We start from the raw sequence: 144,179 nt of genomic DNA on the forward strand, positions 1-144,179 counted from the left end.
CGTCGCAAGACATCCTGTGCAAGTTCGGTGGTTGATCCTTCCACTCAGTTTTTTTATTACAGAGGCCAACCGGCTCTCTGGCCGAACACGCTGAGCTACCGTGCCGGCACCATCTGAGCTACCGAAGCACGACTCACGCCCGGTCCTCACAGCTTTACTTCTGCCAGTATCTCGCCTCCTACCTTCCAAACTTTACAGAAGCTCTCCTGCGAACCTCGCAGAACTAGCACTCCTGAAAGAAAGGATGCTGCGGAGACATGGCTTAGCCACATCCTGGGGGATGTTTCCAGAATGAGATTTTCACACTGCAGCGGAGTGTGCGCTGATATGAAGCTTCCTGGCAGATTAAAACTGTGTGCCCGACCAAGACTCGAACTCGGGAACTTTGCCTTATGTATTGAAAATGGATGCTGCTTTCAACTTTTTCTTCAAAATTTTATGAAGTTTCTGTCTGGGAGATATGTTGGTCACAGTTGTATATATAGTATTATTAATTTTACAGAAATTAACTTGTGATCAGAGTTGGGGCGAGATTACAGTTCATCATTTTTGCTGTTACTGTATCATACTAATTTAAAGGAATAGAGAACTATTTACTTTCTTCCATAAGTCATCCTGAAATTTCTTGGTAGAATCTCTTTGTAATTGTGGTGTCACCGCCAGACACCACACTTGCTAGGTGGTAGCCTTTAAATCGGCCGCGGTCCGTTAGTATACGTCGGACCTGCGTGTCGCCACTATCAGTGATTGCAGACCGAGCGCCGCCACACGGCAGGTCTAGAGAGTCTTCCTAGCACTCGCCCCTGTTGTACAACCGACTTTGCTAGCGATGGTTCACTGACAAATTACGCTCTCATTTGCCGAGACGATAGTTAGCATAGCCTTCAGCTACGTCATTTGTACGACCTAGCAAGGCGCCATTACCAGTTACTATTGATGCTATAAAACATGTACCGTCAAGAGCGATGTTCACCAATTATGGATTAAAGTTAAGTATTCCAGAAGCTACGTACCTTTCTTGCTAGTATAATTACTTTACCTGTTCCAGACCTCACGCCAGCCTGCGTGAGCTTAAACGCGTGCCTTTCGGCTTCCTCCTAGTGGATTGGCTGTCTTGCCAGTCCACAACAGTAATAGTCTTATATCCTTCTCGTGAAATAATTCTGCTATTTTCCTAACCTAATCTACGTTATATTTGACTACAGTTGTGTTACCTTACTGGTCTTCTTTATTAGTTTACCCTTTTCTAAAACTTCTTATTCAGATTATTTCGCTTTATTTTAGATTATTTTGCTTTATTAATTTTAACCACAGCCTCTGGAGTTTAATATTTTTAGCCAATTCACAGGCAGCGTTAGACTCTATGAGTACTGAAGTAAAATTTTTGGTTCTAAAATTTAGAATAATGTTATACTGCAGACCTTTCTGTAACAAAGTGGTTTCCTCTCATGAAATGCAGTATCTTTCAGATTGATCAGCCTACCATAGAATGTGTGCTGTTTTGCATTTTGTGTAACACTGGTTGAAATCCCATCATAATGAGAAGTATTGCTGATTTATGGTGACATAATAGCGATTACAATCTCTTTTATAGCTGACTTGATAAAACTAATCACTGGTGGCAAAGTTTGCACTAAAGTTAAGATTATAAAGCATCTTTTCAACAATAATTTCAGCATCTATATGTAGTGTGAGAGCAGTTAATATACAATATTTAATCCTGATAATGTATTTTTGCAGGACTGTCTTGTGAGCAAACTTCCTATCCATCTATCTGATTTGCTCTGTAGATTCATAAATCCATGTATATGCATATCTACCACATATGCAACGTGACAGGTGTGAGTAGAGTAAGCTCCGCTATGTTATCTGCAGTCTCTGCAGTTACTTTTTTTTACATTTACCCCATTAGAAATTACACTAATTTTTACACGGATATATGTTTATGGTCTTCACATATGGCATGAATATGAACAACAAAGTCCTTGATCTCAAAGCAGACCTTAAGTAACTTATTTGTTTTGTTTTCATTGAATTGCTAAGATGTTATTCCATAGAATTTATAAACAAATTTTTTCAACACAAGTATATGTTCGAAAGACTTCTGTTTCAAGAAATTCTCTCTTTCAATTCCTTCCTTGTATTACATAAATTACATTGTAAGTACCTGTTGCAGTAATACCATTTACAAGCAGTATGAATAGGACTAATCCCTATCGTAAACCATGGCTCACTAGATTAAAAACAAAGTACACATCTGCTTTGGCACTGTTAATATTATAATTTATTTACAACAATATTCTCTGTACTGCAGTAATGTTTTATAACATAAGAAACCTTATCTCTGCATGCCATAATAACTCATCTTTTGTACTGAGTTGCTGTGGTTTACACAATCAGAAGTCTTAGAAAGGTCAAAGAACAGCCATACAAGCTTCTTGTGGTTCCACATTTTGCAGCAAGTATGTATAAATTCCAATAGTTTCCTAGAAAAAATCTTTGTGCATGTTGAAATGAATGTTTTTGGTTTTATCTATTCACACAGCTGTGTTGCATCTCTTTAATAAGGCTTCTTCAGTGAAAACATCTTTGTGCATGCTGAAATGAATGTTTTTAATTTTATCTATTCACACAGCTGTGTTGCACCTCTTTAATAAGGCTTCTTCAGTCAATGTTAGTAAACTATATAATTCATTATATAAAAATCATACAGTTTTTCCCAATGTGGTTAACTGGTTGAAAGTCTGTAGTTCCTTGTGTATTCACTGTAATTTTGTAACATAGCTAGACAATAAGACATTGATGCATAGTGTGGGCAAAAAGGTGTTTTCTTGGAAACTAATGCAATAAGCCATATATTTTCTATTGTCCATACAAGAATGCTACACAAGCTACAAAATTTTATTTTTATCATCCTCCCATCTTAAGTGACTCTTAGCAACTGAATTCCTAATCTTAAAGATTTCATTAAAATTAACTGTTTCTTTTGCATCGAAATGAAAATAGGTTTTTCCATGGCATTTATAAATAAGTAGACCCTTGCTTCCTAAGTCCACACTGGTGTTCATTTAATGAGCAGTTTCTTTTATGAAAATTACTATCCTCTTTCTTATTTCAGTTTCTGCTTTTTAAAGATGCTACACATAATGCTGTGGAGTGATAGTCCTCGAGATTTTTCATACCTCGACATTTATGTACAAGTTCCATCCTACTTTTCTTTAGGACTTTGATTGTTCTTTAATATATGGTTTAATTTTTAAGAAAAGTCCCATCAACCTATGATAATAAGTTTCATTATTGTAGCAGATATACCATGCAATTCCTCAGTTTTTTCGTTTTTAAGAACTTGTAATATTGTTGTTTACAGAGGTGAAAATACATCCGCCTGCCTGGGTGGCCGAGCGGTTCTAGGCGCTACAGTCTGGAACCGCACGACCGCTACAGTCGCAGGTTCGATTCCTGCTTCGGGCATGGATGTGTGTGATGTCCTTAGGTTAGTTAGGTTTAAGTAGTTCTAAGTTCTAGGGGACTGATGACCTTAGAAGTTAAGTCCCATAGTGCTCAGAACTATCAGAATCATTAGAGCCATTGAAAATACATCCTGTCATACAGGAAATATTTTTTAAGCTTTTCACTGTAACTTCTAGGAATTATCAGTTTGTCTACTGGCTCTACGTGAAGCATTTTGAAATGATATGGATTCCAGCTGGATCTCAATGTCACTTTCTCACTGTATGAAATAGTATGGCATTTCACAACCTGCTGTACTAAAAACTTTCCATTTTTATTTATATGAGGCAACATAGCCTTATAGATATTATTCAAAGTAGCTAGTTTGCTTAGGAAAACACAGATATAAACCTTAAACTGATAATCGTAAGCATGTACTGAGGTGCCAAAGTCATGGAATACCTCTTAATATCGAGTTGAACCTCTTTTGCCTAGTATAGTGCAGCAACTCAACATAGAATGGACTCAACAACTTCTCGGAAGTTCCCTGCAGAAATATTCAACCGTGATACTGCTGTAACTATCCATAACTGCGAAAGTGTTGCCGGTGCAGGATTTTGTGCACGAACCGACCTCTGGATTATGGGATTAAATGATTGATGGGATTCTTGTCAGATGATCTGGGTGGACAAATCTTTCATTCGAACTGTCCAGAATGTTCTTCAAATCAGTTGCAAACAATTGTGCCCCAATGACATGACACATTTTCAACGATAAAAATTGCATCGTTGGTTGGAAAAATGAAGTCCATGAATGGCTGCAAACAGTCTCCAAGCATCCGAACATAACCATTCCACGTAAACACAGCCCACACCATGATAGATCCACCACTAGCTTGCATAGTACCTTGTTGACAACATGGGTCCATGCTTCATGGGGTCTGCACCATACTCGAACATTTCCATCAGCTCTTACCAACTGAAATCGGGGCTCATCTGACGAGGTCACAGTTTTCCAGTCGTCCAGGGATCAACAGATTCAATAAAACTGTCATGCTGTTAACAGAGGTACACAAAAGAAATCTGGTGCCACAGCCCATTAACGCCAGATTTCGCCACAATGTCCTAACGGATTCGTTTGCTGTACATTTCACATTGATTTCTGTAGTTATTTCATGCAGAGTTGATTGTCTCTTAACGCTGACAACTCGACCCAAACGCTGCTGCTCTCCCCTGTTAAGTGAAGGCCGTCAGCCATTATATTGTCTGTGGTGAGAGGTAATGCCTGAAATTTAATATTCTTGGTATACTCTTGACACTGTGCAGCTCAGAGTATTGAAATCCCTAACGAGTTGCGAAATGGAGTGTCCCATGAATCTATTTTCGACTACCATTCCGAGCTCAAGGTCTGTTAATTCCTTTTGTGCTGCCATAATAACGTCAGAAACCTTTTTACATGAATAACCTGAATACAAATGACAGCTCCTCCAATGTACTAACCTTTTGTACCTTGCGTTCACGACGCTACTGCTATCTGTATACGTGCATATCACTGCTCCATGACTTTTGTCATCTCAGTGTATACACCAAAGGTAGACAACTGGAATTACCATGTACAATAGTTTTTCTCCTGATTCATTGGTATGAATATTTAGCTACCCCACACCTCATTGTGCACATATGAATACAATATAAAATGAGCAAGTTTATTCATTGATACTCTCAGGGTATACCCACTGGCATGTACTTCACTGATATTCTGGAAAAAACTTTTTGCCATATAAGAATTTATCTACCCTTATCAATCTAGGACATGGCTTCTTCCTGTCTAACACATGATTTATTTGTTTGGCAATTTCCATATGACAATTTAAGTTCTTCTCTTGCCTTGATAACATCTTTTGTAACGAATTTCTTACTACAAGACACAGTTTTCAGTAGCCAGCAATTTTGAAAACAACTAGAAATGTTCGGCTTTCTCCACTGTTGTTCCAGTCTTGAGGACCTTGTATATTTTACACTCTGCTTAAATGTATTGCTTTTGTTTCCCTACAAATACTCCTTTTATGACACTGTTTTTTCCAGCTGTTTCAACCTTTTGACCACAGTGGTATGCTATAGAGAGAGTATTCATTACATGTTCCATTAAGGTATTTGATGATTTACTAGCCCTTATTGAGCTTACTGCAGCAAGAAGTTAATAGCTTGTGGCGACTTAAATGTAGATTTTCTAAAGAATTCTGATAGGAAAAATTACCTGGAGACCTTATTTGGATCCTACAATTTGACCTCAATAGTTAAATTTCCAACATGAGTGGATAAAGACAGTAGGACTCTAACTAATAGGGTTTTCTTTGGTGAAGCTCAAAGCAAGAAAATAGCTTTTTACCCATGAACAAACGCTCTCTCTGACCATGATGCACAGTTAGTTAGGACAAATAAGGTAGTACTTTACAATATTGATACTCCTCAGTGGAAATAAATTTGAACAATTTTGAAGCCAGGAAAAAATGTTTTTAGGAATTATTCTGACAGAATGTAACTTTGCAGCGTTACTTGAAAATGGGCATAAGTCCGAAATTGCAACAGTAACAATAAATATTTTATACTGTCAATGGCGACTATGATGTCTTTTAAGAAATTTTTAAGAATACTTTACAGTAGATGGCATAGGATGGCTTTTATAATGAACCAAATGCTAACATGAAATTTAATCTATTTCATGATAAATTCATATTGTTGTTTGAAAATAGCTTTCCACATAAGCTAATCAGAAAGGACACTAAAAAAAACTGTTGGTCACTAGAGGGATTACAATATCTCGTAAAAGGAAAAGAGGAATGTATTTGTTGACAAGATATCCTTCAATAGTTACACACTATGAAGCTGCTAACAACTACTGAGAAAAGTTATTAAAAATCAAAGAACATGAAAAAAGATATCCTTCAATAGTCACACACTATGAAGCTGCTAACAACTACTGATAAACGTTTTTAAAAATCAAGGGACATGAAAATAATGCCAGAAATCAGCAATTCTGAAAATAGAATTAAGGTTATATAGAATGTAATGAAATGAGAGACAGGACAATCAACCACTGAACAGGATAACATCATTTTTGAAGAGCTATAAATGATGAGTCACAAGTAGAAAATGTGTTTAATAATCATTTATTAAATAGTAGAAAGTATAGGGACAAGCAGTTTAAGAGCAATTCGCAGCATTATGTCGGAAAAGAAATTCTAATAAAATTCAGTCAAACGAATTTTTTGCCAAGTTCACCTTCTGAAATTAACAAAAATTATGTATTTACTCAAAAATAAAAGACCATCTGGATTTGATGGTGTCTCCAGTGGCACACTAAAGCCTTCTTCCCATATAATATATTCCCACATGTGAAATGTATAATGTATCATTAAATCAAGGCATTTTTCTGGAGAGACTGAAATATTCTGTTGTTAAACACCTCTTTAAGGAAGTTGATAAGAGAGGTGTCAACAACTACTAACCTGTTTCACTATTTCATCATACCCCAAAATTTTTGGAAAGGTGTTGTATTCTAGAACCGTATCTCACCTGAGCAACAACAATATCCTAAGTGCATCACAGTTTGGATTTCAAAAGAGTTACTCTACTGAGAATGCAATATACATATTCACTCACCGAATTGTACAAGTACTGTTAATAAAATAGCGCTGGTTGGTATTTTCTATGACTAATCTAAAGTATTTGACTGAGTCACAATATTCTTCTAGATAAACTGAAGTTTTATGGAAATGATGGTGAAGCCAAGCAATAGGTGTCATAACTAACCAAAAAATGCAGAAAGTTGTACTAGTAATTTAACCAATATAGTCCATGGACATGATTCTTTCTGGTGAGGAATCACATTTGGGGTTTCCCAAGGCTCAGTTATAGGTCTCTTTTTGTTCATCACATTTGTAAACGATCTTCCCTCTAATATACAATAAGAAGAATAAATTGATTTTGCAGATAACACTAGTATTGTAACTAATCCAAGCATGTATACTGCAACAGCAAACATTTTAAACACGATTCTTAAATGTATGATTGACTGGTTTTCTGTGGATGGTCTCGCTCTCAAATTTAAAAAGACACAGCATATTCAGTTTTGCATGTCTAGGTGTACTACACCAATGATAAGAGCAACATATGGTGAGAAAATAATAAACAGGGTGGCAGCTTTAGAATTCAATTTAAACAGGAAAAGAGCACATTTTGGAAAGCCTAAACCAACCTAGTTCAACAACATTTGCACTTAGAATCACTGTAAATCATGGGGAGAGACAAATCAGGAAATTGAGATATTTTCATTCGATAATCTCATATGGAATATTATTCTGGATTAAGTAATGTATAAGAATTGCTGAGAAAAGTGTTGTAAGAATAATATATGGTAATCACCCACAATAATCTTGTAGACATCAGCTTCACAGTATACTTATTCCTTCATGTAATTTGTTGTAAGTAATCCACTGCAGTTCAGAAGGAACAATGATGAACAGAGTTACACAGTTATACTACAAAAGGAAAATGGCGTCGTTTCTCAACGTTAAGGCTGTCTTTACCACAAAATGGGACGTGCAATGCCACAGCTAAAAGTATTGATAACGTACCTGACAGACAGTACAATATAATTTAAAAACCAACTGAAAAAGTTTCTCCTTGAGCACTTCTTTTATTCCTAAGAAGAATCTCTCTTAGTATAAGGCATAACAGCTGCTTGTTAAAGTTATTAACTCACATCCATGTCTTTCATAGTAATAATAACATCAAAAATAAAAGGATCTAATAAATTTTCAGCATGTAGCCATATTTAGAAATTAATTTGCGATGTGACTATAAAATGATTGATTCCAGATCATTATGATTTATGATGTGAATGATCCACTGAATATGAAAGTAACTAACTAATTAACTAACTAACCAACTTTATTAACTTATTAATGTTAATTAACAGAACTTATAATTTATCTAGAAAATCCTGTTTATCAAAGAGCCAGGTGATTTGGTAAAGACTGGGTTTCCTTTTTATCACATATTTACAATAAAACTCCTCCTTCGATTTGAACTAATTCAGTCCATCTAGAAAAGTGACATTTATTGTCTTCTGAATTGTTAGGATATTTGTTCTCTACTAGGAAGCTCATTTGAGTCTTATGCTACTTTTGTATGTGACACAACTTGCGGAACACGAAAATCAAAGAACAGGAACAGTTTCTTGCCATCTTCTTTGCCACACACATTAAGGCCTGAATTGGTTTTGCTGGTCTGGTCAAACAATGAGTTTCTTGATCTTATTTTACGCGAAAGATCTCTGACAATCACCTGTAATGACTTCCAGCTTTGTCAGCTAAATGGTTACCTCTATTCTATTAAGTAAGCAGAGGATAACTTCTTGCTCAGTCTAATATTTCTTCTCCAATGCACAAAGAGTTACTCCATCCAGATTAGCTGGCATTTTGTAAAAAAGAGAAAATTATAACCTAAGAATATTTAATGTTTACATAAGAGCGAAGATCGATTGTAGGAATGGAAATCTAGCAACGAGAACCACATTTCAAAAATTGATATTTGAGTGTTTAGATAGAAAATATATGAACCAGTATTGGAAAATCGGTTTACAAAATGACTTTGGCAGCCTCATGTAATGTTGTAAGTATATATATCAGAAACTCACTTTGAAATGTGACACTAAGAGGAAGATGAAGAAAGTAGTTCAAATCAAATGATTCAAATGGCTCTGAGCACTATGGGACTTGACTTCTGAGGTCATCAGTCCCCTAGAACTTAGAACTACTTAAACCTAACTAACCTAAGGACATCACACACTTCCATGCCCGAGGCAGGATTCGAACCTGCGACCGTAGCGGTCGCGCAGTTCCAGACTGTAGTGCCTAGATCCACTCGGCCACTCTGGCCCGCGAAGAAAGTGGTTTGGCACTGATACACTTCTCTTTTAACTGAAATTGCGTACAGAAATGCTTTATTTTCGATCAGTAATTAAAGTCTCATTTCTACAGGCAATGAAAACTTGCAAGTTCACCTCCCCCCACCCACCATTGCGATTGCTATTGAACTGGTCTGTGGGTCCACTCTATGGGCTGTCCTGACAGTCAGTAAAGTTAAAAGCTCTTAATTTACTGGCCTCATGCACCTTCCCTAATCGCCATCCAAGATGTGGAGTTACTGTCACTAGATTGATCTGCCTTCGTTTATCTGAAGGCATAAGAGTTTAGTTGTATGTTTGTGTATGTGAATATCGCCATGGCAAAAAAATGAGTTTTGTCTCCAAATAAGTAAATAAGTACTTTCTAAAATGGCAAAATGTTCTGTAGCATTGTCATAGAACTCTCAGGCTATCCCTCAGCAATTCCTTGCAACCACTTATTTGTAATAAATTAATGCAGGATAATTTGAAGTAATGTAGGGTGTTGTGAAAGTATTGTAAATGAGAGTAAAGACTTGCCATGATTCATAATACTGCAGAACAGTCAATATTTTCAAGGCTATTTAATTTCAGTAAAGTAACAAAAAATTTTAGTTGAGTCATTGAGTATAAATATTACAATTAAGTGGAAACAGAAAATTTATTTGTGTCTTCAGAAACTTGCAGATACTCTTAGTCTAACTCTAATCCCTTGTAGATTCAATATGCTCATTATTGGTGCAACCAATGAATGATAACTTGTTTGCAGAGCAGTATTATGAAATTAACTAAAGCACATGCTACACTTACATCATATGTGACCTTGACTAAATCTAAAAATAAAAACAAAACAGGATTGAAAGCTTCACTTTCGCACTACTACTGCATCTCAAGGCTGCCATGGAATTGTGTCTGCGGATTAGCTAACGTCCCTGATGGCATATTGATAATATTTATGACATCAGTATGGTCTGGATTCATACTGGCAGATTGCAGTAAATGCTTTGTGTGTGATAAAGAGAAACTTTGTATGCACAAACAGGCCATCAGCTTTTCAAGAACTAATGCATCTTATGTAGGTTCTTGCATCGTATGAAATACAGTAATAAATTGTAAAGGAGAAGAATTTTAATGATTGTTTCAAAGGTCCTCTGTAAAGTTATCTTAAGATTTTGGTTAATTCTTCTATAGAACTTCTGGAAGTGCTGTGACTAAATTATTCTTAGTGTTTCAATGTCCTTTAAAAGAATATGGAAAAATTGTGCCTGGTTACTTACTGCACTAAAACACATTAATTGAATGAGTCGAAAATTTCGTAATTTATTTCAGATGTCTTGTTCCACATTAAACTGGACCTGATGTAACAGATAAATTGTGATAACCAAGTACTTGCATTTATATTAGTCTTACACTTTAGATTTGTGAGTGTTGTCTAAATCTGTTAATAATTCCTCACTCAGCTCTGTTTATCAGAATGCCACATGTAAATGACCTGGATTCTAAGAAATTATATACAGAAATATGAAACAGGCATGTGACATTGGCCTATTGCTGTTTGTTTACACAATTACAACGACCAAAATGTGAGAAAAACACATATTTAGGCTGGAGTGTACGACTGTAAACCCTCTGAAATCTTGGTTACGTTGACTGACTGATCTGTGGTGCAGCCTGAGGTCTAGGTTAGATTGAAATGTAAATGCCTAATAAAGATTGTGGTAATATTTACTGTAGTGGGCCAGAGTGAAGAGTCACGACTGTGCAGGGTTGGGTTGTGGTGGTCGGTTTTGGTGGGGGTGCAGGCCAGTGGCAGCTCATGAAAACAGAGTTAGAAAGTAAAACATTTTATTGAGATTCTTTACTACATTTCTGGTGCAGCGATATGGTGGCCACACACCTCTTTAGTGGTTGGCATAGATGACCCATAGAGCATTGCTGTGGCCAGCATTTCGCTGGGAGACCGACTGCAACTTCAGTACCCAGGAAGGCTGGTGCCCAGGAGCCAGCTCGACAGTATTTGCTCCTATCAGGCTCGCCAGGACTGTTTGTTGTAAGCGTCAGTGACACTGAAGTCTGCCAGAATTCTTGCAGGGGATGACAGGCTCTGGAGGTGAAACTAACTCCTGTGAGTGGAGGTGCATGGTTCCAGGATTCCTGCATATGCATAGGAGGGTGAGCTGCTGAATTGCTCTGGTCACAATCTGCTGCTCCTGAGGGCAGGAACCTGGATGCTGCAGAAATGAGCCTGCTGGCAGCTCACCAGGAGGAAGTTCAGGGAGAAGGACTTAGTGCCAGTAGATAGCCTATCAGTAGCGGAGGCCCAGACTCATGGTGACTGTGTGCTGATCTATATCGCTCTGGCACCTGGCATGGTTGACTGGCCGCTTATGACTTCTTCAGTTACTATGGCTAGCTGCTATTTTCCTCAGTAGTACTCAAAAAATAGTGACAGTACTCAATACTTCCCTCGTCCAGGAGACTTACCACGTTCCTATTCTCATCCTCTCAGATTAGTAATATTCCTTATGTTCTTATCTGTACGAATTTTTGTTGTTCCCCAGCTTAATGAATTGGGCTGAATGATGAAACACCTAAACTCCCTGTGACCATTAGCAATTGGGAACTGAACCAACACATATAGTCATGCTTGGTCTGTCTTAACTTCCACATTGCTATGTGATAGTATAGTGGTAAATTCTGATTGCTCAGTTCTGCAACAAGTTCCAATTCTGGTGGTAACTCCTTGTACATCTTTTGTAAACCTACTGGATACTGCTCCAGTGCCAACAGTGCTGAACTTAGCTCTCTGTGTACTGCATGGCGAATGGCCCCTTGTAGACTAGGTTTATCATTACTACTTGTGCTTGCCATATGATGTTGTCTAATGATTGTACCTTCCTCGAAATTATAACCTCCATGTCCAACGAATCCTTTTGGGCCTGTGTAATCCTTAGGTCTTGATTCATGGTATCAATACTCCATTACCTCTGCTTTCAATTTCCATAACAAGTATGTAATGTTTAATAGCCCTTGTTCCAAAACTGATAACTGCGTGGTATGGTCTTCTATAACTACTCTGTTACGTTTTGCTAGTTCCTTCGTTCTCTTTATGATACAATTTAGCTCCCAGTTAACACTGTCATTCACAGTTCTAAATACAGTTTTCGGTATCTTCCACCCGTCATCTAACAACCATCACTGTCACCATTTCAAGGTATATGGTACTGTACCTATTGCCTTCTGCATTTGCACCCTTAATTATTTATAAGACATACACTAACTACACTCCTGGATATGGAAAAAAGAACACATTGACACCGGTGTGTCAGACCCACCATACTTGCTCCGGACACTGCGAGAGGGCTGTACAAGCAATGATCACACGCACGGCACAGCGGACACACCAGGAACCGCGGTGTTGACCGTCGAATGGCGCTAGCTGCGCAGCATTTGTGCACCGCCGCCGTCAGTGTCAGCCAGTTTGCCGTGGCATACGGAGCTCCATCGCAGTCTTTAACACTGGTAGCATGCCGCGACAGCGTGGACGTGAACCGTATGTGCAGTTGACGGACTTTGAGCGAGGGCGTATAGTGGGCATGCGGGAGGCCGGGTGGACGTACCGCCGAATTGCTCAACACGTGGGGCGTGAGGTCTCCACAGTACATCGATGTTGTCGCCAGTGGTCGGAGTAAGGTGCTCGTGCCCGTCGACCTGGGACCGGACCGCAGCCTCGCACGGATGCACGCCAAGACCGTAGGATCCTACGCAGTGCCGTAGGGGACCGCACCGCCACTTCCCAGCAAATTAGGGACACTGTTGCTCCTGGGGTATCGGCGAGGACCATTCGCAACCGTCTCCATGAAGCTGGGCTACGGTCCCGCACATCGTTAGGCCGTCTTCCGCTCACGCCCCAACATCGTGCAGCCCGCCTCCAGTGGTGTCGCGACAGGCGTGAATGGAGGGACGAATGGAGACGTGTCGTCTTCAGCGATGAGAGTCGCTTCTGCCTTGGTGCCAATGATGGTTGTATGCGTGTTTGGCGCCATGCAGGTGAGCGCCACAATCAGGACTGCATACAACCAAGGCACACAGGGCCAACACCCGGCATCATGGTGTGGGGAGCGATCTCCTACACTGGCCTTACACCACTGGTGATCGTCGAGGGGACACTGAATAGTGCACGGTACATCCAAACCGTCATCGAACCCATCGTTCTACCATTCCTAGACCGGCAAGGGAACTTGCTGTTCCAACAGGACAATGCACGTCCGCATGTATCCCGTGCCACCCAACGTGCTCTAGAAGGTGTAAGTCAACTACCCTGGCCAGCAAGATCTCCGGATCTGTCCCCCATTGAGCATGTTTGGGACTGGATGAAGCGTCGTCTCACGCGGTCTGCACGTCCAGCACGAACGCTGGTCCAACTGAGGCGCCAGGTGGAAATGGCATGGCAAGCCGTTCCACAGGACTACATCCAGCATCTCTACGATCGTCTCCATGGGAGAACAGCAGCCTGCATTGCTGCGAAAGGTGGATATACACTGTACTAGTGCCGACATTGTGCATGCTCTGTTGCCTGTGTCTATGTGCCTGTGGTTCTGTCAGTGTGATCATGTGATGTATCTGACCCCAGGAATGTGTCAATAAAGTTTCCCCTTCCTGGGACAATGAATTCACGGTGTTCTTATTTCAATTTCCAGGAGTGTATTCTGCGCTTTTCCGATACACCTTTGCTCTTCACTTCTTGTTGTAACCCTGAAAATACGTTCTCCAATTTCCTCACCTCATTTTCCATCTACCACATGTCAGTTGTCCATCTGTCCGACTGTTAAAAGCCATTTTCTCACGCACGGGTAGAGGTATCAACTTGAAATTTATGTCACATACTGAGGTCCCTCAGTGGTGTAAGAAAAGGAAGTTTCTAAGCCAGTGTAGTCAAAAGATACAGCCGTTTATATCACTTTCTTGGTATTCGCAAACTGACTCATCAAAACCTATAGGATCCTTTGCATTGGCCTAGAAAACAAAATTTGGCAAGAAGCAAAGTTTCAAACTTAAAGTTTGAAACTTTGCTTCTTGGCAAATTTTGTTTTCTAGGCCAAGGCAAAGGATCCTATAGGGAAGGGAGTGAGACAGGGTTGTAGCCTATCCCCAATGTTGTTAAATCTGTATATTGAGAAAGCAGTAAAGGAAATAAAAGAAAAATTAGGAGTAGGAATTAAAATCCATGGAGAAGAAATAAAAATTTTGAGATTCGCCGATGAGATTGTAATTCAGTCAGAGACAGCAAAGGACCTGGAAGAGCAGTTGAACGGAATGGACAGTATCTTGAAAGGAGGATATAAGACGAACGTCAACAAAAGCCAGACAAAGATAATGGAATGTAATCGATTTAAATCAGCCGTTGCTGAGGAAATTAGATTAGGAAATGAGACACTTAAAGTGGTAGATGAGTTTTGCTATTTGCGGAGCGAAATAACTGATGATGGTCGAAGTAAGGAGGATATAAAATGTAGACTGGCTATGTCAAGGAAAGCGTTTCCGAAGAAGAGTATAGATTTAAGTATCAGGAAGTATTTTATGAAAGTATTTCTATGGAATGTAGCCTGTGTGGAAGTGAAACATGGACGTTAAATAGTTTAGACAAGAAGAGAATAGCAGCTTTAGAAATGTGGTGCTACAGAAGAATGCTGAAGGTTAGGTAGGGAGGTCATGAAAGTACTGAACAGAATTGGGGAGAAGAGGAATTTGTGGCACAACTTGACTTGAAGAAGGGATCAGTTGGTAGGGCATGTTCTGATGCATCAAGGGATCTCCAATTAAGTAGGAGGAGGAGATTAGTATTTAACGTTCTGTAGACAATGAGGTCGTTAGAGACAGAGCACAGGCTCAGAGTAGGGACGGATGGGGAAGGAAATCATCCGAGCCTAAAACTGAATACAGTATCGTAGTTTTAAAGTGGCCAATAGTCTGTTATTTCAAAATGGCCAATAGTCTGTTATTTGTGAATAACTTCAAGATAGTTTATATAATCCTAGTAGTAAATTGTTTCATCATCATGTTCAGCTTCATTATTATTATGTCATTGTTACTGTGACCTTGAAGAAGTCCTACACAATACATATTTGCTTTATCTGAAGAGTTTAATTAGTTTAGTTTCTTTGCACCTTCAGCTTCCTTAGCACTGGCTTTATTTTCTAATCTTATTAATGGAGTATTGTCCATCTGTCTGAAGTTCGTGACTTTCTTTTCAGCACTTCAATCAAGATTAGAATTCCATAATATGTCTTCTTTCTCTTTGCACACAACAAGATTTTTTTAAGCCATCTAGTATACGAGAATTGTTGTTCCATGTATTTTAAAATTTAACTATTTTTAATGACTTTGTTGCTCGTGGATTTCATATTGTGAACTTCCCACTCTTTCTCAGATATCAGATAAGTTCAATGTTGGTCCAACACATGATAATACTGAGAAGGTACTTTGGTGGACTCCAGTTCTCTCAGCTGTTTCTCAACTACATCGAACACCCTGTCAGTACACGTTGTAACGTCTCTTAGCAAAAGACATATTATGTAATAAAGAGAAAACATTGTGTGTCATGTTTTGTTCTTGTATAAAATTATGTACTGTTTTTTTTTTAATTTACTTTAGATAATATCTGTGTCGGCGAGTACTGAAACCGCCACAGACGATAAATATCAAACAAAGATGAGAATATGTGACTAGTATAAATAATACAGAACGACCATTAATTTCTCTGTCGTCTTCTTGGAGTTATTTGAGTAGGATAGCCTGTGACGTTATATTGTACGCTAGCGTAGCATTCTTTTGTCAAGTTTGTAAGAGGGACGCCATTAAGTAAAGTTTTGGAAAGGTGTGTAATTAATTGAATTGTTTAAATGTTTTGAATAGAGTTACTTAGTGAAACCTTGCATTATGATTTGTAATAAGCTTGCCTGGTATTTTATCCCATCCCTTTGAGACATTTTCAGTTATTTAAATATTATCCGTGGTGCAGAGCTGCGCTACGAACGAACGAGCCGTTGCCGCGGCGCATTCAAATTGCATTACATAAAATCTATCATACCGCAAGGAAGCGGGCAGGTAATAGCGAAGTAAAATTATTTCTTTCAGCTTCGGAATTGCAGAGCAGTGCAGCAGATTTTATGATGTGTTTTACAGGTTGATGCGGGCTGCTGATAATATATTACTAACAGTGCAAAAAGATAATTTACTTTCATAACATAAAAGAAATCTTGCTGTGCGTAGTTCTGGTCTGGCAACCTTATAGTAAAAACATCTTTTTTCTCCGATAATAGTCTCATGTTCTCGTGTTAGTCGTGGTACTTATTGTTGTTTTACTGTTAACAAAAATCCACTGCAAAATTATGATGCTGAACAATCATTGCGTACTGTAACATCAGTATTGAGAACGAAGTAATTTTCATTAACCTTTTCAATAACTATAAAGTAAGGAAGATATGTTGAACTTTATGGCGAGTTACAGTAACGAAAAAATGTTCCTTTAATAGAAAGCCAGATCCAGAACAATAAGAACATAATATATTTTGTTTTGTTGAAAATTAATGATCCAAAGAAGGGCATAGCACAGCATCACTAAAAGGTATTTCGGGTCTCTTTTCGTAGTAACATATTTTATCTCATACATTAGTTGTTACGCGAGTAATAGTAAAACGAAACAAATAGAAAAGAGACGACGCGAAACCGTCGCCCAAAAACGCGGGGCCCGAATTTACAGTGGCCACGAAAATAACTGTTTTATGTGTTTTCTTTCATTGTCTATTGTTATATACGTGTATGTATTTAGTGATTAATGTATGTATGTGTATCATGATTAATGCCATGTATTAATGAATGTACAAACATCCTTTCATGAAAAAACGCACCACTGCAAGCGAGTCAGAGGAAACGATCCTGATAGTACTGAGAAACTGTAACGACTACATAATCCGGGGGCAGCCGAACCCCGAAATCAGATAAACTAAAGTTAAGACTACAGTGTAGTTGTCCTGTTTGCAGAAGCTTAACTCCAGTGAAGTGATCTCATATCGCTAGTGGTGTGCGTAGTTTGACATTAGTGTTTATGACAGGCAAAGTTGAGTGTAGATAGTAATTTTTAGTGTGCAGTGTATTGTAGGTAAATTAACATATTTTGTGCGCAAGTGGCAAACCTGTCAGATCTTGTGTTCGAGTAGGTAATTTATGAATATGGTTAAATTGCGTAGTCAACGTCCGAGCAATATGGATACTGAGGAACAGCCATTAGTTAGTGCAGGAAATGTAGAAACAGGTGCATTAAGCAGTACAAGTACTCTCTTTGAGGATATACCATGCGAAAATGTGGGGGCAGGGGCACAGGAAGTGATGCCACCGCCCACCAGTGCTCAAGGAGATGTAGATAAAGAAATAGCACCACCCCCAGAAAAGCAGGAACCAGAGAATGGTAATCTACCTGGTGGGTATTCACTCAGGCGATATTAGAGCGCGTGCTGGATTACCAGTCAAAATTTGCGCAACAACAAGCTGAAAAGGACGAAAAAATTGTTTCTCGCACAGCAAGCTGAGCGGGATCGCCAGTTAGAGGAAAAGTTTCTTACCCAGCAGGCTGAGCGGGATCGCCAGCAAGCTGAGCGGGACCAGCAACTTGTGCAATCGTTAGAAATTATGAAAAAAGAGATTGCCTGTATGAAACAGAATTATGAGTCGATACCTAAGGCTGTGCAGGAGTTGACTGTACAGGTCAACAACCTGCAAGTAGCAAACACTAACATTGTAGACGAGATAGGTGTCTTGGCCAACCGATTAGAAAAGCTAGAAATAGATTCCACACATCTTGTAGAGCAGAAGTGGAACGAACAAGCGACTAAACTTGAAACCGAATTCAACTCTTGGCTAGAAGCAAAGGAGAGCGAGATCGACAAAAATATTAATTCTAAGGTACAAGCAGCCATGGCAGATAGAGATTCCGAATCGTTCAGTACCGCAGTAAATAGTCAAGTACAGAACGACGTGCAAACCATCAAACTCAGTGAGGATATTCCGCAGTGGCAAGTGAATATTAGCAAACGGATATCCGACTTGGAAAAGGGTTTAGCACAGAGCAGCAAACAACTTGAACATGAAACTATGTCGCCAACAGCCAATGTTTTTGGCAACGCACAAACTTATACGAGACGCAACAATGGTGAATCTTTAGGCGATAATGCGAAGACCTGTAGCTTCGGTTCGGAGCACACAGCCCATATCCCAGGAGCAAACCAGTATAGTCCAAAAATATTGGTTGAAGAAAGTTTGATCAAAAATAGGCAGTTCCAAACGTTTACTACTGAACGGAAGTCAGTACACCCAGTAGTATTCATAAAAAGCTTTAAAAATATCTTGCCTAGTGTGTGGAACGAAGCACAGAAAATTCAATACGTAATGTCATACATTCAGGGTGATGCAGCGTTGTGGGCTACGGAAGTAGCAGACAGCTGCACGACGTATGAACAGTTCGAAAGGGCGTTTTTGTCGAAGTACTGGTCGCCTTGTATACAAGAGCGGCTAAGAAAAGAAGTATACAATCCAGAACCGTACTCACCCCGTCTCGGGAATCTGAGACGGTATTTCGAGAAGTATATAAACAAGACGCGCTACTGGGGTGAGCCTATCTCACCAAGAGACATAATAAGACTCCTAAAATCACATTTACCCATTCATATGAAAGAGAAACTAATACACGTACCAGAGAACGACATGGAACATTTCCTGTCTGTTCTAGATTCAATAGACTTAATCCAGGAAGACGCAAAAGCAGCGTGTGATCACTCGCGGAATAATGGATCAGGGTGTAAACATGACAGAAATAATAATGCACAAAACCACAACCATGGAAATGGTGGGGGCGGTAACAAGCGGCAAGAGCACTCACAAAATGGTAATAATAGTAGAAGTCGGAACGGGTATGGGCAACCGTCCCATAATAAAAAGCGTCGATTTGACGACCGGTACGATTCCGGACTGCCAGGGACCAACTGCTGGAAAAATGAGCGAGGTCAGTGGCATAGCAAATACAGCGACAGAAATCGAAATTGGACTCAGAATCAGCGACCAAGCCCAGAACGGCAAGGTAATGACCGGTACGATAACAACAGACCACCACTGCAAAACGCGCCTATTGCGCAGTCGTGGCGGCCTACAAATCAAAACGTACACATAGTAGAGGTCGCGGACAATAGCCGTCCAAGTACCCCGCAAGCAGGCCATCCAACAAACTAGAATCGGCCACGATATGCTCTCCATCGCTGGCCGAGGGGTGGAGTGAGAGCAACACGAATGACAATAATATACCTGGAATACATATGCTGCAATACAACGACGGTATCAGTATGGATAAAGATCTACTGACCGAACCGCATGAATGTAAGAAAGATAGCAACGAAAATGTGCAAGCCATAATAGAAGCGAAAATCAATGATGTTGCCGTGAATATAATCATCGACACAGGTGCCTCAGTGAGTGTAATGAGTACAGAATTGTTTAAAGCGCTGGGGAAGGGACGTAGCATACCGAATTTCCCGGTTAATAATTGCAAAGTGTCTGGAGCTATAAGTGCACAGAGCCAATTAGTTAAGTACCAGGTGCAGGTGGAGATTTGTAAGGAGGGCGAAGCCATAGTGAGCTCGTTCCTCATTGTTAAAGGGTTAAAGGTGGCCTGCATTCTGGGAGTAGATTTTCTCCGTGAGAGGGATGCAGTGATCGACCTCTCCTCGGGAAAACTAACCATAGTTAATAAAGGTAGGAGGGTTGAGTTGTCTATGATGAAACCGAAGGAGGTACTTGTGCCATGTTGCAACCGAATAGATATCAAATGTAGGAACCCCTGGGTACTACACCTCGATGATTATTCAAATGTGGCAGATCTCTATTATCCTAGTATTGAAGATAGAAATTCTGAAACAAATGTTGATGCATTTCAAACCAAAGTACAGAAAGCTGAAAGTTTAAGCAACATACAAAAGCAACAGTTGACGCAGCTGCTATCTGAATATATCATGGTATTTACCGACCGACCAGGAATAATCAAGGGGTACCACTATCACATAGATGTCATGCCCCACAAAACATACTGTCGCGCATCTTACTCCATCCCTTGGTCGAGGAGGGAAGTAGTGGCTAAAGAGATTTGAAAGATGTTAGAGTGGGATAGTACAATTATTTATTCAGTGACCTATCAGATGTAAATAGTAGTAGTTATGAGAAGATTTCAGTTGTGTTTTAGAGTATAAATACGTTAGCTTTAAGAAAGAATTTGTGTGTATTTAAAATTTTGAGGCAGTAAAACATAAATAACTAAGCATAGCATGAAAGTAGAATCAGTAAACTGAGCAATAGCATGCAAATTGAAGACTTTGTTTACAGACAATTAGTGTCATTAAAATACTATATGCTCATCAAGCAATGAATAATCCTTTTGTTGATAAAATAATGACTAATTTCTTGAATCATTTTTCATTTGTAGTAAGTAAGTACAATTAATGATGAGATCTCATATAGTAATCTAACAGGTGTAATTGTGTTAGAATTATGGAACCCTGAGAGAGAGTCTCTACTGGACAAAAATTGACTTTGTAGTACGAAACAATTATGTGATGTAACGTTTACTGCCAATAGTGATCTGGTACACGAATCAAGTCAATCAATGTGGAAACTACACTGTAGTCCTGTAGGACAGATCAGTTAAAAAAATACTAATACTAAATGAAGTATTTATTGAGCAATATGCCCAAGTCCAGCTGTCATGCACATGGTAAAATCTGTTTGCTAGATGGGTGATAACCTGGCAAGCTACACCGAAAAAGGAAAAGAAAGCTATGTACCAAAAATCACACACCTGTAAATGGTTACAGAAAAGCCATATATGCCTAGTAATAGTACTAAAAGTGTGTAATGACATGGTAAACACAATGGACTCAATGTAGATGAGAGTGATTATGCTAAGAACAGTTGATATACATTAAAAATAAACTGTGTGCATAAACAATCCAGGAAAGGACGGAATATTGTGTGCAGCAGGGACAGAAAATGACTGTTGTATCTGCACCAATATATACGTCGGTATAAGTCAAGTGTTGAGTGACTACCTGTCATAGTGCAGTGCTCAACGAACAGTAAATTTACTGTGTGTAAAAACGGTAGTTAGTGATCCGTTCGGAGTCGATTCAAACAAACATCGCTCGACGGAAACATTTAGTGTGTATGAACCGAAACATTTTCACGTGTTGAGAGACGCTCTGGCAGCGTATCGACCGTGAGAACAAATGAAAGTGTGTGGTACAACGTGCATGTGACGAACCATGAATACCAGTGTCACAATGCGATTCACTTGTGAAGCCACAAGAAACCCGTTATCACGCCGAAACATCCTGTGCATACCAGCGAAACGACGGCTTACTGAACAATAAACGCTTTTAACCAAGTTGCATTTTCTTCCACAGCTAATAATCTGTATCCTTAAAGACAGTACACCGGTGTGAAATATTTGTTTCATGCGTTATGCCGGGGAGCCATGTGGAGAAGCAGAGACGAGTGCCGTGCCGACAGCCAGCCGGTCGCGGGAAACAACTGCAACACGTCGACATTGGTGAATGGTTCGGCGCAGTTCACGACTGCGCGGGCGCCACCCCAGCACGCCGTCGCTGTTACGGCGAGCAGGTCGTCGACCCCAGCGGTCGTTGGCACGCCGCGTTGCAGGCGACGCTACGCAACAATTGCTTCGCACCGCCCGCTCCGTACTACATTGTCGACATTCAACCGAAAATTACCAACTACGCTGTTAATGTACTAACATGAAAATGATTGATAGAACACGAAATTTCGTGAAAAACAGTTTTTCTTTAGTTTACTGTGTATAAACTCAAAACATTCACTTGTTCGATGATATATGTTATATGTTTTCGTCATATTAGTGAAGCAAACTGACACGAATGCCATACCATGGTAGGACATTGGTCGTGAGTAAGTGAAAAGACAATCCCTTACACTACTGTAAAACTATTTAATTATTGACTTTTAGTGTGACACAGAACACAAATATTACCACGAATGTGAAAGAGAGTAAAAGATACATTTTCAACAAGGGGACTAAAAGTTTAACATTTTATCATAAATAACCTTTGTTATCTGTGAACATTTGATAAATGCCAACCGTTTTTGATGAACAATCAGACTGCGTATTACGACAAACCAGGCGAGATGACCATGGCTCTGGCGCAGTTTTCCCAGGTTTTCTGACCGCACATAGCCCGAATGGGGGAGCCAGAAAACTGTAATGACCCTGGGACTAGGTTTACGGTCACCTCACAAAGTGTGAGAAAACCATAAAGAGTATGATTAAAACTATAGTCCAAAATAGCAAACAAGTGAATAGTGAATATTCCAAATAAGGTGACAAACAATGACAAAACGGACGTTAGTGGCAGCATATTGCCGAACATTCTTAACGTTAGTCAATTGCTGCCAGGGGGCATTGTAACGTCTCTTAGCAAAAGACATATTATGTAATAAAGAGAAAACATTGTGTGTCATGTTTTGTTCTTGTATAAAGTTATGTACTGTTTTTTTACTTACTTTAGATAATATCTGTGTCGGCGAGTACTGAAACCGCCACAGACTATATATATCAAACATAGATGAGAATATGTGACTAGTATAAATAATACAGAACGAACATTAATTTCTCTGTCGTCTTCTTGGAGTTACGTGAGTAGGATAGCCTGTGACGTTATATTGTACGCTAGCGTAGCATTCTTTTGTCAAGTTTGTAAGAGGGACGCCATTAAGTAAAGTCTTGGAAAAGTGTGTAGTTAATTGAATTGTTTAAATGTTTTGAATAGAGTTACTTAGTGAAACCTTGCATTATGATTTATAATAAGCTTGCCTGGTATTTTATCCCATCCCTTTGAGACATTTTTAGTTATTTAAATATTATCCGTGGTGCAGAGCTGCGCTACGAACGAACGAGCCGTTGCCGCGGCGCATTCAAATTGCATTACATAAAATCTATCATACCGCAAGGAAGCGGGCAGGTAATAGCGAAGTAAAATTATTTCTTTCAGCTTCGGAATTGCAGAGCAGTGCAGCAGGTTTTATGATGTGTTTTACAGGTTGATGCGGGCTGCTGATAATATATTACTAACAGTGCAAAAAGATAATTTACTTTCATAACATAAAAGAAATCTTGCTGTGTATAGTTCTGGTCTGGCAACCTTATAGTAAAAACATCTTTTTTCGCCGATTATAGTCTCATGTTCTCATGTTAGTCGAGGTACTTATTGTTGTTTTACTGTTAACAAAAATCCACTGCAAAATTATGATGTTGAACAATCATTGCGTACTGTAACATCAGTATTGAGAACGAAGTAATTTTCATTAACCTTTTCAATAACTATAAAGTAAGGAAGATATGTTGAACTTTATGGCGAGTTACAGTAACGAAAAAATGTTCCTTTAATAGAAAACCAGATCCAGAACAATAAGAACATAGTATATTTTGTTTTGTTGAAAATTAATGATCCAAAGAAGGCCATAGCACAGCATCACTAAAAGGTATTTCGGGTCTCTTTTCGTAGTAACATATTTTATCTCATACATTAGTTGTTATGCGAGTAATAGTAAAACAAAACAAATAGAAAAGAGACAAAGCGGAAACGTGTAACTGTGCCCCTTGAATGGAAATTAATGCAGGATTTTTTTGAAAACTTTTGATGATTCACAAAATCGAAAGAGCATAACTATCAACGCTGAATTTTTATTTCGTGAATTTCATGAGGCTAAGAAAATGTCAGCCTCTATTATTTGCTTCTTGATGTTTCTTCCCAAATTAAAAAAAAACTCTTACAGCAGAAGGAATGTGGTTGGCTACAAGTGCCATACCCACATGTAATTGATAGTGTTTTGTTTTTCTACATTTACTTCGATTACTATACAATTATGTAATGAGATCTGTCATGAGTAAAATATTTGCCAATAGACAGTTTTGAAAGGGCTGGTTCTGGTGGCAATGAAAACATACCCTGATGGTATCTGGTTCTTTTAGTTAAAGAATTTGATGGGACTTATTAGCCCTCAAGTTGCGAAGTATATGATTTCTTCTTATGCCATTTTTTTTGATGTAGGTCTTTGACACCTTTTCCAACAAGACATCTGCACAAATGGAGAACATGTCGGACCTACGGTTGCGAAAATGTATACTAAAACATTTGGAAAATATATCCTTGATTTAGAAAAGGGAAAACTTTAGGCGACCTGTCTTGACAGAGCCTTCACAGAAGCGATTCCACACTTGGTTTATACTTAATTCTGGACTCAAATAGGACTGTGAACATTTACTTGTTTAGTAATGACTCTCTCTGTAGTGGTATTTCAAAATATATATTGTAATAGGTTCTGTCGTCTCTCTCACCTTATAATAGCTCCCGTCATCTCTCTCACCTTCCCCCTGTTCTTTCAACATTTCACTAAGAATACGTTTATTAGCTGAATTTTTTATTCTGGCGCCAGGTAAGAACCTTTCTAAATGTGGCACCACAAAATTGAATCTCCTCTCCATCCCCCTTTGTTATGAAACAATTTAAAGTAATATATCTTTTGTTTTTCGTCATATCATAAGGAACAGTTCGTCTTTTAGGTTCAGTACCTTAATATAATTCAAAACAAATATATCTTAGTTTACTGTGTCATTAATGTAGATCCTGAGCTAAAATATTAACATGACATTTTGTGAAAATTTGTTGCTTCATAACAACTACATTTGGTGCTCGTTTGTATAGATTTGAGATCATGTGTACAGGATTAAAAAGGTTCACCTGCACATTGTTGAGTGTCATCATTCCTTCTTTTCTTACATCTGCGAGGTTATTCTGAAATTAGAGATGAATATCTCCTTTGCTAGCACGTTCTGAATTCATATAAAATTTAAACAAAATTCACATAAAATTCAGATAAAACATAAACAGATATAATGTATCAATCTATGGGTTTTAGGCTGTACTGAATGCACAGAGCCCAAGTAGCATAATTGCTGGCGTTTATAAACTTTTAACAGAGAAGTAACTTATCTTTGCATTATTAACATTTGAAGCTTATACTTATGTTTTGTGTTAAATCTTTGAAGAACAAACAATTCTGAACTTGCACCTTGGTTGCAAACGAAAGTCAGCCCATGCAAATGTTTTGCCTTTGTTCAGTGGTCACAAACCTTATTGCCAATAGAAATCTACAGGCACATCTGTTCGAAGAGCGGATTTTTTGATGTGTCATATAAGAGAGAAGAATGAAAAAAATTATTTACTTAAGAAATTACTTAATTATTGTAATATGTGTGTCTCACTATCTGGCATTTATCCATGCACAATACTGTTACAATTAATAATAAAAGAAAATTTAGAGAAGGAATCGAAGTTCATCATTATAAACATTGAAAAGGACGGTATATTTTACTTTGAAATGAATGCAAAACAAATTTTTTTTGTTTAAATGTTAAGTTTTGGAAAATTTCTTTTCCAACGGATGTTCAGCTTAGCAAAAAATTGCAACACTTCACATATTTTCAATGTAGTTTATATTAAGTTTTGTGAAAATTTAACTAGCACAGTTGATTCCTCTCACTTTAAAATTTATGAATTCATTGTTGTTGTTGTTGTGGTCTTCAGTCCTGAGACTGGTTTGATGCAGCTCTCCATGCTACTCTATTCTGTGCAAGCTTCTTCATCTCCCAGTACCTACTGCATCCTACATCCTTCTGAATCTGCTTAGTGTATTCATCTCTTGGTCTCCCTCTACGATTTTTACCCTCCACGCTGCCCTCCAATGCTAAATTTGTGATCCCTTGATGCCTCAGAACATGTCCTACCAACCGATCCCTTCTTCTAGTCAAGTTGTGCCACAAGCTCCTCTTCTCCCCAATTCTGTTCAATACCTCCTCATTAGTTATGTGATCTACCCATCTAATCTTCAGCATTCTTCTGTAGCACCACATTTCGAAAGCTTCTATTTTCTTCTTGTCTAAGCTATTTATCGTCCACGTTTCACTTCCATACATGGCTACACTCCATACAAATACTTTCAGAAACGACTTCCTGACATTTAAATCTGTACTCGATGTTAACAAAATTTTCTTCTTCAGAAACGCTTTCCTCGCCATTGCCAATCAACAGTTTATGTCCTCTCTACTTCTACCATCATCAGTTATTTTGCTCCCCAAATAGCAAAACTCCTTTACTATTTTAAGTGTATCATTTCCTAATATAATTCCCTCAGCATCACCCTACTTAATTCGACTACATTCCATTATCCTCGTTTTGCTTTTGTTGATGTTCATCTTATACCCTCCTTTCAACACACTGTCCATTACGTTCAACTGCTCTTCCAAGTCCTTTGCTGTCTCTGACAGAATTACGATTTCATCGGTGAACCTCAAAGTTTTTATTTCTTCTCCATGGATTTTAATACCTACTCTGAATTTTTCTTTTGTTTCCTTTACTGTTTGCTCAATATACAGATTGAATAACATCGGGGATAGGCTACAACCATGTCTCACTCCCTTCCCTACCACTGCTTCCCTTTCATACCCCTCGACTCATATGACTGCCATCTGCTTTCTGTACAAATTGTAAATAGCCTTTCGCTCCCTGTATTTTACCTCTGCCACCTTCAGAATTTGAAAGAGAGTATTCGAATCACATTGTAAAAGCTTTCTCTAAGTCTACAAATGCTAGAAACGTAGGTTTGCACTTCCTTAATCTTTCTACTAAGATAAGTCGTAGGGTCAGTATTGCCTCTCGTGTTCCAACATTTCTACAGAATCCAAACTAATCTTCCCCGAGGTCGGCTTCTACCAGTCTTTCCATTCGTCTGCAAAGAATTCGCGTTAGTACTTTGCAACTGTGACTTATTAAACTGATAGTTCGGTAATTTTCACATCTGTCAACACCTGCTTTCTTTGGGATTGGGATTATTATATTCTTCTTGCAGTGTGAGGGTATTTCGCCTGTCTCATACATCTTGCTCATCAGATGGTAGAGTTTTGTCAGGACTGATTCTCCCAAGGCTGTCAGTAGTTCTAATGGAATGTTGTCTACTCTGGGGGCCTTGTTTCGACTTAGGTCTTTCAGTGCTCTGTCAAACTCTTCACGCAAATCATATCTCCCATTTCATCTTCATCTACATCTTCTTCCATTTCCATATTATTGTCCTCAAATACATTACCCTTGTATAGACCCTCTATATACTCCTTCCACCTTTCCGTTTCTCCTTCTTTGCTTAGAACTGGGTTTCCGTCAAAGCTCTTGATATTCCTGCAAGTGGTTCTCCTTTCTCCAGAGGTCTCTTTAATTTTCCTGTAGGCAGTATCTATCTTACCCCTAGTGAGATATGTCTCTACATCCTTACATTTGTCCTCTAGCCATCCCTGCTTAGCCATTTTGCATTTCCTGTCGATATCATTTTGGAGACGTTTGTATTCCTTTTTGCCTGCTTCATTTACAGCATTTTTATATTTTCTCCTTTCATCAATCAAATTCAATATATCTTCTGTTACTCAATGGTTTCTACCAGCCCTCGTCTTTTTGCCTATTTGATCCTCTGCTGCCTTCACTATTTCATCCCTCAAAGCTACCCATTCTTCTTCTACTGTATTTCTTTCCCCCACTCCTGTCAATTGTTCCCTTATGCTCTCCCTGAAACTCTGTACAACCCCTGGTTCTTTCAGTTTATCCAGGTCCAATCTCCTTAATTTCCCACCTTTTTGCAGTTTCTTCAGTTTTAATCTACAGTTCATAACCAATAGATTGTGGCCAGAGTCCACATCTGCCCCTGGAAATGTCTTACAATTTAAAACCTGGTTCCTAATCTATCTGATACCTTTTAGTATCTCCAGGGTTCTTCCATGTATACAACCTTCTTTCATGATTCTTAAACCAAGTGTTAGCTATGATTAAGTTATGCTCTGGGCAAAATTCTACCAGGCGGCTTCCTCTTTCATTTCTTAGCCCCAATCCATATTCACCTACTATGTTTCCTTCTCTCCCTTTTCCTACTCTTGAATTCCAGTCACCCATGACTATTAAATTTTCATCTCCCTTCACTACCTGAATAATTTCTTTTATCTCATCATACATTTCATCAATTTCTTCTTCATCTGCAGAGCTAGTTGGCATATAAACTTGTACTACTGTAGTAGGCGTGGGCTTCGTGTCTGTCTTGGCCACTATAATGCGTTCACTATGCTGTTTGTAGTAGCTTACCTGCACTCCTATTTTTTTATTCATTATTAAAGCGACTCCAGCATTACCCCTATTTGAGTTTGTATTTATAACCCTGTATTCACCTGACCAAAAGTCTTGTTCCTCCTGCCACCGAACTTCACTAATTACCACTATATCTAACTTCAACCTATCCATTTCCCTTTTTAAATTTTCTAACCTACCTGCCCGATTAAGGGATCTGACATTCCACGCTCCGATCCGTAGAACGCCAGTTTTCTTTCTCCTGATAACAACGTCCTCTTGATTAGTCCCCATCCGGAGATCCGAATGGGTACTATTTTACCTCCAGAATATTTTACCCAAGAGGACGTCATCATCATTTAAACATACAGTAAAGCTGCATGCCCTCGGGAAAAATTACGGCATTAGTTTCCCCTTGCTTTCAGCCATTCACAGTACCAGAACAGCAAGGCCATTTTGGTTAGTGTTACAAGGCCAGATCAGTCAATCATCCAGACTGTTGCCCCTGCAACTACTGAAAAGGCTGCTGCCCCTCTTCAGGAACCACACGTTTGTCTGGCCTCTCAACAGATACCCCTCAGTTGTGGTTGCAGCTATGGTATGGCTATCTGTATCGTTGAGGCATGCAAGCCTCCCCACCAACGGCAAGGTCCGTGGTTCATGGGGGGGGGGGGGGTATGAATTCGTATATGACTCAAAACAAAATTTTTGTAGATGTACAGGTTTACGAAAATGGTCTTCAGACTTGTAAGTTCTCATATTAAAAAGAGCTGTTTTAACAAGTTTTGACACTTTGATCACCACCCCTCTCCTACCATGCAGACATTGTGTGATAGTGATAGTGTCAATCAACTACATCAGTCTATGAACCAGTTTTTCTCAAGTGAATGAAATGTAAAGTTGACTGCCATGTTGATATATTGTGTGTTACACCTCAGTAATTGGTTGAAGTATTTTTCTCATATTCCATGAGTGCCAAATATAGACGAAGTTAATGTACTCTCTACTTCTTTGATATATTTTCATTAATTTTGTGCCTGACACTGGATGTTAATTTTTTACTTTTGTGCTAGTCTTTAAATGTAAGAGACGTTTTTGTATCACTTCCTTGGTAATTGCTATATGAACACGTGTTCAAACTGACAATCAAGTTTTCTTATTGCTTGTATAATTTGATTTTGTGTAATGTGTTTTCGGTCGTTTTATTGGTTGAGTCTTTGCTTTGATATATGGGTATGTTCTTGCTGTCTTCTCTCTTTGAACACCTGCATGTAAAGACTTGTCTTTCCAAATGATTGGGATCAACTGAAATGCTCAGAACGTGATTTCTTTCATTTCAGTGGATAATTTTTATGAGAGTTTTATGTTATTGGCTTTACCATTTAGTTGTATTCTTACAGTTTTGTTTTGCCTGTATTAGGTATGTGTAGTGTAAGATTTTGTAACATGTGTAGTTGCTGTTGGAATGAGTCAAATAGACTTCTGTTTCTACATTGTATGGCTGTAACACCTGATATAATGAATGATACTTTCTTTACTCTTTACTTGCTTTACTCTTAGGAACTGTGAAATGTGCTTTTAAATTATGTATGTTCAGAATTACGTTTTTCCAACTGACAATTTGAGGCCAAGTAATTTTATTCATATGTTTTGAACCTGCAACTTCTTCATTAGTTTTGTTATTAAACCTTTGGGTTTTACAAGCATCCAAAATAAGCCCAAGTAGGACAATCAGTATCTTTTGTTGTGTATATGTTTTCAGATGATATGATTCATCTTGTAGATCAATTTATATGTGTTTATGAACAAATGGTAGTCACTTAGTTGATAACTCATCACAAAGGAAAGATGAAATTGTTGTTTTGGAATTAGAGTCCTCTCTATACATAATTATATCCAGTGGTGCAAGGATTAACAAATCTCTTTGATCAAAACAGTGATATCTGTGGCAATTTTTCTTCAGGTGTCAGAGTGATTAAAGAGTTCTATTATTTTCGTACCCACTTCATAATTTTATATTTCTCTGACTTACTACTGTTTTATTCATCTGTCAGGTAGATTTTTGCCTGTCACTTGCCAATGACTTGAGGAGTATTTCCTGCTGGAGATTTGAGTTTATTTTATTTTCAATTTTGTTGTTGGAAGCGATGAACAGCGTAATTTCTTTCCATATACCAAGTCCTACTGCAGTTATCTGTATGAGGCAGGAAGGTGATGACATAGCTTCAAGTTAAAGATAGTCCTTTCTGCCTATCTCTCGGAGTCATGGGATATTTTTTTTTATGTCTGCCTGACAGAAACTAGTCTCATTGGCAGAAGCAAGCTATCCTGCTGTTCTAAACTTGAATTTTTTGATAGATCCTGTAGAATCTCACGCAGAAGTTTCTACAACTTAATTATCAGTTATGGCAATTCTGCCTAAGTTTAGGAACCATTACTGAATGGAATAATTGTTTTTGTTTTCCTGATTATCTTAAATACATATGGTAGTTCATATAGTGTGTGGATGAATATCGACTATTGTTTCTTTCCAGAGATATTCACAGTACCTGTGACAGTTGTTTTTTCATGCTGGAACTTCTTAAATATATTGCTTTAGTACTGGTTTAAGGCTACTAAAGACCTCCAACTTCTTGAATCCAGTTATCTCTTTAAGAATAGTTACTACTCTTTATATTATGAATGAAAATTTCCATTGCTTCCACAGTTTCCATTCTTTTATGTACATCCATTTTGTGCAAAATTTCAAGATTGACTTCGCTTTTTATAGAGTGTTCTGTATCTAGAACTTCCTCGAATTTTTTTCTGTTCAGAAATAACCTAGAGTCAATGACCCTCACCCTTTTCCATCTTCTATAGTTGGCCTAGTGGCCGATGTTTTTTAACAGTCATTATGGACTTCATAAAGATCTCCTTCATAAAGATCTACACCTATACATAGAGTCCAAGGGATGTTTGTGAGTTTTAGTTTTATACATTTTTGAACTCTAGCAGCTAGCGAGTACACATGTTCTGATGAAATGTGGAGCTAGATGTTAAGTAGAGTTGAGATTTTATAAATGACACCTCATCAAACATGCTGGTGTCAGTACCATGAGGAGTAGGGACTGATACACATTACTTGTTACTGCTTTTCAATGTGAAATTTAATCATATTAACTGGAACTTAAACATCATGAAGCCAAGTTGTTGCATTGGTTTTGGACTAAGTCTCGAGGTTGTGCTATGAAATCATTGAATAATTTTTCACTAGTTCTCCACTGTGATCCTAATTTGCAACTAGAGGAGTGAGGGGTTATTAATTTTGTTTGTTCAAAAGTCAGTGCTGAGTGGACTTCATGATTTTTCTTACTGCGGTGTCAGATGCCACATGGTCATCAACTATTCAAGCTTTGAGTGTAAACTTCTTAGCACTAATAATCATCGTACCAAATGAATAATCTGTAGCTTCCTGGAACATATTGTATATATTCCTTCTCTCTGGAGTTCCTAAGCAAGGACATGTCCATAGGTCCATTATAAAGTAGATTGCTATCCCGAACATATAAAGAGACTGTCACACTGAATTACCATACCAAACCAACGAAATCCACCTCTTCTTTGTGTGTATGTAAGGGATTAAAGTAGTATAAAATTGGCTTTGTTTTTCACGTGTCCAGTCTGGCATAAAACTTTGTAATAAATAAGCAGATGTCTGAATGAAGGTTAATTGTCATTTAAGATATCTCCCTTAGATATTATTTCTATGATATCAGCAATCTGTCAAAGAAATTGCATACTGGATGTAAGTAAATAGCTTCATCACTGCATGGTCATGAAAGATCTTAGGGTATCCATGGCATTTATTTGTTTTTTTCCTCTTTTGTCAGATCAATTAGAAAGTGTAGGTCTCAGATGTTTTACCTTTAATGACTCAGGATCCAATACGACCATTGCACATTCAGTATACTATTTATCCGCCCAAGAGGCAAGACATCGCAAGGGAAACTTTGCCAAGCGTTCAAAGTTGAAATAGATTCCCCTCCCCTATTATTGGGACAACAATGCACATAATTGATCAATATAATATGGTATAATTAGGCTCATTTTATTATCAGTAGTAACTGAGTACAAAGTCAAGAAGCCCCCTTTCCACTAGTGAGTCTCCTTTGGCCTGCAGCTGGAAGTACAGAGCCGTACCATACGTCAAATTAAGATTCCCACCCCACTTTGAACCAAGTCAAAACTGAAGGCAATGCGTGTCGTTTTTTCGACCTCACGAGTTTTACGATGGCTGAGAAGGGATGTTAGTGTCAAACTATTAATCACAAATGCAGAGAGGAGTCCTAATAAAGATGAGAGCAAAGAAGACTAGATTTGTGGAAGAAAAAACATGTATTATTCACCTGGGCAACGCACTTGCTCACATTGCCATACATGTGAAGCAGCTTTTAGTGGACAAACGCATTCCTGTGATCCAAAATCATCCGCTTGTCTCAGTCATGTCGCTTCTATCCATTCCAAAAATGAATGTGCATTGATTGGAACATATCTTCAGCACGTGGAAAAGGTAAAAGAAGAATAAGATGAAGAAGAAGGAAAACACTTGTGTATTTGAAAAACATGACAACTGCTGACTATACCATTCTTTGAACAATAGAAGATAAGTATATAGCTGTCTATAGACAGGGGAGGAGAATCTTTTGAAACCAACAGAAGTTAATTATAACTTAGTGTGTAAGAAGCGCCATTTCTCACAACAGTCTCGGTATTTAATTGTCACACATCGAAAGCCCGACTTTTCGCAGTAGACAAATCAGCTTCGAATTAACGTATTGGAGGCTATCTGACGTTTGTTGACTTATGTCTCCACCCTCTCTGGCATGTTCACCTGTGAAAAATTAACACAAGTCACCATTTATAGTGAGATGTCTTGAACGACTGGAAGCCAAATGTCTTTTAGTCTGTTTCTGTCAAGAACCAGCTATAGTACTTGCAAATGCAGATACAACTAATGGCAGTTACACCTCTTGAGGTTTAGTACAGTAATAAATATGATATATCACAACTGAGGGCAGATGGTACAAGTGATACAAATGACATTTCACAAGAAATTGATCTAAATGCACATTTCGAAAACTAAAGTGTGGATCGCTTTTGAGAAAAAGAAGTACAAGCGATTTCCTGCATAGAGCCAAACTCTGTGATGATAAAGTTTAAGCTCTAAGATAATGCCTTTTCTGCATTTAGAAGACAATTGATGTAAGTGAAATGGCGGACAAAAGGAGAACTGCTGCTATTTTTAATGAAGGATTAGGTTTGTATGTTTTGAAAGTACATCAATAACCTGATGTGCTTGCTTCTTAGAGTAATTATTGTAATATTTAATGAATGTTTAAACATGCCATATTTTGAAATACCATTTGTACATCTTTACACTAAACCAGAATCTTGTTAGATTAGATCATAATGTCTTGAAGCTGGCCAACATATATGGAATGTGATAAAGATATTGGTCTCTCTGAAAAGACAAAGGAACACTTCAGACATGTATTTGTTCCTGAAGATGAGATGGAAGCAGTAAAGCAGATCTGCATAAAGTTTATCATAGTGGAAATGAAAACAGAAAACTTTCATTGACTTAAAGCCATAGGTGATTTAGCAGAGGATAAAGATGCTAAAGACACAGAAGGGAACAAAATACAGTGTGGGAATACCAGGTGGCTCTGAGTCTGCAAAGAAAAACCTCTAACAATGATTTCAAGTATTAACTGTACTGCGGTCTTGAGTTTATAGAAACATATTTTAGCAGGTTGAGTATTGCTTCCCTGACAATACCTCTTCTGCTGTCTTGCACCAGTAATAGTTTGAAATAAATTTTGTGAGATGGAGAATCTTCACCAGATGAAGACCTACATCCAATCACTTTATCACAGGTTCTATAACAATGTGTCACATTCCCAGAGAACAGTTACCATGGGTGTAAGAAGAGGGAGTGGACAAAAGAAAAGGACATGGTCAAAGATGGGAAGAAAGAAGACAGGAAAATGCACATCACAATGATACAGCATCATGAGTGTTGCCCCGGAAGGATGTTCTTTGAGGAATACCTCAGAAGGAAATGATTATGATTCTGTAGATACTGACTGTGAGGGGATTATAGAAAGTGACTATGAATAGTCATCTACTGAATGTCTCTGAACCACTGACATATATATTCATTTGCTGATAACCTATCGTTTTTCAGCTTTTCATATTAATTTCTGTTTAATTACTAACATATCACTGTTTTCTAATGAACATTTATTGTTCTGTGCATATCATGTGTATTGTATCAAATAACCTTCAAAATATAGCAAAGTAAATAAGAAGTTTTTGCACTTGCACCACTTTTACTCCAAAAAGTTTTAAAACACAAGGAATATAAGTATTTTTTAATATAGGCCTATTATAAATCTCTAACCATACCTTAACTATACAAAGGCTACATAACAACCAGGAAAATATGTGATGTTTGCAGCAGTGCATTCATCTGTGAAAGTTCACAATTTATATTAAGAGAGAGTGCTCAAGAGAAGACATTTCCAAATGTACTGCAGACGAATCAAAGACTCTGTTCTCAGGAACTTGTTCACACTGTATGTTATTAGTGAAAAATAACGTTGAAATTGTGCTGAGTTAACTATTGGGAGAATAAATCCCGCTTAGGGAGACTTTTTAAGCCATTTTACATTATTCGCTGGTTTAAACATAGCCCCATGCAAGATTTCGTTCCTTTTGATGGAGATACTAGACAGAAAATCAAAGTACAACATGTAACCGCTACTGTGCGCATGCATTTGCAGTGTCACTTGTGTTGATAACTGTACTGGTCATTGCCTGATGTTTGAGTTTTACCGTTGTGATCCAGTCAGCCTGAATACAGAACTACTGATTGCTTTCCTTTCAAGTTTGCAGTCAGAAAACAAATGACAAAAGAAAATTTTGTTTGTGTGACGTAATTAGACATTTAGTTTCCGGATTTTTTCCCTTTGGTTGTACTGTAAAACCTTCCTTTTTGCCAAATGTCATCATTGTAGATCAACTGGAAGTACGCTATAGGTTTTGGTGAGCGAGTTTGCGAGTATCAGAATATGTGACAGAAATTTCCATAACTTTTGATTGCATTGAATTAGAAGCTAATATTTATTATGCTGTCAGTCTACCATAGACTTCAGTACGTGACACACATTTCAACATGATGTGTGTACCCATTCCTGAGAAAAAGAGGTCTTAACAGATGGACAGACAGACAGACGTCTCATAATATATGAGAAAAAAAATTTTTTTGTCATGTGGTGTGGTTACAGATTTACAATCTTCACATTCTTTTCCTCTGGTTGTAGTTTGAAACTTTGCTTCTTGCCAAATTTTGCTTTCTAGGCCAATGCAAAGGATCCTATAGGTTTTGATGAGTCAGTTTGCGAATACCAAGAAAGTGACATAAACGGCTGTATCTTTTGACTACACTGGCTTAGAAGCTTCCTTTTCTTACACCACTTAGTGACATAAATTTCAAGTTGATACCTCTACCCGTGTGTGAGAAAATGGCTTTTAACAGTTGGACAGACAGACAGATGGACAACAGTATAATCTTATAAGATTTCCATTTTCACAGACTGACGCACAGAACCCTAGCAAAGAAAGGGTCAGCACATGTACGTAGCGATTCATTCACCTGCATAAGTTGGAGGATTAAGTCAAGGCGGGAGCTCTCAATAAAAAGAAGTTTCAGAAGTATTGTAGGTCAAGGAAAGAAAATTTTTTTGTGCCCTGTTTATTGATTCAAAGGTCAATTTTTCTCTATGTGTTAGGGGAAATTGTCCTGAAATGACATAGCCTGTGAAAATAACATACCTCGTATTTCTTGTTACTGCCACAAGAGGCAGCACTTTTAGGCACAAGATTACATTTTTCTTTTGGCGCCACTGTTACACCAGAAATTGTGAACCCACTAGAGTTGTCTGTGCAGTTAAGTCTCGCAGGTAAGTGTTTTGATTGCATAAAGAGGGGCATAAGTAGCTGTGCTGGGAATCAGTTTGTATAGTACAGAGGGGAAACCATTCTTCTGAGTTAATATTTTTTTGCGTCAGTAGATGCTTCCTACAACCATGTATGGTTATTTGATATTTTTTTATTTTACATGACTAGTTCCACAGGACCAAATTGAGGAGCAAATTTCCAAGGTCATGGAATGTGTCAGTACATGCAACTACAACATAAAAGTAATAATAGATAAAATGAAATGTTTATGAACCCAAAAAGCCATAATTAAAAAAAACACGGTGAATAATATAACACGAGAATCAGCTTAATTTTTCAAAGAACTGCTCAACAGAATAGAAGGAGTGACCCATGAGAAAACTGACCAGTTTCTATTTGATTTGTGAGCACATTGATTACTGCTAAGATTTTTGAATTCTTTTGGTAGTTTATTGAAAATGGATGCAGCAGTGTACTGCACACCTTACTGCACAAGAGTCAGGGAAGTGCAGACTGGATTTCTGATTGGTATTAACTGCGTGAAAACTACCAATTCTTTGGAATAAGCTGATGTTGTTAACAATGTCTGAATATGTAGACCAATGAACAAGGGATGACAAGAGGTTCACAAACTTACACCGCTTTTGCCCAAGCCACCCATTTCTGAGCCAAAAATATCCTTTGAGAATAGGTAGAGTTACCCCAAAATATAATACCATATGTCACAAGTGAATGGTTCAAATGGCTCTAAGGACTATGAGACTTAACATCTGGGGGTCATCAGTCCCCTAGACTTAGAACTAAGTATACCTAACTTAACCTAAGGACATCACACATATCCATGCCCGAGGCAGGATTTGAATCTTCGACCATAGCAGCAGCACAGTCCTGGACTGAAGTGCCTAGAGCCGCTTGGCCACAGTGGCATGCCACAAGTGAATGAAAATAAGAGAAGTAGACTACTTTTTGAGTCGAACTATCACTTACTTCAGATACTGTTCGAATAATAAAAATGGCAGCATTAAGCCTTTGAACAAGATCCAATATGTTGGCTTCCCATGACAGTTTACTATCTATCTGAACGCCTAAACCTTTTGAACTGTTCAGTTTCACCAATTATAGGCCCATTCTGTGAAATTAAAACGTCAGGTTTTGTTGAGTGTGTTAGAAACTGTAAAAACTGAGTCTTACTGTGATTTACCATTAGTTTATTTTCTACAAGCCATAAACTAAGATCATGCACTGCACTATTTGAAACCAAGCCAATGTTGCACACAACTCCCTTTACTACCAAGCTTATCAGCAAACAGAAATAATTTAGTGTTACACATAATACTAGAGAGCATATCATTTATGTAAATAAGGAACAGGAGTGGCTCCAACACTGATCCCTGGGACACCCCCTACTTGATCATACCCCACACAGACCCCCCATCATAGCCATTCTCAACACCATGGATAATGACCGTTTGCTGTCTGTTACTTGAGTAAGAGTTGAACCAATTGGGAGCTATTCCCCATATTCCATAATGGTGCAACTTATGGAGCAATATTTTGTGATCAAAACAATGAAACGCCACAGTTAAATTAAAAAAGACACCTAGCATTCGAAATATTTTGTTTAATCCATCCAGTACAACGCAGAGAAAAGAGAATATAGCATTTTCAGTTTTTAAATCACTGCTAAAATCGAATTGTACATTTGATAGCAAATTATGTGAAATAAAATGATCAATTATCCTTGCATATGCAGCCTTCTCAATAACTTTAGCTAAGATTGATGATGTAGAAATAGGTCTAAAATTGTCTACATTATCCGTTTCTGCTTTTTTATAAAGCAGCTTTACTACTGAGTACCTTAATCATTCAGGAAACTCACTATTCTTGAAGGAAAAATTACAAATATGGCTAAGGACAGTGCTAATACGTGCAGCACAGTACTTAAATAATCTGCTAGGTGCTCCATCATATCTATGAGAGTTCAAAGTCTTCAGTGATTTAATTATTGACTAAATCGCCTCCTTGTCAGTATCACAGAGGAGTATGTCAGACATTAGTCTCAGAAAGGTATTTTCCAAGAGAATTATACAATTCAGAAAGTGATTGTTAAATATTGTACATATGTCTGACTTCTAGGTAACAGAAGTATTTTTACTACGAACTTACTTTATATCGTTGACCTTGTGCTGCTGACCAGACACTTCCTTCACGACTGGCCTTATAGTTTTAATTTTATCCTATGAATTAGCTACTCTATTTGCGTACCATTTACTCTATGTCTTCCTAATAACATTTTTAAACACCTTACAATAATGTTTATAATGGGCTACTGTAGCTCGATTGTAACTTCTCCTAAAGTTTTGATACAATTCCCAATTTGTTATACATGATATCCTTATCCCACTAGTCAGCCGTCCAGGCTGCCTTTTACTTACTGCTAGTACCCTGTTTAGAATGTTCTAATAAAAAGCAACTTTCAAAGAACTGCATCAATAACTTCCACATCGTCTAAGTACTGCTTCCCGCCGAGGGTATCATTTATTGTGCCAAGTAGGTGGAAGTTGGAAGGGGTGCGAGATCCAGGCTGTATTGTGGATGAGGAACAACAGTCCAATGAAGTTTTATGAATTCCCTTCGAGTGTGCAGACTTGTGTGAGGCGTTGCGTTGTCATGGTTAAGGAGAAGTTGATTTACATTATTGTGTCAACAATCATGCTGAAGTTATTTCTTAAATTTCCTGAGGGTAGCATAATGCTCTTACGAAATGATTGTTGCACCATGAGGGAGGGTATGAAGCATAATAACCCCTTCAGAGTCCCAGAAAACTGTCGCCATGGCTTCACCAGGCTGAGGGTGCGGCTTGAAACTCTTTAGTCGGAGGAGAGGAGGTGTGAGGTGTGGCGCCACTCAATGGATTGCCGGTTCTTACTGATGAAACCAATGTTTCATCGCCTGTGTCGATGTTCGACAAAAATTGTCATTATCAGCTTCGTAGCGCGCGAGCTATTCCGCACAGGTGGTCCTTCGTTGCTCTTTATTGTCTTCAGTTAGGCGGAAAGGACTCCGGCAGCCACACACCTTTGAGTACCCCAAATGGCGGACGAGTGTGTCAGCACTACAACCAGAAACGTTAAATTCTGCAGTGAGGTGTTCGACTGTGATTCGTCGATCATCTCGAATAAGAGTGTCCGCACGTTCTAGCATTGCAGGAGTCACAGCTGCCGCACGCTGGAGATCGGACAGATTTGCAGGACCTTGTTGCGATGGAGACAGACGCCTCACCCAACGATTGACTGTGCCTTTGTTCACTGCCAGGTCTCTGTAGACATTCTGCAAACGCCTGTGAGTATCTGCAATGTACTGAAGTCAGAGTTGGGGGACTTAATGACAACAAAAGCAACTGTCAAAGAACATGAGAAATGTGTTAAGGAAAGCATTATATTTGTCATCTATATTGTTGGCACTATAGAGCTCCTGCCACTCTTGTTTCTTAACGAGGTTTAGAAAACTATTGTTGTTGGATTAGCTTTTCTACATAGTTTGTACTTATATATAACCTTTCTTTGAGTACAGAAACCTTTTAGTGTTAAAATTTGTGCACATTGTTCTGAAAGGCCATTCACCATTTCTAACAGAATGCCCATCTAGTAATGAAGAATGAATAAAAATATTGTCTATGGTTGTGCTACTGTTCCCCTGCACCTGGGTGGAAAAAAACACAGCTACAAAAGAGCATATGAGTTTAGATCTTCCAACATCCTTTTTCTTGCACAATCACATACAAAATAAGTACTGAAGTCACCACATGTAACTAACATTTGGTACTTCCTGTAAAGTGAACCAAGCTCCTTCACTAGCTTGAGAAGAAATGCTGTGAAGTGAGAGTTAGGTAACCCATAAATGACAACAATCAGAAGTTTAGTTTCACTAAATTCAACTGCCCCTGTACAACATTCAAATACCTGTTCAGTGCTGTGCCGTGATACGTCTATGGACTCAAATGGAATACTGTTTTTTACATACATGGCCACTCCCCCACTCCACAAAGAACTCCTTGAAAAAGAACCAGCTAATCTGTATGCTAGTACAGCATTCCTCCGAACTGTTAAATTATTTAAGTGGTGCTCTGATATATCAATAATGTCAGAGTCAACATCTATAAGCAGCTCACTAAGTTTATATCTAATACCTCCTATATTTTGATGAAATATGCTAATTCCTTCACTACCTGGATATCTGACCTCCTCTGAAGGCAATTCCTTTGTCACCTATAAGCTTTGGCAGTCTCCCCTTCCCATACCTATTGAAGTGCAGCCCATGCACTATTGATAGACTCAACTGGCACCAATGGAATGTGAGTCATGCGCTCCGCCATCAGCGTCTTTTCCAGCACTATGTTAACACTTCTAACAGCAGCATTAAGATGAGGCCGATGTTGACACTGAAACAGTTGCACGCAGTGCACATTAAGCCACCAGTTTGAGTAGCTATCTTTACCAGGTCACCATCTACATCATACTCCCTGTCAAGACTATTCCCAGTTGCACCCACAATCACTAACTGGCCCTCTTTCATACAATTCCTTCATAACTCCCCTATGTTAACAGTCACCTGAGCCAACCCTGCACGAGGCTTCACAATGCTGGTGACCTGGTACTCGCTCTCCAACAGTACCTGCAACTGCTGGCCCACACCTCTGACATGCGGATTACCGACCTGCAGAACCTTCTTCTTTCTATTAAAATTTGCATTTGGCGTAGTCTCCCTGTAGCTGAGGACTGCTGCATGTTCCCTATACCTACAGCTGCTAGAGACCCTCTCCACTACTCTGACAGTTGGTCAAATCTAAAGTTCAACTGTCTGAATATCTCCTCCTCCTAGCTGCCTTCTTACCAACTGTTAACTCCCATTCCCCAGCGGCCTTCACCCTCCTCAACCTATGTAGTTCCTCCTTTGCGTTTTCTAATTGCACCTAAAGGGCACAGATTTTACGCTCCTTTTCCTCTATCAACTTATTTCTGCTACAAATTCTGCATTTCCAGGAGAGGATCTCGCTAGAATGCCCACTGGCTCCCCTACTGCATTCCCCCCAATGAAAATACTTCGAACAAATCTCACACCGTAACCCACTGCTCAGGAACCTACGACAAATCCCAAACTTCTCACTCATGGTAAAATGTTAACAGTTACTGAAAAAACTAAACGTCTACGTTACTTAAATTCAATTACAACAGTAGAGCTATTTAAATAACTAACAATAGTGATCTCGAATTTCGCTCTCTACTAAGAAAGCAATTACTTTTATTAACACTTCTAAACCACAACTAATACCAATACCACAAAAACTTCACACAATTTCATACCTAAAACAAAAAATTCAAGTGACCACTGCAACACTCAACGAAATTAAACACAGTGAACGAAAGCTTTACCGAAATATTTCACTATAAATAATAAGAAACGTCAACAGAAAACTACCATACTAAATTTGATAAATGACTTCAACCACAAACAACTCTATAAAAACACAGTGGGTGAAAGTTTCCAAAAGTATATTAAACCATTATTTCACCTGAAATAGCTCGAGACACCGTTGAAAACTTCTAAATTGTAGGAACTTTAACTTAAAAACCGCTATTCAAACGTAAATCACTGTAATCACTGATCAAAAGCGACTTTATTTAAACCACAGAGCTGCCTGCGCTATCAATCCTTTTAATCATCTAAAGACGGGAGTAAGTTTCTGTGCCGGAAATCGGGTCATATTGTCTGGAGCGGAACCATTTGTCCAAATACAATGTATATGTGTTAATGCAAGACGATACTGGCAGACAACTTCAGCACTTTTTGACACCACGTCCCAAACGAAACAAGTTCTTTGTGATTATTCGCCGCGCGTAATGGCCGAGCGGTTAAGAGGCGCCATGTCACTGATTGCGCGACCCCTACGCCGGAGTTTAGAGCCCTCCCTCGGGCATGGGTGTGTGTGTGTTGTTCTTAGCATAAGTTAGTTGAAGTTAGTTTAATTCTTGTGTAAGTCTAGGGATCGATGAGCTCAGCAATTTGGTCCCTTAGAAATTCACACACATTTGAACATTTTGTGATTATTCAGAGGCCTCAGAAATTTACAACACCCACAGAAACAGTGACGATAGACATAAATTCAGACATTGAAACTTTATTATTAATCATCATCATCGTCACCAACATTATCATCGCCATCATCACACTCTACCTCTGAGTCTTCCTTGCAGTTTATCTGCCAGTGATTGAACCACAGTCGACCACCAGACACCGACCTGGAGCACCAAGGTTCTGATTTCGTGCTTTCTGTTCCTCCCCTGACTCTGTACGAATGGTGGTCGCCGCAACGGCGTCTGTGAACTTTTATTTGACCTTGGCGAATCGCAGCCAGCAGGAACTGCGCTCAACTTTTCATGAGGACGCTCCATTCTCAGAACATGTGCCGCCCCGAAACTGTAGCGGGGGAAAACAGAGCGTGAATTGCACGGACATGTGGTTTGACGTCATTTCTACTCCTATTGTCTGTTATACACGCATCAAAAAAGTTTTACATCACCCTGGATACCACAACTCCTGAAGATAGTCGTTGACTGTGGATATTGTATCACAGTCACAGCCCATTTGGCTGTTCAGAGATGTCACTAAACCCGCCCAACCATGCATGAGCAGCGCCTATTAGACTGAGGGGGTCCGACAGGCGATCGGTTCCAGTCATTCCACCAGGAAGGAGGTACAAGGCTCGTGTTGTCTGTAGTTCAACCATGCCTAGACGGTCAATACCGCGGTCTGATCGCGTCCGCATTGTTACTTTGTGTCAGGAAGGGCTCTCAACAAGGTAAGTGTCTAGGCGCCTCGGAATGAACCAAAGCGATGTTGTTCGGACACGGAGGAGATACAGAGAGACAGGAACTGTCGATGACATGCATCGGTCAGACTGCCCAAGGGCTACTACTGCAGTGGATGACCCCAAACTACGGATTATGGCTCGAATGAAACCTTACAGCAAGACCACCATGTTGAATAATGCTTTTTGTGCAGCCACAGGACGTCGTGTTACGACTCAAATTGTGCACAATAGGCTGCATGATGCGCAACTTCCCTCCCGACGTCCATCTTTTCAACCATGACACCATGCAGTGCGGTACAGATGGGCCCAACAACATGCCGAATGGACCGCTCACGATTGGCATCATGATCTCTTCACCGGTGAGTGTCGCATATGCCTTCAACCAGACAATCGTCGGAGATGTGTTTGGAGGCAACACGGTCAAAAATGGCTCTAAGCACTATGGGACTTAACATCTGAGGTCATCAGTCCCATAGACTTAGAACTACTTAAACCTAACTAACCTAAGGACATCACACACATTCATGCCCGAGGCAGGATGCGAACCTGTGACCGTAGCAGCAGCGCGGTTCCGGACTGAAGCGCTTAGAACCGCTCGGGAACAGCGACCGGCTGCAACCCGGTCAGGCTGAACACTTTAGACACACTGTCCAGCGAGTGCAGCAAGGTGGCGGTTCCCTGTTGTTTTGTGGTCGCATTATGTGGGGCCGACGTACGCCGCTGGTCGTCATGGAAGGCGCGTAACGACTGTACGAGACGTGAGTGCCATCCTCCGACAGACAGTACAACCATATCGGCAGCATATTGGAGAGGCATTCGTCTTCATAGACGACAATTCGCGCCCCCATCGTGCACGTCTTGTGAATGACTTCCTTCAGGATGACGACATCGCTCGACTAAAGTGGCCACCTGGTTCTCCAAACATGAACCCTATCGAACAGGCCTGGAATAGATTGAGAAGGGCTGTTTATGGAGGACGTGACCCACCAACGACTCTGAGGGATCTACTCCAAATCGCCGTTTAAGAGTGGGACAATCTGGACCAACAGTGCGTTGATGAACTTGTGGATAGTAGGCCAAGACGAATACAGGCATGCATCAATGCAAGAGGACGTGCTATTGGCTATTAGAGGTACCGGTGTGTACAGCAATCTGGACCACCACCTCTGAAGGTCTTTCTGTATGATGGTATAACATTCAGTGTGTGGTTTTCATGAGCAATAAAAAGGGCGGAAACGATGTTTATGTTGATCTCTATTCCAATTTTTTGTACTGGTTTCGGAATTATCGGAACCGAGGTGATGTAAGACTTTTTTTAATGTGTGTTAATTCGTCCGTACTTGTGCAGAACCAAGCCAGAAAAGAGGCAATTCGTCCTTCATATGCTTTGCTTTGACCAATTACGCAGAAAACCTTTTGATTCGGTTAACCAAGCCACTGCTACATGAACCGCTCACACTAATGCGAGCATGTGCTTCAGTCTTCCTGCCTTGTTTTCTACATCTACATCTATACTCTGCAAGACACCTTACGGCGTGTGGCGAAGGGTACTGCAGTTAGCATTATCATTTTCCTCCTTCGCTGTTCCATTCGGAAGTACTGAGTGGGAATTACAGCAGTTAGTAATCGTCCGTATGAGGTCAAATTGCTCTAATTTTTTCATCGTCTTCTGTTCGCGAGACGTATGTAGAAGGAATCGTTACCTGCCTCTTCCTGGGACTTAAGCCCTTGGGATTTCAACAGTAAACCTCTCGGTGATACATAACGTCTCTGTTGTACCGTCTGCAGTGGAGTTCTTTGAGCATCTCCATAACGTAAGTCCACTGGGAAACGTCCAATACTGACGAGGAAGAGTACAGTCATGGAAAAGTATTCATACTCTGTTGATCATGTAGAATATAACTTTATTTATTAGCACTGAAGATCACAACCAGAGATGTTATTTGGTAAACTAACTGTATGGGATTTCCTTCCTCATCTGTACATACACAATGAAGAGCCAAAGAAACTGGTAAGCCTGACTAATATCGTGTAGGGCCCCCGTGAGCACGCAGAAGTGTCGCAGCACAACGCGGCATGGATTCGACTAATGTCTGAAGTAGTGTTGGAGGGAACTGATACCATGAATCCTGCAGGGCTGTCCATAAATCCATAAGAGTACGAGGGGTGGAGATCTCTTCTGAACAGCACATTGCAAGGCATCCATGACATGCTCAATAATGCTCATGTCTGGAGAGTTTGATGGCCAGCTGAAGTGTTTAAACACAGAAAAGTGTTCCTAGAGCCACTCTGTAGCAATTCTGGACGTTTGGGGTGTCGTATTGTCCTGCTGGAATTGCCCAAGTCCGTCGGAATGGATAACGGACATGAATGGATGCAGGTGATCAGACATGATGCTTACGTACGTGTCACCTGTCAGAGTTGCATCTAGACGTATCTAGGGCCCGATACCACTCCATCTGCAGATGCCCCCCACTATTACATAACCTCCGCCAGATTGAACGGTCCCCTGCAGACATGCAGGGTCCATGGATTCATGAGGTTGTCTCCACAACCGTACATGCCCATCCACTCGATACAATTTGAAACGAGGCTTGTCTGACCAGGCAATATGTTTCCAGTCATTGACAGTCCAATGTCGGTGTTGACGGGCCCAGGCGAGGCTTAAAGCTTTGTGTCGTGCAATCATCAAGGGTACACGACTGGGAATTCGGCTCCGAAAGCGCATATCAGTGCTGTTTCGTTGAATGGCTCGCACGCTAACACTTGTTGATGTTCCAGAACTGAAATCTGCAGAAATTTTCGGAAGGGTTGCACTTTTGTCACGTTGAACAATTCTCTTCAGTCGTTCTTGGTCCCGTTCTTGCAGGATATTTTTGCGGCCGCAACTATGTTGGAGATTTGATGTTTTACCGGATTCCTGATATTCACGATACATTCTTGAAATCGTCGGACGGGAAAATCCCCACTTCATCGCTGCCTCGGAGATGCTGTGTCCCATCGCTCCGCGCCGACTATAACATCCCCTTCAAACTCACTTAAATCCTGGTAACCTGCCATTGTAGCAACGGTAACCGATATAACAACTGCGCCAGACTCTTGTCATATATAGGCGTTGCCAACCGCAGCGCCGTATGCTGCCAATTAACGTATTTCTGTATTCGAATAGGCATGCCTATAGCAGTTTCTTCGGCGCTTCAGTGCTCAAGGACTAACTAAATTATTCTTCTGCAAGAAGTAAACAACAATTTCGTTCCAGCAGTCTTCTTACAGCGGAGAAGAAGGTATACATATACTACTAGAAATGTAAACGTAGGTACGACTAACGAAGCGCTTGTAGCAAGGAACCGCCTTTAGTGGCACTTCGAGCTTGTTGGTTCGCATACGCCGTGAATGCCGCGCAACAGTAAAATGGGCCGCAAAGAGAAGGAAACAACTGTAGAGGAAAGGCAAATAATTATTTCCCAGTATGGAAAGGGAAGTTCATTTTCAGAAATAGCTGGTATTATTGGAGGAAGCTGACCAACGGTGCAATCCATAACATCGTTATTTAGAAAAAAGAAATACTCTCATTAATAGTGAAAGAAGAGGTCGACCACAAAAACTAACGCGAAGAGAACGAAATGTGTTAATAAGGTTGGTCAAAAAAAGTTCCTAAATTGACAGCTGCTGCATTGTCTGCCCAAGTTAATGACCGGTTCGGACAGAAAATCGCAACAAGGGCTGTTGTTAGCTATGTTTTAAGTAGTGCAGGTTACGGAGCTAGTGAACCAAGAAGAAAACCATACATCAGCAAGACGAACAAGAAACTGAGACTTGAATTCGCGCGAGAGCATATAAGCAAGAAAACAAGTTTCTGGGACAAGATACTGCTCACAGATGAAAGTAAATTTAAGATTTTTGTAAATGATGGCAGAATTTTGGTGTGGAGATGACCAAATACTGCCGGCCGGGGTGGCCGAGCGGTTCTAGGCTCTACAGCCTGGAACCTCCCGACCGCTGCAGTCGCAGGTTCGAATCCTGCCTCGGGCATGGATGTGTGTGATATCCTTAGGTTAGTTAGGTTTAAGTAGTTCTAAGTTCTAGGGGACTGATGACCTCAGAATTTAAGTCCCATAGTGCTCAGAGCCATTTGAACCATTTGACCAAATACTGAACTGGTTCGCAAATACATTCAACCCACAGTAAAGCAGGGTGGTGGAGAAATTATGGTATGAGGATGTATGGCTACATCTGGTGTTGAGAAACTTGTTTTCGTTAAAGGTAACATGGATGATACCAGCATTTAAATATCCTAAAGGAAAATCTGCAAAAAAGTATTGATAGCTGGAGCTTGGGCACGGATTACTACTTCCAACAAGACAATGAACCTAAGCATACAGCAGTAATTTTTCGTCTGTGGTTGTTGTACATACTCCCCATATTCTCCAGTTTCCAGCACAGAGCGCAGACTTTAATCCAATTGAAGATCTTTGGGTACGCTGGAAAGATTAGTCAGAAAACATGAAACATGAAGCAAGACTTCTCTGAAACAATGCTGGCAACAAGAATGTCATAATATTACCTCAGGGACCATCAAAAAACTGGTTTGTTCCATGCCAAAAAGGTTAATGGAAGTGATACATAGAAGAGCAACGCCTACAAAGTATTACCATTGTCATTACAGTTATGTACATTGTTTTTTGGCATGTGTGAATACTGTTTTCCCCCACTAAGCGAAGCCAGTTTGTATAGAACTGTTATTTACTTTTCACGGAAGGCTAAATTAGCTAATCCTTTTATATGTACAGATTAGGAAGGGAACGTCGTACTGTTATTTTACCAAATAACATCTCTGACTGTGATCTTTAATTCTAATAAATAAATTTATTTTACATGACCGGCAGTGTGTGAATACTATTTTCCATCACTGTATGTTTAAGAAATGATGTGTAAGATACTTCCCTCGTGGATGAATTACATTCTGTTAACGTTATTACAGTAATTCTCAGTATGGGATATGTTTTTCCTCCAGTTAGTTTTATGTTTTATTTTTATTACCTTCAGAGGTTAATCACAGAACCGATTCGTGAGGCTAACGTTATAGATCTGCTGATGACAAACAGGCACGAACTTTTCGACTCTGCATAGAAGATGGAATCAGCCATCATAAGGTCATTATAGCACCACTGAATACAGCTGTAAATAGGAATACAAAGAAAAGTAGGAAGCTCTTTCCGTTTAGCAAGAACGGCAAGGAATAGATTTTAGATTACCTGATAGGTCAACATGAAAATTTCATCTCCATGATTCACAATGTTGAGCATCAATGGACACAGTCCAAGAGCATTACACAATACCCTTTAGACAGGCACACTGATCAGCCAGAACGTTATGATCACTTATCTAATAGCCGGTATGGCCACATTTGGCACCGATAACAGTGGCGACGCGTCATGGCATGCAAGCAATGAGGCCTTGGTAGGTCGCTGGACGTAGTTGGCACGTCAGCTGCACACAAAAGTTACCTAATTCCTGTAAATTCTGGGTAGAGTCAATGAACTATGAGGCCACATTCAACCACACCTCAGATGTGTTCGTTAGGGTTGAGATCTGGCGAGCTGGGGGGGGGGGGGGGGGGCAACACATCGACTGGAACTCGCCATTGTGTTCCTCGAACCACTCGATCAAGCTCTTGTGACATGGCACATTATCTTGTTGAAACCTGCCACTACCATCAGGAAACATGAACGTCGTGAAGAGATTTACGAGGTCAGCAGTTACTGTGCTATATTCCTTGGCCGCCATGGTGCCTCGCACGAGCTCCAGTCGACCCATGGATGCTCACGTGAATGTTCCCCAGAGCATAATCGAGCCAGCTTGTCTCCGTCCCTCTGTACAGGAGTCATGGAGCTGTTCCCCTGGAAGACGATGGATTCATGCCCTCCCACAGGCATGATGAAGAACGTAACGGGATTCATCAGACGATTCATCGCTCTGCCACTGCACCAGTGTCCAGTGCCGATGATCAAGTGCCCATTTCAGTCGTAGTTGCCAGTGTCGTGGTGTTAACATTGGTACATGCATGGGTCGTCCGCTGCGGAGGCCCATCATTAAGAGTGTTCGGTGCACTGTGTGTTCAGACGCACTTGTACTCTGCCCAGCATTAAAGTCTGATGTTAGTTCCACCACAGATCGCCGCCTGTCCTGTTTTATCAGTCTCTCCAGCCTAGGACGTCCGACATCTGTAATGAGGGGTGTTTGCCCTACCCCATTACGTCTGGGTGTGGTTTCACCTTGGCTTCACCACATGTTGAAGAGTGTAACACTCCTCGAATACCCGAAAAGTCGTGCAGTTTCCGAAATGATCGTGCCGAGTCTCCGGGCGATCACAATCTGCCCTTGGTCAAACTCAGATAGATCGCACGCCTCAGATAGATCCACATTCTATACAAGGAGAACACGCTCACTGATACTAGATGCGCCGCATGTGTGTCTGGCTAGCAGTTATTCCACTGCAGGTGACGCTGCTATCAGCTGGACGGGTTTATGTCGGTAGTAGGTCGATGGCCGCAATGTTCTGGCTAATCAGCATAAGTGCCGAACCAAACTGTCAGGGGTAAAAGGGACCCACCGTATTTCAGTATCGTGTTAGAATGCTACTACGAAAGCAAAGCGAGTTTCACTGCAAATTTAAACGCAGCCGACACCTCACAGACAAATAAAAACCAAACAGAGCCAAAATTAGGGTTAGGATTGCAATACGAAAGCATTCAGCGAATTCGGAGGTAAATTTCTATTTACCGAGTTGACAGAAAATACCACGAAGTTTAGGTCTTACGTTAAATCAGTAAACGGATTGGATCCACCTGTCGAGACACGGAAACGGAGTTTGACACAGCAAAGGACGGAATATTAAACGTCTTTTTCCAAAACTATTTCACAGAAAAAGATAGCACTGTAGTTCCTTCAATAAATCGTCGGACGAATGACGAATGAGGAAACGACAGATATCGTAATAAGTGACCAAGAGGTGGAAAAGCAACTGAAATCGCTCAACAGAAGAAAGGCCACTGGACATGAGGGATGCCAGTTCTATTCTTCATAGAGTATACGAAAGAACTTGCTTCTCTTCTGGCGCAACATAGGCCTCTGGAGGGACGAAGAGTTTCAGACGATGGAAAAAAAAACGCTGGCTATTTCCGTTCTCAAAAAGGGTCGTCGAACAGACGCACAAAACTACAGGCCCATGCCTCTAATGCTGGTCTGTTATAAAATTCTGGAACATGTTTGATGCTCGCGTATTATGACATATCTGGAGAACGAAAATTTCCTCCGTAGGAAACAACTGCGTTCCGAATACAACGATGGCGTGAAACTCAGTTTTCTCCGTTCGTCCATGGGACCCAGAAAGCAGCAGATACAGGCTCCCAGGTAGATGTCGTGCCACTTGACTTCCGGAAAGCGTTCGACACTGTCCCACAGTGCCGCCTAATGAACAAAATACCAGCCTACAGAATGTCAGACCAACTTAATGTATGAGTGGATTGAAGACTTTCCAGCAAATAGAACATGTCATTCTGAACGGAGAGAAGTCTTCAGACGTAAGAGTAGCTTTGGGCGTGTCCCAAGGGAGTGTTACAGTCCATTACTTGTCACAATTTATTGGCTGTTTCAAAATTAATACCGGGGTTTTAAGGCTTTTTAGCATTTATTACATTAAACTTAGAGCTATAAACAATACATGTGATGAAAGAGCAACTCAAACAGTTTTGTTTGTATACCTGTGCGCATGTTTATGTGCTGTTTCCTGTATCTTCCGTTAGAAAGTGCTAATAGCAAAGGTGGCGACCAATGAACAGAAAGCCTTTCCTGTTTTACAATTTGCAAGAACTGAGTCTGTTGTTACACTGCAACGTTCGTTCTGTATTATGTTCCATCGTGATCGTCCAAGTTATAATAACATGTGAAGATGGTATCGTTAGTTTGAAGACACTGGCTTTCTTTGGAAAGGAAAGAGTACAGGACGACCAAGGATAACTGAAGAACATATTGAACGAGCGAGACAGCCCTTCACGCGCAGCCTGAAGCAGACAGTTCGGAAGGCTGATGGTGAATTAGCGGTTACAGTGAGGCCTGTGTGGAAACTTTTAAGGAGACACTTAAAACTACTTCCTCATTTTTTACAGTTGTTATAAACACTATGGTTTACGTGCCAACTTTGCAAACGAAATTTGGCTGCATGACGATGACGATTCTCTAGCTCACGGCGTCTTCAGTGATGAATCAACATTTCACTTAAATGGAAATGCGAACACACACATTGTGTGCATCTGTGGGAATGCATATCCCAACGGGGTGGTACAGTTGTGGCGAACCTCCCGTAGATTGAGTGTTTTTTGTGCCATACCCTAGCGGAAAGTTTATTGGCCTTTATTTTTCGGTGAAGCAACTGTAATTGGTGTTTCTTTTCTCGACACGCCAGGACTATGTCTCTTCCATCAGTTGAAGGAGCTAAACCGCAGAACTTTATTTCGTAGCAAGATGTGCAGTGCCTCACTAGCATAACTTATTACGCGATTGGTTAGCTGGTGATGTACCTAGAGTGACCGCAAAGGGCCAGATGACAGTTTGTTTCACATGGCCTGTACGTTCACTCGTCCTAACGCCAAGTGATTTTTATCTTTGGGGTTTCATTAAGGATCATGTGCATGTGCCTCCGCTAGCAGCTCATCCATTTAAGAAACTGGATTGAAGCACTTGTTGCAACAATTACTCCAGACACATTGATCAAGGTTTGGAAAGAACTCACCTATCATCTCGGTATGCACTGTGTGACGTATGGCGCTCACATTGAATACATGTAAGAAAACCGTTTCGAGCTGCTCTTTCATTTGATGTATTATTTATAACTGAAAGTTGAAGGTAATAAGTACTAAAAATCCTTAAAACCCCGATATTCATTTTGAAACACCCGCTATATGAATGGCCTACTAGACAACGGCCGGCCGCTGTGACTGAGCGGTTCTAGGCGCTTCACTCCGGAACGGCGCTGCTGCTACGGTCGAGGTTCGAATCCTGCCTGGGCGTGGATGTGTGTGATGTCCTTAGGTTAAGTTAGGTTTAAGAAGTTCGAAGTCTAGGGGACTGATGCCCTCAGATGTTAAGTCCCATAGAGGTTAGAGCCATTTTTTTGAACTAGATAACTCCCGAATTTCCAAGAGGCTTCTCGCGGATAGCGCTGTTGTACAGAGAGAAGCGGCTGCGATAGAAAATTGTAAAACTGCACTGAAATGCGGGAATAGCTTAGAGAGTCGCTGAGTGGTGCAAGGAGTGTCAACTGACCCTCAACATAAACAAATGTAATGTGTTGCGAATACGTAGACAGAAAGGCCCTGATTAAGTGATTACAGAACACCCGCTAGAAGCAGTTACTTCCACAAAATATCCAACGTACGGAGCGATCTGAAATGGAACGATCACATAAAATTAATCGCGAGGAAAACAGTTGCTAAACTGAGATCCATCGGAAAAATCGTCAGGAACTGTACTCCATCGACAAAGGAAGCGGCTAATAAAACACCCGTTCGACACATAACTGAATACTGCTCGTCAATCTGGAAATCGCCGGCCGGAGTGGCCGTGCGGTTCTAGGCGCTACAGTCTGGAGCCGAGTGACCGCTACGGTCGCAGGTTCGAATCTTGCCTCGGGAATGGATGTGTGTGATGTCCTTAGGTTAGTTAGGTTTAATTAGTTCTAAGTTCTAGGCGACTGATGACCTCAGAAGTTAAGTCGCATAGTGCTCAGAGCCATTTAGTCTGGGAATCGTACCAGAGAAGACTGGTCGTGGATATAGAGAAGATCCAAAGAAGAGAATGGAGTTTCTTTACAGGTCCATTTAGTAAGCGTGATATCGTCACGGAGATGCTCGGTCAACTCCAATGGCAGACGCCTCAAGAGAGGTGTTTAACATCAAGGTGTGGTCTACTGTTAAAAGTTCCGAGAGCGTAGGTATCTAGAAAAGTCAGCCAATATATTGATTCCTCTTATGCAAAGATTGCGAAAAGGCCACGAAGACAAAATGAGAGAGGTTCGAGCCCCTTCCCTCGAACCATTCGTGACTGTAACAGAAAAGGGGAAGAGACACCAAGTACACGAAGTACCCTACGCCACATACCATAAGGTACCTTGGAGAGAATGTGTTGATATGCATGTAGATGTCATTCCGCTTCAGATCGCTCCACCGACATTTAAAGAACGAATATTCGATCGTCTGTAGGTCTTCATAAATTTCGCTACAGTCTTCTGTATTGGATCACATTAGATGAACTTCTCGTTCCAATATATCCGTAGTGATTGGATCCTCCAGGGTGTAGAACATGTAAGAACAACAAGAATACGCAGTAAATGTTTACAGAGAAAAACACACATACCTACCACACGTCCCACGTGAAAGGATCTTTTCTATGGTCTTGCACACTCTGTAACTAGCCTAATAAGCTGTTAAGTGGTAGGACTGGACCAGACAACAAAGAACAGCATTTAAGGTTGACAACACCAATGTTATCTTATTCAATGGAACATTGAGACAAAAGAAGGATGGAAGTTACACGCTGGTACCGCCACTGAACGTCCACTGAGTTGCGACATATGGTTGGTTGTTTTGGGGAAGGAGACCAGACAGGTCTCATCGGATTAGGGAAGGACGGGGAAGGAAGTCGGACGTGCCCTTTGAGAGGAACAATCCCGGCATTTGCCTGGAGCGACGTAGGGAAATCACGCGTCCGGCCATCCTGATTTAGGTTTTCCGCGACATATGGTCTTTTCAGATGAATTGGCCGTTGGTGTGTACGGCGTGAAACGTCAGAAGGCAAAGTGGCAGTTTGTTTTTCCTCGGTACGATGGCAGCTACCAGCAGGACAATGCAACATGTCACACAGCTCGCACGTAGTTCGAAGAGCTCCAGGATGAGTTTACCGTCCACCTCTGGCCATCAAACTCCCAGGATTTAAACCCAATCTAGAACCTGTGGGACCATCTCGATTAGGCTGTACGCGCTGTGGACCTTCAACCGAGAAACCTAGCGCAGTTGGCCACTACAATAGAGTCGGCATGGCTCAACATCCCTGTCGGTACCTTCCAGAACACCATTGACTCTCTTCCTGCACGTCTTGCAGCAAAAGGCGGTTATTCAGGCATGTGACAGGTGAGCACGTTAATACGAAGCTAATTCGCATCATTGACTTAGCTGGTGGCGTATCTACCTGCCAATTAGTTGGCCCCTTATAGCTAAGAGTGGGTGAGAAAGACAACTAAGCACTTGCCCATCTAATAATATTGTCGAGTGACTCCTTAGGCAAATGAGCTAATAGGCCTACACGTTGTAGGAAGATATAGATAAAATGTTTTACATAAATAACTGTTCCTGCATTTTTTGAACGTCTATCCACGGGGCTACAAGAAGATGACACGACACAACATGATATTAATGCGCGTTGTGGCAGAAAAGACCAATGTTCTGTCACAGAATTCAGACATTTTGCAGTTCTTCAGCTTCCTGTTCGTAATCTTCCGATAGCAATCCCGTTTTTCCTTCTAGTGTTCACGAGATAAATGTCTCAGTTTCTTCTGAATCAGACACTATTGTCAACAACAAATGGGGATGGCGGACTTAAATTTTGAGATCATTGAGCTACTGGTTACACGAAGTTCAAGACTAGCACTGTAGATCGTTCTGACCGTCCTTTTCTGAGCTAAGAATAATCTTGCTAGATGCACAGAGTTTCCCCAGAATATGACTTCATACGCGACTACAGGGCAAAGAAAAGTAAACGTACCTTCGCGTCAGAGTCAATGAAGACCATTCTTGTGTTTACACTACAGGTTCTGAGATATTACTACACACATCAAAAAAAGTCTTGCATCACCTCGGTTCCGAGAGTTCCAGAATCTGTACCGAAGATTGGAATAGAGATCAACATAAACATCATTTCCGCCATTTTTTATTGCTCTTGAAAAAAACACATTGCATGTTGTTCCACTATACATCGAGACCTTCAGAGGTGGTGGTCCAGATTGCTGTTCACACCAGTACCTCTAATGCCCACTAGCACGTCCTCTTGCATTGACGCATGCCTGTTTTCGTCGTGGCACACTACCCACAAGTTCATCAAGGCACTGTTGATCCAGATTGCCCCACCCCTCAACGGCGATTCGGCGTAGATCCCTCACAGTCTTTGGTCGGTCACGTCGTCCATAAACAGGCCTTTTCAATATATCCCAGGCATGTTCGATAAGGTTCATGTCTGGAGTACATGCTGGCCACTCTAGTCGAGCGATGTCGCTATCCTGAAGGAAGTCATTCACAAGATATGCATGATGGGGGCGCGAATTGTCATCCATGAAGACGAATGCCTCGCCAATATGCTGCCAATATGATTACACTGTCGGTCGGAGGATGGCATTCACGTATCGGACAGCCGTTACGGAGCCTTTCATGACCACGTAATGCCACCCCAAAACAGCAGGGAACCTCAACCTTGCTGCACTCGCTGGACAGCGACGATTGTCTGGTTGAAGGCATATGCGACACTCATCGGTGAAGAGAACGTGATGCCAATCCTGAGCGGTACATTCGGCATGTTGTTGGGAACATCTGTACCGCGCTGCATGGTGTCGTGGTTGCAAAGATGTACCTCGCGATGGACATCAGAAGTGAAGTTGCGCATCATGCAGCCTCTTGTGCACAATTTGAGTCGTAACACGGCGCCCTGTGGCTGCACGAAAAGCGTTATTCAACATGGTGGTGTTGCTGTCAGGGTTCCTCATAGCCATAATCCGTAGGTAGCGGTCATCCACTGCAGTAGTAGGCCTTGGGCGGCCTTAGTGAGGTAAGTCATCGACAGTTTCTGTCTCTCTGTATCTCCTCCATGTCCGAATAATACCGCTTTGGTTCACTCCGAGATGCCTGGCCACTTCCCTTGTTGAGAGCCCTTCCTGGTAGAAAGGAGCAATGCAGACGCGATCGAATCGCGGTATTGACCGTCTAGGCGTGGTTGAACTACAGACAACACGAACCGTGTACCTCCTTACCGGTGGAATGACTGGGACTGTTTGGCTGTATGAGCCCCTCTTTCTAATAGGAGCTGCTCATGCATGGTTTTTTACATCTTTGGGCGGGTTTAGTGACATCTCTGAACAGTCAATGGGAATGTGTCTGTGATACAATATCCACAGTCAACGTCTATCTTCAGGAGATCTGGGAATCAGGGTGATGCAAAACCTTTTTTTTATGTGTGTATTTTTCTTTCTCATTATACTCTTGTACAACTGAACTGTAATTGTAACACTGCTCCGCAAAACATAAGGACGAGATAGATAAAGTAATATAACATATTACCAGCCCTGTGGAAATGAACGAAAGTGTGGGAGCATGTTTCCAGTAGTCTCCCAGTCGTGCATTGAAAACTGGACGTGACATAGCGCGAGGTCAGCGTGACTGCGGACTCCTCGTTGGTCTAGTCCCTACGTTCTTGGTACCAGCGCAAATGGTGCCGCCAATGTGCGGTTGTGAACGGAACACAACGTACTGATCATCGGGCAAAGAGACCACCCTCACGCAGCCGCCATGCCACTGCGAAGCGTGTGGTTGTATACCCTGCAGTCCTGTTAAATGTGGCTACAATTGCACCCACTGTCTGCAACAGTGAACTGAAATGACCGTCGATAAACAAACCCACAGCAACCGGAATACCAACATGCAAAACAAAAACGCTACGAAATGGTGTACCAACCTAACAGGTAACAGTCAATAAAATTCTTCTGGGATAGAGGCCGCACTGTCATCTATAAAATTCCGACGTTTCGGCGACTGTTGCAAGACGCCTTCCTCAGGGTTGAATGAGCACGTTTGGTTACTTATACAGGGTGTTACAAAAAGGTACGGCCAAACTTTCAGGAAACATTCCTCATACACAAATAAAGAAAAGATGTCATGTGGACATGTGTCCGGAAACGCTTAATTTCCATGTTAGAGCTCATTTTAGTTTCTTCCACCTACGCTCAATGGAGCACGTTATCATGATTTCATACGGCATACTCTACCTGTGCTGTTAGAAAATGTGCCTTTACAAGTAAGACACAACATGTGGTTCATGCACGATGGAGCTCCTGCACATTTCAGTCGAAGTGTTCGTACACTTCTCAACAACAGATTCGGTGACCGATGGATTGGTAGAGGCGGACCAATTCCATGGCCTCCACGCTCTCCTGACCTCAACCCTCTTGACTTTCATTTATGGGGGCATTTGAAAGCTCTTGTCTACGCAACACCGGTACCAAATGTATAGACTCTTCGTGCTCGTATTGTGGACGGCTGTGATACAATACGCCATTCTCCAGGGCTGCATCAGCGCATCAGGCATTCCATGCGACGGAGGGTGGATGCATGTATCCTCGCTAACGGAGGACATTTTGAAAATTTCCTGTAGCAAAGTGTTTGAAGTCACGCTGGTAAGTTCTGTTGCTGTGTGTTTTATACTATGGAGGAGTGCTGTCATTGGATGTGAGAGTGACGAGGGAGGGTATTAGGGGCTCATTTTATTGGTCTTTGCATTGCATGTTGTCATTGGCGGAAAAAGGCGTTTTCCATTGGAGTTTCCTTTACTGCTTGCCATTGGTGTAAATCGGCGAATAGGAGACTGAGCGGCGACTACAGCGTAGCGTTGTTTACTAACTGCCTAGTGTCGACTAGGCCGCGTCAGCGCTTAGTGTACCCTCCACCGGTGTGGCCTACCGCGGGCCTGTTGCTCTTAGAGAGCTGTCCTTCCGTAAAGCTGTCACTGCTGGCAGCCAAGACGCTGGAAGTCGTTACCCGTCTTCTCTATTCATATTGTCGGGTCGCTTGGCTATTTCTATAGCCTCTCTAATCTTCCTCCTCAAACTAAACGGCTGTTTCGACAGTACGTGGGCTTCTCGAATTTCGATCTTCATCCTGCACTGTCTCTGATGTTCTGCCGCCACTGATTTGTTGTATTGTTTGATGTGGATATATCTCTCGTGTTCAGTTAACCTTGCGCTTACTGGACGCCCAGTCTCACCTACATACACCAGTCCACATTCGCACCGATTTCTAAACTACGACGGCATGAAACTTGTCAATTGTATCTTTCGTCGAGCCCAGAATGTCTCTTATTTTTGTTTTTGCTACGAACAATCGGCTTAATACCTGCCCGACGGAGAATTTTGCCCAGACGCTCAGTAACCCCTCGTACATATGGTAGCACGACGGTGTTCTGTGCTTCGTTCTGCATTTCTACATCTACATCTTCATTTACACTCCGCAAGCCACCCAACGGTGTGTGGCGGAGGGCACTTTACTTGCCACTGTTGCCCTCCTCCTTCGGCGCCATGGTTCAGTGTATCATCCTCATGTCGTAGCCATTAGCTCCAAAAATGGACCTGAGGTTCTGTAGTTCAGCTTGAAGGTTGTGTTCATCGCTGATCCTGTAGGCTCTCTTAGTTGAAGCTTGCAGGGCCGAATTCTTTTGCGTAGGATGGTGGTAGGAGGATGCATGTCGGTACCTGTCCGCGTTGGTGGGCTTCCTGTAAACTCTGTGTCCAAAATTTCCCTCCGGCTTACGGTCAACTTCCACGTCGGGAAAAGGCAGTACCCCGTTCTTTTCTATCTCCATTGTAAAGTGAAATTTGCTGTGCTGCTGGTTGAGATGTTGGTGTAAGTTCTGAAGCTCTTCCTCTACGTGTGGCCAGATAACAAAGGTGTCATCAACATATCGGTGCCAGCATTCTGTGCTTAATGGTGCGGACTGGAGTGCTGTTTCTTCGAACGCTTGCATAAAGATGTCTGCTGTGGCAGGTGAAAGAGGGGAACCCCCCCGTCCGTCTGCTCATAAAAATCCCCTTTCCACTTGACTGTGACAACGGTAGCGGAATCCCACGTTTACACTAATAGGCAACGTTTACAAAGCTGCGTGTAAAGCATTAAAAAAGATGTTTCCAAGCAAGTATTCCGTCTACCCTAAGTCATAAGGATTTAAAATGGTCGACTTCACTGACTGTTATACCAGAATTACATAACGCATGCCATTAGGATGTCAAACTGTCAAAATATTACCATTGTATAAATTTAAAATGTTAGATAACTTTGTAATGCTCGCAGGGAGAACAATAAAAGTACACTACTGGCCATTAAAATTGCTACACCAAGAAGAAATGCAGATGATACACAGGTATTCATTGGACAAATATATTATACTAGAACTGACATGTGATTACACCTCTAGCCGTAATAACGGCCTTGATACGCTTGGGCATTGAGTCAAACAGAGCTTGGATGGCGTGTACAGGTACAGCTGCCCATTCAGCTTCAACACAATACCACAGTTCATCAAGAGTAGTGACTGGCATATTGTGACGAGCCAGTTGCTCGGCCACCATTGACCAGACGTTTTCAATTAGTGAGAGATCTGGAGAATGAGCTGCCCAGGGCAGCAGTCGAACATTTTCTGTATCCAGAAAGGCCCGTAGGGTTTCGCAGGGATCGAATGAAGGGTAGAGCCACGGGTCGTAACACATCTGAAATGCAATGTCCACTGTTCAAAGTGCCGTCAATGCGAACAAGAGGTGACCGAGACGTGTAACCAATGGCACCCCATACCATCACGCCGGGTGGTACGCCAGTATGGCGATGACGAATACACGCTTCCAATGTGCGTTCACTGCGGTGTCGCCAAACACGGATGCGACCATCATGACGCTGTAAACAGAACCTGGATTCATCCGAAAAAATGACGTTTTGCCATTCGAGCACCCAGGTTCGTCATTGAGTACACCATCGCAGGCGCTCCTGTCTGTGATGCAGCGTCAAGGGTAACAGCAGCCGTGGTCTCCGAGCTGATAGTCCATACGGCTGCAAACGTCGTCGAACTGTTCTTGCAGATTTTTGTTGTCTTGCAAATATCCCCATCTGTTGACTCAGGGATCGAGACGTGGCTGCACGCTCCATTACAGCCATGCGGATAAGATGCCATTCATCTCCACTGCTACTGATACGAGCGCGTTGGGATCCAGCACGGCGTTCCGTATTACCCTCCTGAACCCACCGATTCCATATTGTGCTAACAGTCATTGGGTCTCTAGCAACGCGAGCATCAATGTCGCGATACGATAAACCGCAATCGCAATAGGCTACAATCCGACCTTTATCAAAGTCGGAAACGTGATGGTACGCATTTCTTCTCCTTACACGAGGCATCACAACAACGTTTCACCAGGCAATGCCGGTCAACTGCTGTTTGTGTATGAGAAATCGGTTGGAAACTTTCCTCATGTCAACACGTTGTAGGTATCGCCACCGGCGCCAACCTTGTGTGAATGCTCTGAAAAGCTAATCATTTGCATATCACAGCATCTTCTTCCTGTCGGTTAAATTTCGCGTCTGTGGCACGTCATCTTCGTGGTGTAGCAATTTTAATGGCCAGTAGTGTAACTTAAAATTACGGTGCGGCTCCCTTTGCGACGTGGGCTCCTAAGCTGCGCGTAAATGCGGTCCTGGGTCCAGAGAATCTTGACGGCAACACGGTTTTCCGGAGCTACGCCTATTGCTGTTGCAGGTAGCTAGCGAGACGGCCGTGTTAGACGTGTAAGAGCGGGGTCGCGCAGTTACGTATGCCGGGAGCGGCGCGCCGCGGCCGGACTTTGGAGGCACGTGGGAGGCGCGTGGGCTGATGCGGGTGCGACACGTGCCGCCTGCCGGGGATCAGCCGCGGATGTGACCGGCAGTGCGATGCCGACCCTCCTCGCTCCGCCGCCCGCGCCTCTCCGCCGTGTGTTCGCCGCACGAGCGCGCCTTCCCTTACGCCGCCCCGGCCTTACGGTGTAAACATCTACAGAGGTGCTTTCAGCGAGATCCGCGACGCGTGGTCCGATACACAAGTGTGCAATCAGACGTGTAATGCGCCCACACCAATGCTATACACTTGAAATCTCTGTGAGACGTCGCTGGGGCACTACACAGGGGAAAATCAGGAACAGTACATTCTTCTTGTTACTTACCTGCCTGTTTGTATACGTACGAACGCTGCAAGGCACCGCACAGTGACTAGTGGAGTGTACACTGTGTACCTAGGAATATGAGTGTCGTAACTAGTTTAACCTTCTTGTTTTATGATATGGGTCAGTGCCATGCTGTGGCCGAAGTATTGCGAGGGTGATTCAAATCAAAACCTTGAAGCAGATATAATATTTTAATTGTAAAAATGAACAAAAAACTTGTTGTTGTTGTTGTGGTCTTCAGTCCTGAGACTGGTTTGATGCAGCTCTCCATGCTACTCTATCCTGTGCAAGCTGCTTCATCTCCCAGTACCTACTGCAACCTACATCCTTCTGAATCTGCTTAGTGTATTCATCTCTTGGTCACTCTCTACGATTTTTACCCTCCACGCTGCCCTCCAATACTAAATTGGTGATCCTTTGATGCCTCGGAACATGTCCTACCAAACGATCCCTTCTTCATGTCAAGTTGTGCCACAAACTCCTCTTCTCCCCAATCCTATTCAATACCTCCTCATTAGTTATGTGATCTACCCATCTAATCTTCAACATTCTTCTGCAGCACCACATTTCGAAAGCTTCTATTCTCTTCTTGTACAAACTATTTATTGTCCATGTTTCACTTCCATACATGGCTACACTCCATACAAATACTTTCAGAAACGACTTCCTGGCACTTAAATCTATATTCGATGTTAACAAATTTCTCTTCTTCAGAAACGCTTTCCTTGCCATTGCTAGTCTACATTTTATATCCTCTCTACTTCGACCATCATCAGTTATTTTGCTCCCGAAATAGCAAAGCTCATTTATTACTTTAAGTGTCTCATTTCCTAATCTAATTTCCTCAGCATCACCCGACTTAATTCGACTACATTCCATTATCCCCGTTTTGCTTTTGTTGATGTTTATCTTATATCCTCCTTTCAAGACACTATCCATTCCGTTCAACTGCTCTTCCATATCCTTTGCTGTCTCTGACAGAATTACAATGTCATCGGCGAACCTCAAAGTTTTTATTTCTTCTCCATGGATTTTAATACCTACTCGGAATTTTTCTTTTGTTTCCTTCACTGCTTGCTCAATATACAGATTGAATAACATCGGGGAGAGGCTACAACCCCGTCTCACTCCCTTCTCAACCACTGCTTCCCTTTCATGCCCCTCGACTCTTATAACTGTCATCTGGTTTCTGTACAAATTGTAAATAACCTTTCGGTCCCTGTATTTTAACCCTGCCACCTTCATAATTTGAAAGAGAGTATTCCAGTGAACATTGTCAAAAGCTTTCTCTAAGTCTACAAATGCTAGAAATGTAGTTTTGCCTTTCCTTAATCTAGCTTCTAAAATAAGTCGTAGGGTCAGTATTGCCTCACGTGTTCCGATATTTCTACGGAATCCAAACTGATCTTCCCCGAGGTCGGCTTCTACTAGTTTTTCCATTAGTCTGTAAAGAATTCGCGTTAGTATATTGCTGCCGTGACTTATTAAACTGATAGTTCGGTAATTTTTACATCTGTCAGCACCCGCTTTCTTTGGGATTGGAATTATTATATTCGTCTTGAAGTCTGAGGGTATTTCGCCTGTCTCATACATCTTGCTCACCAGATGGTAGAGTTTTGTCAGGACTGGCTCTCCCAATGCTGTCAGTAGCAAAAAACTTACATGTCACTTTTCTGTGTAGTCTCCCTGACGTTCAATGCACGTATTCCACCGCCCTGGAAGTTCAGAGATGATACGATGAAAGAATTCATTTTTTCGTGTGTATAGCCAGTCGTACACCATGGTTTTCAACTCTTCGTCACTTGTGAAATGCCTGTCTCCCACTTTTTCTTTGAGTGCACCAAGTGGATGAAAGTCACTAGGAGTGAGGTATGGTAGTAGGGAGGATGTACGAGACATTGAAATTTAATTTCTTCAATAATTCCAGCTCTCTTGCGGACTGTATGCAATCAGACATTTTCATGCTGTAGCGATGCTCCTAAAGTCAGAAGCCGTCATCGTTTACTCCTGATTGCATGGAGAAGTTGTTTTTCAGCATGACTGAATAAGAAGTGCTGGCTACCGTTACTCCTCTATCTCTGTAATGCTCCAAAACTGGCCCATTTGCATCCCAGAAGACAATGAACATTACTTTTCTAGCAGACGGTTGAGTGCGGAATATTTTTTGGTTTAGGTGCTGAGCTGTGGCGCCATTCCTTGCGTGACTCATTCGTTTCTGGTTGGTGATAGTGGACACAAGTCTCGCCGCCTGTAACGGTTTTTCCCAGAAATGCATCACCTTCGGTGACAGCAGTCAACTGACGTGGCACCGATTACAGACGCCTTGTTGAACTGCAATGCATTGTGAAGAATATTCTATACTGAACCAGTACTAATCTTCAAACTTGTCGCTGTTCGTTCATTGTTGCGCATCTGTTCTCCTTTACAGGCTTCTTCACTAACGCAATGTTCTCGTCCATTACTACGCAGTGAGCCTGCCTCGTCCTGGGGAATCCTCTACAGAAGTTGAGCCACTTTTAAACTTCCCACACCACTCATACACTTGCTGCAATGACAAACAGGAAACACCGTACTGCGCTGCCATTCTGCGATGAATTTAGATTGGTTTGACACCTTCACTACACAAAAAAAGCGCTGTAGATTGCCGCTCATTCGCGGTGCATGTTGACAGTGGGGCAGCCATCTTATTGTAGACACCGCTGTCTACTCCAGGGTTGTAGCATCGCTCTGCCACCTGTTGGCACTTTCTGAACCTCGAGGAACACTAATGCCACGTACCAAATCCATCGCACAGTTTTCGAAATTTTTTGAAACTTTTAAGGTTTTCATATAAATCACCCTCGTACGTACCTTTTAAATGGCAGGAAGCCTAGTCAGTGAGGTTAAAAAAGTGGACATAAGAAATCAAATTTATTAATGAAAAATATCAAAAAATTGTACTCTGCAAGAATAAAATTGAAATTGGCCAAGGTGCCTCAGCATGATAGCCAGATGTAGTTACGTAAGATTCCTGCAAGACAGATCAAAGTTTGTCTTTAAAGGTACTAAAAGGTATTTACAAATGAGTGGCAATTAATTCCAATTTTTTATCAACAAAGATTCAAAACCATCTCCTCAAGCACATAAATTACAAGCATTCATGAGTACTTATTCATGTGTTTCTATATTCATTCTGCTTTGATGTAGTCCTGGCGCCTAAAGCGCACTAAATATAAAAAAATAAATGTGATAACTTTAATGTAAATAAATAACAAGATGACACTAGTATTGTAATCAGTCCAGGCATACATACAGAAACAGAAGAAATGGTAAACAGTCTTCTTAAAAGTATCATTGACTTGCTTTCTGTGAAAGCTCTCCTCCTGAATTTTAAAACGGTGCAACATATTCAGTTCTGTACATCTAGGGGTACTACATCGATGATAAGTGTAACACGTGGTGAGGAAATGAGAGATAGGATGGAAACTGGAAACCTCTTTGGTGTCGATATTGATGAGAATTTAAACTGGAAGAAACACATTTTAGAACAAATAAATCAAATTATTTCAGCCACCTTTTGACTTAGCATCATTGCAAATATTGGGGAGAGGCGGATCAGTAACCTGACATATTTAGCATATTTTCATTCAATACTGTATATGGAATAATATTCTAAGGCAGCTTGTCTTTAGGAAAGGAAGTCTTCATTGCTCAAAAATTCAAATTCATGTCAGGATGACACAGAATTTTAGAATTTACAAAAGTGTTATTATTTCATCAAAATCTGACTGACATTTCTCTGTCTAGCACCAAATTCCATTTTTATTTAGTAAATTTAGTAGTGCTGGGCTATTGAGCAATTGATCAGGTACAAAGCTATGAAGCAAAATGAACAGAGACCAATAAAAGCTTTTAGCTTCTCGTTGTTTTAGGAGCTGGAAAATCCTTTTTTGGCCTGGTTTTACTAGCATTAGGTTTTATCCTGAAGGAGATACAATGTGTCCTAGAAATTTAACATCTTCCTGGACAAATTTCGATTTTTGTAGATTGATTGTCACTGCAGTCTGAGAAGATTTATGTTAATGTTCTATCAAGTAAATAAAGATGTTCCTCCAATGTAGCAGTAACAGTTAAGATATCATCTACAAACAGTGTCACTTTGTCTAGCAGGTTGGGTCCTAGAACTATCTACTGCAGCGAAGCTGAATTATCTTAATGACAGGAGCTGAGACGGAAATTGGCATAATCAATGATTGTTGGATTGTTGCTAACTGGGTGATGCATGGCTGTGAGGAGAAATATCAGTGTGTCGCTGTCAGTACTTGCTTCGCATTTCAATTATTCTTAAGAAAGTATTGGAGTTTATAATATAAAATTAGAACAAATGCTGGTTCTTTTAGTTTGCTTGTGATGTGGATTCAAGGTTGTAGCAATGGTGGCCGATTAATAGCATCATCACTCATCATATTACCAATGTCTAACTTAACTCGACGCTCACAGTCAAAATATGCATTTAAAAATCGAAGTTATGATAAGGAATAATGGCAATATTAACTAAAAACATTGTAACTTTAAGGAAATATTACTGACGTAAGTAATAAAGAAATAAATAAAAACGAGACGGCCCACACAGAAACTGTTTTTTAAGCAAAATAAGAACGAAAATTCCATCATAGAGTTTAAACAGTTTATAAACATTTATACCATTGTCTGAGAATCTGTCAGGCTGTTATGTTTTTTATATATTGCTCTGTTATACAGAGGCACCGAAATTACCGACTATTCGCTAAATGTGCCGATTTTAATAACGGCAGGAGGTTGCCATTCGTATTGGTGTGCTACCCCATAAACTTTGTCACTGACGCTGCAGATACCACGTCATGCGCCAGGAGTGCTGTTGTCGCGTCACATGATGAAGTGGGCCCTGAGGATAAGTTTGTGAACCAGGTCCACAGACCACCAATGTTTCCCCATAACTGCAGTATGTCAAAGTTACATTAAAAACATTTAATACATATCTATTTTCCAATGTCAATAATTCAGCATGCAGTTTCAAAAATTCCGATGAGTAACATGCATACAATTGTACTTGTACACTGTTGTTATATAATTTCGGACTGTGTGAAACTTTATATTTTCTATGTCATAACAGACAAGTCGAACTCGGTACAGCTGCTATGATTCCATCGCAAAATCTTTCATTACAAAATTAATTTATTTTATTTAACTAATTTTCTGTTGCTTCTAAATGTTTTGACAGCCTTTAAAAATTGATGGATACAGCTGCCTGTGTGGATAAATGCAGCAGTTGGAACCACAGTAAGTAAGCTTGCACCCTGTTTTGTTGACCAATGAGATGTTTCTCGGATACCTCCCACCTCGATGGCATCACAGGCTGCTGCTGCGGGCCCTGCGTTATCTCTGTTCCTCTCCCATCACAGCTGATCGTTATTTTCTGCTACAAATGGCAGCCATCAGCAATTGTTTTGAACTAATTTTGTTGAAAATTATTACACCTAATATCTGTTTCCTCAACCTCATCATACGTAGAATGAAAGTTTTAAATAACCCAGGGAAAACCTCTGGATAAGGTTCGATGAGATATCCCACAAAAAAACACAATATTCTCATACCAAGGAGTATGTACCCACTTTACTCAATGTGTGACCTATGCCCTTATAGCTTCTTTGATTCTAGTTAAATTGTCAGTTCGGATATTCATGTAGTATTTCAGTTAAGCATAGCCACAGTCCATTCACACGTTAGCTCCTTTTCTAACACTAGTGTTTATACCTGACTGTAATCGTTTCTTCACACTCTTTCCACTTATTCATCTTGCTGCAGTGTCCGTCAGCTGCAATGTAGATGCCATCTGCCATTGACATTTCCAAAATTTCTTTCCTTCTTCTTTTTTAGCACGCAATATCTTCCCCAGTAACCACTTCTGTCTTTGCTTTACTTTTCAGTTCACTTTTGTTGAATAATTCTACATATGCAATAACTCAGAGTAAAGTTCACAATCCTATATCAACATGATGCCATTACACAGTGCACGAAAGCACTCTTCTCCAGACTGCTGAATATTTCAAACTAACATCACTTTATGACCTATTTAAACTACTTTCTTTAGCACTCTTCTCCATAGGTCACAGTTCGAATATTACACGAAAATATTTTTAACAAAATACATAGCTGTCCACTGACTAGTGTATTGTCACCGTCATTCTCCTCATTTAATATCATAAATCACACTTTTACTCCTAGCTGGGTATAATAAGTACAAATTAATTCATAATAATTTCTTAAATTATACAAATTTTCATAACATGAATATTTTCACAAACAACAATTTTTATAACAAAATACATTCATAAAAATACAAGTATGTATGGACAAAAACAGCCCAATCAGTACAAAAAGAATTTGCATTCGAAACAAAGAACAGTTAGTAAATAAGAGAATAGTGTATAATCAGAAAAGATAATTACATGTAACAAAATTTCCATTTCAAAGAGACAGTCACAAGAGTTTAACATACTAAGTGTTACGTATAACAGCACATTATATGTGTGGCAAGAACATTGACAGTAATAAAATGCAGCAGAGTATCAAATCATTTTCATCCATTGACATCTGTGTGAAATAATCTACACTAGTGTTCAGTGTGCACATTGCTTTTACTTTACAGCGACCCTTGAGGGATATAATAAACTTCATTTAAAAGTAAGTAGGGTACAAAAAAGTATATTTCTCTGTACATGATGTTTCTGGCTCTATATAATATGAAACTACAATAATTGTAGGTTACTGCGTGTAGTGTAATTAAATTAATTCTCTCGCCTAAAATATTTGACTTAGCCACGTCAGACTTTTATTATGATTACTTACCTGTGTGCTGAATGCACATTTAAATTGAGAGCTTCATCGGCCATCAGCAAAGGAAGCGATGATTTATTCAATAACTTAAAGTGGTGCATTACTAGCCCAGCAGCTAGTTGGGAGAGCCGATTTGATCAGGCGTTCCCTTAGCCGTCCGCACCGCGGCTTTATATATAAGAACGCTGCGCGAGAGAAAAAGGCCTCAGTTCACTCCAGACGCTGATTAGCACACCATCTGTGCTGGGAGTCGCGTCGCGTCGGTATTATTGCTATAAACAGCCTCGGATGCCGTAATTAGTTACTCGGGATACACATAACCATGAAATCATTTTCGAGTGAAGTGTTAATCCTGGGATGACTTTAATGATCTATCTTCAGTTTGCGTATGTCGTATTTTCACGTGCCGCCGCGGGACAGACATTCTACCATTATTTAGCGTGGCGTTCGATGAGCATTATCATCAAATTATGGCGAGCATTCACTTAAACAGTTAATTTGAACAGTTATAGTTGCATCAGCGCATTAGACTCTGAACTGCTCTGGTAGTTGGATTGTGTGGATTCTTTTTGGTCTGTGACTTTCAGAATATAGTGAACATTTTTAGAGAATCGTTTTTGATTATGAATCCCAGACAATCTCCTACTTCCTCAGAGCTATAAGCTGTAGCTACAAGTGTATTTCTCAGATGAAGTGGGCACTAGGAATTCTAATTATAGGCTTCACGTTTTGCTAATCACTTTCTGGTTGCCAATATTGTAGTTAGAGAGCCAGTGTTGAGAACGGCAAAAGACAGCATAAATAATAGGAACATTTTATATAACCGCAAATTACTCCACCCGCCGCCCCACATATGGTTAATCGGCTGGAAAATGCATCTTTTCTACATTACATCTACATTTAAATAACAACATAAAGTCCACCAGCTGCCCCACAATTGGTGAATCGGCCGGGAAAAACAAAAACATTTAATAACAACAATTAATTCCACTAGCCGCCCCACAATTGGTGCATCGGCTGGGAAAGAAACTGAGTAAAAGTGAAAGTGATTTTTAAATATTCGGATTCGGGAGTGAAATGCGACACGCAACTGAGTAATGGAACAGTGATAGTGTTACGTGTGGATGTGGACGACGCAATTGGATTAACAACGCATCTGGATTGACGGAGCTGGCACTGAGTGTAGCGGCGCTGCCGGCATCGCGAGAAGCTAGTTTCGCATCACCGCAGTCGTCCGCCGGAGCCTGCAGTTGCGGGCCACACAAACACACAGCAGCCGTCGAAGTGCCGTCTGCAGTTCAACGCGCCGCGTCGCATCAGTAATCCTGGTACGCCGCGCCGGCAACGCCATACGTCGTGCAGAAGGACTAAGTTAAGTGAAAAAGCTGTTAACAATTTTACTAACCTGCACTAAAAGACTGTCGGAGATGGAACTGCCAGAAGAAACTGAGGTTAAACTTAAATCAGAACCTATGTCTGTTGAGGGAACTGTAAATCCAGACAACGGTTCAAGTGTAAATATGCATGAAAATAGTAATGTTAAAGTGAAATATGAAGTATTGTTTCCTGACAGTAGTGTGAGAAGGGGCAATGATTCAGTAATAGAGACCCCTGTAGTAAAGCAGAAAGCAGAAATTGTTAATTTATTGGATGATAGTTTATCTGATGAGTTAAAAACGAAATAGTCATCAGAGGTGGTAGAGTTTAAACAGGAGAAGTTAAATATGACTGATCGATCAGAAGTTTCATTTAGTTTTGATGATTCTGGTGTTGGAGCTAGTTTTTCGTCACCTGAGTGTGATAAAAAGCCAGCTAGTGAGCAACCCAAAGATACTGGGGCTATTGATTTAAATGTAATATTACAAGCAATAGCTGCCAGTAATGCAAAAATGTCAACCAGTAATGCTAAAATGACAGCTGAATTAAAGTCTGAAATAATTGAGGTCAAAAGCAGTAATGCCGAATTAAAGTATGAGATTGTGGCTAACCAAACTAATTTTAATAAAAGATTGGAGGAAATGGACAATACCTTCAAGGCTGGTTGCAATAAGTTGAAAGAGGATTTGGACAGTTTAAATTATAAAATTGATTACAACCACGAGGATATTAAGAAAAAGGTTGCTCAACAATTTTCTGAAATGTATAAAACAATAAAATCCGAAGTTGCTGAGGTTCGCAGAGACTTCCAAATGGAAGATGCGAAGTTGGAGCACAAGTTAACAGAAAAGATCGAGGCGGAATATGAACTGTGCTCTGATAGGTTTAAAGATGTTAATATAAAAGTAAACATATGTCAAGCAGAAGTAGATGCAATCAAAACTGATACTACTCATATTGTGCAAAGAGTAGATCATGTTGAAATGAGAGTAGAAAATATTAGTACTAACATTGCTAACATTGAGAGTAAAGTAGCTTCAGTAACTTTTGGTAATGTTAGTATGCAACAAGTTGTAGCTGCAAACGCCGCTTTTATCGGTTGTCGGCAGTTCTTGCGGTTCGATCCAGATAAAAATATCCACCCGCTAGATTTCTGGAACGACTTTGAAGATGTGATTCCACCAACTTGGTCTGAACGAGAGAAAATCTCATTTATTAGAAGCCATTTAGCAGGTGACGCCATGCGTTGGTCAGCTGATGTTATGTTGAAGTGTAAAACATTAGCGGAATTTAAAACAGCTTTCATTAATGAGTATTGGTCTAGAAATAAGCAAAATGAAGTGTTGAGAGAATTTTGGAGTGGAAAATGCTTCAATGTAGGCAAGGAATCTATTGAAGAGTTTGCCAGGTCATGGATCTCACGTTTGTCACATTTGGCCGAAAAGCTAAAACCTGAAATGATAATACTAGGTCTTGAAGCCAAACTGCCATGGTATTGGCAAACTAGAATTATATCTGCCCCTAGAGACAATCTGGATCGTTTCATTGAAGATTTGGAACGTGTAGAGCGTTTTGCTGCCGATGAGGAGCAAGCACATAATAACAGAAATGCTAATAACACTAGTAGTAATTTTAAGAACGAGCAGAATGGCAATGTAAACATCAGAACAGTAGGTGTTCGTCATCATAAGAGAGGTAGGAATTGGAGAAATAATTATCAGAACCAACAATGGCATCCAAATGATAGTAATTTTGTTCCGAACAAAATTAGGCAGGTAAACAACAATGCAGAAAGCAATGCTGTGCCAGTTAACTATAATAGAAATAAAGGAAACAGTAGTAGGCCGAGGCAGGAAAACTAGTTCCCGTCTATGAGGACACTGGCGCTCACCAGGCGGGTACTTTTCCTAAGCCAGTAGTTACAGTAATTGGTAAGACAGATCAGAATACTCAGACTGAACATGTGGATGAGGGGTCGGTAGCATCTAAGGATACAGTAGAAATATTAGATCACTCACAGTATTTGATAGATACCGTGTTAGAGACGCTTTCTAAGTGGGAAGAGAAAGAAAAGGCACAGCAGTGTAACGGTAGGGAAGAGCTACAAAATACTGAATTGTCAGGTGAAGAAGCAGAAGAAATTCATGCTTACATTTACGATGAGGATGATGTGCTCTTATCTAAAGTGCCTGTGCAGGATGTTGATACTGTACTAATAGATTTAGGACAGGAGGTAAGTGAGAATGTAGAGGATAGCCTGTTGGGGGTCGATGAACCCAGTAGCTGTGACCAGTTGTCACTTGAGAAGGAACCCGATGATAATAGTGAAAGTGGTTTAGCTGTAACTAGTGTTATGCCCGGTCTGGAGGCGCAGAATCGCTCAGACTACAGTAATTTGGGTCATGTTCAGCAAACTAAATGTAATGAAGTCGTGCTGTGTTTCGATTTGAAATTAATAGACCGACTGGAAAAGGCAGCTGAAAATGTAATTCAGGAAACCTACACACTTTGACCTAAATCTAATGAAGACAGATGTCGATCACTTTAGTTGGAGACAAATAAAAAAGGAACTATTGGATGAGTTTGAGGAAACACGTGTACAACCTAGAATAAGCCACCCTATAATAATAGTGAATATGTTGGGTATCAATGTACGTTGTCTCTTAGACAGTGGAAGTGAGGTGAGTGCGATATCTCAGTCCTTCTTTGATGCATTACCTGGTAAAGACAAGCTTACAGGAATGAGGGTATCAGGACTAAGAATAATTGGTGCTACTGGCAAGGTGTCAAAAACGGTAAAACAAGAAGCTTTGCTGCCCTTTAACTTTAATGGTAATTTAATTGATCATCCATGCTTAATTGTAAATAATCTCAGTATTGAGGTTTTAATTGGCATAGATTTCTTGTCAAGATGTCAGAGTGATGTTGACTTTGAAAAAAGCCAGTTAAAAATGGTCTTGCCGATAACTGGAGTAATTGCGGTACCTTTTATTGATAAACATGTAGTAACTAATGATGAAACTTTGAAGCTGCCTATACAAGTTCTGAAAAATAGGAGATATTGAGACTAAGGTGATAATCTTAGTAAATACCAAGGACTTTTCAGGATCATAGGAAAACCACGTGCTAATGCATATAGGCTAGAGTACCCTAAGAGTAAAAAGCTATTAGGTCTCAGGAACGTGATCGACCTAAAGAAGTTCATAGGTAGTGATTGAATTCTGTAGGGAGGAGATTGTTCTGTAATCTCTACACAGTGTGGCAGCTGTGCAGTCCCAGCTGTGTGAGATCTTCTTTCCTTTTCAGGTCTCACTCATTCTTCATCTTTCCTACCCACCAAAATTTCGGCTCTTACTCTCAAATACTAAAATCTTCCGGTATGACTATCAAGCCAGCATTAAACTAATGAATTCTATAGCGAGGAGGTTGTTCTGTAACCTCTACACAGTGTGGCAGCTGTGCAGTCCCAGCTGTGTGAGATCTTCCTTCCTTTTCAGGTCTCACTCATTCTTCATCTTTCCTATCCACCAAAGTTTCGACTCCTCCTTTGCAATACAAAAACTTTCCGTCATGGCTATCAAGCCATGAGTTCTGTAACCATTCTATCCACCGATTAGTGAAAAGAAATACCTAATGTGACAAGCCTAACAGTGATATAAACAATAGAGAAGTATGACGTAATTAAAATACAAATGTATTTGAGTAACAATTATGTATAGAACCCTGGTAATATTGTAAGTACAAAGTGTTGTTTTATTGGAAATGGTCCCACAATAATACTTTAAAAAGATATACAAATTCGTGTACAAGCAGGATCTGAAGTGGCAGTGAAACCTAGTGTATGCATTAGAACTAACTAATTAATAGTAAAAGAGATTGCTTAGTGTTATGAAAAATATGCAGATAAAGTTGTTAAAAATGAACTCACTTTGTGTAGCAAGGAATGGCAGTGTAATAGAATTGAACAGTGTTTGTGGTTGAGACGTGTAGTGTGTGACAGACACACCTACATGTATTGAGGTTATGAGTTGGAGGCGTGAATGCGACCATAGGTACCCTTATGTTAGATGAGACAGAGCAGCTCATGGTGTTCTATAGGTTTAAGGAATTTAGCATTACGCTCGTCCATAATTACTTGATGCACTTTAGTGGTAGGTCGAGAGAGACTACATGTGGTTTCAGCGTCCGATCGAGTGGAAATGGATTGCCACGTGAGCAAACTGATCAGCTGCAATACACTATAGATATGAAATAAAGGTGCTATCCTATGCTTTAAATGTTAATAGAGTGAGTTTTATATAAGTACATACACTAGCAACATAATTGAGTAACATAATGGCAGACGTGTAACATTATTTATAGCTCAGCATAAATACACTTCGATGAAGTAACTACATAATTGCAGATGTGGAACTGACACATCAGCAGAGGACCAATAAGTGGATTTAGTAGTCAACTAAACGTAGTGTGTTTTGAGCACTCAGAACTGTACTATTACCACAAGTTACTCACATGTACAAAGAAGCTGAGAAGACAACTACTAATCAAATATACTCATACTATCTCTAAGACTAAGGTAATCGAAAATGAGTCAGCTAAGTAAATAAAATTCAAATGTATCAAGAATGTACCGAGCATTGGTTCAGTGTTCCGGCCCAGAAATAATAAATTGAAATTAAGTAGGATTTATGATTGTTTGCCTTGAGCATAAATTTTCTCTAGTACATGACTAACGGCGTTTTGAGCCATTTGTTTACCGATTTTATGATAGTTAAGTAACCGCGAGAGTAAAATTGAAAAAGTTCTGTTAACTTTGTTCCAGTAACATATTGAAAAATAAAATGTATATATCCCCATTTCATTGTGACCCACCCTCAGATATTAAGTGAACAGAGTCTGAGGCACTCTTTTTGTTTATTCTACAGGACAAACCAGATAATGGCAGCCTGGTAGTTGCGTGAAAGCGTGGAGTGACTTGGACACAACTCACAGTGACCCCTCCCCTTTCCCCATGTAATTTAGAGTGAACGTGAAGGACGCACACCATAGCAACTTCCCCTCCTCTACCCTTGTGAATGGAAGTGTAGAACGCCAACCAAAGCAGCTACAACCACGTGTGTGAAAATGAAATTGTCATTATTTGTGAAATTTTCTTTCAGGTTTAGAAAAGACTGCTAAGATATAATTATCTGTTTATGTATCATGAATAACTGTGTTATTTTCTTTGAATTTGTGTATGTAAAAAGATATTTAGTGGATTTAAGATTTCCATAATTTTACATATTTTATGTATTTGTCGCCGCCCCACATATGGTTAATCGGCTGGGAAATGCATCTTTTCTACATTACAGTCTACATTTAAATAACAACATAAAGTCCACCAGCCGCCCCACAACCTGGAACTTGTTTGTCAAACCAACCAGGGAGGCCGGACTTTGCGTGTGACTCCCTGGTAAGTTTTTCGCAGACAAATTGCGCGAGAATCGGGAATCTCAAAAACGTCGGTGATGAGAATGCTACATCACCATCGATTGCAAAAAAAAAAAACAAAAAAAGAACGGTTCAAATGGCTCTGATCACTATAGGACTTAACTTCTGAGGTCATCAGTCCCCTAGAACTTAGAACTACTTAAACCTAACTAAACTAAGGACGTCACACACACCTATGCCCTAGGCAGGATTCGAACTTGCGACCGTAGCGGTCGCGCGGTTCCAGACTGTAGCGCCTAGAACCGCTCGTCCACTCAGGCCGGCCATCGATTGCACCCGTACCATATTTCTATAAACCAGGAATTGCATGGCGACGACTTTGAACGTCGTGTACGGTTCTGCCACTGGGCACAAGAGAAATTACGGGACGATGACAGATTTTTTGCACGCGTTCTATTTAGCGACGAAGCGTCATTCACCAACAGCGGTAACGTAAACCGTCATAATATCCACTATTGGGCAACGGAAAATCCACGATGGCTGCGACAAGTGGAACATCAGTGACCTTGGCGGGTTAATGTATGGTGTGGCATTATTGGAGGAAGGATAATTGGCCCCCTTTTATCGATGTCAATCTAAATGATGTAATGTATGCTGATTTCCTACGTAATGTTCTACCGATGTTACTACAAGTCGTTTCACTGCATGACAGAATGGCGATGTACTTCCAACATGATGGATGTCCGGCACATAGCTTGCGTGCGGTTGAAGCGGCATGAATAGCATAATTCATGACAGGTGGATTTGTCGTCGAAGCACCATACCATGCTCCTTAAGTTCACCGGATCTGACGTCCCCGGATTTCTTTCTGTGGGGAAAGTTGAAGGATATTTGCTACCGTGATCCACCGACAACGCCTGACAACATACGTCAGCGCATTGTCAATGCATGTGCGAACATTACAGAAGGCGAACTACTCGCTGTTGAGAGGAATGTCGTTAGGCATATTGCCAAACTCATTGAGGTTAACGGACATCATAATTAGCATTTATTTCATTAATGTGGTATTTACAGATAATCACGCTGTAACAGCATGCGTTCTCAGAAATGATAAGTTCAGAAAGATACTTGTATCACATTGAACAACCGAAATAAGGTGTTCAAACGTACCTACGTTCTGTATTTTAATTTAAAAAACCTACCTGTTACCAACTGTTCGTCTAAAATTGTGAGCCATATGTTTGTGACTGTTACAGCGTCATCTATCACAAAGTGAAAATAGTGGTCCAACTAAAACATTCACATTTCTATACGTACTACACGAATATGTAATAAAAAGGGGGGTTCCTATTTAAAAAAAACGCAGTTGATATTTGTTTGACGTATGGCAGCGCCATTTAGCGGGCCAACCATAGCGCCATCTGGTTTCACCCTTCAAGCTAGACAAGTTTCGTTCTTTAGAGTTTTTTCGTTTGACGCTTATTTCGTGAGGTATTTGGCCCGGTCACGATCAATGGACCACCCTGTATATACTATATGGAAGCAATAGACTGGGTAGTGGGATATTAACATAAAATTAAGAGTATTAGTATGGATTGCTCCATTGGAACTGTTACATAGTTTTCAATATGTCTTTGAAATTTTCGATAAAATTCCTATTTTTTAGATTAGTCTTTCCATTTAAAAAAATACTGGGCTTTTGCTGTAAATAATTTGTAGCCTTCCATATCTTCTAAAATATCGATGCAGCTGCCTTTGTCAGTTCTATAGAGTTTTAGATTGTCTTCCATACTTGAAACAAAATTATTCTCTTTCTTTAAGTATATTCGGAAACTGCTACTCGCCTACCACTGAAGAAATGTAGTTCTCGAATTACAAGAAATGACAAGAAGTAAGTGTATCAGGGAACCAACTGAGATGCAAGGACTCATTGTAAGCGTGATGAAGATGAAATGAATGTGTGTGGAATATATAGCGATGCAAATGGGTGGTTGATGAATGGTACAAAATGGTTAATTTATCTGAAGATCATACCACATGGAAATGCCTAATAGCTTCGTTTAACAGACAATGTATATCAGTTGGATGATGATGATAAAACAATGACGACACGGTTTTCTCATGCATTATCGTCTTCAGCTATGTTCACCTGAATGTCTTCTAATGTCATCTTCCTCCTTCCATTTGTCTTGCTATTTTTTTATTTCAGCCAAGTACTTCACCAACCGCCATTTTATTTCCTATGAGTCATAGTGATGTCTTTCTCTTCAGTTTTTTGAATGATCAAAGTGCCTTTTTCTTGTCTCTCCGCGCAAATCTCAACATACGCTTATCCATCGGCTAATTTTCTTCTTGAGTTTTCCCTGGGATGATATCATACGTCTGACTGACTTGTTGTCTATTAAAATTACTGTTTGTAAGGTGACTGCAAGAACATAAAATGCGAATTGTAGGCAGAAATATCAGATGTCACTTCGGATCTGAATTTCGAAGCGGGACTGTGGTTGGTTTCCTGCCCCCATTTTGTTGTCTCCTACTAACAGCCGCCGTTAAAGGCTTTGTCTTCGTGTAAATTTTCAATCCATAATCGTTATTAATCCCACAATATAGTGCTGTTTTCTTTTCATGGATAACTGTATGTGTTATCCCGTTTCATTGTAGGAATCTACTATCTTCTTTTCCTTTTGGTTGAAAAAAATTTCTTACATCAACACTGTATTGTCTGTTTTAATGAGTTCTGTTGGCTAAAGTTGCATTTTGTAGCTACTCAATTTGGCATTTAATTTTTGATATTCATTCTTAGTAACAGATGATGTGCGAGTTGGTGTCGTGCTTCATTCAGGTACGCGCCAATTGACAGTGAAGTGTATACTTGTTGTCTTGAGTGCTCCAAAAAATAACAACGAATGTTCTCACTAAGATCATGGTTGACTAATCTCCATTAGGCAGGCATCAGATAAGGAAGTTAAGGACGTTTATTAACGAGGCTCACTTACGTAGCGTGTTCATAAAACAGTGTTTGAGTATCGATTATCCTGTAGGTATTTTCCAACACTCTCTCTTTCTCTTTGTTTACATCATTAATAAACTAATCAGTCATAATGTAGCAAAGTAGATTACGCACTCTGTCCTTTACCTTCTGGAATTCTTCAGTTTTACTGCGAGCGGATCTCGTAACAGATCTTCGCCAGGATGGAAGTAAGGCAGGCGATGTATAGTGCAGTGCGTTCCCTTCTTATTTGTAGTAAAATTTTTGGCACTGCTCCAGTATACTTCGAAAACAAAAATGCGGAATTTATTGTATCCCTTAATGGCATGTACTACTGCACCTTCGTTGCTGCACTGGTACTACTTGGGGCATGTTATGGACTAGCTTGGCGAGTATCCAACTTGTACGGTATCATGGACTATCTGTTGTGGCACACCTTAAACTGCAATTTCCTTCTCTCAGAAGCTACATGCATTATATCATTGTTACGAAGCATTAGATTCAGTCAGAGACGCATTGATATCTGTTTCAGGGATATACTTTCAGTTGATGTATTTCTGTACAAAAGTATTGCCACGGAATATTCCAACATACGCACTCTCGTCAACCAGGCAATGTCTGTGGTAATTTGTTATTCGGTTTTATTGTATTTTCTATTTTCATCTCTAGCAGAAACCAAATTACACTCGTTTTTGATGGTTCCGATATATCTCTGCTATTTTCTAAGAAATACCGTCATACTGCAGTTTTTCACCTTAAATTTGATTCTACGCAGGCGATTTCGGCACCTGAACCAACATTTGCTGAACACTTTCGGTCTCCATTCTGAGGATAAGCTAGACCGCATGATATCAACCTCGCTGAAAACGAATTCGGAAAATTATATGTCATTATTATTTACTAGCCGTTCACTCGCTTCTGATTCTCGTCTTTTAGCACATGGGAAGCTACCAGAACCATCGAGGAAACGTAGCCTGAGATCCATTACACCAGTCTTTGACGAACACGGTTCTGTGTCTCGTTTACAGACAGCCCATTGCCTCCTTCGTCAGTTGGCTAGAACTGTCGGTGCAGCATACGGCGTGCAGAACTCTGCAGAAGTGACATGTTCTTTTGTAAATATTGTAACGAACGCATACATCATGCTGGCTCACTTACTTGAGATGGAAGAGCTCCAGTCGACCGGGCAGCTAGTGTTACACACCTTACCGTGGATCGTGATGGCAGCCTGGAGACTTGTCTGCATTGCTCACAGCAGCGACGCGGTCGTTCGAGAAGCTAACCATACTGAACAGCTGGTCAACAAGTTGCTCCTGCTGTCGCCTTTGGGAGTCTCCAGTCCTCGCTCCAGTCTACAGAGGTTCGTCGACCAGCTGGGCCACAGTGGACTCAGGTACAGCGCTGCAGGACTGTTCTCCATCGACAGGTCGCTACTGGCGAGTTGCGTGGCGGCCGTCACGACCTACCTCGTGATCCTCGTCCAGTTTGGTATGTCGAGTGGTGTGAATAAATAAGAGCAGGCTACTCGTTAACAGGGCAAGCATGCCCTTGAGCACAATCGGATATCTTTCCAAATACTAGTAGAAGTCCATTTCGATACCAGTCCCACAAGAACAGCGTAGAGCATGGTGCAGTAGGATATAAGATCCTTCCTGTACCATTGGTGTTTCACGAATTTAGATTACAAGCTTTTCACTCAGAAAACAAGGAATGTGTGCTATCGAAGTGTATATGGCATAAATTATTATTATGATCATTTTATATGCAATTATACAGTTTTATGTAGAGGCAAACATTATTGGTACTGTAGTGTAATCAGATAATGCACAAGTGATTTATATTTCAAATTAACCTCGCAACTTTGCATTTAATTTAATTGTTAATATTATGTAGATATGAATGGTATAAATAAAAGCCTATTGTTATCTTTGCTGGAAAGTACTAACCCGTTTGGGTTTGCTTATAAACGAAATTTTTGTTTTACTGCTAGTCACGATTTTCTAAAAAAAATATTCCTTGCACGAAGTGTTTCGAAAAATAATTCCCATTTTCAGGAGCATTTTTCGTGTATTATGGCATTTAGGTGAGATGTTTCCAATGTGTGATGTCTACGTTGTTCTACTTGCTTTACTGTAACGTATAAAAACGCGCAATTTTATAATTAATGATGACTCCTTATGTAACTTCCATGACAAATATGGAAAAAAGAACTTTCACTTACAATTTTCTTGTAGTGTACTTACACAGAAACTCACACATATTACTCACATACTGTAATTTGCGGTGTACTGTAGACTCTGTAAATGGCAAATGTGTAATAACAAAGAATCACAGAGGTATTTTACACATAATCAATACAGATGACACTACAGATAGCTCACAGAGTATGTATAATGTTATCTCATGCGAACTGCATTTCTCTTGTGTAATTTCAGTCATTATTTGCTTATGTATTGTTTATGAAGGTACTTACCTCTGTGTATCAAGACTTTACTTTCTTATTTAAGGATATCATCGAAGCATCTCAAGAAATCCACTGAGTCACTTTCCAGTTTTCAATCTAATATTTTATCTTCATATATATTTTTTTGACTACGATATATCTCCAGTTCATCCAAACTATCTACTATCTATTTTACGACCTTTTTTAGTTGGTGAAGTTCTTAGACATTTTGATCTATATTTTCTTATAAGTGTTCTGTATTTTGTTTTTCTCTGGCTGTTGCTGATGGTACGCGTCTGTTGTGTGTGTAGGGTCTAATGTGCTTGGTATATCTGGTGTGGAAATCTCGGGCCTGTTTGTTTCAGGCAGAACATTGAGCATTCTTGTCATTTTATTTAGTATATTACAGAATCCGAATATGGGTCATAATCACACTTTGTATTGTGCATTAGTTCCTATTGCAGTTTATTAGATGTAGAGAATCCAATTTTACATTGTTGTTTTTTGGAGAGATTTGCAGTCTTTTATAATATACTGTCAATGTATGGGATGGTCGATATACAATGGTTTTTATATTTTTCTCTGTAATGAGGTTTGTATCTGGGTTAGTCTTTACTTTGCCTAGAACTGTCGGCCATGGAAGCAGTGTAGTCATTTGCAAATCCAATGTTTCACTATATTTTTCCCTTGTTGCATGTTTTCTTCGTTAAAAGGTGTTTTTCTATATGTGCAGCATTGACCTATAAGCTGCTTGTTTATGAAGTCTTGACATGAAGCTGCAGGGATTGTGATGTATGTCTCTGTATCTTTCCTATAAATTTTGAATGTGCAGGTATTGTTGTGCCTTGTGATATTTAGGTGCAGGTAACTGATACTTGTCTCTTGTCTATATTGCACTATAAATGTTAATTTTCTGAGGTAGAATACTGATGCAGTTTAGAGTGTCCACTACGTCTTTATCATTCCCTTTTACTAACAGTAATGTGTCATCTACATATCTCCTATAAAATACTATTTTCTTTAGCAAAAGTCTTGGTTATAAAACAGTTTCTGATTTACATCTACCTCTACGTATATATTCCGCAAGACACCGTATGGTACATGGTGGAGAGCACCCTGTACACTACTAGTCATTTCTTTCTCTGTTCCACTCGCAAATAAAGCGAGGGAAAAACGATTGTCGGTATGTCTCCAGACCAGCCCTAATCTCTCTAATCTTATCTTCATGGTCCTCATATGAAATGTACGTTGGCGCCCGTAGAATCGCTCAACAGTCAGCCTCAAATGTCGGTTCCCTAAATTTTCTCAACAATGCTCCTGGTAAAGGACAATACCTTTCATCCGGTGATTCCCTGTTGAGTTCCCGAAGCGTCTCTGTGATACTTGCGTGTTTTTCGAACCTACTAGTAACAAATCTAACAGCCCATCTCTGAACTTGTCCGATGTCTTCCTTCAATTCGATTAGGTGCAGTTCTCAAACACTCGAACAGTAATCAACAATGGATCGCACCAGTGTCCTAAATACTGTCTCCTTCAGAGATGAACCATACTTTCCTAAAAGCTGACCATTCACCTTCACTGCTACAGTCCTTACATTCCATATCGCTTTGTAACATTATGCCTAGATATTTAATCAATGTGACTATGTGAAGCAGCACAGTACTCGAACACTACAGGCTAGTTTTTCCTACTATCTGTATCAACTTAGTTTTTTCTATATTTAGAGTTAGCTGCCATTCATCACATTAATCAGAAATTTTGTTTAAGTCATCTTGTAACCTCCTAGAGTCACTCAACGAGAACAGCTTCCCATACATCACAGCATCATCAGCAAACAGCCCCAGACTACTGCTTACCCCGTCTGCTAAATAATTTACGTATATAGAAAATAACAGTGGCCCTATCACACTTCCATAGGGCACCTTTGACTATATCCTTGTCTCTGAAAAGCACTCGCCACCGAGGGCAACATTTGGGTTCTGTTAAGAAGTCTTTGAGCCACTCACACATCAGGGAACCCATTCCCTATGCTTGGAGCTTCATTAACAGTAGGCAGTGAGGCACCGTGTCAAATGCTTTATGGAAATCTAGTAATATGGAATCCACCTGTTCCATATCATCAACGGTTCGCAGGATCTCATGTGAGAACAGGGTAAGCTGAATTTTGCACGATCAATGCCTTTTAAATCCATGCCGATTTGTGGACAGAAGCTTTTCCGCCTCAATGAGATTTATTATATTCGAACCGAGAATATGCTCAGCAATTCGACAGCAAAACCGATCTTAAAGGTATTGGTCTGTAATTTTGGAGGTCCATTCTTTTATGAGTCTTATATACAGGATTCACCTGCGGTTTTTTCCAGTTGCTTGGGACTGTGCATTGGGCGAAAGATTCGCGATAAATGTAAGCTAAGTATGGGGCCAATACTGTACAGTACTACTTGTAAAACCGAAATGTAATTCCATCAGGACCTGGCGACTTCTTTGCTTTCAACTGTTTCAGTTGTTTCTCTGCACCAGCAATGCTTACTGCTATGTCATCCATACGGGTGTCTATGGGATGGTCAAGCGACGATATTTTTGTGCGATTCTCCTGCGCGAACGATTTCTTAAATTCGAAATTTAAAACTTCAGCTTTACTTTTGCTATCTTCTACTGCCACATCAAATTGGTTAACGAGTGAATGGATATAAGCCTTAGATCGAATTAGCAATTTTACGTAGGACCAGAAGTTTCTTGGTTTCTTGACAAGATCTGTTGCTAAGGTATGATGGTGATAATTGTAGCTTCGCTCATTGATCTTTTTACAGATGCACGAATTTCTATTATGTTTTGCCTGTCGTCATTTGCGCGTGCTTTTTTCAACCAAAAGTGCAACAGCCTTTGATTCCTCAGAATTTTTAGAATTTCGTTGTTAAACAACGTTAATCCGCTCACTCGGGACATACTTCTCGAGATAATGATTTACAATCCGTTTAAACTTTGTCTGTAATTCCTGTACGTGATGTCCAGTGCACTGCAACTAAATGACGTAAATTCACTGTCTAAATGTGATGGTAACAACTGTCTATCTGCTATTCTAGCAGAAATGCTCTCCTAACCTTCCTGACTGATTTTTTAACTTTAGTATCCAAAGTCGCTAAGATGGCATCTTCGTCACTATTCCCTGTCTCTGTATTGACGTCATCCATATGGTTTACGTACATATCAAGTATGGTACCAGACATACATGAGCCAATTGCTATCCTGTCTGTCTTATTGCAAATTAGCATTAGCTGGAGGAGTTCCCTCTCTATGTATGCAGTTCCTTATGTTTCATAAGGTTCTTTGGATTACTGCTACAGTTTGTTGTATGATTGAGTAATCAATCACAAACGTTTGCAATGTCCAGTGATAAAAACTGTGCATCATAAGGGAGTTTTCTAGCTTTCATTCTTTAACTAATGCCACGCTGTTTGCAATGGAATATGTTGTTTCATATGAATAATTTCCATTAGTTCTTTTTGCAGTTTCTGTGAAGTTTGTAGTGCTAGGCAATTTATACAGTTGACTACTGGTCTTCTTGGATTACTTTCTGTGTATGTTTTTTTGTGGTGCCTTAAATGTGGTGCTTTTGGATTCGACATGACATATTTCTTTTCAGTGTCAGTCAGGAGGAAATGTGTGTTCTTTAAATGCTCCTTAATTTTAGTATGAAAATGTTCTGTTGGGTTCTTTTCATGTGGCGAACGTACTAGCATAGGGAATACATGTGTTTTGTTTATGTGTATTTTCTTTCTTTCATTATAGCCTATGTTCTGCGTTTGTATATCTTTGTTACTATGAACTAGTTTATTTTCAATTTATTACTGTATATCTTACACGTTTTGTATAATTTATTATTCTTTCTGATTTCTTTTTCAAGCATCTTTCTCACTTTGTGACTTATTGTTACTTTTGTATTTGCATTGAATTAATCAGCAACAATTGCATCTTAGTAGTAACAGTGATCTGCTTTAGAGTATGACTGTTTAGATTGTGTATTATCTTGTATTTTAGTCCTTTATGGAGTAGGCTGTTTTCCCTTGGAACGAAATTTATGTCTGTGTTGTTCACCGCTCTGATGTAAAATTTCTGTGTGTTTTTGTTAGTCATAAGAAGGCTACAATTACTATTTTGTTTTAATGTCAAATTTTACCGTTTCTTGTTATGTGTACTGGAAAACATCTAGTCTTCCTTATCGAATATGCCTTGGCTGTGCTTTCAAACACTGTCACGTATGGTAGGATTCATGCTGTTTGCTGCTTCTGTCTGCCTGGTGAGTAGCTGTCTTGTCTAGTAAGTCCACCTTCTAGTATAACTGCTTTATTTCGGTTTGCAGTCATAATTTTTCTGCTTTGTGCTTCATAAGTTTTACTATGTTACTGCTTTTATTTTTTATGTAATTCAGACTCTAAATAGTGTCTGTTGACTCTTAGGTGAGCAACCGTTTTTATTTACTTTTGTTTATCGGGTTCCGCGGGGCCACGTGAGACAAGGCCACTTGGTCACAGAAGAAATCAGTACATAGTTTACAAATTAATGATTATAAAATTTGTAAACAAAGAACTAAAAAATAAACCCTGAGAGAAAGATGTATGTGAATCAATAACAAATTACAGAGGAAATGTCCTGATTACTGGGAATAACTTCTGTGCAGAAGAGAAGGAATGTGTCAGAAGGAATCCTTTCAACTTAGATTTGAATACTTGGGACTTATCATTTAATTTTTCAGTGCTGGTGGAAGCCTATTGAAAATGAAACCCGGGGAATAGCTCACAATTTTCTGTGCAGTGCTTAAGTGCGTATTATCCAAGCGTCTAGTTTCACTGAATAAATGATGAAGTTTTTTCTAAAAGACCCATTATTTTCAGTAATCTATTTTATGATGTAATGCATTTACAGGGAGAGCAGGGTTAGAGTTCTGATGCACCTGGACAAGAGCCTACACGAAGTTTATGCACTGACCTCGCACGTCAGCGCGGTTACGTGTTTCTGTACTAAGAATATTCTTGGTGAATTCACAGAGTTGTCCCAATGTATAATACTATAAGAGATAATAGAGCGAATGCGGACAAAGTAGACAACATTTCATATTTCAGTGTCAGAGAAAGAGTTAGTACCCTTAACGATATTAATTATTAATGAAAAGCACTTCCACTGTATTGTTACACATCTATTGTGTAACGCCTGGTTTGGTTTTTAGTGCATCTTCATGTTGCCGAGTTGTGCTAAAGATGTTACATGGATGTAACTGGTCGTACAAGAATAAATGTGTAATAATACACTTGAGCTGATTTTCATTAATCAATAACATTACTGTCAGCTGTGTTGCTCAAACTTGATCAAGATTAGTACTTTCACTAAGTTTTATATAGTTATACGGTATGCAGCATTCATTTACTGGCTTGGCATTAATAATTTAATTTTCTCCGTTAGAAATGGAGAAATGTGTCTGTAAAGATAATGTGTGTGTTTGTCAAGTAAATTATTTTTGCTGTCAGTCACGATGAAGGATGCTGTGCGAAATTTGGATGTAAAATACAATTAGGTTAAGGAAATTTATTCCATTTGAAGAATCATTGAGACGTCTTCATGGTAATTTGTTACTTTTATTTCATGTTAACTTGTCAAGGCACAGGGTGGTTATGATAAGCTTTCACCACTCGAGCCAGTGTAGACGGAAAAGTATTTACGGTATGGGTGTCCGTATGAATGTTGTTCTGACTGTGAGCTGCAGGACTTAACGTTGTTAGTAGTGTTCGTGTCACGAGTTGCCGTTAGGCGCCGATAATTGTACGGTGACGTAGGGTTGAAAAACAAGCACCAGTGGGCATTACAGTTGCCGAGGAACAACATGGGTATGGACAAAGTGAGCAGAGCTTTGCTTGTAAAGCTGTTTTATCAAAATAACAACAGAATTTACTGTTGCCATGGCGGAGAATGCTGGACGCAATGCTCGATCTTCAGGCAGCGCATGAACCGTGTTATAACAGCTGAATATTCCACGGTCCATTGTTGGAAAGGTGCTGCGAACAATAACTGTGAAATGGAATCCGTACAAACTTTCAGGCGCTCATGGATGTAAATGGTCGTAACATTGAGGAACGTTTATAACCTGTAAAGTAAACATGGTACGCAATTAATAAACGTTGCCCTCTCATGTGGAAATAAAAATCTGTTTCTTTCAATGTTGTATTCGTTATTTCTTTTCCTCATGTCCTTACAAATGTTCCACAAAGTTTAATTGTCCTATGATCACTCGTTTCCATGGGGCCCCTCTCAAATAGCGAAAATTTAGTTATAATCACTTAGCACTTCTGGAGGAGGTCTAGTGGGTACTACAACACACACAAAATATTACATCACTTTATTAAAAATTGAACAATTTAAAGTACGTAACTTGAAAATCCTCCACGACCTCCGGAATGTCACTATGTATTTCTTACTATAACAGTTATCACGTGATGCAATACAGAACAGTAGTTGAATTCCAATGTGCAATAGGCTATAAACTTTAATATACAGTTCTAATAGTTCTGTTAGGTCGCAGCCAGATCTGAACTAAGGAGATGCTTTTGTCGTAGGGCACGATTACAGGGTTGGGTGAGTGGCATTGCGCTCTGACGTAAATAAAATTCCGGCAGTAGCAGCATATGGAAACTACTGAGTGCATGTCTGTGCCGACGTCTTTCATTCATTTCTGCATATGGCAGCGACTGTTTTTAGCTTATGGCGCTGATGCGAGGTACCAGCTGTAATATAACCTGGGACCTCATTCTTTGGACGATAGCACTTTCCTCGCCAGGAAACTTCCACATGTCGTCGTGTAGTTCTGGGTCATGCGACAACGGCCTGTGGTGGTTGGGAGGGTTTGGGGGGCGGGAAGAGACAGCGACCGTAGTGATGGCTGATGGCAGCTCCCTATCTGCTCCAAGGTACCCACCTTGCGAACATCTTGGGAACACAGGCCGCACTCCTGCATCCAAGGATGCAGACACTTTGGTCGGGAGGTCAGCTGGAACAACTCCAGCGCAACCCAATGGCTGTCTGTGGAGGCGCTTCCACAGACATCGGCTCAGGCAGCAGGACCAGTGACACGTCTGCAGTGTTGACGGCGGCGATGGCGGTAGAGATGGTGTTGCGGATTGGCAGGAGAGCCAACCCAAGAATACTAGAGGAAGCCGAAAGGCACGCGTTTTAGCTCACGCAGGCTGGCATGAGGTCTGGAACAGGAAAGGGAAATTAGACTTTAGAAAAACGGACGTAGCTCGTGGAATACTTAGCTTTAATCCATTAATGGTGAACGTCGGTCTGATGGTACATGAATTACAAGATATTCACCAAGAATATTCTTAGTACAGAAACATGTAACCGCGCTGACGTGCGAGGTCAGTGCATAAACTTCGTGTAGGCTCTTGGCCAGGTGCATCAGAACTCTAACTCTGCTCTCCCTGTAAATGCATTACATCGCAGAATAGATTACTGAAAATAATGGGTCTTTTAGAAAAAACATCATTTATTCAGTGAAAACTAGACGCTTGGATAATACGCACTTAAGCACTGCACAGAAAATTGTGAGCTATTCCTCGGGTTTCATTTTCAATAGGCTTCCGCCAGCACTGAAAAATTAAATGATAAGTCCCAAGTATTCAAATCTAAGTTGAAAGGATTCCTTCTGACACATTCCTTCTCTTCTGCACAGAAGTTATTCCCAGTAATCAGGACATTTTCTCTGTAATTTGTTATTGATTCACATACATCTTTCTCACAGGGTTTATTTTTTAGTTCTTTGTTTACAAATTTTATAATCATTAATTTGTAAACTATGTACTGATTTCTTCTGTGACCAAGTGGCCTTGTCTCACATGGTCCCGCGCAACCCGATAAACAAAAGTAAATAAAAACGGTTGCTCACCTAAGAGTCAAAAGACACTATTTAGAGTCTGAATTACATAAAAAATAAAAGCAGTAACATAGTAAAACTTATGAAGCACAAAGCAGAAAAATTATGACTGCAAACCGAAATAAAGCAGTTATACTAGAAGGTGGACTTACTAGACAAGACAGCTACTCAGCAGGCAGGTAGCAACTGATAATGGCGCCTTGCTAGGTCGTAGCAAATGACGTAGCTGAAGGCTATGCTAACTATCGTCTCGGCAAATGAGAGCGTATTTTGTCAGTGAACCATCGCTAGCAAAGTCGGCTGTACAACAGGGGCGAGTGCTAGGAAGTCTCTCTAGACCTGCCGTGTGGCGGCGCTCGGTCTGCAATCACTGATAGTGGCGACACGCGGGTCCGACGTATACTAACGGACCGCGGCCGATTTAAAGGCTACCACCTAGCAAGTATGGTGTCTGGCGGTGACACCACAGATGGCACGACACCGATCCCCATTGGTGCCGCTCTGGACAGTACAGACAAGAGACGAGCGGAGATGACTGCTGTTGTCGACGCAGCGGCGTCCTGTCTGTGAGGAAAGAATCCTGCGGCAGGATCACTGACGTAACAGTGCCGCTGTTGCTTCTGGTGACTCTGATGTAGCCCAGAGAAGCCTTGAAGAACGTAAAACGAACAGGCCAAAACTTGTATGATGACACCCTGTTTCCAAAGCTGCTTCTTGCTGAAAACATTATAGAAAACATTGTACTGAGGCTGAAACTCTGTCTGACCTGGCAGCCGCAGAATACGCAACAGGGTACGGTGATGACGATCTTACGCTGAGGTATCGAAAGTCATGCGATAGCGACATGTACATATACAGATAGCGGTAGTATCACGTACACAAGGGCGGAGCTGACACCTGTACTCAGGTGATTCGTGTGGAAAAGTTCCCGACATGATTATGGCCGCGCAACGGGAATTAACAGAGTGAACGCAGAATGCTGGTGGGAGATAGACGCATCGGTTATTCCATTTGGGAAATCAGAATTTCTAAAACCATTGGGGGAACTGGCAACAAAACGACTATTCACGCTGGTGTGTAGAATATATGAGTCTGGCGATATACCATCTGACTTTCGGAAAAGCATCATCCACACAATTCCGAAAACGGCAAGAGCTGACAAGTGCGAGAATTATCGCACAATCAGCTTAACAGCTCATGCATCGAAGCTGTTTACAAGAATAATATACAGAAGAATGGAAAAGAAAATTGAGAATGCGCTAGGTGACGATCAGTTTGGCTTTAGGAAAAGTAAAGGGACGAGAGAGGCAATTCTGACGTTGCGGCTAGTAATGGAAGCAAGGCTAAAGAAAAATCAAGACACTTTCATAGGATTTGTCGACCTGGAAAAAGCGTTCGACAATATAAAATTGTGCAGGCTGTTCGAGATTCTGAAAAAAGTAGGGGTAAGCTAAAGGGAGAGACGGGTCATATACAATATGTACAACAAGCAAGAGGGAATAATAAGAGTGGATGATCAAGAACGAAGTGCTCGTATTAAGAAGGGTGTAAGACAAGGCTGTAGCCTTTCGCCCCTACTCTTCAATCTGTACATCGAGGAAGCAATGATGGAAATAAAAGAAAGGTTCAGGAGTGGAATTAAAATACAAGGTGAAAGGATATCAGTGATACGATTCGCTGATGACATTGCTATCCTGAGTGAAAGTGAAGAAGAATTAAATGATCTGCTGAACGGAGTGAACAGTCTAATGAGTACACAGTATGGTTTGAGAGTAAATCGGAGAAAGACGAAGGTAATGAGAAGTAGTAGAAATGAGAACAGCGAGAAACTTAACATCAGGGTTGATGGTCACGAAGTCAATGAAGTTAAGGAATTCTGCTACCTAGGCAGTAAAATAACCAATGACGGACGGAGCAAGGAGGACATCAAAAGCAGACTCGCCATGGCAAAAAAAGCATTTCTGGCCAAGAGAAGTCTACTAATATCAAATACCGGCCTTAATTTGAGGAAGAAATTTCTGAGGATGTACGTCTGGAGTACAGCATTGTATGGTAGTGAAACATGGACTGTGGGAAAACCGGAACAGAAGAGAATCGAAGCATTTGAGATGTGGTGCTATAGACGAATGTTGAAAATTAGGTGGACTGATAAGGTAAGGAATGAGGAGGTTCTACGCAGAATCGGAGAGGAAAGGAATATGTGGAAAACCCTGAGAAGGAGAAGGGACAGGATGATAGGACATCTGCTAAGACATGAGGGAATGGCTTCCATGGTACTAGAGGGAGCTGTAGAGGTCAAAAACTGTAGAGGAAGACAGAGATTGGAATACGTCAAGCAAATAATTGAGGACATAGGTTGCAAGTGCTACTCTGAGATAAAGAGGTTAGCACAGGAAAGGAATTCGTGGCGGGCCGCATCAAACCAGTCGGTAGACTGATGACCAAAAAAAAAAAAAAAATAGGGGCTCAAAGGTTCCGAGGCCTTTAGTGTCAATAGTTTGCCGTGAATACCAGTCTCAAGCATTACTTCTCAGCACGGACAACGCAGTGGCCGACAGTCTGCACTTAACGACCGAGAGCAGCGGCGTTTGCGGAGGGTTGTCAGTGCTAACAGACAAGGAACACTGTGTAAAATAACTGCAGAAATCAATGTGAGACGTACGACGAACGTATCATGCTAAATCTGGCGTTAATGAGCTATGGCGGAAAACGACCGTCGCGAGTGCCATTGCTAATAGCGCGACACCAGCTGCAGCGCCTCTCCTGAGCTCTTGACCATATCGGTTGGATCCCAGACGACTGAAAAACCGTGGCCTGGTCAGATGAGTCCCGCTTGCATTTGGTAAGGGTTCGAGTATGGCGCAGTTCTCATGGAGCAGTGGACCCAACTCCTCAGCAAGAAACTGCACAAGCTGGTGGTGGCTCCAGAATGGTGTTGGCTTTGTTTACATGGAATGGACTGGGTCCTCTGGTCAAACTGAACCGATCATTGACTGGAAACTATTATGTTCGGCTATTTGGAGACCATTTGCAGCCATTCGTGGGTTTTGTATTCCCAAACATCAATGTCGTGTAACTGGGCGACAGTTGTTTGAAATTTGTTTGAAGAACATTCTGGGCAGTTCGATCGAATGATTTGGCCACCAGATCGCCCGACACGAATCCCATCGAACATTTGTGGGACATAATCGAGAGGTCAGTCCGTGTACAACATCGTGCACCGACAACACCTTCGCAATTATGGACGGCTGTAGAGGCAACATGGCGCAATACTTCTGCAGGGGATTTCCAACGAGCTGTTGAGTCCATACCACATCGAGTTGCTTCAAGACGTCGGGCAAAAAGGAGGTCCGACACTGCATTAGGAGGTATCCCATGGCTTTTGTAACCTCAGTGTAATTCTGCCAGTGGCTCACGGTCACGTGGGAAGGAGCTGTAGGAGGACGAAAAAAATCTTTATGGTTTGCTGTTGTGTGTGGGGAGGAATGAACTTCTCAGCTTCATCGTTAGACTATGAATGGAAAGGAGCAATAGTTTCTTAAAGTATTTGATTATCAGTACAAAACTGTTGCAGATCAGATGACATGAATTGAGGTCCATTGTCCGAAACAAGGACCTATGTACTGTATGCGTCTACCACCAGCAATTGTCGCGTGTTCCAGAATAAACCCGTGAAATCATTGCGTATACGTTGTTATGGATTGGGCGAAAGCGGCTACTGAAAAAAGCTTTGCTGCAAAGCGAATTGCTGCTCCGCAAACACACTGTAGAGAGAGGTCATTTGCTGAATTTGGGCATCCACGCCCTGCTAAGTACAACGACGTCGGGCGAGTTGCTTTGTGTAAACTACACTCCAATGAGCTAAATATATATTAAAATACAGTGTTCAGAAATAGGCTGGAACGCCATCCAGCATTCATATGCACCTAAGGTACAGTAATCAACCATTATTGTAAGATACCGACTACTAGTAGAGGAAAACATCGTACGTAAATAAAGTTTATTTAGAGTGCTGAATTAGAAGCCTAGTATATCAATAATACTAATACCATAAAGAAGGATAGGGGGGGGGGGGGAAGGGGTAAATAACCACAGCGTAACTAACCGTATGCCCAGATTTAGCTTTAAGGAATATTGGTATCATGTGTATATAACAGTGGCAGTGATGAATAACTTTCGTTATCGAAGTCAAACTTAAGCTAAAAGACCTTAGAGGCACAGCCACTAAGGATATATTTTGAGAGACATTTTCACCTAATTCAGGCAAGTGATTGCGAAACAAAATATGTATTTGTGTATGTAAGGACTTTAGAACATTAAGTGGAATGTAGACCTTGGGCTACAGATGACTTATCTGTAGCCCAAGCTACAGATAAGCTAACAGATGACATACCTAATATATATTATGTAATGTCCATATTAAGGATTTCTTATGAGATGACAAACAATGTAAAGAAGAATATACATATTGTATAGAATGAAAATGTATTCACATGATGTAAAGTGAAGTCAATACATGATGGTTTTGGACATAATACCGTTTGACGATAACAGTTTTAATTGAAAATGAGGAATGGGTCATATGTTTCTTTTTTAATTACAACAAGTGACCCTCTGCTCATTTCTAACCAAAACTGTTATTCTCAAATGCTATTGTGTGCATCACCTTCATGTATGTATTGACTCCACCCGTAGATGCACATGACAGCATGCTTATCTGAAGTGGTTCACATGTGATGGTAAGTCTCTTTTTATTACATCAGTAACTGACGATTCAAGTCTACAGTTAGCACAATGCGGAACCAAAATCTGTGGGAAACGCTGTTTAATTAATGTAACGACCCCTTTTATTCCTCCCATTATCTCTACGATTTCTTCTGCTGCAAATGAAATAAGATTTTCTTTCAGGGAATCATCAGAAAATCCCATCGATTTTAAACAATAAATTTATCAATGTTTTACAAATACCTTCAGCAATGACATTATTTTGCTCAATTATATCAATGAATATACTTGTGGGCTTCTTCAGGTCTGGGAGGTTGTTTAGTAAACAAATTATTGAAGTTGATAATTCGCTAATTTTTGTGCTCTCATCAGTAATTAATGATATTTTTCATCTTGTGTCAATAACTATTTTAATCACTGCGATTTTCTTTTCTTGTGCTATGTTATTAACAACATTAATACACGCATTTCCAGGATGTAAAATATGGCACATGTCGACTCCGTTAAGTTCTTGCAGGGCAATTTCGGTCTCAAATTCATTGAATGGTTGGTTCTTTTTCACGAGTTTAAAAACAGCGCGAAACATATTTGCTGCCATCTCCTGTTCGTTTTGAAAAGCACTTGTACAAGCATTTTCCAAAGTCTTCTCTTTACCACAAAGCAGCAGCACGATCAACGTAGCTTTCTATGCGTTTAAATATTTTTTTCTGCAAAGAAACAATCTCTTTTGTTCTTGACCCACCCAAATATGACACAGATCAACTTGCCCAATGATATGCAAGTTCATGCCTTTTATATTTCTTTCTACACCCAAATTTCCTATTTCTTTGCAAATTTTGCAACCAAGTGTTTTGTTTGAAACTGTTAACAGTCATTTTTCTCACAAAAATGCGATTTCTTGATCAAAAATCCAGCATTCTGGACGAGCATTTGACTTGCTATCGTACACACTTTTGTTCACTGTAGTTACGCACCTGGCTTCAGAGTTCAGGTATACAGTTTCACTTTCATCATCCACCGACAATGCAGAAATTCATACCTTTTCACTTGCACAGTAATTATTGGAAGTTTTAGCGTTTTAGATGCATGAGAACAAGTAAAACAATTTGTTATTTTACTGATCACCTTACGTCAACCTCTAGGCTAAATTGGTTCGAGAGGCAGGACACACTGTACAGTCCTGCATACGACCAACAACCAGGGAACAGTAAGTGAATACATGATTTGGTACGTAGGACATCCACAACTAAGAGGCATGATTAGTTAATTTAAAGAGATCCGCTTCAGTTGTACTAAGTATTTACTCCAACCACGACCGGCTTCGAGATTTTAAAATCCAATCTTCAGGTGTTTAAAATTGTGACGTACAAAGGAGAGGAGAGAAGAAATAACCAACTACGTCGTGTCCCGTGTATCAGATCACTCACAGAACAAGGAAGTAGCCACAGTGAGTGATTGCCAGCGATTCATTTGTCGAGAAATGATGCCTGCTACTTCGAAACGTCCGAAACAGTTAAATGAACCACTTGTCCTACCAGAGACTACATTGGCGTCGGTCATATTGCGATTGCAAATAGGAAAAAATGAATTAAATAGTTTTTACGTCTGTGAAACAAATTGTTGGCAAACTTTTACGTTCTCCAACACCGCAAAGAAGATACATTGCGGACAGAAGAGTTTAGAGGTAGACCTCCAATCTTCCCCAAAAAATGAGCACTGGTTATTTAGACATGAGGAGACAAGCAAAAGAGTCAAACCAACTGAGAGAAGATTACGTATCCCATACTTACCATCCTTCTATTAAATGTAAGTTCTTGTATATGGATGATTGCTTCTTGGCATTGCACTTTTGCGTAGACGATTGTGCAAAGGCAGAAATTTCCTCACAAGTAATGTAATTACTCTAGTGAAGACGCTGTAAGGTCACTGCAACCGAACTATGCTCGCTGGGTGGTACTGCATTTTCATTTAATAGCACAGAGTGAATTGGCGTGGTTGTTGAAAAAACGAATTCAATAGGAACGAAACTTAGATTCTTGATTCGACATCCTGATGTAAATTTTTCTGTGGTTTTCCTAACTGATTATGGCAAGTGTCAGCTTAATTTGTTTCCCAAGACCACAACTCTGCTCCATTCTTTTCTCCATACTGAACGAGACCTCATATCCTTAGTGCCCATTTACACGTTCCTTCCAGAGCAAAACAGAAGTCCGCTGAGTTGCTTAGACTGCCAAAACCAGCCTCATCAAACTTTTTTTCTGTCAGAGCTAAAGCTCTGGGAAAAAAGATGAAAATGTAAGTGCAGCATTCTGTGTTAACCATGGATGAGTGTCATGCAACGCATAAAAAACCGCAACCGAAATAATTATCTTTCAAAAATTGTTATCAAAGAAGGCGTCGTTAGCGATAAGATTACATCAGGCCTAGTGTGCACATATCCGAATCTCACAAACTACACAACAAAAAACGTTAGTGAGATTTGTGAAATTGGAGTTTGGCTTTGAAGATATCCTCTGTTTGATCTGATACTGCTGCATCCAGTCAAGAGGATTGCTTTCCAGCGTTCATGAGTAAATCTCGTTCGATCTACTGACTTACCGTACGTCATTTTCGGAAACTTTTACTCACAGACGTAAGTTGTTCCGTGCGGAAAATTTCTTTGATTTCAGAAAATCGATATCAGGTAAATAGCAGTAAAATTAAACAACTTTTCCTTTTCTGTGTCTCCTTTTCAACATGTCATTCGCTTGCAAATCAATGCACTCCAGTTGTCGTTCAGCTGGTACATCGTCAAGGTTGCAATGAAACGGATTCTGGAACAGAAGAATGCCTCCCTAAATTTGTCAAGATCTGAACATCTCTCCAATAAACGGTTCAAGTCATGAACAATTTTTTTTCGGTAAATCATGGTTGACACCTTCGGGGACCGGAACAGGGAAATTGAGAAATGTTTTCTCCTTGCGTTTTTCCTTCAAAAAGTTACAGCTTTCTCCGAAATCCTTCGATGATTCTGTAGATATCACACACGAGCTTATCCTTTCCTTGACGTTTCGAGTGTAGTTCATTAATGTGGATGTGTGTGGGTAAAAAAATTTTGCAAGAAAAACATCTATTTAGTTTCGGGCTTGTCAAAACGAAACAGGACTTTTCCGTTAGTGAGCCACGGCACTCCTCTGTGATAAGTCACAGAACTCAGAGTTAATTTCTTCAAGAAAAGCGTGCTACTGACCGTAAATGAGTGCATGTATCCGGAAAAAGTTTACAGCAGAAAAGACTGGTTCCAGTACACAAAAAAATATTGAATTATTTTCTGCAGAGTGCTCTGCATGAACAAAAAACCCGGAATTTGCAAATATTTCAACCTCATTCTTGATCATTGAAAACAGTTAATTATAAGGCATGTAGCAGTCGGGAGGTCTCCTAGTACTCTATACGTAATGTTTAAGTTTAAAAGGTGTCACAATATGTCGTGTTCCGTATGTTTTGTCAAAGAAATTCAAGTAGCGTCGGCAGGCACGACAAACTGATATCACAGGCTTGATCCTGCCAGCGAGCCTTAATTTGGTGACCCTTGGTCTAAGCTCGCTACCACCACCCTTGAAGCTTTGTATTGCACGGAACCGAAGGCCACTCAATATCTGCTCGTGAAAGCGCTTACGATGTTACACGAATGCAGCCGACAGAAGCCAAAGCGTTCACTCACACGTGTACCTTGAAGTGTTGCAGTTGTCTGAGCTGTGCACTCTATAGCTACCGTGGCGCGCTGACAAATCGACCACAAGAAGATAGAACACGGCAGCTTCGTACAAAGAACACCCGAGTGTTTTTACTGAACAATATGAACTGAAACCGTTTATTTTGACATGACAAGTAAAATTTATCACAATAGGATCAGATGTGACACAGCATTACAAGAAACATGCATAACAAGAAACATACAGGCTGCACACAAGAGTCGAGGAAATTAAAAAGGAAATAAAAACTTTGCTTTCAGAGTACTGCCCAGGAGGACATGTCATTGAGACTTCAATGAAAAGTGGTGCAGGCAGCGAATACATTTACATACAGAAACTATGTTTTTTTTTTTTTTTTTTTTTTTTTTGACAGCCTTCAAGCCACTAGTGGTGTGGAATATTAGTGTAGCCGGTAACTTCTCGGTAGAAGTAATTCCTTGCCTCATTATTGTGTCATGCGTCGTTAATTTCTGATGCACAAGGTCCAATAGAAATCGATAATTATCCTTACTCGCCCTTAATTAATTTCGAAACTAGTACTCTCCTCCAAAATAGGTTATTTTCGAAGAAATAACAAGTTTCTCCTCTTCTCATCCATGTTCTCACACATGATGACAATTTTCTTGTGTGTGTATTGTTCACTGGCACAGGATATAATTCAGCGTCCGCTGAAAAAGGAAGAACTTCCTTTGAGCACTCGCCGCCATGATAGCTTGCTCCCTGGGCGTGCACTACTGATGTGCGCTTTGTGGCGCGTCTATGGACTTGCGACGTTCCCCGTTAGCTTCAGCGCGCTTTTTGTCGTGCACTTTGAGGAACGTGTAAATGCGCACTTTACGTGCCTTCACTCTGTCCATCTTGAACTGTATGTGGGAAAACCTGCCGCTAAGTCAGTAAGGTGCGGTTGCTCCTAGACAGTAAGTAGTTTCTGTCAACACATGTTAATGACTAGTTTAGTGTCGCATGTTTGAGAACTTATTCTAATTACCAAAAGCTTATTTTACACTAGGACGGCAACATCTATACTTTCACATATGTATATGCATTTTATGCTACACTTCTTTTTCCACAGTAAATCTAAAAAAGAATAACGAAGTACATCATTTCAAAAATTAAATAGTCTAATGTATGCTCACAATAATGATGGGATTCACCTTGTCCATTACAATCCTATCACTGCAAGTACTCGCTCGTGCGCTATTTCGTTCTTTTTCTACACGTCATATGATTACAGAACAACTCATTTCAAAAAGATGGTGGTATTTTCTAGTCCTATACAAGCATCCAGACTGTTAGTCCATACACTGAAGTTGGTTATTTATGCAGATGTTGCTGTCTTAGTTTCAAAGGGCAGCAACAGCGAAAGAAGTGGATCAGAAGTTTACAATGAGAAACTATGTAACTGCGATGGGAACTTTCTGAAATTTCATCCATCGTAAACGTGTGCCTAATAGTGATTTAGACATTGCACAGAATATATGATGGTGTGATAAGCAGTCACAAAACAACTTCTGTCTAAAATGCCTTCGAGTTACATTGGACATTCAGGCGAAATAACCTCAAGGCAATAAACCAAGTGGACACCAGGAAGAAATTAATCCACAACTTAAATAAGAAAAAAATCTGATCTTAGTACATCAGCTTTGACACCGTTTTCCTGGAGCTGTGTTTGCTGTTCCTGTATGGAATGTGATACATCGCGGAAAGTGCGTTAACTAATCACTTACTACGACAGCACATGTTGTGAATAGATGTGTCAAACCAATCTCTGTTCGTCATCTATGAGTTTTCACTGACACAGAAGTTTGCTATGGAAGCATAAATACAGCAGAAAAGTCAAAGTTAACCAGGCGTGAATGCGGTGAGAAATTGTTACACCAGCTATGAGGTGGGAATGAGCTACATCAAATTCTGATGACGAATTTTTGATTCTATAATTGTGTATTAAGTTTTTTTACTTGGAATATTAATAATGGTGTCTATTAAACAAGATGAGTAAGTAAAATACTATGTTTAAGATGTAAAACCTATTTTGAGTGAAATAATTGAGTGCCTATATTTTCTAAGAAAAAGTACAACTTTCAGCAGTTTAACATTTTTTCATACAAAATTCTAACAAAATTACAGTTTCTTTGATTAATTGACATAATGATATTATCTTCTAATTACAAAACAGAATAAGAAAATAAAAGGTCTTTTGAGATGAATTAGCTCAACACCAACATTACACCTACAAATTAGCACATTCTCCGCGCGTAAAAGTCGCGTGCTCGATACACATTGGCTTCTCACACTTCGAACAACAATGTTTTGTTTTCCTGTCTTCTTTTTCAGTACAGTCGCCACACCTGACATATCTACCAGTCGTTTTTTGGAGCTGTCGATGGAATTTCTCCCAGTTGATCAGCAATCCTCTCTCGAATTTCCCATGGAAGGGCTACGTTTTCTTGTTCAATGCGAAAACTCATTTATCAGATTCATACCTAAATTACGAATGAAATCTCGGCGCTTTTTGCGTGTTTTGTCACCTTTGTTATTTTCTCTGTAGACTGTGATGGCATTTATGGCAGCCATACTGAGAATACCATAAAAAATTATCTTAGGCCAACGTTTGCTGTTGCGGGCAACGTCATAAGTGGCACTCAGTTCATCTGTGACATCGACACCGGCTTTAGTTGCATTGTAATAAGTAATCATTTCCGGTCTTCTTTTATCACCTGTCTATTGGTCTATGTTTTTATCATCATGTTAAGTTGACATAACCAGCACAATTTTCTTTTTCTTAGGTATGTAGGACACCAACGTAACGTCATTCTGGAACCCAAATCGAGAATTTGTATTGTGTGAAGTGTATACACTTCTGTTCCTTTTTTGAAAACCTCATACACACTTGTCTTGTTTTTACGGACTGTGCCGACAGAAGTCAATGAATGTTCTTTCAAGAGATGGATCCTAAGGGGGTAACTAGTAAACCAATTATCGAACATCACATTCCAATTTGTTTTCGTTATTGGCTCCATGTAACGGTTTACAATATCATATGCTTTGTTACTAAGCTGGTAAGGTCCTGGTGGTTGTTTTCCCGAGTATACTTCCAGTTTGAGGATACAGAATGTCTTCGCATCTAAAAGAGCATATATTTTTATGCCGTATGTGGCTGGTTCGTTTGGCGTGTATACACAGAAAGGACATCTTTCTCGGAAAGATAACGGCATCTTATCAATAGTAAGATTCTCAGATGGCATATAGTGTTGTTGAATATTTTCAACAAAACTATCAAAAATATCTCTTATAGCAGCCAGATCGTCACTCTTTTTCCTTTTATCCTGGGTGTTCTTATCACCGAATCTCAAAAAATTTTTGGAGAAAATAAAACCTCTGCAGTGACATTGTAATCCTAAAGATTGCAACTCCAGTACCCTCTGTAGTTCACAAATTCAAGTTTTGTCTAATTGAGCGTTTTAGGAGCGCTATGTACAAAAGTCCCATTAATGCCTTCAAATCCTCCAAAGTTTCATCGATCATGTGGTACTGCTCCTTTTTTCTGGATATGTTCCCCAGATATTCCTTATTTGATTATTTATATGTGTTAAATATAGTATTCCACATACTGTTTGTTATAAAAAGACTCCAACATTCACTCTCTGTTTTGGCATGTTTTGCAGTACCTTTTATGCCTGGAGAATTGGTAATAATATTCTCTGAACGAACACAACACTAGCCTAGGACAATCCTTCATCCATTATTTTGACTTTTTGGAACCACCCAAACTAACGTCTTGCTCCGAGTCACTTTCTTCACTTCTTTGAGTAACTTTGTCAATCTCTTCCTCGCTTTCCGAGTCACAGGAACTAGCATTTGTACAGTTTTCTAGAACTCCTTCTAGCAGTCCTTTTAGGCGACATTCATTTTCTTCATAAGACATATTGAGAAAAATGAAATCTAAAAATCAATCAAAGAATACTATAAATAACTATATATCTCATAAACTTGCTGAGAGCTCAAAAATGTAACATCGACTACGAGATCGGATGTGACGTACCCAGCCACCTTTGCACTCGTGTATCTCCCTCTGACGCTGGCGCAACAATAACTCAACGCTGCATCTTGTCGCCCTCTCCATTACCTCCAGCTACTGTGACAGCAAGATTTGTTTGACAACAATGACATTCAATAATCAATTCTTCAAAACACCTCGGTTATTACATACCCGACCTCATTCACGCCGTGTTAACTTCAGGACGTTCTTATTTCCTGTTTGGGAAACATCAACCCGTTCGCAATACTGATTGATGTGCATACAAATGGGATAATCCTGCAAAAAGGATGGTCTGCTGACATCAGTTGGGAATCCTGTTAATGGGAGACAATCGAAGATTCACATGTATTACTCCAGACCCGAAAAAAAAGTACAGTATTGTTGCAAATTTACTGACTCACCTTACAAAAGCAGAGTATGTTGATCCCAGATTACAACAAGGAGATTATTACGCACCAGTTTTCCTAATGCGTAATTTCATTAACACAACATGTTCGGCGACTACATGATCCCATTGTGAAATTCTCAAAATTAATATACCATTACGCTCCGTAAAAAATAGTAAACAAGCGTATTAATTTTAATAGCTTGATAATGGGACCACGTAGTCTCGGAATATGTTGTGCTAAATAAATCACTCAGCTGGACAACTATTGTTTAATAATCTAAGTATTCATACCGTGACACGGTGTTTTTATCGTAATAAAATCAGAGAGCTACAGCCGTCGATTTGGCATTATTTGTGTAGTTGGTTAAGTTGATGGCGCTTTCATTACACATTATGCACAAAGGCCTGAAGATGGTGTTTTGAATCGCCGGAACTGCTTTCAGTATAATAAAATAACACCAAAACGACGGGTGTAGGTGTTTCATTTTATCGCGTAAGTGAACGGCCAAAGTCCCGAAGACCATCAATCACAAGAATGGACATAAAAAAACCAGTTGTTCTATGGCTTCACGACAGATATCAGATTTGTGATGTGTCCGTTGTGTCCCAACGCCTCTTTGACATTATTGTTTAACAAACGATATACGAGGGTAATCCCAAAAGCAAGGTCTCCTATTTTTTTTATAAGTACAGATGTCTGTTTGTGTGGTAGTTGGTCACACTGTTATGAAGAGTGCTTCACTCACTGTGTGTAAACATGCGCACTTCGCGCTGAGGCGCTCAGTCTTGGGCTTGGCAGCCGTTGAGAATGGAGCTCCCGTTGGATGTTACCACCAAGTGCTAATTGGGCGTAGTTATTCGGTTTCTGAACGCAAAGGGCACTGCGCCGATTGAAATCCATCGCCAATTGACGGAAGTGTATGGTGAGTCGCGCATGGATGTCAAATTCAATTCAGAACCGGAAAAGAGGAATGTTGAGCTAGGGCGTATACATTCTCCATGACAACGCTCGCTCACACATCGCTCGGCAAACCGTTGCTCTTCTGCATCAGTTTCAGTGGAACATAATCACCCACCCACCTTATAGTCCTGTCTTGGCGCCCAGTGACCATTACCTATTCCCTAGGTTAAAAGAACATTTGGCTGGAAAGCGATTCAGCTCCGACGACGAGGTGGAAGAAGAGGTTCATAACTTTCTGAACAGCATAGCGGCGAGCTGGTATGACGTGGGCATACAAAAACTGCCACAATGTCTACAATAATGCATCGACAGAAATGTTGATTATGTCGGAAAATAGCTAAATGTTCAAGCTGTAAAGTGATGCAAACCATTGTAGAAATAAACAGGTCTATGTACCTATAAAAAATAGGAGACCTTACTTTTGGGATTAACCTCGTATCTTAAAATTTAATTTTACGTCACAAAGTAGGTGACTTGTGTTGCCCGTGTGATGTCTGTTGTGGACGTATGCATTAATGCGGGCAGTAAGGTTCCACCTGTTAACCGCAGGTATCACCGAAAGCATGTTCTGCGTACCTGAATGGAATTTGTTTGTAGTGTGGTTTCTGTATGAATTTCCGCTGTAATTTATCGGTTGTGGAGAGGGTTTTGTTACTGTGTGTGGCTTGTAGTAATTTGTGATGCCATGTATATATGGAATTCAGGTTACAGTGCTATGTGTTTGTACTTTACAATTTTCATTTTTTTACATATGAATTCATTTGAGTTATCATTCCACCTATTGCAGTATAAAAAAAACCCTTCTCTATTTCGCTGCTTTCTCCGCTGTGGTTAACACTGTAGAGTGCCTCTGTTTGAGTCACCTTGTTTCCACTGTGAAGCACTGACCTGTTAGCTGTCTCTGGATGGCATTTCAGGTAACATGATAAACTGAATGTAATGTTGGCCATTGTTCACCTTCTGTGTTTATTCTCAGACAGAAATAACCTCCGTTATTAATGTATCTTCTTTCCTTTAAATTCAATCACAGAAAGAAATTAGTTTATGGATGTCATCTATACTTTTAAATAAAAGTTATAGAAATTATAATGATCTTCAGTAAGACATTTTGTGCTCCAATTTCTGCCACCACAACCACTTCGAAATGATCAAGCGTGATCGATACCAATCATATGAAAATGAAAATATGAAACAGCTGGCCTCCGTTTCGATTCAGTTCATGGCATTGTGATGCCTGTATACCTCTTGATTAACATTTAATGAGGAGTAAATTAGATGACAATTATTAATAGTAACCACAATTTACTTTAAAATATTTAAAACCCAACTAAATTTAGGATGAGCAGCAGAATGTAAAAAGAAACATAATGAACAAACGAAGAAATACTGAAAGGAAAAGGAGGAAATAGCACTAGATAAATTGAAACACACTCCTTTGCTTTGCTACAACAAATAAACACAACCTTTCAATATGACTGAACACGTGTCACATTTTAAAAATGTGGCCTGCGGCACGTAGGGAATAAGGCGTGATGATGATGATAATGGTGTATATGAAAGCCTGAACAAATTTCAAGCAGTATGCTGAACGATAAACAAAACGCGTAACAAAAAAAAAAACCCTAAAAATTACGTGCATGTCTGAAAGAACAGACAATGTTGTCGATCCATAGCTGTAGTGCAGTGGATCTATACCTAATACACTTGATGTCAAAGGACAGGCATTCGGCGAATAAAATCAAATTCTATAAGAAAACGGCGTTAAGATTACTTTGGTGTGGAAGCGAGCGTTGAATAAACAAATAGATGACTGGGAAGTACTAACAGCAGCTGTCGCTGAAAAACATCTGAATACAGGGATGCATGGAAACATACTGACAGAATGAGTGATTAAATACTAGCCAGGAAAACAGTCATAGCCGGTATTGCAGTCGTACTATCCTCTGTGCCGTCGGTGGCTCAGATGGATAGAACGTCTGCCATGTAAGCAGGAGATACCGGGTTCGAGTCCCGGTTGGGGCACACATTTGCACCTGTCCCCGTTGATATATATCAACGCCCGTCAACAGCTGAATGTATTAAATTAATTCTAATTTTATTTACTTATATGTCTATCTCAACTCTTGTTAAATAATTAATAAAAGAAAGGCTTCTATTTACGAAAAATCAGTCTTTTATTAAAAAAGAAAGCTTGATTTTACCAAAAATTAAGTCTCACATTAATGTTGGCCTCTTAAACAATAATTTGGGGATTAATTTAAAAATCAAACAAAATCTACTTGAAGAACGTTCAGAAATATTTTTTGGATCAAATAATGATCAAGTGAGTAAAGTACAAAGGAAATTATAAGCATTTCATTAAAAATGGCAGTAGGTACATGAAAAAATGAAAGAAAGCAAGGATAAGTATACTGTTCTAAATGAAGGTACTTATTTTCATTCGCCGAAGTCAGGACATACCTTTTTGTTAATGAAATGCATTTTGCACGCGCATTTTCTCAGTTTAACGATCAGATGTTGCTGTTTCATTGTCGGTACACTCAGCTGCATCTTGAAAAGAATCTGGTATATCCAATCATTCAGAGCGTTCACAAGCTAACAATAACTCCAAAATTTAATGATAGTTCAAATGTCGCTCCATTCTGTCTAAAACAATTAGAAACAATTTATGGTCACAAATAAGAAACTTCGTGGGGTAGGTTTCGACGCCACCTGGTACGTAGCTATAGAAATAAAGGATGCTGCTTTACACGCGCCTGCACATAAGAAAAGCACACCTTGTACTAGGATTTCGTAGAATCGGAGTGGCAACGTTGTAACAGGAACGAAGTTACAAAGAACAAAGTTCCCTTTGGGGTAATAAATTACCCCACGAATGTAATTAAGGGCTAAAAACTACTGTTACTTTTTACTTTATAACTGGTCATGACTGCGGAACTGGATGAATTGCTTGGTAGCTCGTATTGCATATGTTAGCCACAATAACTAGTCGATGAAGTGTTATTAGTCAACACAGCCATCAAGAGGAGCACGGCAGCAAATTCGAACAGGTTGAACACGACACAGGGTCCAGATTAAGGTGACATTCCGTACAAAAAATGGTAACTATGGAATCTAGTGCTTTCAGTGATAGAATATAATAACTGTTAATAGACTTTTTTCGATGTTTTTGTTGCCTCAGGAGTCCCGCAGCAGCGCATACTTTAGAACTCTCGACAGCACGAAGAAACAGCTCAACGCTGCAGAGAGAAAACACTGTATCTTGGAATGTGAAGGAATCTCATATTTTTCTAGGGTACTGCAAACACTGAGGAATTTAATTTTCGTTCTTGTGACTGTTTTACGTAACATACGAGCAGTGCGTAGAGCAGAAATGCAGAAGAATTCTCGTCACCACCGCACCGCCCCCCGTATTCGCTAGCTGTTAAGTGAAACCTGTGCTGTGCCACTCAGCACGGCATATGCCGTAACAGGGAGATGGCTACGGGAAACCAGCCAGACCGATTGTTTCCGATTTTGAAACACTCTTCGGAACGTTACGTACACCAGCGTTCCCTGTGGCAACAACTTTTCTATACAATTGTAGTATTTTCCAAGTTGAGAGCAAACTTTAGATTGGCAATCCCGCCGGAACATTTATTTGGCTTTCACGGCAAACATTTGCTCAATAACGCGGGAACTTTCTCCACCAGCGCAAGTTTTCAATATAATCTCTTCAGGAAGTTGCTCGGTTTGGCGAACGGGACGCGTTATCCCGGGTTTATTTCCGATCTAGCTCTCGCTCTGGCAGCGAGGAAACAAAAGAAGCGAAATCAAGGTACTATTAAGAGCTCTGATGTATCGTTTATCTGAACTGATTTCGTTGAGTTGGCTCTCTGGCAGTCCTTGTACTCATATCGGACACGCGATATTGAGTTTGCGATACAACGACTGCATTTGAGAGACCTCCAGGAAAACAGGAGATGACCTGGTGATTATATAAATACAGATTCATAGATTCTACTCACCAACTTGGATAGCCGTTACCTTGCGACTTCCGCCAGTGGTTTTACAAATCCTGAAGGGATATTATGTATCCTTCCTGCCTTATTTGATAGCAAATTTTCAAACTTTCTTAAGCTCTGACTCTAGTTCTGGATTCCCTTTGTCTTCCATATCGGTACCCATTTCTTCTCTCACGTCGTCAGACAAGACTTGCTCTGCTCTGTGTGCGGACATTTGCCACGGCGGACATTTTCCACGATTTTACCCGATCCGAAGGGTTGGGTCCCTTGTCTCCCCCTCCTCCTCCTCCTCCTCCTCCTCCTCACCCGCCGCCCGACCCGCAGTAAAGGTACTTACTGAGCCTTTCCACTGGTTTACCGAACATAGGACCAGAATCTCCATGGATTTTCCGCTACATTTCTAGAGATAGTTTCGTTCTGGAAACTATTAAATGCATCTCGCATTGAAATCCGCACCAAATTTCGAGCCTCAGTAACACTTCGCCAATCTTGGAGATTTTGCGCTCGTCTAAATTATACGTGCCTTTTTCGGTGCTCCTGCAGCACCTTTCCGTCGTGTTTTGTGTACCGTGGGGAATCAGTTCCGTCTGTTATTAATTTATTTGTTATGAATCTCTCGAGTGCTGTTGATACTATTTCTTTGAACTTAAGCCACATATGGTCTACACTTACTTAGTTTGGAAGGATAGGAGACTGTCTCTCAGAAAGATGTCAACCGAATTTTTAGTTCCTTTAAAAAATGGATATATTTCGCGTTTAGTTTTGGTGATTTTCTTTGTTATGGAATTGAGCTTCGCTACGACTGCGTGTTCACTAATCCCTGTATCCGTCCTGATGCTGAGGATTATTTGTGGCTAAGAGGTCAAGTGTGTTTTCGTAACCATTTACAATTTGAATGGCCTCGTGAACTAATTGCTCAAAATAAATTTAAAAAATGCATTTATAACAATTATGGAAGTTGTTTTCTATCTACAATAGGGTCTGAAAATGTATTTTTGTCAACATACGGAAGGTAGATTGAAGTCACTGCCAACTATAATTGTATCAGTAGGGTACCTATTTGCGATGAGACTCGAGTTTTCTTTGAAATGTTCAGCAACTGTTTCATCTGAGACCGGCGATCGGTAAAAGGGGCCAGTTATTAATTTATTCCGGTTGTCGAACATAGCCTCAGCCCATACTAAGTCACAGGAACTATCTGATTCAATGTCGCTTGTGAGCTGGAACACACATTACATTATTTTTCCTTAAGTTGTGCTTCTTGTTTCCGTTGCAGTGGAGATCATTACAATTACGGCTTTTCCCTCCAAAACCTAGGATGCTTGCTCTGTGACCCTGTAAATACCAGAACTAAACAATGTAGAACAACAATGTACGTTACAAGCATATCATTCTGTATTACTTCATTTCCTTATTTTTAACATTTTAAAATTGTACGCCGACTTAAGATAACATGTCAATCATAAATGCTCTTATCTCTTTTTATGAACGTACTTTCATTCATGTTTTGAACATTATCCCGCTACACTTTATTAACTAATGTTTCACCGCAAAGGATATCGGATTTTAGAGAGTAAATTAATATGGAGTATGTCGTTCTTCTTTCCAAACATTCACATACCCATTTCTTCTTTCCTTATTGTCTTTTGGGCATGCAGTTGTAGCAATTAAAGTAGGCACAAATGGGTGAAAGGAAGCTACCGTACAGACAGAGGGATCTATGTTTATACTTGGCAGAACTAATTACATACTGACATAATCGGTGGAATTGCTTTCGTTTCCCAAAAGTTATAAATATTTCGAGTTCGCAAAAGAAGCTCTGTATTTCGCCAAGATGTCGAAGAAGAAGTCCCATACGTACTGGTTGCATCGAGTAAGATGTGGAGACGGCGGTTTGAAAGCGGACAGAAGAATTACGAGGAAGGGCGTCCCTTACCTGATGGATCGCTACTCAAGCTACCTGGCGAAGGGGCAAGTGTGGCAGATGTCCGGCGTGGCAATGTCCTGCCTGGCAAATGTCCGGCATTCGCTCTGCTCTCCTCAGTGGAAGTTAATCCGAACGTATACATGGATCTTCAAATCAGAGACAATTTTGTTAATGCTGAATTTATATCCAAAGGCTTCAGACTTTTTGAAGTCACTGCTCAGTTCTTTGTAAGTCACGTCGTATTTGTCACTTATGCGTCAAAGGGCTTAAATTTTTCTTTAAAACGAGAAGGCCCTATAGGACATTTTATTGTTATGACCCAATTCCTGGACTGCGATATTAGCCTACATTTTCTTGCATTAAAATAGATTATTTGTAAGGTGATATGTAGGAAATATATACGAAGACAGTAACTTGTTCTCGAAAGAACAGTTACTGTTGATGACCGTGCAGCTTTTCCCTGGAATAAATGATGACTAACTGACAACCTCAGCTGCCGACAGGTGTTGTTGATATACCTCGATGTGGACAGCTGAAAATGTGTGCCCCAACCGGGACTCGAACCCGGGATCTCCTGCTGTCTCGGTCGGGGCATACATTTTCAGCTGTCCACATCGAGGTATATCAACATCACCTGTCGGCAGCTGAGGTTGTCAGTTAGTCATCATATGTAGGAAAGCCAAACCGAAATGGTTGCAGGTAAAATATGACGAAATCGGACAAGAAATGAAAGACTGATTGAGCGTATAGAAAAGTTAAAACAAGCATAAGTAAAATTAAAGACAAGGGCTTCAACATCAAGATTGCAATGGCAACTCCACTGTTAAAAGTAGAAGAGAGAGCGGGTAGGTGGAAAGAGTACATTGAGGTCTTTGGGGTGCGTGTCTTCGTCTGATGAAGTGAGAAAAGAAATGGATTTAGGTATGAAAGACACAGGGGATTCAGTACTAGAGGCAGAGTTTAACAGGGCTTTGGAAGAACTTAGACCAAATAAGGCAGAAAGGACACATAACAGTCCTTTGGAATTTACAAAATCATTGGCGGAAGTGGCAACCAAACGACTGTTCAAGTTGGTGTGGAGAATCTGTTAGTGTGGAGACTTACCATCACACTATCGGAAAAGTATCATCAACACAGTCCCGAAGATAGACAGAGCAGGTAACTACGATAACTATCGCACAATCGGCTTAACGGCTAAGCATACACGTTACTTACAAGAATAATGTGCAGGAGAAAAGAAAATTGAAGATCTGTTAGACGACTGTCAGTTTCGTCTTCGGAAAGGTAAAGGCACCAGAGGTGCAATTATGGGGTTGCGATCCATAAAGAAAGCAAGATATAAGAAAAATCAACGTTTATAGAATTCGTCGGTCTGGAAGAAACTTTCGAAAAGGTAAAGCAGTGGAAGATGTTCGAAATTCTGAGAAAAACAGATGTTGGAGAATATGAGTAATATAAAATACGTACAAGAACCAAGAGGCAAGAACAACATTGGAAAATCAAGACATTAGTGATTGGAGTAACAGTGGTTTTAGAGAGATATGCAAACTTTCACCAGTACTGTTCAACCTATTCATCGAAGAAGCGATGAAAGAAATATGAATGACGGGTTCAAGAATGGGATTAGAACTAGTGTGAAATGATATCAGGCCGGCCGAAGTGGCCGTGCGGTTAAAGGCGCTGCAGTCTGGAACCGCAAGACCGCTATGGTCGCAGGTTCGAATCCTGCCTCGGGCGTGGGTGTTTGTGATGTCCTTAGGTTAGTTAGGTTTAACTAGTTCTAAGTTCTAGGGGACTAATGACCTCAGCAGTTGAGTCCCATAGTGCTCAGAGCCATTTGAACCATTTTGAAAGGATATCAGTCATAAGATTCGCTGACGACATTGAAATACTCCGCGAAAGTAAGAGGAATCACAGGACCTGTTCCAATGAATGTGTAATTTCAACAGCACACATTCTGAACTGAGACTAAAACCGAAGAAAGACGAAAGTAATGAGGAGTAGTAGTTATAAGCTCACCATAGGGGACCACGAAACAGACGAAGTGAAAGAATTCTGTTACCTTGGAAGTAAAATAACACATGATGGACAAAGCAAGGAGGATATAATAAACGTACTTACACAGACAAAGAGAGCATTCGTGGCCAAAACATGTCTAGTAGTACCAAATATCAACCTCGATTTGAGCAGCAAATTTCGGAGAATGTGCGTCTGGAGCACAGCATTGTGTGGTACTGAATCATGGACTCTGGGAAAACTGAAAAAGAAGAGAAACGAAGCGTTCGATATGTGGTGCTATGGAAGGATGATGCTGATGAGGTGAACTGATAAGATAAAGTATGAGGAGGTTCTCCGCAGACTCGGCGAAGAAAGGACTATGTCTCGTTCCGCGTGCTTGTACACTGTTGGCCATACGTCTGTTTTCCACTTAATAATAACAGGTGGCTGACTACTAGCTACAAGGCAGTAAGAGGAAATATCTACGATTGTGGGACATCTGATTAGGATGTCGCCATTTCCTTCAGCCATTATTCCCAGTAGATGAATCCTGATGGAGATCATCTCCTAAGTTGGCCTCACGAGGCATAGTGGACTCCGTTACACACTTCCCTACCTAAAAGAAGGAAAACAAAAGTCTGAGGATGACCGAGTATGGAACCAAGGTTGTTCTGGATCGAAGACAGCGAAGCTTATTTTTACTCAGTGTATTTACCGGCGTAATCATACAAAATACTACATTATACATCAATATGTTGAGAGTGAGCTTTCATAATTAACTCTAACACTGAATTGAACCTCTTCACAATTTAAGAAAGTCCACAACAAATCGTTAATCAGCAAATAATCTGTGCATAATCATTTCTTTATCCTGTCTGTCGCAGAGCTCTAGTTTCAATGAAGAAGATGACCAGCAGTATGGCACACGGCTCCAATCGCAATATCTTTGGAAACTGCTCCACATTGTACTGTTGGCAGGAAATCTACGGCTTTCAAAGATTTTGCATCGTTTCCTTTAGCTGTGTGTTCTTGAAGGTAGCTTCTACTTTAAAACTGGACTTATTGTACATAACTGTTCTATTTGAAAAGTTGGCGAACTTTTCTCTGAATTCTTTGTTTGCGGTATCTTGTAATGTTGCATGTCGAGGGAAATCTGGAAGTGTTATATTGTCTTACTTTCTACTGTTAGAATATAATGTATGGTATGGCCTTTTAGCCAGTTTTCAATGTTTCTTTTAGCATTAAGATAAGGTTTGGCGTCTGGGTTTAAGAAGTCTACCATCGTTGTCGTATTTGCTGAAGTCCTGATAACATGTGGTGACTTTTCTAGCGTAACAGCCCATATTTATTTGATGTTTTCACATACGAACTTGTGTTCTTCAGTATCTACCAAATTGGAGTTCATCGAGCGAGGTAGCGCAGTGGTTAGCACACTGGATTCGCATTCAGGAGGACGATGGTTCAAACCCGCGTCCGGCGATCTTGATTAAGGTTTTCCGTGGTTTCCCTAAATCGCTTCAGGCAAATGCCGGGATGGTTCCTTTGAAAGGGCGCGGCCTACTTCCTTTCGCATCCTTCCCTAGTCTGATGGGACCTATGACCTCGCGGATGGTCTCCTTCCCCAAATCGACCAACAGACCAAACTGCAGTTCATACACATTGGCGTGATTGCTGCTTAGAGTTTGTAGGCATTTCACAATTGACTAAAAAATACAACGATGCTTTGATCTGTGACAGCAAATCTTGGCTGAGAATATGTTTCCGTATCGTTTGACTGCCTATATTTTTGTATTTTAGTTCAGCAATGTTTCTGTCTTTTTGTCTCTTATATGTTAACGTAACTGTACTGTTATGAATGAAAACACACACAACACTGGTGTAATATACTATAACACAGTAGAATATTACACCAATATTGTTTGTGTTTTCATTCATTGTGTGTAAAATATTCTACCAAAAACCGACGGAACTTTCAATCACTGTAACCATATTGTATTAATAATGTTTTAGTTGGTAGAGTTTGTTGGAGATGTGTTGGACGTTCATTTGTGGGTTAAAGTCATGGGGACTGCTTCATTTAACAGGCGCGATGTTAATTTATTAGGGCGTTCCTTTCAAATTTGCGTGTGCTAGTACAATATAATGATCAGTGTTGTGTACGAGACTGAGACCGCCATTTTCTGTGACGAATGTCAGTGTGTCATACTTGACTTTAAATATATGACATAGACCTACGAAGGTGCCAAGCGCCGACGTCATTCTGTCTTGAGGTACTGGAAGAATTTGTGGTAAATAATTCATCTTTAAAATAGTAAACACAAGCTCTACTTCCTAAAATTCGATTGTATTATGCTATGCTGCTGCACGTACGCTCGTACCCTTGTAAATATATTTTTGCCGTTCGTAGTAATAGTGTGGTGTAAAGTGGAATTATAATCGACGAGTAAGCATTTAACCTTTTGAGGCCACAATTAGTTGATCTTCCGTCGGAGGGCTTATTCCTGAGCCTATACGCATGAATCCAGACTTACTTTTGTTTAGTTTTGCACTAGATGCGAGCTGAGTTCTTAGTGGTGGGCGATTTGTAGAGATTCTCGTATTTATTCCATCGTTCCTATGAAGGTCACATCGTCTACGTATGCTTACCACGTTATTTTCTGGTTGTTTATCTTCAATCGGCATAGCTGATGCTTCAGAGTGGCAAGTAATGACTATTGTTATGGTGAAAAGCACCACCGACATACGGAAATATTTATCTTAATTTCGTTACTTGTCTGTCCATTTTTGGTGACTCTAGAAACCGGCTTGTGTGGCCGAGCGGTTCTAGGCGCCACAGTCTGGAACCGCGCGACCGCTACGATCGCAGGTTCGAATCCTGCCTCGCGCGTGGATGTGTGTGATGTCCTTAGGTTAGTTAGGTTTAAGTAGTTCTAAGTTCTAGGGGACTGATGACCTCAGAAGTTAAGTCCCATAGTCCTCAGAGCCATTTGAACCATTTTGATTCTAGAAAAACTGTTTCTTAATATTTAATACACGGTGCGAAACCCATTTTTTGCTTAATGTAGAGTAGCAATTGATGATCGATTCTGTTAAACACTTCTCCGAAGTTCAAATGGTTCAAATGGCTCTGAGCACTATGGGACTCAACTGCTGAGGTCATTAGTCCCCTAGAACTTAGAACTACTTAAACCTAACTAACCTAAGGACATCACAAACATCCATGCCCGAGGCAGGATTCGAACCTGCGACCGTAGCGGTCTTGCGGTTCCAGACTGCAGCGCCTTTAACCGCACGGCCACTTCGGCCGGCTCTCCGAAGTCAATAGGGACTACTGCGGATTTTATTTTGCATGCATTTGCTCTTGATATAATGTCTCTGTAGTCATACAGTCTTTAATATTGACCTGTTTTCGCCTACGCTTGTTTGGTAATGCCCTGTTACCGTTGTCATCACTGTTTTCAGTCTGTTTGCTAAGATGCTGGCAAACAGCTTGTCACTGTTGAGCAACATTATCGGTCTTAGATTTTCTATTGGCTTCACATTTGAGATTTTGGGAAGTAAACCACGATTTTTCCTAGGCACTCTTTCAGTATGTCGATATTCGCGTCCGTTAGTTCGTTATATACATTTTAGCTTACTCATTATCTTCTTTTTAAAATAAAAAAACGATCGCTTCAATCGTTTAGTAGATGACCGGTTTCATCACCTTCAGAGTGCTGAAACCGGTCATCTAATAAAGATTGAACCGATCGTAGCTTTTAAATTATTTTAAAAACAGGGTGATCGCCCCACGACACATCATGTGTTCACTGCATCATTATCTTCTGTTTAAATATTTGGTATACTTCCGCTGGAATGTCATCCGGTCCTGATTATTTGTCTTTTGGGCTTTAGGCTATACCGTCAACTAACACTTTGTCGTCAATCTCTGCTGTAAGATCATTCGACTCCTGTGGCTCAGTTTTTCTTGTAAGTGACTTGACTTCTTTGCTGGACATCAGTTCTGTACAATAGTTATGCATGGTGTTAGCGGTATTAAGTGCAGATATTTTTATTGACGACTGAGGACAGTTTACTGAATAAAATTATATCCGTATTAACTTCTTTGGCAGATTAATAATTATAGCTATTACGAGTAGTATGTTTCTAGATTGGTTAGTACCTCCAAATATGCAAGACACAAGTATGCCATTAATGTTTATTTTCCACTAGATAGCAGGTCATTTACTGAAGTGAGGACATGTGGGAGAAAAATGGATAGTCTATAGTGACAGACGTACTCCATAGGCTTACTCCACTTCGTTGTGCAGTTACGACCATGTAGAAAAGATCAGGTAATAAATTATATGACGTGTTTGCGGGAAGACTGTTAGACACAGAGAAAAAAAAACTAACATTGTCGAGGCACCAATGATAACAGTACCTGTACCTGTATATGGCTTCTCTGATATGACTTTTGTGATAGTAGTTCCATTAGACAAAGTTGTTTTTGTAACTATTTTTCTGTGCCCTCATTTTCTCTAACGTACGATGTGATTAACTGATGTTGGTTGATTTATTATTATATTTTTTATTCTTAACCAGATTTTGTGACCTGTCTGCGTCCATTTTAAGGCTAAAATATTGATTTTTTTTAAAAATGTGCTCAAGTTTTTGTATTACAGAGGTGTCAGTTCTGTGTAAATCTTGCAGACAACGAAAATAAAATTTAGATATATTCTTATACCAATACTTTTCTCTTGAGAAGTTCATTAGCTTTTTCCGTCTCTATGGTTTGGCGCATTGTAACCACTACGTCATCGAATTTTTGTATGACAGTAAATTTCTTTTCGCATTTTTTAGAGTGTTTTGTTAAACATGTCAGGCCATTCATCATCGTTTACGTGTCCGACGTTGAGTTTCCACAACGCTCTTGCACGATAGGTCTGTTGTTTACTCATGTTAATCGTGCATATGCACGCTGCGTGATCTGAAAAGATAGTGGGCAAAACCGGGCGTCACATCTTGCTTGAGATCCCACGTGTCTCCTGAGAGTAGCTCTTTCCATTTCCAATGATTTATTAAAATTTGGTGTTTGGTCTTTCGGACTAAGCACGTAATTAAAGTCTCCTGCTAGAACTTTATACCGAGCTGACAAAAGCCATGGGAGAGCGATATGCACATATGCAGATGGCGGTAATGTAGCGTACACAAGCTGTAAAAGGCTGTGCTTTTGTGAAGAGAGCTGCTATTGAAATTTCGGGACAGCGCTTTTCAGGAGGAGTCGGACAACATATTACTTCCCCCCACATACATCTCGCGTATTGACCATGAGGAGAAAATTCGATAAATTAGAGCCAATACAGAGGCTTACCGACAATAATTCTTCCCACGCACTATTTGCGATTGGAACAGGGTTGGAGGGATCAGATAGTGGTACCGAAAGTACCCTCCTCCACACACTATTAGGTGGCTTGCGGAGTATGATGTAGATGCAGTGGAGCTGTCATTTATACTCAGGTGATTCATGTAAAAAGGTTTCCGACGTGATTATGACAGCACGACAGGATTAACAGACTTTGAACGCCGAATGGTAATTGGAGCTGGACGCATGAGGCATTCCATTTCGAAATTCATTGCGGAATTCAATATTCCGAGATTCACAGTGTCAAGAGTGTGCCGAGAATACCAGAATTCGAGTATTACTTATAAAAACGAACAACGCAGTGGCCGAAAGCCTTCACTTAACGACTGAGAGCAGCTGCGTTTGTGTAGAGTTGTCACTGCTACCAGACAAGCAACACTGCGTGAGATAACCAAGGAATTCAACGTGGGACATACGACGAAGGTATCCGTTAGGACAGTGCTGTGAAATTTGGCGTTAATGGGCTATGGCAACAAACGTCCAAAGCGAGTGCCTTTGCTAACAGCACATCACTTGCAGCGCCTCTCCTAAGCTTGTGACCATATCGGTTGGATGCTAGGCGACTGGAAAATTGTGGGCTGGTCAGATGACTCGGGATTTCAGTTGGTAAGAGGTGATGGTAAGGTTCAAGTGAGGCGCAGACCCCACGAAGCCATGGACCCAAGATGACAAGAAGGCATTGTACAAGTTGATGGTGGTTCCATAAAGGTTGGGCTGTTTTTTTTTTTAATTCTTTATTCTTGAACTACATGATACATGTTAACCCACCACCTAATACATTAGTGGGTCCTAATATATATTTATGTTGCAAATATTGTAGCTTATCTTAATTAGTTACTAGGTTTGTTATTTCTATTTCACAATGGGCATTTCTAAGTTCTACTGGTGTCTTGTTCTACATGTTTTTTGTTGTTGCTATGTTCTTAGAATTACTGATGTTTTTCTTTATCTGCTACTTAATTGTGGGCTGTGTTTACATGGAATGGACTGGGTCCTCTGGTCCAACTGTATTGATCATTGACTGGAGATGGGCCTAACAACTGATGGTCAGTTGGCGCCCGCAACCACGCCGGAAACTAAGCGTTATTATAGAAAGAGAAGGGATTCGCGCCCGACAGTGTCTAAAGCTATCGATAATCTTTTGATTAATACGGAGAACAGTGTAAGTGCTCAAGTTATTTTGCATGGCCCTTCAGTGTTTCGTGGATGTGTACTGAATTTTACGTTTACGAACAATGATGCCACACAACATCCTAACGGCTGGGTTACTGTGGCTATAGTATGTGGTCCTAAAGTAGACGCTGTAGCAGGGCTTGAGGATTTCAGTAGTTGACAAATTATTGTTCATCGGACGTTTCAGATTTGTGAGGTACAACAGAGACATCGGTACATCTATTATATGTCTACAATGCCTTTGGTTGTTAGGACCATCAGTTTTCACGGATGATAACGCGCCACGTCACCAGGCCAGAGGTGTTTGCGATTGGTTTGAAGAACATTCTTTACAATTTGAATTAATGATTTGGCCACCCATCGAACATTTATAGGACATTATCCAGAGGTCAGTTCGTGCACAAAATCCTGTACCGGCAACAATTTCACAATTATGGACTGCTATAGAGGCAACATGGTTCAGTATTTATTCACGGGACTTCCAACGACTTGTTGCGTCCATGCCGAGTTCCTGCCCTGCGCCGGGAAAAACGAGGTCCGACACGACATTAGGAGGTACCTCACGACTTTTTTCACTCGAATGTATGTTCATATTTGGAACTGAAGAAGGGAAATAATTCACTATTAAAAAGTTGTGCTCTGTTTCGCCTCTGACAACTTCCAGATCGTCCGTAGACGTTGATCAATCTGCTGTTATTAGCTGTGTAGTCAGTTCCTCCATTGCTTGATAATTTTGGAATATTTTTAGTAATCTTGGAATATTTCTAGTAATGGTTTAGTAGTGTTTGTATACTACTGGTGCCGGCCGGTGTGGCCGTGCGGTTAAAGGCGCTTCAGTCTGGAACCGCGTGACCGTTACGGTCGCAGGTTCGAATCCCGCCTCGGGCATGGATGTGTGTGATGTCCGTAGGTTAGTTAGGTTTAATTAGTTCTAAGTTCTAGGCGACTGATGACCTCAGAAGTTAAGTCGCATAGTGCTCACAGCCATTTTTTTTATACTACTGGTCGTACGTTTGTTTTTCGTTTAAGAATAAACACCACTTACGGATTATAGTATAGTCACTTGGTGCTCACAAAGAGGGTTTGGAAAGTTTTCCGGGACCTTTGAAAATTGGTATTTGTATAAAGTTCGACGTGCTCTTTTCGGACTTTGGCTTTCCCACCTCGTATCTTTGCCGCTCGCACCGCTATACTGAAAAGTAGCGCCCACGAAAGTTTTTTTGACAAATATCTGCTTTCGGACTCATTTTGCGAAGAAAATAGTTACGTATTAAATTAGAGTAGAGAAAAATTCCTATAATTTATGTGATAACATATTTTTGTAAAATGAGTACTTTTAGCGTACGAGGGCCGCAAAGTCCTTAACAAAAAATTGATTTCCACAACACCTGTGAGGTGGAGTAAGTGACGCAATTATTTTTTTCTTGTGGTATCCCCAGTAGGCCTAATGCACATGTAATGCGCTATTACGAAATTCAGTGCATTCTCTTTCGCTCCGCACGGGGTTGCCGTGCGGTCTGGGGGGCCTTGTCACGGGTCGAGTGACTCCGACCGTCGGAGGTTCCAGTCCTCCCTCGGACATGGGTGTGCGTGTGTGTGTGTGTTGTACTTTGAGTAAGTTAGTTTAGATTAGATTAAATAGTGTATAAGCCTAGGGACCGTTGACCTCAGCGGTTTCGTCCGACAGTCCTGACCACAAATTTCAATTTTTTTTCTCCTTCGCTTCCCTATAACTGATTGTCCGAGTTTTCCTTGTCCGACGTCATCAGTACCGAGCGGAACATCAAAGATGGAAACTTCTTCCATGTTATTCACGATAGGATTATCTGCTCAGCTTGTAACTCTCTTGTTCCTCGACTTCGTAGTACGTTTGCTGGAGAAAGGTCACCGTTTCTTCCTCTTCGTCGCCATCTTGTAGTGGAATTTGCGAATTACGACCGTTAGCATTGCAGTTCGTGCAAATAACGGAGCACTTTAATCCAGCCTTTCTTTATCTGTAGCCTCCCCGATTCTCGACCTTTTGATTTCTGAGTAAATGTTGAAGCTCTTCTAGTTTCGTCGGAGTACATTGCACATTTTATTTTCCCTTGATTAAAGAGTTCTGATGTATCATAGCCACTGAAGGTTTGCAAGAATAATATGTTATCTGCGACTGTTTTTTTGTTGTTGTACATATTTGTTGCGAAATTTTTCCTTTTTCTTGTTTGAACGCGTAGACCGAGGCGTCAAAAGAATAAAGACAACTATTACGGAATCTAATGTAGTTGAAATGGTGATTGCCGGATTGTTTATTAGCGTATCCGCATCTTTCGTGACTTACATGGCCACGAAAATCTGAGCTTCATATTTTGTCTTCAACATTCCATGGACGTGGTTGTTGTTTGCATTGTTGCCCAGGAATTTTTCTAGTGACACGGTTGGAGTTATTGTCTCGTCATAAAACGTCTACTGAAGCGTGTTTCCCGTCATCATCGGGATCCTTCCACGTATTTGGTTCTACGGTCTGCGAAGGATATCTGTCAAATACAGTGATGGGACTGGATGTATAGTTCTGTCCAACGAATGTGGCGTAGTTATTGCAAAAAGATGAAAACTATTCATCGCAATGCGAAATGACTCGCTTTCCTCTGTCGATGACGTACAAGGCGTCTCCAGAATTTACTTCTCCGAAATATTGCTCAGTGCCTTATAAATACAAGATTTAATGCGCTTGCGCACGTCTTCGTCGTTGGAAACGGATAACGGAAACGGAGCAAGTTCGTGCATAAGGAACTATTCAAGTTCCTTGTCAGATTCTTTTGCAATTCACGTTCATTGGAAAATCAATAAATGATTACTCGGTATAACGCCTTCTTCGATCCGGATGCTTGCATTCATAGCGCCAAGTGCTTTTATTCTGTCATTCCGTTTCAGTTTCACAGGATAGAAATCGCCACCGATAATTTTTGACGTCATGGCTCGAAAATTGCGAAGGCCATTTGAACTCTGCCGACTGATGTTCTATAGAAAGGTGGGTGGGGGGTTAGGTGGGAGGGCAACGCCTAGGCGGCCCGTCCCTTTATACCTGCGGCTCTTCCTTTTATACATGTGTTTTGTCCTTTTATAACTGCGGCAAAAAAGGTTAACATATAAATTTTAGAAAATTTTCTCTAGTTAAATTTATTACGTAACTGTTTTTATCGTAAAATGAGTAGGATAGAAGATATTGTCAAAAACTGTTTTTGGGAGTGACTTTTCCAATAGGGTGGCCCGAGCAAAGATACGGAATGGCAAAGAAATGAATCGAAAAGAGCATTTCAAAATATATAGTAACGACAAAAAATGTGAGGAGGTGTCGGGTACGAAACGCGGGTCTTTGTGGACTGAAAGCAGCGCCGCAAACTTTCTTTTTTTTAATCGGGTCTCCATTCACACCTGGAGCCCGTCTTTGCGGTCGTGAGATTGTGCCTTCATCGGCTACCTTCCTTCATCTATATTTTCCTTAATTAATTAAATTCTTGAAAATTGACAATAAACTCTTATTTCCTCTCTGCACGGATATAAATGTGTATTCTGTAGTTGAAGGTAAAATAACATAATATACGTCTACTGACAAATTAAATGGTTCGAAAAGAAAATGTGTGTGACTAAAACGACAAGACGTGATCTGCTTTCGATAGTGCGGCAAAAATTGTGGCACCTTCCACTCCTGAACTAAATCGTTATTGGCTGCTAAAGTCTCCTTATGCCATACACTTTACTATGGATGTGATGAAGAAGCCGTTTGACACCTTCCTTTGGATGCTGCAGAAGAAATAAGAAGGGAACTTGTGCTGTTTTGAAAGCTCCTCCTCACAGCAGTAACTTACCCTCCGCAGAATGGGCTGCATTACGAAATCTACGAGAGGATCCTGACGTTGTGGCACTGAAAGCTGACAAAGGTAATTTAATCGTTTTGTCGCCTCGTAGTGTGTATGATGATAATATGCGTGTCTACTAAGTGACTTTACCTTTAGGAGGATTGATTACGATCCTACATTAAGTTTGAAACGGAAAACTTCTGCGCTCCTGGTTTTTTTCCTCCTTACCTCAAGAGATCAACAACAGGTTTAGCCCACATGCTGCTTTGTTTACCACCAAAACTGCGTGACTTTCCAAAAATTCATGAAGAAAATCTTTCTTTACGTCCATTACAGTCACCTATACGTAACAGCTACTCGTACGCACACAGATCTCATACTTCGCGAAGGAAAAGTCCTGCTAACGCGAAGGATAGGGAAAACCTTTGCAATTAGGAGATTGAACCTGCCCTTCGGGTCTCCCAGCCATTCATGCCATGCTACTTTGCTTTACTTTTGTGTCCAATACTGAGCAACATTGTAACTACTATATATGATTTAGCAAAACGTCTTGCATCTTTACTGAGACCTTTAGTGGGCAAATGCTCACATTGAAAGGGTCCTGTAGCCACCTTTCATTAGTCCGGTAGCCCATTTTCATTACCATTTCTCTTTCTTTTCCATGTTTCTCTATTCTCTACTCTCATAGTAGTGTGATTGAATGAATGTGGTTGTGTGTCACGTTGCTAGACGGTGGCGTAGTCTGCTGCAGAAAGTCTGCGATAGTCGTACAGATTCAGCAGCAGTTGCACAGAATAGCCAACTATCGTAGTGGTCAAGTCGGCAAAGAGGTTTCCGCTACTTGTGAGAAATCCACCTGCGTTAGGTTGATGGCGGAAATGGCATCTTGGGGTTTTCCGGTCCACGCGGAGCGTGGAAGAGGCTGGAGAAGCGGGAGGCAGTCTGCCGCTGGTACGGAAAGCGTCAACAGCTGTGCTCCAGTCGAAGAAGGATGAGTTAGACTGACCGCGTGGCGCGTTGTTACTTGGCGAAGGGAGAGCTGTTAGCCTTTGGTCTCGCTTTTCAAATCTGGAAGATTGCGTTGCCTTGTTGCAGCAAGGAATGCAAAACTTTGGCAGATTTTTCTTTTAGCAAATTTCTGTAGCAGACTTGGATCCGCCGGAAGAGCGCCACACAAAGGTGTCGATAAGAAGTGAGCACTCACTTCTGTATGAATGTCTGTTTGCCTTCAGCTGTGCCTGTATAAGCTTTCACCTTTCTAAATATTTAGAGCCTTGCCTTCTCGTAAATTTTCCTTACTTTCCGTGTCTTTCGTCCGTGGGGAGCCAACCACGTGGTAGAACATTATAGTTGTTGGGCTACTGGCATCACTAACTGTCCGATCGCATGTTTGTTTTAGAAAATGTTAACATGATTGTATGATGTGATATTGTTGGAATTTGGCACTATACCTAGAAATTGTGCCTCCACAAACCACGTGTTATCAGGAATCGTGTACATGCCTCACATCCTTAGTTTAGGAATAAATGATTTTATCTACAATTTTCTCTTGTGTTCCGAGATTACGTTTTTGCGCCTAAGCCACTCACCTCGTAGCTTTCCCATTAGCACATCCAATGCGTTTCCTTATGCACAGGTCCAGTGATTAGTCTCCTCTTATATTTTATAACAAATGCTTTAGATTAAGTCATATTTTCAGGTGTGTTGCTGGGAGCTGATCTTATGCAGTGTTCATGCATTTTCTATTTTATTTTAAATGTTTGATTGTCGTGAACAGCGCACGGGCAATACTATTAATTACATCGTATCCGCTGTGAGCGACCTCACAACGTATGCATTTTTGTGAGTTTTTGGTCTGTGATCAAATTAATTTATTTTCCGACTCGACCAAATCTTTGATTAGTTGTATGGTTTGAGTCGGTGGCGACCCTATTCTTCTCACGTTGATTTCATAAGCAATAAGAATTTCCATTCCCAATAATAAGGAATAACCCGTAGTAACGTGGTTAGTTACAACATCATATACGCAGCTGTGCCGACTTTATCAATAGACTGGTGGCTCTTCGTCTAAGCAGTTCGGACCATTTAGTTAGTTTTGATGAGGCATCACTTTTGTAAAGGTCCCTCTAGCAGATTAGTTGACGTTAACTGACAATAAGTTTCAGGTGGACATCACTCCTTTGTTTCGGAAAGAACATACTGACGTCGTAACTGTGGGCAAACCTCTGTGTCGCTTGGAAGCCAACCTTATTACGGATGATTTCAAGGAGAGAGCGCTTGAATCAGCTGCCCTTTACCAACTGTATTTTATAGGTATGTGGATGATACCTCCATAGTGTGGCCTCACGGAGAAGATAAATTAATAGCATTTGTACATCACATCAGCTCCATTCATAATATCGTCCGGTTCACTGTGGTAATAGAGAAAGATTGTTGTTTGGCGTTCCTGGATGTCTTAGACGGACGAATGATGGCTCTCTGGGGCACTCAGTTCATTGTAAGCCCACTCATACTAATTTGTATTTACAAGCTTCGAGTCGCCTTCACCAGCCGCAAACTGTGTGCGTGCTTGAACTTGCACACAGAGCTCAAGCAGCCTCAGAGCTAGACACTTTGCCGCGCGGGATTAGCCGAGCGGTCTCAGGCGCTGCAGTCATGGACTGTGCGGCTGGTCCCGGCGGAGGTTCGAGTCCTCCCTCGGGCATGGGTGTGTGTGTCTGTCCTTAGGATAATTTAGGTTAAGTAGTGTGTAGGCTTAGGGACTGATGACCTTAGAAGTTAAGTCCCATAGAATTTCACACATAGCTAGACACTTTGCTTAAAGAGCTCGCCCTCCCAAAGATAACGGATACTGCGGTGTCCCCGGTCGACGATAATGTGACACCAGTAGTCGACCACAGCAAAGCTGTTGCATGTCCACTCAGCGCACCCGGCGACGCCAGTCTGGATGAGGCTTCAGCTTCGCCTCTCGGCAACCGCGACACTCTGCCGCTGCGCAGAAATACGACCGCAAGGGATAAGCGCGCAGTCCAGTTTGAAGTTCAGATTCCAGTGGATACAGTCGTTACGTCATCACCCTGTCGTACTTATGTCAGACTTGCACAGTCAGAGTGTGTAGTTGTGCCCAACGCACAGTGTCTGTAGTAACTGCAGTTACAACATTTACAGTGCGAGATTTACAGACTTGGCATACCACGCAGCTCAGTTTCTCCGACTGATTCTTTGATTATGGTTGAAATCAAGAGTTATGTCTGTATAAATAATTCCACGCATATTTCTTTCACTCACGACAGTGGTGAGAGTTGTGTTATTTGATTATGAATGTTAATATACTGTACGATTTTTACATGCGCGTGTACAAAAGGAGAATACAACACTGGGGTCTGGACTGGTGTGGTGTAAGGTGCAATATTTTTGGTTTACTTATTCTAGGATTGAAGACAACTGTGTAAGTTGAAATGACATGTTTAATGTCTCAATATTAGCACAAAAATACACGCTTTTACACAGCTTTCAATGTGACAACAAAAAACAGTTGTCAGGATAACACATCTCGTCAACATCAAAAAGTGAAATAATCCTAAACACAACAATAATAAATATTAATTCTCAGAAGGTTAAATTTTCCCAAACCCGACAATATTAAAGTTTAACTAGAAGTTTATTTACAAAATTGTTCCTACAATTACGTTATGATGTTGGTCATTACTACGAAAATCGTCCAATTCCGGTTCAGAGTTCGGTACTATTTTTAGGATGACAATAAAGTCTATAGTGGATGGTTAATTATGTGACAAATTGAGCAAAAGATTACCCAAGGTCGCTCGAGTTTACAGTGGGCGCAAACTGATGAAACAGGTTAACACCTCTGCATGCAGTATTTACCTTAAGCTGCGATGAGCTGTCATCTGCTAGGCCACTGTCTTCCGCTGAAATTTTCTTATAAAACTAATTACACCTTTGCTGAATTTTCCAGCAGAAACTTTCCCTATGTTTCTCATTATGCGAGAGAACCTGCACTCATCCCTAGTCTTAGAATGTGGCGATATACACGCGCATGGTTGGAGCAGCGTGCATATTATAATGCCCTCTCAGTTCTCACAAGAACAATGAGCTAATTGGCTGGTTCGTTTCTCCACAGTTGGAGCTAAACGATGCCACAGCTAATTTCTAGCTGGGTATCAGCCACTGTGAACGCAGTGTTCACACAAATTACTCCTCTGCATCCCACAGAGCGTTATGCGCTCCGTTCTGCATTTGACGTCTTGTCTTACTCATAGCCGAACTGTCCCCCCCCCCCCCAACTGGGTTGTTTCGTTCTTCACGTCACGGCTTTTTTCGACCAATAGGAGTGTTCCTCTTATTTTGTAGAAAATCTCTCTACCAATCGCAAGGTCCCTACCATTAAATTGCGTCGAAACTTTGGCTCTTTTCTCCTTCCTAGCGCGTTTCCTCCTCCCTCAGATGGGCCATTACACTCGCTCTCGCCATCTGAGTCATCTGGTTGGTCGCTGACTTTCCGCCTGGTATACCCATGTAAGTGGTTTTCGTGATACCCTCTGTAACACGGCCTTGCCTTTGCGTCGTCCCTCTGAATTCCAAACTAAAACGCCTCTCGCTGCATGTTTCACCTTCCGCTCAGACATGCAGTATAGGAACGGTGTGTTAATTACCATCGATTGAATGTCATCCCTTCTTGCATTACATACTGCTAGGCAAATTTGCTCGTTACCGCCGAATTGAGTGAGGTGGCATATTCACCTTCCTGTTGCGATGTATATAGCTCTCATGTAAGGTGCAAATCTGACCTTCTTTTATTCTGCCACCTTACAGTGGTATATTGTACTAATTTGTCATCTTTTCGGTTTTGTTAGTTAAGTAACTGTGCATATACGACTTTCCCTGCTCCACTGCCGGACATGCCATTAACTCAGTTTGCGTAGGTACAGGGCAACGTATTGATCAGTTATTACAAAACTTGAAGGCATGTTACAGGCAGTAACAGGGCCACAACCGGCACCCCCTCCTGTTCAGTTTCGGCCAGTGCAGCAGTTTGTGGGGCAAAGCGAAGACTGGGCAGAATATGTGGCCCAGCCTACAGCACACTTCACACGTAACCGTTACATTTGCCATTTCCTGTCCACGGTAGAGACGGAGGTGTACCGTTCAGCAGTCAAATTATTCCCAGATGTATGTCCTGACGATGTGCCCTATGATGAACTCGTGTCCAGACTCTCTCACCACATTGAATCTCAAGTGCACGTGGCAGCAGCAGCTAGGTATAAATTCTTTCGGCTCAGACACCAGCCTGGGCAATCCTCTTAAAAGTGGGACATAGAACTGCTTAGGTTAATCTACAGCGTCAGTTCTGTGGCTTAAGATGTTGTTGTTGTTATGGTCGTCAGTCCAGAGACCGGTTTGATGCAGCTGTCCATGCTACTCTATCCTGTGCAAGCTTCTTCATCTCCCAGTACCTACTGCAATCTACATCCTTCTGAATCTGCTTAGTTTATTCATCTCTTGGTCTCCCTCTACGATTTTTACCGTCCACGCTGCCCTCCAATGCTAAATTTGTGATCCCTTGATGCCTCAGAACATATCCTACCAACCGATCCCTTCTTTTAGTCAAGTTGTGCCACAAGCTCCTCTTCTCCTCAATTCTGTTCAGTACCTCCTCATTAGTTATGTGATCTACCCATCTAATCTTCAGCATTCTTCTGTAGCACCACATTGCGAACTCTTCTATTCTCTTCTTGTCCAAACTATTTATCGTCCATGTTTCACATCCATACATGGCTACACTCCATACAAATACTTTCAGAAACGACTTCCTGACACCTAAATCTATACTCGATGTTAACAAATTTCTCTTCTTCAGAAACGCTTTCCTAGCCATTGCCAGTCTACATTTTATATCCACTCTACTTCGACCATCATCAGTTATTTTGCTCCCGAAATAGCAAAACTCATTTACTACTTTAAGTGTCTCATTTCCTAATCTAATTCTGGTAGCATTACCCGATTTAATTCGACTACTTGCCATTATCCTCGTTTTGCTTTTGTTGATGTTCGTCTTATATCCTCCTTTCAAGACACTGTCCATTACGTTCAACTGCTCTTCCAAGTCCTTTGCTGTCTCTGATAGAATTACAATGTCATCGGCGAACCTCAAAGTTTTTATTTCTTCTCCATGGATTTTAATTCTTACTCCTAATTTTTCTTTTGTTTCCTTTACTGCTTGCTCAATATATAGATTGAATAACATCGAGGATAGGCTACAACCCTGTCTCACTCCCTTCCCAACCACTGCTTCCCTTTCATGCCCCTCGACTCTTATAACTGCCATCTGGTTTCTGTACAAATTGTAAATAGCCTTTCGCTCCCTGTATTTTACCGCTGCCACCTTCAGAATTTGAAAGAGGGCATTCCAGTCAACATTGTCAAAAGCTTTCTCTAGGTCTACAAATGCTAGAAACGTAGGTTTGCCTTTCCTTAGTCTATCTTCTAAGATAAGTCGTAGGGTCAGTATTGCCTCAAGTGTTCCAATATTTCTAGAGAATCCAAACTGATCTTTCCCGGGGCCAGCTTCTGCCAGTGGCTTAAGATAGACTGACGTAATGGTTCATGATGCTATCACTCATAACGTTTCAAAGTCATGCATGCAGATCTCTATTATGAAGCTCCCAACTTAGACTTGAAAACTGTGATGTCAATTATTGAGCCTCAGAACGCAGTAGACGTTACTGAATGTGACACGCAACATCTGGCCACTTCTGTGATAAAGAATGAGCAACTTCAGGGGTCAGTCCCCTTCCCCCTTCGCCCCCTACTCGGTAAGGACGTAACCTAGATTCTCAGTTTCGTGCTAATAGGTCCCGAATCGGGGCTCGGAGCTGCACCCGTAAACAATGAAGTCTTGATCACGTCCTTTTAGTGCACATGACAGGTCACAGTATGCGTGCTGTTTCCCTTGCCGCAAGACGACCACATCCAGTTTGTTTCCAGCCATCTGGGGCAGGACAAAATCAATACCAGACTTTGTCTCACAGGACGTGTATGTTGTTTCTGCTGTACCTGTGCACTCAGATACGTTAGTAGTTCAACATGTTTGCCAAGACAAACAATCTTCAGTGATTTCAGCAGTGTAACACATTGTTTGTATATTTGCGTGTGGCGAGTCAGAATGTGAGGTTGTAATTAGACACTGGGGCGACTGTTACGTTGTTCAACAATGCAACGCATGAACTTTTAGTTAGCCCCCTGGTCCAGCAGCCAAATGCCACACTATCAGAATATTTTAGTTTTAGATGTGTGTAGTTTGCTTTCAACTTCCCGTTGTTTTACCAAAACAGTTCTCTCTCATGTGCTATGTTCACGGGACAGTACGAATATTTTTGAAATGGATAGTTTTGGATTATTTAGTTTTTCAATTTAAGGAAATGTGTTACAAGTAAATTCGGCAGTGTCGCTTGCTAGTATCAATGCTTTGTGTAATAAGTACTGTTCTTTATTTGATGGTTGTCTAGGACGGGAATCAGTGTTCGAGGCCCAAGTTTCCTTAAAAGAGAATGTAGAGCCAAAATATTTTCGAGTTCGGCCTGTCCCACTTGTTCTATTGGACCGGGTAAGAGAGGAATTGCACCTTTGGCAGGACTGCGGTATTCTTAAACTTGCGTCTGCCAGCCAGTGGGCATCCCCGTTGATCGTTCTCTCGAAGCCGTCGGGCGGGTTAAGAGAGTGCAGATTTCAAAGATGCTGTCAGTCCAAAAACTGTTGTTGATTGCTTCCCTTTACCCCACCCAGGAGATTTGATACACGAACTTCGAAAAGGTCTACCTTTTTCTTTTCTTTTTTTCTTTTTTAAAAAACATTGACTTACAGCAGACATATCTGCAACTGCCTTTGGATGAAGCATCCAAGAAGATTCTTGTGATGGCCGTGCGGTTCTAGGCGCTACAGTCTGGAGCCGAGCGAACGCTACGGCCGCAGGTTCGAATCCTGCCTCGGGCATGGATGTGTGTGATGTCCTTAGGTTAGTTAGGTTTAGTTCTAAGTTCTAAGCGACTGATGACCTCAGAAGTTATGTCGCATAGTGCTCAGAGCCATTTTTGATTCTTGTGATAAATACCCATTTCGAATTGTTTCATTTTCAACGATTGCTGTTCGATAGTGCATCGGTCCCAGAAATTTTTCAGACGTACTTGGAACAACTCGCTTCGCAAGCGCCATCATGTGCTTAGCAGCTGGATGACATAGTCGTCTCTGACCGTACGCCAGAAGAGCATTTACAGAATCTGTAAGCATTGTTCAAAGCGTCATCGGCGGTACGACTAAAGTGTAATCGTTCGAAGTATTCCTTTTAAGACAGAAATAGAGTATATGGGTCATCTGGTTAAAGCGCACGGTATTCACCTATGTCAGTCGCATTTCTGTGCCATTCGCGACTTGCCTGCCCTCACAAATGTGGCGGAACTGCAAGCAGTCATTGGAAAATTGATATATTGCGTTTATTTCAGAATAAATTTCTTTATTTCTGTCTATGACCACGAACTTCTTAGGACCTCAGACTACCGGTTTCTGTCAGCAATGACCATCTTTAGTTCTTTTTTAAAAACATGTCCTAGTGTAATTGAGTACTAGTGGCATCGTTAAGATGGTCATTGCTGACCGAAACCGACCGTCAGGGGACCTAACAAACTTGTGATCGTAGACGGAAATAAAGAAATTTATTCTAACTGAATCACTGTTCGATTTGCGACCCTGTCGCAGCTTGTGAGACGTTTGTTTCATACCCAGCGCTGCTCAGCTCCATTCCTTTTGTTTGGTCCAGTGACTGTCAGACCACTTTTCAGCGCTTAATCGATACTCTGTTCAGTAACGGGTGTCGTGTGCGCTTCGGTCACACGAAACCTGTCATTCCTGCAATAGACTCCTCTTCTTATGGTATGAGTGCGGTGTTGTCACATCCGATGGCTCCACAGACAGGCCGATTGCCTTTGCACAGAAGACACTGACTAAGGCACAACACAATTACAGCACATCAGGGTTACTCAGTTCTACCAATACTTACATCGTTTTTACCTGATTACAGATCACAGACCGTTGACGGCCATCCAGCCTGTCCCAGCCCGGACAACGCAGAAGCTACATTGGCGGTCCTTATTGTTGTCTATTTACCAATAAGAATTGATGCATCTGACATTCCCACGCTGACCTCTTGTTGTGGCTACCAGTTGGGTGCGATGCCAAGTTTGATTCATCTGAGGAATTTTATTTCAACATTGACTCTCAGGAGATGCCTGTATTGGAAGAAGCTCTGGTGACTTTTCGTCAAGTGGAAAGTGACACGGCATCAGACCCAAATTTGAGAGTGGTTGTAGACATTGTTCATTGTGGGTGGCCTTGTAGCACTAATTGGATCTGCCATCCTGTGGTACATTGCTTCTTTGCGCACTGTCAAGACATCTCAGTGAAGGTGATCATCCTCCACCTTGAAACACGTATGTATTCTGTAGCAGCGATGGCGAGGCATGACAGAATCTCTGATCAGAGAGTTGTTTATCGTTGCTAGTCTGCGCTTGACTGCGCGAGAGCTCAGTTGCGAGAAAGTAGTTGTACGTAGCGAGTCGCGAGAGCATGTAGTTGCGAGTTGTCAGTTGCGAGTCGGAGTTGTGTGTGAGGAGTCGGCGGGCGTCGACATGGGTCTCTGATCAAGATTCGGGACGAGGTATATTGTAAAATAAGGTAATGAAGCAGCATTGCGCACGTCTGATAATGTAATGTATATTAATTGTAATTAATTTGTTCAAGAAATGACCCAATAATAATTTTGTTTTCAAAGCAATCGTTTTTAAGAAAAGAATCATTCCAATTGCAACAATATTTCCTATGCTTTTCCTCGCAGAATCAATTTTTCAGGTTAATTATTGCACAGGGCCTAAGGTCAGCACAGCTGCCCTTATAAAATTTATCAGGTTCATCTTAACGTTAATTTTGTGGGGACTTAACATTTTTGCACATTTTTATTATCATTGATTTTTATTACTGTGGGAAGCTAACATTTGGCACTATTTGCTATTCTATTCAGTTCTTTTCATTTTCATATTTTTACAGGGAGGTTACACTTGGGCTCTATTCCCATTAACATTTAAACATTATCTTTTCAATTTTTCACGGGGAGGTTACAACCTTCATACAGAAATGGTGATGCTCATGTAATGGTATTTCAGTGCCTCCGGTGGGAAGTACACACACCAGGGTCATTTGGATGTCGTGTCGACCAAACAGCTAGCAGAGCGCCATTGTACAAATAGAGGTAATGGCTTTGTAGCGTACAGAGCGTCAGGGCGCTTCCCCCCTCCCCCTCCCCACCCCCTCCCCTCATTACTTCTTTGATTGGCTACGCCCTGTTGAACAACGACAGTGGCTGCAAATATACTTTGCCAGTCCACACTGGAATACTCACTGGTTATTAGTGGTGAAGGCTGACTGCGAGTTCCCATGACTTCCCCAATGTCTGTGAGTACTGTGTCGGCCATGATTTCAGTTTCTTGTATTGAAAGGTTGCCGGCAGTAATTGCGTCTTATAACGAGCCACAGTTCACGTCACACTGGTTTGAAGAGCGAGAATGGCACACATTGTATAGTCACGGCGTCCTTTCATCTGCAGTCCATTGGAGAGGCAGAACATTTTATCGGAACCTTCAAAGCGCGGGACACCCGCCCATGGGACGAGGTCCTCAAGGTGCTTTGTCGTCTTACTGCTCCTTGACCAGGGACAGCAAGTAGCCAATGGAATTCCTTCATGGTCTCATTCATAGGACATCGCTCCACCTATTGCGTTCGCCTCAGAGCACCTACGTCCCATTGCCTACATCAAAGTTTCGGTGTCAGCAACCGGTTTTGTACCGGGTCTCTGACCAGGGTGACAGATGGGAACGCGGTATAGTTTCTGATGTGATGTTGCGATCCACCTACACCGTCCAGAATACGACAGGTCTGGAGTACAGCATCAAAACACAGCTTAGCTCTCGAGATTCTGCCGCCCCCTTCTTGTTTTCGGTCCCAGTTCGTCGCCAGGGCGTGCAGCAGCTGCCGTCATAGACCCAGCACGGTCGCCTCCTCAGTCTGGTACACCCATGGAGCCGCCTACAGCGTCGCAGGCGTGCTGGCAGTCTGCACTGCAGTCAACATAGGGGTCGCGTCCAGCTTCTGGCTGGACGCCGTCTTTGGCGTCCTATCTGCATCAACGCCCGGGTCTTCTCCTACGAACGTCGTCGAGTACCCTGTGGCTAGTTTTCCAGTCGGCGTTTCCGTCCACGCTTAGGGCGAATGCCAGGTTGCGGGTGTGCGTTGGCGTTCCGTTCCCGCAGTCGTACTTCGCCTCCTGACACGACACCGGTGTGGACGTTTGAGGGGGGTGGGGGGTGAGGAATGCAGTGTGGTCGATAATCGATAATGTCACACACAAAGATGCTGCATATGCATTCAGAGTCACCAGCGGAGTCAATCCGGATGAGGCCCAAACCGAGCTGCTAGGCGTCGCCGTCGTGCAGCAGTTATGAACTATGGCCGCAAGGGAAAAGGCAGCAGTCCTGTCTGAAATCCAGAGAGAGTCTACTTCTGCTTGCAGTGGACACAGTCGTCGCTCTGTCGGATTTAGTGTGAGATCTACAGACTTGATATGCCGTGCAGCTCAGCGTCTTCGGCTGTTTCTTTGATTACTAGGGAAACAAAGAGTTTTATCTGCACAAATGACTCAACAAATGTTCCTATCAGACAAAGCAGTGGTGAGCTCTAAAGATAAGTCTCATTAAGTACCAAATAATGGGTTGCTTTATTTGACTGTGAGTGTTATTCGACTGCTCTCGTTCTCCACCTGCATATACAAGAGGAGGATACGACAATACTCTAGCCGGCAGATTAACAGGGCGCTATCAGTCAAAATCGAGAACCGCAAAGTGGATAAAGAGGAGAACACGTCGGCAAAATCCTTAGTTTTTCGCTGACAACATTTCGTTTAAAACAGCAAGAATCGTCCCTAAATTTAAGATGAAAGTATTTTTTCGCCCACCATCTAACACTGCGCACCTTCCGGCGTCAGGGAGGACGATTTGTTATTGCAAAAGGCTCAAATTTACAAAATACGTTGCCGATATGGTGTGTCTTACATAGATACCGGAGGTCAGAGCAAAAGCACCGCGAAAGAGTGCTGCGCTGAACACCAACGCTGAGCTTACCAAGCAAGTCTGGAACTGCTGAACATTTTGTTTCCACTGGACATTCATAGTAGTACGATTAACCAAATTTTACCTGTTTTCTGAGTGTTAACGAAGGGTAGGTTTTTCACATTCTTTATTTTCATCTCCAGAACAGCTTGGGCTCTCTCACGGGCCCTTATCTCTCCTGTATTTTTGTCCTTTCTTTTTTATTTCTCTTGTCTAATGGTTTTCATTTGCTTGGGTTCTCGTCGTTTTTCTTAATCGTCGTAGTTAGATTTAATTTTGTCATTTTTCTTGATACGTGGAATTGTGTTAATTATCTATGGATATGATAGATTTTGATACTTTATGTTTTGCCAAGGTTGTGGGTCGACTGTAGCAACATTTGCAATTTGAGATCTTCAGAGGAAATTTCAGTTCCACAGTTCCACCAGCGTGCATGCTTCGGCCGGGTAGTGCATAGTTCGTCTGTCCACTTGATTTTGACGTATGCGCCGAATGCTCAAACAGCGATCTGTATGTTGCGAAACAGAGGACGTCTTCGTCACTCTTCGATGGCTCACCTGACCAATAGGTGCCCAGTTGACATACCGTGGTATGTATTGAACGACGAGCGACTGCAAGCACGAAATTTGTTTCAACATTCACTAAGTCTCCTTGTATCTTCTTCTATGTCTTCTTTGTCGGCAGCAGAGATTCTGTGACCTGCGTTAAATTAATAGTCGTTTTGATGAGAGAAGTATATGTACAATTAAGCTGATGGACTTCAACGTTAAAACACAAAGTAAGTACAATTTGAAATAAAAATAGAAGTTGTATGCTGTCACCATGCCCTCTACGTAGAGGAGCCAGCAAGATTTTAGTTGCGCGTTACTTGATTCCTTTTGTCGGAAATGCTCCATAGAAAAACGTCAGCTGCCACAGGTGACGATAGTGAGCTCCGACGCATTGTTCATAAAATTTCCACTTATATTTGTTAGTTACAGATAGTGCACTTAAGTGTGCTAACAGACGCAGGTTATTTATAAATATCGAGACAGTAGCGACCCCTGAGGTGCACCATACGTTGCCCTTGACGATGCCTCTCCGTGGGAATACGGTTACGAGAGGCGTATGAAGAAACTCGCCCCCACCTTTGTATGAAGTGTACTTCCTCCACCAGGGACGTACTCGAGTGTATTCGTGTTATGAGGAACTGTCTGTAGTAAGTATACATTCTAAATACAACCCTGCAGGCTACTAGAAACGGAGAACAAGTTTCTTCTGCCAGGACTAGGTCTACAAATTCTTCACGGCACACGCCTGCCAACATTAATCTCTGTCGATTGATTCGCTGCCTCACGCTGCCAGAACCTGCAGAAGGAATTTCTGCGTCGGCCGTAATACTGCCTTCGAGGTGCTTAATTGGTGCTGATTATCCCGGACGTAGGAATTGTTTACGGCGTTAATTAAGCCCATTAGTGCTTAGTGCGCACTCCGCGATGCTATGGTGAAACCCCTCTCTGCTCGATGCTGCAACGTTGGAGAGAGCGTTGCAGCCAAATGTCCGCCACCTTGTTGCTTCCATGGTCCTGAATTCGGGAACGTCAAGTGTGAAATATTTTGTTATGGAGAACAAGGGATACCCTCGCATTTCTTTCCCAATCGGATGTGTATTATTTTAACTTACCTACCGCTAACTTCGAAGCAAGTATGCAGTTATTTTTAAACAGCTTAGCTCTGCTATCGACGTGATGTATCACCGCAAAAATATGCTGTTACTTTACTCCAGCATCGTCTAGTGTGGCAAGTGAGTCACGCACTATCTGATCAAAAGAATCCGGTGTAACGGAACATCTCCAGCTATCGTTACTTTTCCTCAACAGTAGTTGATACCGGTATTACCCTTCGAATTTTGGACAGGTCAGTATTATCTCAGTTCCTTTTCTGATAACTTTGATTTAATTTTTTACACAGTATGTTATATTTAGGCAACGGCCTTGCCGCAGTGGATACACCGGTTCCCGTGAGATAACCGAAGTCAAGCGCTGTCGGGCGTGGCCGGGACTTGGATGGGTGACCATCCAGGCCGCCATGCGCTGTTGCCGTTTTTCGGGCTGCACCCAGCCTCGTGATGCCAATTGAGGATATACTCGATCGAATAGTAGCGGCTCCGGTCACAGAAAATCATCATAACGACCAGGAGAGCGGTGTGCTGACCCCACGCCCCTGCTATCCGCATACTCAACTGCGGATGACACGGCGGTCGGATGGTCCCGATGGGCCAGTCGTGGCCTGAAGACGGAGTGCTTTATGTTATATTTCGAGCTGAAATTTATGAAAACGATTTACTTTATAAAATGTTTTAGTCTCGATTTTATAATGGATATGTAATAGCTCTGAATGTACAGTTAAAATTATTTTTTTAGAAACATTTGGAATTACGAAATATTTGCACACTTAAAATCTCTATTATTAATTAAGCAATCCTGCACTGTTCACTATATTTATTTCTGTATTCATTTATGAAATAATAATCGAAATTAATAATGAAACACAAACTAGCAGAAATTCATTTGTTAAGAAAAATTGTAAACCCTTTGGAATATGGATATTTCCGCGGAGTGTGAGAGTTGTAAGCATGCCGCTGATGTGATCGGAAGTATTTTTTTAATCTTGTGCGAACGATTTGATTTCGAATTTGTTAATGTGAAAAATCAAAGGACTGTATGATATACTAAAATGTGAGAAAATAGATTTACGTAAAAACAAAGAGTCTGCAACAACAATCTTCAAATTTGTTTAGATCAATCCAACCATGAGGACCTAAAAGTGACTTTTTCAGCTTCAAGAATAAGACCCCCTACACAAGAAGAACTGGAGCCATCTCATCATGTCAAGCTAAGTAAACTAGAACGTTTATTGTAACCTTCGCTTCTCTTAAATCTTCATAAAAGACTTTAATGTGGACAATAGATGGAAGTAGGAAGGAGGGGGTGGATTACACCGGACAGCCCTATGTAACTCGTAACTGACCACTAGTTGTCACGAGATGTGGAGCCAGCAATACAAAAAGAGGAGCGAAATATTATGCTGTCAGTAGAGAAGCAGTAACAGCGAAATCGGTAGGACAGAAGAGCTCAGTGACTTCGAACGTTTGGATAGTCATTCGATGTCACCTGCGTAACAAATCTATCAGGACTCCTCTAACTGTTGTTGAGGTGACTACGATGTGGAAAAGCGAAGAAACGACAACTGCTAAATCAAGGCTGGGGGCACCTCATATGCTGAACGGCGAGGATCCGTCCAGCATAAAACATCGCATAAAATCAGCGGAAGGAATCACGAGTGAGTTCCAAAATGCTAACTTGACAGGTGCGTAGCGAGTTAATAGAGTAGGAGAACAATGAATGAGCAGCTCTTCATAAGCTACACAATGCTGTAATGAGTGCTAAGGGACGCTTCAGGTTGTGTAAGAAGCGGCCACACTGGACATAGGACGACTAGAAACGAGTGATTTGGAGCAATTAATCACGCTATACCCTGTGACAATCCGATGGAAGCGTTTGGGTTTGACGAATGCATGGAGAACGTTACTGCCATCATGTCTAGTGCCATATGTGTAGGTGGTATTTCGATATGGGGGTGTTTTACGTCGAAAGGGTGTGGTCCCCTTAATGCTCTTAAATGGTTCAAATGGCTCTGAGCAGTATGGGACTTAACATCTATGGTCATCAGTCCCCTAGAACTTAGAACTACTTAAACATAACTAACCTAAGGACATCACACAACACCCAGTCATCACGAGGCAGAGAAAATCCCTGACCCCGCCGGGAATCGAACCCGGGAACCCGGGCGCGGGAAGCGAGAACGCTACCGCACGACCATGAGCTGCGGACAATGCTCTTAAGAAGACGCCAAATGCAGAAGGATACGAACACATTTTACAGCATAGTGTGCTGCGTACAACAGAGGAACAGTTCAGAGACGATGATGTGTTTATATCAGTACGACAAACGACCCCTACATCTACATCTGTATGAATACTCTGCAAATCATACTGAAGTGCCTGGCAAATGGTTCATCGAAACACCTTCACAATAATTCCCATTATTTCAAGCTCGAACAGCGTGCGGAGAAAACGAACACATATATCTTCCCGTGCGGCTTTGATTACCCTTAATTTATTATGATAATCGTCTCTCCCTATCTAGATCGGCGTCAACAAAATATTTTCGTATTTAGAGGAGAAAGTTGGTGATTGAAATTTCGTTAAAATATTCTGCCGCAATGAGAAACGTCTTTGTTTTAATGATGTCTACCCCAAATCCTGTATCATGTCAGTGACACTTTCTCCCCTACTTCTCGATAATACAAAACTTGCATCTGCTCTTTGAGTTTTCTCGATATACTCTGTTAATCCTATCTGGTAAAGATACTAGACCCAACAGCAGTACTCCAAAAGGGGACAAAAAGTGTAGTGTAGGCAGTTTATTTAGTAAACCTATTCCATCTTTTAAGTGTTCTGCCAATAAAACGCAGTCTTTAGTTCACTTCCCCCCTCCCCCCCCCCCTCCCCGACATTTTCTGAGAGTTCTTTCCAGTTTAAGTTGTTCGTAATTGTAATTTCTAGGTATTTTGTTGAATTTTTGACCTTTAGATTTGACCGATTTATCGTGTGACCGAAGTTTAACGGATTCCTTTTAGCACTCATGTGGATGACCTCACACTTTTCATTATTTAGGGTCAACTGCCAACTTTTGCACCGTAACAGATATATTTGCTAAATCGTTTTGCAATTTGTTTTGATCTTCTGGTGACTTTAATAGACGATAAATGACAGAATTATCTGCAAACAATCTAAGACGACTGCTCAGATTGTCTCATAAGTCGTTTATATAGACAAGGTACAGCTTAGGGCCTGTAACACTCTATTGAGGAACGTCAAAAATTACTTCTGTTTTACTCGATGATTTTGCGTCAATTAGTACGAACTGTGGCCCCTCTGACAGGAAATCACGAATCTAGTGACATAACTGAGACGCATGCAGTTTGACTATAAGTCGTTTGTGAGGTATAGTGTCAAAAACCTTCTGGAAATCTAATAAAACGGAATCAGTTTGAAATCCATCGTCAAAGCACTCAATACTTCTTGTGAGCGGAGAGCTAGTAGTGTTTCACAAAAACGATGTTTTCTAAATCTGTGTTGCCTGTGTATTAATAGACCGTTCTCTTCGAGGTAATTCATAATGTTCGAACGTATGTTTCGAAAGCCTGTTGAATATAGACATTAATGATATGGGCCTGTAAGTTAGTGGATTACTCCTACTGTCTCTCTTGAATATTGATGTGACCTGTGCAACTTCCAGTGTTTTAACCAACATCTGTGAGGCAATGGTTTGTGGATAGTAAGACTGTCTCAAACGGACTTGTCTCCTTAGAGTACCGACCTGAACCTAATGGAAGAATACGTCGACTTCGTTACCAGCGTTCATCACCACTACCTTCTATGGTTTCTGGTCATGGGGAAGAATGGGCTGCTATTCTTTCACACACGCCTCACTGGAAGCTTCCCCAGTGGAGTTCAAGCCGTCATAGAGGCTAAGGATGGACAGATCCCATATTAATGTCGACCAGTAGGCGTCCGAGTAATTGCGATCAGTTAGTGTAGTTAGTACACTAGAGGATTCTAGACAACCTTAGCTGCACATACACGTAGATAGGAGTGCTAAAGTGCCTGTAGATTAAACCATAGCTGCTTAGAAATCAGTGGCAAAATTAAAACAATGAACAGCTGAGTGGTAAAGCTGTGAGCGAATAGACTTTTTTGTCCATGACAAAATTAGTGGGAGGCCCTAAGCAAAATGGTCTTTCTTTGCTGGTTAGAGTCTATGAGGAGAGATGTGGAGGTAACTGACTTTTGTCACTTTAGTAACAGTGACTTGTGTTAGCTGATTCAGTGAGAGTGTGATGCCACACTTTCAGGGTTTGGCAATGACATCTTTATGTTTATTAATCGCATAAAGACAAGAAGCAGAAGTGAACTAACAAGGAGAGGTCCCCAGCGATGCGATCGACTTTTTTGAAGCTATCTATACAGTGATGTAGGTAAGATCCCAGGTATCACACACTGCAGATGTTCACTCTGGTGAGCCCGCGTATGCAAATAACTGACGAAAAAATTTTGTATTTTGTATGACAACAATATTAAAAAGTCCCCCTTCTATATCTTGATTGTATGGTGTAATGGGTAGCATAAGATCTCCCTATGCAGGAGGATGGGAGTTCCGTTTTCGTTGGTTATTCAAGGTCTTTTTTTATTTTAAAATTTTTATCGGAATAATTGCGATCTTAATTTTTATTCAGTTAATTGGTTTAGTTGTAACTTTTTATTTCTGTTCCTTTACATGCAAGTGCAGATGTCAGCATTTGAAAGAGGACTTGTTGTTGGGCTCAAATGGGCCGGTTGGAACGATTTACGAATCGCTCGACATTTGATTAGGAGTGATGCAGCTTTTCGACGATGCTGGCAGGAATGGATGAACCATGGCTAAACCCAGTGTCAAGAAGAACGCCGTCGACCTAAAGAGACGATAGGACGAGAGAAGCGAACAATCCTTGGATAGGCACTCAGGGCCCTGGACTCATCATTACCATCAATCCGTTGTACAGCTGGTTCTTCAGTGACCACAGGGACCATTGATAGGCGACTCACAGAAAGGGGGCTGAGCACACTGCGTTCCTCGAGCCGATTGCCATTGACCTCTGTGCAGCAACAAGCCAGTCTGCAGTGGTGTCAGGCACATCCGGCCTGGAATCTCATTGACTAGAGTAGAAATGTCTCAAGTGACGAGCGCCCCTTCAAACTGAACTTCATGACCAGCGAAGTGTCTGGAGACGCTCCGGACAATGGTAGGATACCAACCTGATTGTCGCCCACTATACGACCCGACGACCAAGAGTGATGACCTGGCGTGCCTTTACATTTCACAGCAGGACCCCTCATCCGCGATTTCCTTACAGTACAGCGGAATGTCGACGATATTCTACGCCCAAATATATTGCCCTTCATGACAAGCCATCCTGGGCTTACTTTTCATCAAGATAATACCCGCCCGCACACGGAGAGAACGTCTACTGCTTGTATTTGAGCTTGTCATACCCTCCCTTGGCCAGGAAGGTTGTCGGATCTCGGCCCAAGTGAGAACATTTGGAGCATTACGGGCAGGGTGCTATAACAAGCTCAGGATTTTGAGGATCTAACTCACCATTTGGACATAATTTGGTACGATATCCCTCACGAGGACCTGGATAAGTGCTGGAGGTGGACCATCGCTTTATTAACTTGCTCAGTTTGTGAATCCCTTTCTCTTGAATAAATTATCCAATTTTGCCGAAATTTTAATAATTTGGTTGTCTGTAGATGTACATCATATCTACTTCTTTCCATCCTAAAAAAAATTCTTTCTTGTTGCGTCTTTTTTTTTTTGTCTTCGAGTGTATACTCTAAAACTAAGGTGGCTGTCAAAGACTGCCACAAACACAGAAAAGAAGTACTCGCACAGGTAGAGCGGTATTAAAATCTCTGTCTGGCCATCCGTGTTTAAGATTCCTGCAGTTTCTGTCTATAGAGTAAGGTCAATACCAACCCGTCCCGTTAGCTGAGCGGTCTAACGCACGACTTTCCGGAGTGCGAAGGAACTCCTGGTCCCCGGTACGAATCCGCCTGTCGGACTTGTGTCGAGCTCCGGTGAGCCGGGCAGTCTGTGGATGGCTTTTAGGCGGTTTTCCATCTGCCTCGGCGATTGCGGGCTGGTTTCCCTTATTCCGCCTCAGCTACATTATGTCGGCGATTGCTGCGCTAACACTTTCTCCACGTACGCATACACCATAATTACTCTACGACGCAAACATAGGGGTTACACTCGTCTGGTGTGAGACGTTCCCTGAGGAGGGAGAGTGAGGGGGGGGGGAGGGAGGGGGGGCACTGGGGGCCGAACCGTACAATAACCCTGGGTTCGGTGTGGGGAGGTGGAGGGGTGAAGTGAACTGCAGTAATCGTTGTGAGGTTCTGGACCACAGTTCCTTTGATTAAAGCTTCCGCCGATTCCTTTCCCCATAACGTCCTAACCGAGCTGGTACACCGTCTCTAATGACTTTGTAGACGACAGGATGTTAAATATCTTTTGTTGTGCCGTAGAATAGTAATTAAGTGTAGAAATAAAATTTTGTTTGAACCGGCTGGGACGTCGTTAAGTGGAACGTGACCGCCGGCTCCGCAGTGGTGGCGTAGCCAATGGCAGCAATTTTGAGTACCAAAGTACAAACAGAGATTATTGCCTCATTGTGTAAGAGAGGGCGTCAGAAACACCTGATTTAGCAAATGCACTATGTGATCAAAAGTATCCGGACACCTGGCTGAAAACGACTTACAAGTTCGTGGCGCCCTCCATCGGTAATGCTGGAATTCAGTATGGTGTTGGCCCACCCTTAGCCTTGATGACGGCTTCCACTCTCGCAATCAGGTGCTGGAAGGTTTCTTGGGGAATGGCAGCCCATTCTTCATGGAGTACTGCATTGAGGAGACATATCAATGTCGGTCAGTGAGGCCTGACACGAAGTCGGCGATTCAAAACATCCCAAAGGTGTTCTATAGGACTCAGGTCAGGACTATGTGCAGGACGGTTCATTACAGGGATGTTATTGTTGTGTAACCACTCCGCCACAGGCCTTGAATTATGAACAGGTGCTCGACGTGCTGAAAGATGCAATCACCATCCCCGAATTGCTCTTCAACAGTGGGAAGGAAGAAGGTGATTGAAACATCAATGTAGGCCTGTGCTGTGATAGTGACGCGCAAAACAACAAGGGGTGCAAGCCCCCTCCATCCCTCCATGAAAAACACTACCGCACGATAACACCACCGCCTCCGAATTTTACTGTTGGCTTGGCACTACACACGCTGGCAGATGACGTTCACTGGGCATTCGCCATACCCACACCCTGCCATCGGATCGCCATATTGTGTACCGTGATTCGTCACTCCACACAACGTTTTTCCACTGTTCAATCGTCCAGTGTTTACGCCCCTTACACCAAGCGAGGCGTCGTTTGACATTTACCGGCGTGATGTGTGGCTTGTGAGCAGCCGCTCGACCATGAAATCCAAGTTTTCTCACCTCCTGCCTAACTGTCGTAGTACTTGCAGTGGATCCTGATGTAGTTTGGAATTCCTGTGTGATGGTCTGGATAGATGTCTGCCTATTACACATCACGACCCTCTTCAACTGTTGGCGGTCTCTGTCAGTCAAAAGACGAGGTCGGCCTGTACGCTTTTGTGTTGTACGTGTCTCTTCACGTTTTCACTTCACTATCAGATCGGGAACAGTGGGCTTAGGGATATTTAGGAGTGTGGAAATCTTGCGTACAGACGTATGACGCAACTGACACCCAATCGCCTGACCACATTCGAAGCCCGTGAGTTCCGCGGAGCGCCCCATTCTGCTCTCTCACGATGTCTAACGGCTACTGGGGTCGCTGATATGGAGTACCTGGCAGTAGGTGGCAGCACAATGCACCTAATATGAAAAACGTGTTTTTGAGGGTGTCCGGATAATTTTGATCGCATAGTGTAGATGGCAGTGTGGGGCAGACACAACGCTCTTTTGTAACGAGGTTACATGTGGTAACTTCACCTGGAGTTGTCATAAGAACCCCTTTCAGGATGCAAACTTCACCTGAAGGAACGCTCTGTAGCTCTGAAGTTAAGCATTACGCCAACCAAGAACGCTGACATGCCAGAAACAGGAGCACATGACCCGAAGGGGTGAATCATGTCATCAACTGCTATAAAACCCTTGCTTCCATCCACGTATTCTCAGAGTTAGGCCTTTTCATTACCATCACTGATACCGATGGGAGGTCAGCTCTGTTAGTGGTCCTTTTCGATTTTCATTTCGTTTCTCTTCTGCTTTTGCAGTAATACTAATTTAAAACGTCTTGGTGACGTTTGTGTCGAGACGGTGGAAAGTCCATGATTTCTCTTATGCAGTTCTATGGCGGTTGGTTCATTAGAACTAATCTGGGTACCATTTCCGTAGCTTCGCGTGATACGTTGTTCAATACATTCTGAAAGACTTCCAGATACATATCCCATGTTTGATACTGCTTATCACAGTTCTGAAATTTCTCGTATTACCCACCCTGAAGGGTTCGAGGCTGGGTGGTATTCTTAATCTTCTTTTGCCTCATAAAATTTTTCAAAAACTTAGATCTGAAGTGTGGCCCATTGTTCGACAAAGTTCACATCACCTTTCATAGCGTACAAAGAAAGTGGTTAACAAATCCTCTCGTCATTCTCCTATCCATGACGTTCCGTAATGGAGTAAATATCACAGATTTAGAGATCAGTCCTACTGTTACTAGCATGTACCGACATTCCCTGTGCAGGATCGGAATAGATCCGAAAAAATCCATGGCCGTGAATGTTTTAATCCGTTTTGCACTATGGAAAACATGGGACCCGATGTGGAACAGTGGTTGGTTTAGCTTTCTGACAGGATGCGCATTTGCTCAGTACCTTCCTTTTTGTTCTGTCGATGTTCTTGAAGTGTACCGACTCTCTCAGCTTAGCGCAACATTTCCAGGGTCAAAAGTGTGCGTGACTTAGGTGTACATACCAAATTAACTTGTTTACGGACTCTTCTGAGGTGCATACTATCCAGTTACTTTCTGCGGGGGTTAAGAGTCTGAATAAAACACTATTCATGATCAAATAAAACTGTTTGATACTTGTGGAAGATCGAACTTGCCATTTTCTTTTACTACTCGTAAGACTGCGTCTTTGTCTCGTTCTTTTTCGATATTGGTAAGCACGTTCTTCACAAAATTTTCGAACCTTACTTCCTTCAAAAAATGGTTCAAATGGCTCTGAGCACTATGGGACTCAACATCTGAGGTCATCAGTCCCCTAGAACTTAGAACTAGTTAAACCTAACTAACCTAAGAACAACACAAACATCCATGCCCGAGGCAGGATTCGAACCTGCGACCGGATCGGTCGCGCGGTCTCAGACTGAAGCGCCTAGAACCGCTCGGTCACACCGGCCGGCCTTACTTCCTTCAGCACATTAAAATTTGTTTCTTTAATCTCTTTAT

The 144,179-nt window shown here is 41.1% G+C and overlaps 1 protein-coding gene and 1 pseudogene across 1 annotated transcript; both read left to right on the forward strand.

The window, feature by feature from the left end:
* Window positions 1-17,664: 17,664 nt before the first annotated feature.
* Window positions 17,665-79,777, forward strand: LOC124796099 (putative gustatory receptor 28b). Its single transcript, XM_047260186.1, has 2 exons — window positions 17,665-17,866; window positions 79,200-79,777. Exons 1-2 carry the CDS (start codon window positions 17,665-17,667, stop codon window positions 79,775-79,777), a joined length of 780 nt encoding a protein of 259 aa, XP_047116142.1.
* A 55,235-nt stretch (window positions 79,778-135,012) lies between these two features.
* On the forward strand, window positions 135,013-135,130 carry LOC124796906 (annotated as a pseudogene).
* Window positions 135,131-144,179: the final 9,049 nt, after the last annotated feature.

The sequence above is a fragment of the Schistocerca piceifrons genome, chromosome 4 (genome assembly GCF_021461385.2).
Source record: "Schistocerca piceifrons isolate TAMUIC-IGC-003096 chromosome 4, iqSchPice1.1, whole genome shotgun sequence".
In the NCBI taxonomy this organism is placed as follows: Eukaryota; Metazoa; Arthropoda; class Insecta; order Orthoptera; family Acrididae; genus Schistocerca; species Schistocerca piceifrons.

What these genes read in the sequence shown, in the direction of transcription:
- LOC124796099 (XM_047260186.1), top strand. Translation starts at nt 17,665, where the DNA reads ATGGATACTGAGGAACAGCCATTAGTTAGTGCAGGAAATGTAGAAACA. An exon ending in AAAGCAGGAACCAGAGAATG is followed by an intron (nt 17,867 to 79,199) that starts GTAATCTACCTG and finishes CTCGTCTTTTAG; the next exon opens with CACATGGGAAGCTACCAGAA.